This window comes from Misgurnus anguillicaudatus, chromosome 17, assembly GCF_027580225.2.
Source record: "Misgurnus anguillicaudatus chromosome 17, ASM2758022v2, whole genome shotgun sequence".
Classification (NCBI taxonomy): Eukaryota; Metazoa; Chordata; class Actinopteri; order Cypriniformes; family Cobitidae; genus Misgurnus; species Misgurnus anguillicaudatus.
The window spans coordinates 23631090-23775268 of NC_073353.2; the positions used below are offsets into that span (position 1 = coordinate 23631090).

Here is a 144179-nt window from a genome sequence, read left to right on the forward strand (position 1 = left end):
TATTAAGAAAAAAAATAAATGGATGTTTTGCTAGACTACTTTAGATGACAGAAAAAATATTTACTGAATATTCATGTATAATAATAATGAAGAAAAATTAGGAAAATTATGTGTCCATGCTTGATGTTCTCATCCTCCGCAACACTTTTTGAGAACAGTTTAAGCACACATACAGAATTTTAATAAAGTTTGATTTTGAGTGACCAAGCACATGGACCAGTTACTTCAAGATGGCTAACAGGTAAGATCATTTTTTTTACAGTTAATTTGAAATATTGTCTTGTCAGAATGCTTACACGACATTTTGATTATCATTACCGCAACAGATGCTTATTAAATGTTAATTTAATTAATAGAAGCATAATACTTTGATTTTAAATGCATGTGCAGAATCTCCAAATTATGTTCTTTCAGGTTTGTGATGTCATTTTGAAAAAATGTCAGTGTTGATGTTTTCTGACTGTTGCGGTAATGAGATTTTTTAGAACTAATTTTTTAAATTATGTTACAAAAAGTGTTAAATGATAAGTAAAAGTTTTTAAATTAATGTTCCCATTTACTCCAGACTCTGTTTTTCAATGTCTGGTGGGGAAAAAAGTAAATTTAAGCAATTTTTACATTTTCACGCTTGAATCACCCATATAGCCTATATGTAGTGTGCTCAACACTGTTTACTTCTGAAAAACACAATACAGGGAATCAAACATACAGTATATAATATAAAGATGGAGGTGCTTACAGTTAAGGGGTGCATTTTTTCATCAAAGATGTCCAATGTCCTATCAGAATCCCTAAAACAAATTAAACCAATGAATTTATATTTAAAATTGACTCAGTTATATGCATCTAAACTAGTTGGGGAAAACAGAGAAACGTACCTGTTTTTAATGTGATAATATATTGCTAATGTAACACTGTAAACAGGGAAGAGAAAGACGGTCAGCATGACAAGACAAAAAATGCAGCAGCTTCTTCATTGCTTATTATTATTACATGCATTGAATGTCATTACTGTACATTTAGACGAGTTCATTTTTTATTATTAACAGTAACTTGTAACTAGATCCAAATAAGTATGCAACTAAATAATGGACCTGAATGGAACTGACCATTTGATTGTGCTTTTTAGGTTGGGTTGACTAACAGTACTGTCATCAATGAATATCGTTGAGCAGGAGCTGTACTTCTTTGAAAGCAGACCAGGAGAAACCTTTAGAAAGAACCAAAGTTAATATACCAGTTGAACCTTCAAACATATAATCTGCCACGATAATACACTTAATTATATAAACCATGTGCACTTACATGATTTATGTGATTGCTTTTCCTCCTATCCCGAACTACAAACAGAAAAGCAAAGGTTTTGTAATCAAGTATGTTGACATGCTCTATCTGCGTCCACTACACAGTTCATTTAGTGTTTTTTTGTTGCATTTAGTATTTTTTGTTTATGTTACACTGGCTTATAGTGCATATGGCCAGTTGCATAAACATTGCTGGTAAGTTAAGACTGTATGAGAGTATAGTTCCTAGCTATATCGGCCTAGAAAATCGCAACTTTTAATTGGTACACAATGTAACTACAAAAGAGTCAAGTTTTAAATAGGAAAAATATTGAAACTCTTTGGTTATATTTGAGCGCGATGCTAATGGTCTTATCAGATTCAATGGATTGTGCTAAGCTATGCTAAAAGCGGTACTGCCAGACCCAGAGATCAGCTGAATGAATTCCGAAACAAAAAAAAATCGAATGTTTAACTGTAGGGGAGCTGGAAAATTTGCCTTTTTTTCAAAAAACGTGGAGTGTCCCCTTAAGTACTAGTCTTCCCAACTAGCAATTAGTTAGGGCTATTCAGTCTTAGTTTTCAAATTAAAATGAGATTACTTTTTTATGTAACTGACTTAAAGGGGAGGTTTAATGCTATTTCATGCATTCTGACTTATTAACACAGTTTAAGAGTTGTAGTCCTCATGCTAAACATAAGCAAAGTGTCAAAAAAGCAGTTGAGCTTGTAACTTCTTTCTGAGCCAAACTTTTTCCTACAAGTTTCTGAAAGTTTTTTTCAAATGGGGGTATCTGTTACGACTGATTGACCCCATATTCCTTTTATGGGCCTTCACCCCCAGAAAAGCACGCTGGCCCTGCACGTCAAGTGAGAGCGAGAACGCGCATTAGCATTGCTCCGTCGAGTAGAAGTCAACAGTATCACTGCACAGCACGCGACAACTTTGTTTTAGCAAGATAGTTCGACAAAAGAAGTGTGTTTCTGGATGTAAGGAGAAGAAAACCTAGCTTTCCCTGTCTTAAGACAACAGTGGATGCAGTTCGTTTTTCCCGGACAGCAACATAATTGCGAATGAGTTTGTTTGTTCCCTGGCTGTATTTCGGAGAGGACTGCTTTACAAACAAGGCTCAGTTTGACGCCCGATTTTCCACTTTTTTACAACTATTGGAGCGGTCATAACTATAAAAGACCCTGTTTAGGAGTCACAACCACAGGCGTAAGTAAATCAAAATCTCACGTGTTTTGTTTGCAATCACGCATATGTGCATGTAATGTAAACAACACCAACAACAGCACTTTGTACTGCATTTACAACATTTACACCTTTTAAAACGGGCAAATGCAGTTAAAAACTGGATTATGTTGCTTTTTTATTAAAATAGCGGTAAACAAGCAAGGATTAACTACCTGATAGAGACGTCCTGCTGTAATCGTTGCTGCTATTGTTCCTGATCGTCCATTACTGACTAAGTATCCGATTCTGGATCATATTTATAATGTAAATTTTGATTTCCATCTATGTTGGCTGTTAATACAAAAGTAGTATCTGAAGCTGCGCGTACTCGTAACTCTTCAGCTCTGCCCACCGCACGCCTTCAAGTGTTTGACTTTTTACGCCAAAAATCGGAAAGGCTGTTCTTTCTTTGATAAATCTGATAAAACAAAAGACTCTTTGGCCATATGAATGATGAAATAGTACTCTATATATAAGCAAGATTAACATTAGATTGGCAAAAACGTTGTGTGTTATGTCAGCTTTAAAACAATTACTATCAGTTTTGAAAAAACTATTTATGGCTATTTGTAAGACTAGTTTAAACAGTTTATGCAACTGGCCCATGCTGCCACACCGTGTGCAGCAGTATAACAGCCATACAGAAGTCTTATGTTACCAATGCCACTGTAGAAAGGTGCTATTCAGTCATGATTTATTTATTGTGTGGGAGAAAGTGTCCAATAACAATAACAAATAGCATTTGGCTAGTTATGTGATCTTAACTTGTGACCCTCTAGATCAGTGCTTCCCAATCCTGGTCCTCGAGGACCCCCTTCCAAAACGTTTCAGATGTCTCCTTACTTAACACACCTGATTTAACTCATCAGCTTGTTAGGGAGACATGTGTACCATTTTGGAAAGAGGATGATTACTAGTTGAATCAGGTGTTTTAAATAAGGAAACATCTAAAACTCTTTGGAAGGGGGTCCTTGAGGACCAGGATTGGGAAGCACTGCTCTACATGTATTATTAGGGTACTGATATTATATAACTAAAGATACCATTCGAACTAGTCGGAAACAATTTGCAGCTACTTAATTTTTTATATGCAAAACCTTAAAATAACTAAAGTATAATAATAAAATAATAATAAGTAAATCTTTAGTAAAATAATTTCCTCTAATGGTTTAGCATAGATCCAGGTGCATAACTGAAACTTCAATAAAATGATTAAATAACAAATTAACTCAATACACATGAGTATTACAGTAAAATTTGAAATTTCATATTCATTTAAAATAATGGATACAAAAGTCTGTGATATTTTCAGGTTGGAAGTGGAAATACTCACCATCTGTCTGTGACTTGCTAAGGAAGATCGTGCTGGCCCGGGCATGATCTGAGGGGTTGGACTCAAAAGCCAAATCTGAAAGACAATGAATAAAAAAAAATCAACAACAGATGTAGACAATCACAAATATTACACACTTAAACATTTGAGGACTGTTGGAGATGTTTGTACAAAAATTCAAATGAAATTAGGAATGACTGTCTTAATTTTTGTTCTCTGAATGTCATTCTTATTAAAACATGATAGAGCTATGTAGCAGTGGTTGACACAGATGCTGACTACATATCCATCTGTGCTTTCTATGAATTTAACAAATCTGACACCTCCATGCAACAAGTCCCAATCCTTCTATCCCTTTTGCACTCTGTGACATCCACAGAGCTTCCTTTCATAACGTAGTAAAACAACGCCCTCGAGGAAACGAGGTGGTGTGGCACCCAGCTGTGAGAAAGCAGACTGATTGGCAGGGGCATGCTGCAACCCGCTTCGGCCACAGGGGCGAGGGCGGTAGGCACAGAAGGCACAATAAACCCATTGTATGGGCACTGGTGGAACACACAGAGACCTCACACCCTGCACTCCACCCACACTGTCATATGACACGAGCATCAAAATGATACAACGCAGAATGCATTCACCACGATTGTATTAATCAGTCATCATCACGGAAAATGCAAAAAAATACCAACGTCTAGACTAGAGTCTCTCTGTCAGACATTTTTACTTCCCAAGTACAGAACCAAGATCATGGCATGGAAAAGCATCTGGCATAAATGTAATTGAAACAAATCCAAGTATTTGTGCCAGTGCTGTCAAGTTGTACAGTAAACACACTCCAAGGAGATGTTTGGACAGGCGTAGCTATGTCATGGGAGCTAAAAAACTGGCAAAAGGTATAGCACAGGTGCAGGTTACCATCTATAGTCTATGGTTTAAAACATAACCTGCTCATCTATGCCAATACAAACATGCCTAACATATAAATTGCATTTAGAAAAGGGAAGACTTATAGTGGGTATTATTGTACGCCATCTTCCATGGTCATTTTTCCCAGGCTAACTACTGTGATTGTGATTGAAGCAATAAAGAAGTGCCACAATCCAAGAATCAAAATAGATACCTCAATAAATACATAAAAACCTGAGTGATTCTTACGAAATTAGACTTATGAGGTGTCATGAAACATTTTGATAAAAAAAGTAAATGCAAAGTAAGAGTATCAAAATAAGTAGCATACAGTTACAAACATTTCTTCATGACTATCATACAAACCAATTTTGTTGTTTTTTCCACATTTGAGTGGAAATGTTTTATTACCGCAACGTGTCCATGACTGAATTTGGGTTCTTTGACATGGAAATATTTATAATTAAAAAATCTAAAAAATAAAAAGCTTCAGTGCATGTTATCCTATAAACATGTGGGGTTTGGTGATCATTGGTAAATGTAGAGACAATAATAAGGAATATAAATGTGTCCAAGACCAATTTTCTCATCCTCCGCAACAATTTTCAATCATTGTTTAAGCCCTCATACTTGACTGCGACACTCAAGATGGCTACCAGGTAAGCAGTTCTTATTTTTTTCTTCAGATAAAAGTCGCAATTTTGTTTATCATAGTACAACTTTTTAGTTCTCATGACCAAAAAATTAGTTTGTAAATGCATATATTTAATGTAATATCATGTTGCGGTAATGATCATTTTTAATAAATAAGTTCAGACCTTAATCTTATAATTTAAAAAAAATGGCTTTAAGGTTTAAAAAAAAAAATTCTGATGCTGGACAATTTCTAAATCTGGATTTCGTGAAAATCACCCACTTGTGGAAGTATTATTTCAACTTTTTTATTAATTCCAGAAATCTACAAGAAAGATTAATGGCACGGCAAGTTCATTTTGGTTGGGCAAAACTGAAGACAGATTTACTGATTGAACTTTTGTTGTAGCTGAGGTGTGGAATAAAGAGAGAATGCTGACCAACAGGGAGGTGCAGGAATGCATGGTGACAAGACAGCTTAAGTCAACAAGACAGTAACTACAGACAATTATTTGTTTATTAGCTCCGGTATTAAAGCACAAAGCTAATGTAACATTTCCGGCAAACGCTGACTTTAAGTGGAATGGAAATTGAGTGCACTTAGAGTGTTTTACACTTAGTGGACCGCACACATGTGACCCTGTCTGTGAAATCCAAGCTGAAGTCTCATAATCTACTTATGAGATTTGTAGCATCAAAGTTTGATTTCACTTTAATTTCAATCTTTGACATGATTTGAAAGATATATATTTTTTACATTATGTGGGAAATCACACAAAATGACTTTAACTGGGTTTTCACAGAACGGGACACGTAGTTAATTCTGAAGATCTGTAAAACTAAAACTAGGGCTGTCACAATGAATAAATAATCGTTTCATCACGATTGTTTGACCTCATCGTGATGATTTCAAATCACCGCAATGATTGCACATCTCTCTAAAAAACAAAAGGGGGAGCTGCTGCGCCTGTATAAACAAGACTGTATCATATTACTTTTAAATATGTGTTATGTATATTAATATTTACTGCCAGGCAAACCTTGCAAAATATTTAATTTAAATAATCACAACAATGTGTGTTGTTTATTTCATAAACAAGCAAAATAAGTATGAGAATTAAATGTCAAAGAAATAAAACAGTCAATTAATCGTCATAAAAAGAGTCACAATTTATTAGACAATTAACCGTCCGCAAAATTTCATAACCGTGACAGCCCTAACTAAAACAGATAAATATCTAAACATTTAAAGTTAAGACAGTAAACAATAATTAGAAAATAAACAGCTCTATTAAATGAATTGTTAATTTTGGATTAAAGGTGCCATGTTTCTTGGCAGCCATAAACTACAGCCTGCAGTAAGGTTAATGAACTACATTATTGGCCAGAAGAATAATTTATCGTGATGAATACATTGGTGTCTTATAATACTTCTGTTGTAAAGAAGCCTGATGCATTACAGTGATTTTACGACTTTGCTTAAATATGTCTGCTAAATAACTGTGATTCATTCATGAGGTCCCGTGATGAGATCTTTCCAGAGCTGTACTCAGCTGATACTCACAATCACACCCCGCAGTCAAAAATAACTCCTGGGGGTGGAGCAGATGTCCTCACTAAAAAGAAAGCATAACTATAGTGGCATAGCACCAAAAAGAGGTTTAGTTCAATACAAAAAAAGGGTCTATATTTAAAACAAGTAACTTCAAACATCTGCACCCACCCATGAAAGACATGTGCCTCATGTAGATCCCCAAAGATAGAGGGTGATAAGAAGACAGACGTTTCAAAGATCCACATGACTGAAATGCCAGGAATATTTTGATCATCTCTGTCAGTTAACCTTAGTCTCAGTCATTCTCAAATCCTAATCATAAGGGATTAACTGGAGTTAAAGTGGTAAAGCTCACAGTGCCGAGCCAATGAGGAATACACACAGCTCTAAATTAAGCAGTGGGTATCACAGTTATTTGTATGTGTGGGAGACTATCCATGTTTCCCTGAGAGTAAATAAGCACAACCTAAATAAACAGCAGTAAAGCCTGCAAACATCTCCAGAGCAACACCAGAGTGGCATCACCTCCCCAAAATAGACACCTATGCTCAGGAGTTCAGTCAACCTAAACATCAAAATAACATTTGAAGTTTCTGATTGTCCAAAATATTATTTTAACTGTAAAATGTCATTAAATGAAAACCAAAAGCACTAAACGTGTTCGGCTTTCAGGAGAAACCTGACACGCGAGATGAGGAGGTCAAGGAATCGGATCACACCAGCAAGAAACTGTGTCACATACTATATGGTGTTCAAACAAAGTGGGCAGATCCAAAAATAGAAGCCGGTGGATAGACAGTGGATTCTTTTAATTTACTACACTGAAGTTCCCCTTATGATCAAGGTCACTGTGGTAAAGGTTCACAAAAGGGTCATAACCCTTGATGTTTCTGAATCAATAACCTGTCACTTTATTTGAATGTCTGCTCAGTTGTACTCACTTTGCTTTTAAAGTTCAATTCTGAACACTGTTTATACACCCCTCTGCATCTAATATTCAAGAAAACCCAAAGCCCTTGATGAGTTGATCAGCTGTTTGAGTCTAGATAGTTATCCACATCACCAACCAAAACTTACCATCAGGCACTTCTCGGTCACTGATGTGCTGTAGGTATGGACCGGTGTCATCGCTCAGGTCTGTATTGATCTGATAGTCCTCCAGAGACTCCACCTGACGGGGCAGTTTTGGGCTCCCACGGGGGGACACGCAGCAGGACACTGTATTCCCCATGACACCTGCTCAGGTGTGCGTTACTTTATGCTAAACAACCGTGAAACTCACGCCTGGACTTCCGCTGTCATCAGATGTGAATCAATGGGTCAAATGAATGAACTCTTTTTGGAGGGCTACAAAATAAACACAGTAAAGCAGAGTCTGCATGTACTGCAAGTTACTGCTTTAGATTTAAGAGACTTTTAACTATCTCTGCCAGCCCATATAATGCGACTCCATGCATTCAGACCCAGTGCCAAAGAAGATCTAAGGCATTAGCATCTAAAAAAATCAATACAGCCGGATTTAAGACACGGCGCTGACAACATATCAGTCAAGATTTCGATCCGAGAGCATCGAAAACAGATTTATTTTTTAAATAAACCTGGAATGCTAACTGCTAATGGCTAATATTGATTCATTGTGAATGAGAGAGCGGTTAGCCGCGAGCTAGCTGAGGTAAACCATCCTCCCTTTAACTCTGACGTAAATATCCGAATCCGTACTAACTGTTAAATGAATCCGGTTCAGCCGTTCAGATCGTGAAGAGACGAAACAGCCGGTAAAGAATAAACTTTCAAGCATATATCCGTCATTTAACCGGCATGTCTGTGTGTTAGCTAAAAGTCTGTATACAATAATCACTCAAATCCTCAGGCCTCGACGCCCCCAACGGGAGAATATTATACTTTTAACGCAGCAGATAAATAAAATCCTCTCCGTGCACACGCGCTAAAATCAATATCCTGGTTTGTTTGGAGTTTTTAAAAAAATGTCCACTGGGTCTTCTCAGACAGTCTCCCGTTATCCACTCCGCCCCGCCGGCCAGTGCAGCAGCAGAAGCGATCCACTCCCCGCCACCTCCGCCATCTGCTCCCAGTGACGCAGATAAGGACCCACCTACTTTTTACATTCCGTTAGTGGCGATTGGATAAGGCATCAAAACAAAATAGAGAAATGCGCAAGGATTGGTGAATAGGTTTGTCACTCACGCCATCTGTCTCGAGATATAAATCCCTCCTATTTACACACCTCTTCCTATTCATGGAAAGGAACAGAAGGAAAATGTTCGGAATGCAGTTCTGCTTCCTGCATGCAGCACAGCAAATATACTTTACTCATATAAGTATACAAATACATGTCGTTCTAATGCTTAAACAACATTTGCATACTTGTTATCACAGTATGCATACTTTGTTATTTGAAATAACACATTATTTTCCACTTCCACGCATTCGATTTAGAAATAGCAAATGTTTTAATTTCCCCATACTTTATCCTTTAAATAATAGTGGAAATAACTGGAAAATCATGTAACACAATTCTGAAAGGGAATTAATAAAAATAGGCTAATCGTTACAATGAAACGACTTGAGTCAATTTTTTTTAAGTAGATGATTACATTAAATCTTCTGTTCTCCAAACAATTTCAGATAATTTGCATATTCAAGTTGACAGGTTAACGAAGGTAACTAGATATTAGATATTTTATATTAACAAGATGCGTCACTGGTACTGAATGGGGCAGATTCAGTGGGCAGAATGGCCGTTCTAGTCCCGCCTCTCAGTAAAAAGAGCCAATCGCAAACCGTTTAAGAATGGAACCCTGGACCTTGCGCATGCGCAGAATCGATAGGTCTTGTTCCTGGAGGTGAGGCAAATATGGTGGCGCTGGCGCAGTGATTCATTTTACAAAATTGTCGCACATTTAGTAAACAATTGTTTTATATTTACAATATGTAATATAACTGCAATGTTTAGAAAGGACATTTAGACTGCAGCTATACCTCATTTTAATATTAGTATTTTATTAAAGATTTACATTATTGTGTACAAAAGATAAGTGGAGGAACAACATGTATACACAATTATTTTGTAACAGTAACTATAACATAGTGAAAAGCTAAAAATGTGAGCCATGTCACACAGAGTATATACAATTAATCTCGAAACCTTTGAAACACTATAAAACCCCAACATTACTGTACAGTGTCCAAAAGGTAATAGCTATCATACAAAAAGTGCATGATGCGTTTATTCAGAATGAGCCGAATGAGTTTTTAACACCAAACATTGCTTATGATTGATTTATCTTGCATATGCATGTAGTTAACACACATAAGTTCTGTTAAGCCCACACAGCATTGGGTAAACCTCAATACTTAAAGAATTTATAAAAAATGGAAAGAAAATCCAAAAATTCACATTTCTAATTCTATTGGTATGCTAAAATGGTCTGATCTTTAATGAGCCAATTTACATTTAGGAGTTCTTGTGTCAGAAAATAGTTTTTTGAGGGGAAATCAGGAAAACAGTGTGGCGTGTCACAACCCCAGTGGGAGTACAAATCTGGCCTGCTGAGAAGTGAATTTGTTACACTTGAGCTGAGAGTGTAAACAAGTCAGGCAACTGTTTTAATTTTAAAATGTAAAAAATGTCAGGGTGGGCAATGATGTAATCACTAATAGATGACAAAAGGCGTATTTCAGTACAAAACATCTTGAAAATATTTTTAACAATTTTCTTGTTGCAAGATTAAAAAAAAATATTTTTTGAACAATTAGTCATCCAGTACTCAAAGCTCTAATAATATTTTAGATCAACTGATAAAGGCAAAGTGTAACACAAGTTACCAGCTGAAAAAAAATCTGAAAATGATTTAATGCAGACAAACCCAAAACAATAAGTAACAAAGAAAACTGATTTTACATATTTTTTATGAAATAGCTGCCAAAATGCATATGCCATAAAAGACTGATAACATATAACCTTTACATGTGTGATCACGTTATCAAATACAAAGACACTGTCTCCATGTTTGTAGTGATGCAATGGAAAATTAACCATATAATGATATCAAAGTCAATAATATGTTTAAAAAACATGCTTTAGTCTAATAATGCCAGCGATAGAACGCAGTATGATATACAAAGCATAACATAAGTAATCTGCCAAATATGCTTAACATAAACGTCAAGAATCAACTCTCTTGTTAAACATCACACAAAATAAATCCATGTTTGTGTGTAATGTCTAATTTTGTAACCGTGAACTTTTACTCAAGTGACTAAATGTCCAAAAAACTTTTTTTTCAATTGTGCAACTGCTGTTACCTCAATGGGAAGATTAATAAAAATGAATTAGAGAATTTAGCTCACCCAAAAAATGAGAAAAACCTGTAAAAACCTAAATATACATGGGCTATAATCTTATTCTGTGTACAACATTAATATTTTCAGTATTTATGTACATTTATATAATGTACTTTTGAAAGCTAGTTGATATTTAAAAGGTAAAAACATGAACTTAAAACACAAGACCACTATACAGCAAGAAAAAGTAACAGACACATTAAGCCTTAAAATCTCTTGAGGGAATGATGTCAACTCCATTATTAAGCTAAGAGATGATTTCTACTGCACTATAGAGATGTCACTTAAATTGTTATTTTTTATTATTTATATATCTTTTATTAAAAGTTGTCGATCAGTTATACACCAGCACACTGGAAAAACTGTAAAAATTTCCCATGAACACCTCCTCTGAGTGCTGAGTCCAGGAGTAAGGATAGCTAAGAAGGTTCTTCTGCTTTTATGTCCACAGTAAAGTTTTTCCAGCATTTTCTGTATTTAATGACATGATCCAATGATTTTAGAAGAGATTTTTTTGGCTAGGGGACATTTGTTTTGTTCCCTCAAGTTCTTGTGTGTTCATACAGGCAGTCTGTAGCAATGTAAAATAAAAAAAAAACATTTAGAAAACATGCGTCCATGTTTGGCTCACTCGCCTTTCAGTCTCTGTATGCGTAAATCCACCAAAACATGTGGAGAGCGGGTGCTGTGTCACTCTGATTTGTGACAGTACAGGTCTTTGAGAGCTTTGAGTTCCTCGATAAGCGTTTTGTTCTGGTTCTCCAAAACAGCCACACGGTTTTCCAGACACTTGACATATTCCTTCTTCTTCCGACGGCACTCACGCGCAGCCTCTCTGGAAAGAAATGGATATCATTGTTATATTTTTTTGGAAAATATGTCAAAGATTACTGACAGAATTTATGATCAAAGTTTTGAGGACCATGTTATATGTTTGTACCTATTCTTCATGAGGCGGACTTCCCTCTTGCGTGTGACTTCTTCGGTGCCTCCTTGGCTTGGCATGGCGGGCGAGGAAGCCATGACCACACCTGGGGCAATAGTGCTGGTGTTGGCAGTACGGATTTGATAAGCCTGAACATCTCCAGAAGCAGCTGAAGAGGAGATGGGGACAGAAAAGAAGCAATCAATTATTACAGGCAATAACAAAGGACAAATGAGCTGTAGATTTCATGCCAAAATAATGTTTGATTCTTTATAAAAGGAGGCATGCAAGTCCATCTCACCTTGTACAACCACTTGATTGCTGGGTACAAGAATCTGTTGACCATCACTGGTCTGGGCATATTGCAGGATGGTAGTGCCTTGCTGGGCAGCTGCTGCATTTGTCATGGTGAGGGTTTGCAACCCCTGCACTCCATCTGTGCCGTTATTAGCCAGCTGAATGGCTCCACCCTGTGTAATAGCAACTGGGGCAGAAACATGAAGAAAGAGGTTGTTAGCAATTTAGTTAAAAGGTTTGCATCCAAGAACCACATATGTTGGAGCTGTGGTCTAGTGGCTGGATCACAGGCTCCAGACAAACTAAGACACACGGCTCAAGCGGAAGATGCAGTTTCAAATCGTATATGTACTACTTACTGTACTGTCCGCTGCTGGTCTGATATATAGGGGTTGGCACAGTCACTGTAGTGATGGCAGGCGCACTGTCCTCCTCGGATTTCTCCTCTTCGATTCTCGGAACTCCTGGAGCGTCTGATGACAGGTCATTTAGGATTTTCCTATTGATCACAGACAGCTGTAGACTGGAAGATTTCTTTACACGATTCAGCCTTTAAGAAACTCATATAAAACAATACATACCTATAAGAGGGTCGTCTAGAAAGGATCTCTCTTCGTTTTTGAGAGTCGGTTACACTGTCCACAGATTCTTGTGAGTCCTCACTTTCTGCTACTGTAGAAATCTGATTAACAGACATTGAAGTGTTTAAAATATTATGCGAGTATACAAATTACAAAGAACAATATAAAGAGCTCAGATGTAAAACCCGCTAAGGGCGTCTCACGTGATTGCTTGTTAACTAGCTTTTTTTATCAGGCTTGTAATAGATTCTCATTTTTAGAGAAGGCGGCGTTTAGCAGTTTTTTGCATTTGAACTCTTCATATACAAATTTCATATTCCAAAGAGTAACTAAACCAACTTTCTTTAATTAATGATCTGTAAGAATGGGGTTTTATTAGTGCTGTTCATTGATTTGAGGTATAAAGTTTTCAATGCTACAATACATGGGTGTCACGATTTCAATTTTAAATCGAAATCGATCGAAATTAAGTCACAGCTTCGAACTTCGAATTAAAAAATGGGATCGTCGATGCTGCCACGCCCCCATTTCACGTCTGGTCGGCTTACCAAGCGAGGAAAAAAACTCAGAGAGTTTCTGTCCTGCAGAAAGCGATCATATTTTAAACACGAGGGACGTATGGCTACAACTCCTTGAAATGCATATCATAAACAGGATTAACAGTGATCTGACTTTGGACAGAGCGCAGCTCTCTGCACGTGCGCGATAGTGAGGGAGGCGCAAAGATGCAGCGGGTTACATTAAACAAAAGGATAGTTTGCCTCAGCTTGCATGAAACTCATAAAACTGAACAAATACATAAGGATTACTACTTTAGTTTATGTTTAGACTTCGGACAGATGCGAGAGCGCGTGCAAGTGAGACAGAGAGAAGCGCAGCTGCTTATGATGCTGGATTTATTTCAGATGCTATGAGTCCAAGACACACGCATTAAGTCCATGTGCATTAAGTCCATGTTAGAGATACGCGGATGGACTATTATTTCATCCGCAACCGCATAACAAAACTCATCATCCGTCCACCATCCATCCGCAACGTTTCTGACCAGTTTTCAAAACCGCACCCGCCCGCCATCCGCTGACTGGGCGATGCAAGACGCTGCTGATGACAGCCGCGAGACTAGAAAGCTCTAGAATATCAGCAGTGAACTCCGTCTCCGATCGGCGCACAGGGACAAAAATAAATAAATAAATAGCCTAAATTAAACGCACAAATTACATAGCCTGCACTGGTGTCGTCCTGAATTACCACTTTGTAAAATTTATTCCAGGCAACCCTTTTCTGACATTCTATTTCCTTTGTTTTTAATTCTCATTTTTTGAGTTTGCCACGTACCTCCTTCGCCAGCGTTGATAAGAGCTGTGTCAAAATGCATCCTCATTTCTCCGCGCTGTTAATGATAGAACGAATGGATCCTTAACAGCCGAGGATATCCCAAACAATTAAAAGCTTTATTAAATAAAAGTGTGTATTTATTAGAAAACTTTTTCTTGTCACTGTTTTAGTATTATAAGTTACGTTTTGTGTTAATATTATTCTGTTTATGTTGCATATATTTCTAGGTTGATTATTTGATATGCTGTTGAATAGATTAATCTACATCAATGTGTCATATGTTCTAAAATAAATTAATATTTTTCTGATTACATATTTATTTTAATAAGTCAGAAATGTCTCCGCTGTTTTCTGCTGACAGGCGCGGTGGGCGCTACTGGGGGCGTGTGCAGCAGGTGACGCAAATTGTGGGTCCTCAGAAGGCTAGAGACCGTCTCATTTCAGTTCTCTTCTTGAACTTCTGTGGCTGCCACTATGAAAGGCAGAGAGGTCGCATGCTTAGAAGGACACAGCTAATAACAAGCAGTCGACCGAATTTAATAAAAATATTATTTTTCGTCACGTCATCCGCCCGATCCATGTAACTGCCAACCGCGCATAGTCCATGTGTGTGCAAGAAGGAATCCTCTCTCTACAAGCTCTCGCGTTAAGTGAAGCCCACAAACCCCTATGCGAGTTGTGCAATGTGCATGTTAATGTTAAAGTATTATAATAATAATAATAAATAATGGCATATCATTTTTGTCTAAATTATATGCCATATAAAAAAATATGTAAAAATCGAGAATCGGATCGAATCGTGACCTTAGAATCGAAAATGTAATCGAATCGAGGATTTGGAGAATTGTGACACCCCTACTACAATATATGGTGTAAACACGTCTTCTGAGTGCTGCCCTCTTCAGGTTGAACGGTGGTTACTCCAGTTGAATTTTCATCTTGGATGTTGCGGTACTATGTGACGTAAGTGGTACGGCGGTTCAAGCTCACCACACCCTTGGTACGAGCTCAGTTCGTCCCCTCTATCTCCGTTGGGGTATGCCCACTTTTTGCATTTTTCAAATATTGTCAGTGGGTGGAGTCCGGCTCTGACCAGGGGTTTAGTTACTCTTTAAGTAGGAATGACTATATAAATAAATATATCAATTATGCACATTAAGTGTATACATAATTATACATTTAAAGGGGCCAGGGCACCAGACTTTTTTATGATGTCAAATAAATCTTTGGTGTCCCCAGAGCACATATGTGAAGTTTTAACACCATATAAATAATTTATTATAGCATGTTAAAACTGCCACTTTGTAGGTGTAAGCAAAAATGTGCGGTTTTGGGTGTGTCCTTTAAAATGCAAATGAGCTGATGAAATTCAAACACTGTTCACAATGATGGTGTTTTTTGCAATTAAAACTCAATTGTGCTTTTCTCTACACTAAATGGCAGTGCTGTGGTTGGATAGTGCAGATTAAGGGGTGGTATTATTATAATAAGAGCTCCTTATGACATCATAAGGAGAGCCAAATTTCAACAACCTATTTTTTTCATGTGCTGGTAGAGAATGGTTTACCAAAACTAAGTTACTGGGTTGATCTTTTTCACATTTTCTAGGTTGATGGAAGCACTGGGGACCCAATCATAGCACTTAAACATGGAAAAAGTCCGATTTTCATGCAATGCCCCCTTTAAGAGAATGCTGTAAGACTAATGGGTTAGAAAAGATTTACATATTCGCACTTGCTAATCATTTAAAAACATTTAGGGGCGGTTTCCCGGACAAGGATTAGACAAGTCCTAGACTAAAATGAATGTAGGAGCTATCCAAACTAAAAACAGCTTACAATGACATGTCTTAAAAGACATCAGTGCCCTTTGTTTTTTAGTAAGGCATGTTAATTAAATTAAACTAAGGCCTAGTCCTGGCATAAGCTAATCCATGTCCGGGAAACCACCCCATAGAGATATGCAACTGATAATAAGTGTGATAAGTGTTAATGTGTCCTACCTGGACAGTTTGCACCTGTGGTGACTGAATGACTGAAGGCTGAGCAGCCTGAATCACTCCATGTACCTGCACCGTCTGACCATTGGGCAGCTGCACCAGCGTGACAGTGGGCCCTGTGGCGCTAGCGTGTCCAGCAGCCATTGTCACCTACAACCAACACAATACACATTCAAGTCTTTCTGTTCACGTTCTTTATGTCAGTCAATCAGTCTCTTGATTAATGATTTTATTTTAGAGCTTAAAAAAATATAGCAAATTATAAGACCATTAGTCTATTTGGGTCCTACCTGTGCAAGAGTGGCGAGTTGAGCCTGGGTGATCTGTTGGCTCTCAGTGTCAGAAACAGCGGTGTCTCCACCCTGCTGTGCATCGGCTCCCGACTCCATGGTCATTGAGTTAGCTAGCAAGCCAAATGAGGGAAATAACATCATCAACGCGAAGTACATCAAAGAACTGATAGTTTTTCATAAAAAATTGGAATTACTTGATAGTAAAATCTAATTTTCACTACTTAGCTATAAATGGGACACCTAGAGAGAATCTTCACACTGTCCACCAACTCCTAATAGTTCTCGCTCTGGAAAAATCTGTTCAAAAGACACAGAAAATATGGCACTTTAGTAAAATTGATGTCCTTAGTGATATCTCTAGTTTTAATAACAGTCAAGATATATTGTGGAAAAAACTTGGGCCAGTGTAATGCAGCATTTTTTAAATGTTTAAGCACTAAGCCATAACTACTAGGATAAAAAACCACATACCACACTGCTATGCAGGACCTCTTTAAAGAGCTAATGCATGTTCTCTATATATATGGCCCTGCATACAAAACAACTCACCACAGATCTGGGTGATAACCAGGAAGGTGATTGTTTAAGTGATGTCAGATAAGACACAACGTCAGACAGGGTGGGGTTTATTTTTTCCTGGTTAACTGTTACTTATATAAATGGGGGAGGCTTTAGAAAGAAGTACTGTGACTGATACACCGGGTTTATTAAACCAACTGTGATATATATTCACACTAAAAACAATGCATCCACTTGCTCAAACTGGTCACAAGTACAAAACCAAATCGAATTTTTAAATCATAATGCATAAGCCCTTATAATAGGAATTTTTAGACCAGTGTTTCTCCACTAGAGGGCATCAGCAAACTTCTTAAGGAGGCATTAAGATAAAAATAATTAAAACACAAGCATTAAAATAAGATAAACCTCCATCTCCTTTACAGATACGGTTGCTCACACTGTACACGTAGAGAACATCAACTGTGCTAAAAATGTCTGGGGTCAGAATACTATATGAATGCTGACTTTCGACCTTTTAACGCATTATATTGGTAGATGTTTCTTATAATGGATGGCATACATAAGCCAAAGTAAGTGAGACGATGCACTACTTTACAGTGCACAATGGAAATATATTAAAATCCCAGAGTGAATTTAAAGAGATATGTTCTCATTTAAGTAACTTTAACAGTGCACAGCCTAGCCCCCAGATGCTCCTTCAGTCTGCATTTCTGCCTTTGTGTACAATAATGACTAATTTGAGTGTATAAAATTACTTGTGCACTGGTCAGTGATAAAAAATAAGTATGGTAATAAAGACAATCATCGTACAGCATAATTTTTATTGATAGTGCATCAGAATATACTGCAAATGCTTCCCTTACTTCCCTTGGTGGCTGATATTGGAGAACCTCTATGCTTTCTGGGAAGGAAGAATTGAATTTAATTACCTCATATCGATAGTAAATCTATACGACTACACAGTATGACTTCTATGCATACATAAATTGCAACTGTAACCAAGGAGGACTATATGAGAGAATAGAGAACAGTAATTTTAAGTAAGTTAAGCTTTTATGTTCATTTTTTAAACAAAGATCAAATACAATTATAGGTGGATAAATTCAACCACTGCTTTAATCAATACTGTATTTCAAGCTTTGTATTTTTATTACCCTTTTTGGCACTTCTTTTTTTAAAGAGAGTTTTTGTTATGAATTTAGGTGTATATGGCAATAATGCATGTAAAACAATCGTGCTGATATTTTTGAAACTGAAAGAGATCCAGCATGGCAGAAAGCATGAACAGACAGTAATGTGATCTCATGACGTTAGGAGTCTATCTGTGGTTTGATTGGTCATGCATAGTTCTCCCTCTACTTTTCAAATCCCATCTTCTGCCAGACAGATTATTCCAGGAAGCATGAAACTGGACAGCATTCTTATGTTTTTATATCTAAAGCTACAAGCATGCGTTTCAATGACATCACACCGAATTTACAATAAAACACGTACTCTTGCATTAAAAACTTTGACCACATCAGCAATAATGCCAATGCAATTTATAACCTCAAAATAATAATGATCAATACAGAGAGCCTAGTAACGTTACAATACGATGTGTATTATGAATTTCCTTAAAGTCGAAATGTTTGTTAGATTAACTTACACACACAGCGTGCATTTGCTTGAGGTTGTGTAATCACGCTTTCTGGCAATGGAATTTTATGGAGAGAAAAAAACCCCGAAAAAAAATATATAATATACTCGTCCTACATGATTGCAATATCGTAGGGCGTGTCCAATAAACCGCAAAACGCATCAATCATACTGGATCATATCAAGCAATTTCTAGAATCAGTATTACGACCCGTATCCACCCAGCAGCACACATTTTGTCTTGTCAGGATGTAAACCCAAAAATGGAGGGAAAACCCCACAATGTTAATCTGTACAAATCTATTAAAAAATTACACCTATCGCGCATTTATATATCGCTGCATTTAAAATAATCAGCCATGCATCAAGATTTCCACCCTGGGTTTGTGTTTCTCTAACGTTACCGTTTGCCTCCCCTCCCTCTGCATGCAACAACTACAGACAGCCGCCATGATCTCTTTGTTTCCACGGGCCGAACCCAAACCAGACCCATGTGCCGTTCGAGGCGAGCCCTTTCCCTCCGGACACTTGCCTCCTCTCTTACCGATACAGACTCCCTTCGTCACTCTCGAGCCCTCGGAGCTCCACTTTTATTCAGGCCGACACGTAAGAGACCGCGTCAGGCTACACCTCCGTCGCGTCACCGAGAACAACAACACAGAGAACGAGACGAAAATCCGATCATCAACCCCACTGCACTGCGCGAGAGCGACCGAGTGGGCGGCGGAAAAGGCCGAGTAGCAGCGAAAGTAGGCGAAGCCTAGCCGAAATCAAACGAAGAGAATGCGACAAGAATTTCTAACAAGAATTTGCCACGGTACGCACTACGCAGATAAATACTTCGTGAAGTGTGAGATGGTTAAGCATCCGATTAAATTATCGAATTAATAACGGACACATATATTATTTAATTTTTTTTTATTTAGCAAACGCTATCCAAAGCGACTAACATTTTGTTCAAGGAGCCAACACTAAGCATAGTCTCGTTGCAACATACTTTTTTTTTTAGTAATAGTAACGATGGCACGCTGTTTTACAAATGTAATAATTTTACAAACCCACATGTTAGCTGTGCTAATGCAAAGTATTCTGTAACTATACTGAATTGAAAACATAGTAAATAGCCTACTTAAATATAGGGCTACTATGCCTACTATTAAGCCTACTATGATAATGTTTAAAAACCTGTAGTATATTTCATTTCATTTATTTAGAAATAGGAATTGTACAACAGTTTACTATAGTATACCACAGTATTTTTCATGTGAGAACAGATATATAAAATTATATATTAATTAGATACAAATGTTATAACACTTTTAACACTGTGTCTATAATGGTAATTAATTAAACACAAAATATCCATTTAGGTAATGTTCATGATTAATAATTAATTTAAGATAAATGATCAAGACAGAAAAGACAAATCACTCCTATTTTAGTACTGTGTGTAATGATCAGCTTTATCACATGACTGTGTGAGTTAAATAGTCATTGTAGTTAAAGAAGGAGAACAATGACAACAGAGTATATCTTATGATCTCCATTATTACAAAATTCTTGGTCAATTTGGTTATGCGATAAACAAAACACAATGACGACAGGTAATCAGGCAGTGTTATTAAATAACCCCCAGTGGGGAAAAGCTGTTCCCCAGCCTTTCCAGATGTTAATGTATACACTAATCCACCCGAGAATAAGTGTTATCATTTAGAAAGTTTAAGCATTCTTTTAGTACACTGCATTGCGTGGATATTGGACATAATATATCTGTTGATGTTTTGTAGATTTTTACCCAATAGGCCCACAGCTTAGTACCTGTACCAAACAGTGACATTACTAAGCAAAATACTCTCCACAACAACACATTTGTAAATGTTTGTAAGGATAGCGTTCCTTACTGCACAGGAGGTGGCCATTGTTAAGATGTCTCAGCTTACTCTCTAAAAAATGGTGCTAAATAGCACTAAAAGTGATTCACATAATCATAAGGGAACCACTTTAAGTGCTTAATAGCACTTATGTAGAATCATACGTGCTGCTATTGCATGAATATAGCACCATATGATTCTACATAGGTGCTATATAGCAAAATGGTTCCACTACGATTACGAGATTATGGTGCTATTTAGCTTTTTTATTTTTAAAACGACACATTTAGGCTCCAAAAGAGGTCCTCTGTTATTTCTACCCCCAATGAATCTGTTAACTCTTTCCACATTAACATGCATAGAGCAGTGCCTACACCAGACTTCATTAAGTCAACAGTGATCTATTTGCTCTTACCGTTTTACTCTTAAAGATTTACATTTGCATTGCATTTGTACATTTGGTAGGTTGGCCAGTGTTACTCACAGTGCATTTAACTATGCATTTAATCAGTATATGCATTCATTCTTGTAGTTTGCTTCTATCTTAATCAATTTAATGCACATTTTGCAGTTGTAGTAGTAGGTCTTTAAGTTAAAAAACGTCGAGGGAACTTATAAAGTGTAATTTACTATTTGTCTAGGTTTATTACATTACACAGAGAGATGCACACTAACACACACATCATGAATACATTTTAATGTATGTCGCATATCATTTAATTTTGAAAACACATCACTTTCTCCTAATCTCTGACACACAATCGTGGTGTGCAAAGATAATTTTTCCTCAGTTACTACGTACGATGTAGGCCTACATAATGGAGTATGAGTAGTTACGCAAAGGCACCCTTCGCACACCTTACACATGGGGGCAGCAGTGACCCTCTTTTGAGAGAAGACGCAAAACTCCAATCTACAATCTAAATGGTGTTTCGGAGGACCATGTTGATCGTTCGATCACCCTCACGAGGGCAGCATTTATGCAGTTTTACAACATGCACTCAATAACCCCTCTCTCTGAATGGCTATGGGTTTTGGGTGTGTGAGTTTATTCGTGTGGCAGCCCTTTTTATAATCCTCCAGATGCCCGTTTGGTGTGCTTTATCTGTTTAATAGCGCTTTACTGCTACAAGCCATAAAACCTGCTTTTTATTGTGACACGAAGCACATTGTTTGGGGAATTGACCGTCTTGTTAATGAACAACCATGAATTTGTGCTTGGTGGATGTCTTCAGGGAAATAGTGACAAATCTGTGCAATATGTGAAATTATCTTTACGATGGTGCGTGGGCTGACAGTATACCTATGGAGTGATGATAGTGAAAATATACGCCAAAATCAATAAACGAATTTGCTCAGTTATCACAACGCCAGCATGTTAAAATCATCCACACTCTGCAAGCCACTTGGCTCATATTATACAGAGGTAATAGCAGTTGTTATTGAAAACATAAATCCTAAAGAAAGCATCTATTGTAAAGTTATTCTCACTTTCCTGTGATATGCACTTGTGTGTATGTGCACATTGCACAAACGCTGTTTCTATTCTGTTTATTGTTTATAACAGTTTCTGTGTGTATGTACCCAGCTCTGAGGTTGACCTTGAAAAGGTGCTAGATTCAGAGTTGGCCATAGAGACTCTCTCCTCTCTCCCCTCCTCATGCTTCTCACCCCCTCCTCCGTCCTCCACCTTTTCTCTTCTTTGAGCTCCTGTGGCGCATCATCCCTCGTGTAAACGCTCCTTTTCTCGCAGTGTCTGACGACGTTGTATCTCCCTCTCAGCTTATGAGGAGCCATTAGGATAAACAAGACTTCCTGTGCGTATGTTGGGGGGAACTGCTACACTGATGGTGCAGTGAGGGTGCTTAAGGTAAAAAAAGAAGAAAAAAAATGAGGATGAAAAGAATATACTGGGATACATTGAAGCCTTTTAATACTGCAAACCCTGCACATCACCAAATGAAAATTCATCAAACATTGTCAGAGAAAGGGAACAGCTGCTTATTTCATGTATTTTAAGAGTTGTGCTGGTATCTAGCAGAGCTGCGTTTTCTTCACCATGGTTTTACCAATGGTAGGCCTAATCAAAACACCAAAAAACATGGATTATTTTCCAAAGCAGCTACTCGATCTGTAATTCGTAAACTTAATGAACGATTAAGCTCTGATCACTAATGTATGCATCCTTTAAAATATTTTGTTCACTGTACATATACAAATAACAAGAACAAATGCTAATGTGTTTACCTGGTAATGACTTGAAATAGTTAGAATTGCAGATGTGTTATTTATTCACCAATTTTTATTGCTAAATGCAACCCAAACAATAAAGGAAGCAAGACTGAGCTCTGGAATGAAACAACAGCTCATAATATATAAAGAGCTTTATGAATCTGATTTCAGAGATACACACAGAATGTAATGAAAAGATGAAATTGTGATTATTCAATTAAGAAATGCAATTTCAAACACCTTGTTTCCAGCAGTAAACAACAAAGTGCCGTGCATGTTCATTGAGAGTCTTGTCTCTTTTCTCTCTCTGCAGTGTTGATATCCGTAGATCTACAGAGAAAGTAAAGAGCCAGAGTTTTTATTGATGCGTGGGCTTAAAGGCTGCCTCAGTGTAGCTGTCAGTGAAGTTGCACTTGCTTCTTATATTGTGCTGTTCCTTATAATAGGCACTAGAACTGCAATGGTGACAACAGTAAACAGAGACTTTGTATACCCGGAGGAAATCTCATTGGCCTTCTCTGTTGTTTAAAATATACACAAAGTTGGTAGCGCTAAAGCAAAGTTGCCACTCACAATTCCCAAAGAGACTTAAGGTTGAATGCAAATCGGCATCGAGTTAGTCAAAACATGTTATTTATTTAAAAAAATATGTATTGTATAAGAGAAAGGATTAGATAGTCCTTTACAGAGTTGTATAGAGCATTTATTTCCTTCATGCACAGTTTAAAGGGGGTGTGTGAACCCAAACGCGAATTTTTATGAATAAGTCATAAAGAGCTTTGTGGTTTGAGATCTTTGACATCTCAGGACATTGTCTCCTTGTGCAGCCTGACCCCTTGGTCTTAATATCTCGCGTAAAGTGATGTAGGTATGTATGTGTTTGAGTAATAACCGTCGGTGCTCAGGAGCGAGGGAGGACAGAACAGTCGTAAACAACGAAGCAGGAGCACAGAGGTCTGCGTTTCTATTTTTACTGCCGCGCAGGAGGAAGCAGCATGGAAATGCAATCGCTGCATAATGCATGGGCCCCGTGGAGAAGCAGTTGGATGTTACACAACCAGGTGCACTCTCTGGACCCGAGCATCATGGTGTGCTGACCGAAACCCTTAAACACACTTTACATCTGAGGGGAGGTGTAAAGAGGATATTAATGTGTAATATTAATTTACAGGTAATACAGTGCTCATTACATTTAGTTGTGTGAAGTTGGCCAAGTTGTAAAAAGTAAGGAGTACAGCTAGTTTGTAAAAAAACTTAGGTCCTTGCTCACCAATGAAAGATATTGGTTTCCATGATCACTCCCCCAATGGCAAAAAGAATATGGACTATTGTAAAGACTTAGACTTAATATACTTATCGGTCGTTTTATTATTTTTTTTAATTTATGGTAATTAGTTTAGTTGGTTAGACTTAGAGGTTCCATATGTAGGCTACTATATAGTTCCTTATTTCTCTTTTTTGTATTAATTTCTTCCTAAATATGAAATAATATAATAATAATAGCTTATAAAATATATTGTCACTGTTATTATTTTTGTATCTATTGTTTGAAAGTCCCTTAGGAAATGTAATTGTTTAATATAGTAAACGTGTGATAACCATGGTTTATGTCAGATTGATTACAATTTGTATTTCCATAGTTTACAAATATCAACTGTAGTTAATATAATGAGACCATGGTAAATGTGTGGTATGGTTTGACAATAAAAGTATTTAAGTATTTAAACAAAGGTTGATTTTTGGTTAAGGCTTAAAAATGTATATTTTTACATAATAATTTTTGTATGTGTAGCTTTGCTGCCGTTACATATTACGCAATTTGCGTAATATGTAAAGGCAGCAAAACAACACATAACAAAAAAGTTAATTTTTAAGCCTTAATAAATGTTATTTCACAGATGAACCTGAAAATTAACCTTTGTTTAAATACTTAAATATTTTTTTGTCAAACTACATTTGAATTAAATAGTAGATATGAAACATTTAAAAATAAATTTCGCATTATTTTATTTCCGTTTATACCGGAAGTTTACAGGGTCGGTGATGTTTAAAATTATCACGAATTTTATAATTGAAGAGTTTTGTTGCAAAACGTGATAACTCCGTTTTGTTAATTTTCAGAAATCTCGTTTTTTGGTTGTGCATTTCAATTAATATCAATTCAACTGCAGTTGTTTTTTTTTTATTTAAACCTTCATAACTTAAAAAATACAGCTAAGTATCACCATAAAACAAAATAATAACATGATAACATAATAATAAACATGTTTTGACAAAAATTTGAAAAAATTGATTTATCTCGTTTTGTAACGAAACTCTTAAAAACGAGTCCTACGTATTCTTCATGTTTTAGGAAACTTCACCCATGGTGAGTTAAATACTTGCTGTAGTTAAATATATTGTTTTCATTTGTTAAAGATTTTGATATTTATTGTAATATTTTGTCGTGATTGTTGATGTAACATTAGCGCAGGATTTACAGGTTGTGTTTACATAACGGCTAGTTAACCCTGCTAGAAGCGTTATGTAAAGTGTATGTTTGTGTTGAAAACCGTCACTACCTTAAAATGCACTTGAGAGTAGATATTTTAAAAGCAGATAGACTTTATAATTGGATTTGTTTATCTGAACCTCTGGAGAAACGTGTTAGCGTGATTCAAGGTAACTTATCAGTCACATCTGTTAGTAAACACTGTTGTGATTGTTTGCACAAAACCATAGATACAATGTGCAAAGGGCTCCTAACCCATAAGGGAAACATTCAGATAGTTATTCATTTTTTTATGCTTTTAAATTGATCTCAAAGCAGGTTTTTTCATTATGATTTTTTCCCACATCAATCAGCTGCATAAAAGACTGCAATGTACAGGCAATTCATTTCTACATTAAATGGTTACTATTGTTTTTCTCGTCTCACTCCTGTAAATGACACATTGTAGTTATTCTAGTCTACAGCATTAGTTTTCATTACCTAATATGGGGGTTTGTGTATAATTTCTACATTTAAATTAAACACAAGTTTTTCTATTATTGTGTTGTTTTAAAGGAACAGTATGTAAGAAATGTATATCAATTAATCATAAAATGGCCCTGATATGTCACTAGATATTAAGAAATCATTTTCATTTCAAATACTTATATCACTGACAACAGTGGTCTGGCCAGGATATTTGTCATTTAAAAAGTGGAGTTGCAGCCCTCAATGGATGTTTATGTTGTCATTTTGTATTGGCCACCAGTTGTGTGATTGCAATACCAGTTTTAGCCACAAGTTTTGTGATTGCAATATCAGTTCTGGCCACAATCCTACATACTGTTCCCTTAATGTGTCAAACAACTAGGTTGCTTTGGTGAAGGAAACCCACTGTTCACTTGTTTATGAGTCATCTGTGATTGAATTACATTTATGCATTTGCCAGACACTTTTATCATAAGCAACGTGAATTGCATTTAATCTATTAAGTTTTTTTCTCTCTGAATCTTTTGCTATCGCAATGTAGAAGTTATCAATCTACCAATTGAGCAAAATACTTTAAGCTATATTAAGTTAATTTATATGGGAACTTTATAATTACAATGTATTTTGTTTGCTTTGGCAATGGTTAAGGTCATCAGCATATTAAGGGCATCTAGACAACAGGTCACCTGGTTCATGCTAGAGATGAATAATGTATGTAGTACTGCAGAATGCGATTAAAGTCTGCAGTGTGTCCTGAAAGAAATGTTGTTGTATTCATATATGTCTTCAGTCTAATTGCCTCGGTATATTCATGCGAACGGACGTGACTGTGGACCCATGAGCATTTGTCTGTATAAATTCTCCACACTAGCCTGCGACTGCGACCTTGTAACCGATCAGTCATTCGTGTCATGAACTCTTAGACCCAAAGTAATTTGATTTATAAATTTAACCATTTTTAAAGTGGCGCACGCTGAAAATCTCTCTGACTACAGCCTTATTTCTTTTAGTGCACCGCCCAGGCAGAACTAGCCTAGTTAAAACCTGATGTATGTGTTACATAAGAAAGTATGAACACGGTAATAAAAACAACAAGGAATTTAAAAAGAAATCAAATTTGCATTGTCTCTAACAGGTATTTATCACATGGCTCCTATCAAGATTTTAAAACATAATTAAATCTGGTGGCAATTAATGTGCAGGATAAGGCCTGTAGCATGTGGGCTGGTGACCTATGAGAGCGCTGACTATCTTCCGTCTCAACTGGGTTTTAATTACTGCAGCACTGCCTGACGCTTTGCCAATAATTGGAAATATTCAGACATTTCTCTGCTTTGGGCGTAAACTATAAACGAATACATTACAGTCAACAATGAAACAATCCAGAGCCAATGTGACCTACAAAGTGGAGACCAACTGCATTCACAACGTTATTTTTTACATCCTGTGGTGTGTAATATATTTTTACGAAATCCCCTCTGGTCTAAAAGAAACAGGTAGCAGGTGTGAGATTCAACATTTCATTAGGAAAAGACACTTGCACGAAACAGATGCCATGTTTTATTGGCTACCATATCAAGAACAGTTTTAAATCTGCTTCCTAAGGCAGTTAATCACGAGGCTTTATATTAGAGGGTCCTTTACATTTGAATCTCTAAATAGTTAAACATATGGTAAATTACAGCACAGTGTGTCCGGTCTTATTGGCGCACTGGGATTTGGCGTGTTTATGTGATATTCATATTCCAGGCCATGTGTCGTACACGTTCATGAGACAATAGTTGATTGCTCATTCCTAATTAAAGTGAGATAGAAAAAAACATGTAAATCAGACTGTACATCATCTCATGTATTGACACTGATGTGGTTAGATCATTTGTTTCAATGTGCGCCATGTGGCATCGACAGGCTGGTTCGATGCAAAGCAAGCTATTTTGTATAGCAACATTTTCCTAATAATAAATAATTGAGAATAATTGTTAATGAAAAGTATTATTTGTGCAGTTTGTGATAACGTTAACGTGGTGCAGAAATGACACACTTTTAAAACAAGAAAACTGCGTGAATATTTATGCTCTGTGTGTGAGTGTTATGTCTATCTCTCTAATGCAGAGATCACAGTAATGTTGTTTCTTCAATAATAAAACCCTCTTTAGTTCAACTTTAATCTCAGTCATTAATTAATAATTCTTAATGTTGCACAAGAATAGACTAGACTATGAATAGACACATGCTGTTGGATGCAGGCACATCCTGGGCACCACCACCATCACCTGCAATGTGTTCTATGGCTGTAGTGTGTCCATGTGCAATCTATTTCCAAAAGCTGTGCTTGTAGAAACGGTTCGATGCCAAGATAGTGTCCTTAATCTGCTCCCGACAGCCTGCCAGAGATCTGACAGCCCCTACTGATTCTTAAAAGCAGATAGACAGAACGTGTGCGATATGGCGATGCAGTGAATTACCGTGTGATGTTTTGACCAGCACTCCTCTGGACTCGCTCAATTTATGAAGCTTCTTTTAAACTGCCACTGCAACATTTTGTCTGCGTTTGCTGTAAAGTGCTACTGACATGGTTGTAGATCACTTAAAATGGTTTGTGTTCACAGTTGATCTGGATTGGACTGATAGAAATGCCATTTGAAGTGTTCCAGATAAGTCAATTGAAGAAGTAAACCTGATTTAAAGCATATATTCCTGAACCCAAGGCCTTGTGTGTCAACTGAAAGAGATTTTGCTATACCATTAATGCCGTATACATCCGCTGGCTTTCAGACAGATCTATTAGACTGGATTCACAAAAACTGGACTAGTAAACGTTTTAGTTAGATTTAAATTGTACATGGCATTTTAAAAAGTCAAATTATTGTTTTAGTCTGAATGAAATTGAAATTTTGAAAGCTCATGTAAATGCACTTAATATGACATATATCATATGTCAATATGTCTTGTTTCTATGTGGTGTTTGTTAGAAACAACAGCAAGAACAGTTTAATTGCTTATAGTTGCCAAGCAACACTGCACCTTGGCACATTAATATAAAATTCAATAGATGTGCGGTCAAAATTGTATACGACTTTGAACGTGATTGGAAGTATTGCTTTTATGATGTTAGCTTAAGAGGGATAGTTAATCCAAAAATGAAACTTTTGTCATAATTTAATCACCATTTTGTTATTCTGAACCTGTATGAGTTTTTTTCTTCTGTTGAACACAAAAGAAGATATTTTGATAAATTATGGTAACCATATATAACCTGGGCCTCGAGCACCTATCGAAATGGCCGAACACCTACGAAAAAATGCCAGATATGCTCAATTAATTTTTAATTAAAAAGCTTTTGAGATTCAGAAGCCGGTTGGATCTCGTGAGTTGTGATATCAATGCTTTGATGAGTATGCTGAATAAGGGGTGCTATACATTTTGCGTTTAAACCCATGCGAAAAAAACACACCATGCCACTTTCCTTCTTATTTCCAAAGCGCCCAGTAGCGTCTGCCATAGCTAAGCAACCTAAAAGCGCTGCGTGATGCTGTTATGAGCAGTAAACTCGTTAAAATCATGTGACTTGAGGCTGAGCTCTAATTGGCTTGTTTCAGATCTGCTTGGGGCGGAACCCTGTGCGCCCCAAACACTCACACTTTTGTTGTTAGCAAATCAATATTGTTTTTTGTGTTTGACCTCATGTGATTGGACCATTCTCAGAGACTCATAACCACATTGCAGATTGTCATAACTGATATTTACAGTACTGATCAGTGGAAGCAAGCAAAATATCTTGAAAAATAAAATTTTATCCATACAAAATCACCCTTTACAAAGCGTTCAGTTGTAGAATAAATAAAGGATTAAGAAGCTTGGACCCGATCGACCAACGGAGTCAAGTGATTGCAGTCTGTGTGCTTTTCCACCACTTATGCAAATAGAGTTGGCTAACTAGATACAATGTAAGTCATGCCTTTTATTGTTTTCCCTGTTTGCTGTTTTAAAGTCTGAATGCGTGATAGACTGCGCAAAATTTTGTGGCACGTTTGAGCTGGCTCTGCATGGACATAATGAGAGCGAAAGAGCTCAGATAATCCCGGTATATTCCGTGCCTTGGTTGACTTTGTTGCCTATGGAGTTTAAAAAAGCACCCACAAGAAAATCACTGTGTTGAAGTGAACTTCAAGAACCATGCAGAACGAGCTGTTGGACTGTATGTTGTCTGTTATGAGGGAGCATGTGCTTGTGCTGCGCTGTTGAAGCAAAAAGAAACATACTGGGCTGTGATTAGGCAACTTTAGGGCACACTCACATTATCCAAACCAAACCAAACCATGTCCCAGCGCGATTGCCCCCCCTACCTACCCCCCAGATGCACGCACTCACACTGTACTTTTATCGATCCAAGCCCGGGCGCGCTTTTGTCATTAAGATGCGATTGTTTTGAAAAAAAGCAGTACGTAAAGTGCTATCTTAACACTGGAACCCACCGTAATGATAAGTCTGTGCTTTTTATTCGGAGTCGTTTAGTGCGCAATTACAGACAGCCCTCTCATATGCCATTATATTGCTTGTTCGAGTGTACAGCTCGGACATTCACGTAACCCCGCTGCGCGCATCAAAAGGTTTTTACGGAGGCAGATGAAGGTGAGTGGTCGCGCAACTGACGTCTTCACTTTTTAAATCGCACTCAGGCGCGATTGCGCTCACACCACAGCCTTCTGCACCTGAGCCCAAGTGAACGGCGCTCCAGCCCACTTCTAAATGTAATTCCTAATCAAGTCCAGTTGGTGGTGTTGACCAGATGCAGCACTGTCTCTAAACTCTCTCGTGATACTTTGATGTCTTTACTCCAGAGTATTGTAAGAGTGCAAGATCATTCTCCAGAACAAAAGTAAAACTGAAACAAGACATCGTCTGTCTGAGGTAAAGACACAAAATCTAATGAGAATCGAATCTGCATTTATCTGCCTTCATGCGTGTATTACACAAGATGGTTTCAGATACCACAGTGTCATGAGTTAAGTTCAATTCAGATTTTTTTACACGTTTGTTTATATTTGAATCGCAGCAGTATTTTGTGATTTGTTGATATTTGCCTGTTCGGCACAAAGTTTGCGTGTGTTATCTCATCCGCTACCATTGCAAGAAAAAAGCTGTCACTGTCAATGCAAGAAAAAAGCATTCATACTTCTGCTTCATGTGATGTTAAACATGTAAAGTGAAGTGTCTCTTTTTTCATCTGTTCTCTTCTTCACAAATAAATAAAGGCATTTTAACTCGTATGCTCATCTTGTAAGTTCATGATTAGAAATAAACATGTGAACAAAAACAATTATTATCATTAAAACATGAAATGATGGATGATAGTTGACTGTGACAGTATGACAGAATTTTTACAACGCTGTGAGATTGAAAAAGTCTAACATAACTTCTGTGAACGTATGTGATAACCTCTGTGATTAGTTTCTTACTGATAATAAACCCACATTATAATCCAATTTACAGATTCATAGTACATTTATTTCATGCTTTAGTTGACAGTAACATTTTCATCATTTTAGCTAAGCAGTAGGCTAATGATACATCTTTACTTTATAAATGGCTATGAACAGTCCTGCATTACATTAAAAGTTTGATTTTGAGTTTGTTTAGCACTAGCCACCACTGCAGCTGATTGTAACCATTAACTGCATAGTAGGACATTTTTGGGCAACGTGCTTGCGAAATTAGACTTATGAGGTGTCATGATGAAACATTTTGATAAAAAAAGTAAATGCAAGGTAAGAGTATCAAAATAAGAAGCATATACAAACATCTCTTCATGTACTATTTTGCACATGATTTTAAATGACATCATATAAACCAATTTGTTTTTTTTCCACATTTTTAGCAACGTGTCCATGACGGGATTCGGGTTTTTTGACATGGAAATATTTATAATTAAAAAATTAAAAGCTTCAGTGCATGTTATATTATAAACATGTACAGTAAAGAAACATGTGGTATTTGATGATCATAAATGTATATACAGTGGGGCAAAAAAGTATCCAGTCAGCCACCAATTGTTCAAGCCCTCACACCCAAAAAGATGAGAGAGGCCTGCAACCCCCGTCAAAGGTACACGTCAACTATGAGAGACAAAATGAGAGAAGGGTCCAGAGAATCACATTGTCTGATTTTTTTAAGAATTTATTTGTAAATTATGGTGAAAAATAAGTATTTGGTCAATAACAAAAGTTTATGTCAATACTTTGTTATATACCCTTTGTTGGCAATGACAGAGATGAAACGTTTTCTGTAAGTCTCCACAAGGTTTTTACACACTGTTGCTGGTAGTTCGGCCCATTCCCCCATGCACATCTCCTCTAGAGCAGTGATGTTTTAGGGCTGTCGCTGGGCAACTCAGATTTTCAACTCCCTCCAAAGATTTTCTATGGGGTTGAGATCTGGAGACTGGCTAGGCCACTCCAGGACCTTGAAATTATTCTTACGAAACCACTCCTTCTTTGCCCGGGCGGTATGTTTGGGATCACTGCCATACTGAAAGACCCAGCAACGTTTCATCTTCAATGCCCTTGCTGACGAAAGGAGGTTTTTAGTCAAAATCTCACGATACATGGCCCCATTCATTCTTTCCTTAACTCGGATCAGTCGTCCTGGTCCCTTTGCAGAAAAACAGCCCCAAAGCATGAGGTTTCCACCCCCATGCTTCACAGTAGGTATGGTGTTCTTTGGATGCAACTCAGCATTTTTCTCCTCCAAACACAAAAAGTTGAGTTTCTACCAAAAAGTTATGTTTTGGTTTCATCTGACCATATGACATTCTCCCACTCTTCTTCTGGATCATCCAAATGCTCTCTAGCAAACTTCAGACGGGTCTGGACATGTACTGGCTTAAGCAGGTGGACACATCTGGCACTGCAGGAATTGAGTCCCTGGCTGCATAGTGTGTTACTGATGGTAGCCTTTGTTACTTTGGTCCCAGCTCTCTGCAGGTTATTCACTAGGTCCCCCCATGTGGTTCTGGGATTTTTGCTCACCATTCTGGTGATAATTTTTACCCTATGGGATGAGATCTTGCGTGGAGCCCCAGATCGAGGGAGATTTTCAGTGTTCTTGTATGTCTTACATTTTCTAATAATTGCTCTCACAGTTGATTTCTTCACACCAAGCTGCTTACCTTTGGCAGATTCAGTCTTCCACAGCTCTTTGGTCTTGGCCATAGTTGAGTTTGCATTCTGACTGTTTTAGGTTGTGGACAGGTGTCTTTTATACTGCTAACAAGTTCAAACAGGTGCCATTAATACAGGTAACAAGTGGAGGACAGAGGATGCTCTTAAAGAAGAAGTTACAGGTCTGTGAGAGAAAGAAATCTTGCTTTTTTGTTATTGACCAAATACTTATTTTCCACCATAAATTGCAAATAAATTCTTAAAAAATCAGACAATGTGATTTTTTGGATTTTTTTCCTCATTTTGTCTCTCATAGTTGAAGCGCACCCATGACGAAAACCACAGGCCTCTCTCATCTTTCCAAGTGGGAGAACCTGCACAACCGGCGGTCGACCAAATACTTTTCTGCCCCACTGTAAATGTGTCCAAGAAAAATTTTCTCATCCTCCGCAACAATTTTCAATCATTGTTTATGCCCTCAATGAACTAACATTTTCAAAAAATAAAACTGTTGGAAGGGACATAATTGACTGTAACACTCAAGATGGCTACCAGGTAAGCAGTTCTTATTTTTTCTCTCCAGATAAAAGTTGAAATTGTTTGTCATAGTACCTAGACAACTTTTTAGTTCTCATTCCTGAAACATGAGTTTGTAAATGCATATATGATAATTTTTTGGTAATGATAATCTAAAAAATGTAAATAATTTTATAGAAAATATTTTTTTAAATCCTCTAAAAATAATGGTTATAGTAAGTTCAGACCTTAATCTTATATGTGCAAAAAATTGGCTTCAAGGGCTTTTTAAAAAAATCTGATGCTGGACACCTTCTAAGTCTGGATTTTGTGAGACTCACTCTTTTGGGTGAACTATCCCTTTAATGGAAACCGTCAACTGTGTGCTTAAAATCAGATTTTTACAAATCACAGTCATAGGTATTTATTTAAGATTGATTTTTGGAAAGCATTTGAGCCTAAATGGGCAGATTGCAGATCGAATTTCAGTTTATTCTGTCATCTGAAACTTAATATGTATATAATGTCGGCATGAACAGCAGTACAGCTGTGTCCTGATTCACTCATTTTCTCTTACTCTTTCCAAATTTCAATAATTTGTTTAATCCTCCCCTGAGATCAGCACAAGTTGTTGAAATAGAGATTTTACAATCGCTTTGTAAATTCAACAATGAAATCAACAATTTTTCCTTTCAACAATAAAAGATACTCTCAGTTGTAGTAAAAGAAAGATGCTTAAATCATTTGTATGACAATTTATGCAGATAAATCAGATAATGATGACTACAGTGTCCCAGATCTAAAAAACCCAGATCTTATTTCATCATTTGCAAAATGAAAGTACAGACAGTCTGTCATAAAGATCACATTTGAAAGCTGCATTTTTCCTGCAAAGCTTTCCAAGAAATGATTTTAAGTGGATAGATAGTGCTTTGTTGTTGGATGTGCTTGGAATGAACAACTAGTATACTGCTTATTACACAGTATGCACTTTACTAATATTGAAAAAAATTTATGTATATGTACAGCAGCATGTACAGTAGTATGACAACACGAACATTTTACTGTACTATGCTACATTTTTATCACTACACTGCATATTTTTAAGCTCACAACACTGCATATTGATATATTCAGGATAATCCATGTAGCCAGAAAATTTGCATACAGTGTACATACAGCATGCCGCAAATAGTATGAATATTGTGCCATTCGGAATATGTTATTTATTTCTCCTCGTTTTTCTATTTCTCCATGAGCTGTTGTTGAGGCGAATTCGATTTTCCAATGGAAAATGCAGGACAGGAAAAGGGGAGCTAAACAGTCATTATCATGACATGTCTGCGAGACGCCCCCATGTGTGTTCCAGCGACATAGCTTGGAAAATTGGCTCTGTGTTACTACATATGCAATGCAGGGCCCACATGGGGCCACAAAAAAACAGAGTCATCCTCTGGCATGGCTTGCATTGAGCAGTCTCTTAAAAAGAAGAAAAAAAAAGGAATATAATTGCATCCGACAAAACCTACCATTCCACCCTGCTACCTCTCACTCCGCAATCTGTCCGGACTTTGTGACTGCTGATGCTTGAGTAGCAGGTGAAATGTTTTGGTGAGCCCCATGTGGTGGACGGAGACGCGGAGAGAGGAAGAGACGTGTCCTCCTCCCTCAATCAAGTCTGCTTGAGTGCACAGCACAACAACATGTCGTCAGGCAGGAGCCTCCAGGGCCATCTGTGGGGACGGGGAGGAGACTGCCCGCTTCAGACCTGGCTCAAACTAGCAGAAAAACAGTGTCTGGTTCACACATGTTCTCGGTGAATCAAGAGAGAATGAGTCAGATGCAAAGACAGGATGTTTTATGTGTGGTATTAAAAAATAACTGCTTATAAACATCTTTTATAATTTCAATAGCATCGCTTCTCATATTGGGGTCTGTAAAACATTCCAAATGGTCTGCAAGTTTAAATTTAAAGTCTGCCTGTAGCCGATAATGTTATCACTTAAAATTCATCTTTGAGCATTATAATAGCTTTATATAAAAGTTTTTTTCGGTAATTGTAATTTCTACATGCTTTAAAACTGCTTGAATGTAATTCCCTCATTAAGTATACGTGGATCTATGAATATGCAAATTAGTCTCCACCTCCACTCAAACGCACAGCTCGGACCATAGATATGAATATGCGAATTAGTCCCTGGCTCCACCAGTTTATACATATAAATAGATGCTAATTTTGATAGTTTCAGACACATATCTGCCATACACAATGCATATGTGAACTGCGTATTTACAGCACTAATTGTTTTTAGTGCTGATGTTAACAGGTTAGACTATTACACACCGCACATGAGTTCAGCACATGTGTAAGTTCAAATGTAATGATGTGATTGGTTACGTGTGAGTGATGTAACAAACCAAGGTGATTTTAAACCACAGGAATGAGATGTATTTGAGGATAAAATACTAAGCAATGGTGTTGAATGATGAATTTGCAAATGATTTCTCTTAAAGGGAACATATAATAAAAAAATCTGACTTTCCACATTTAAAAGTGCTATAATTGGGTCTCCAGTGCTAGAAAATGTGAAAATGATCAACCCAGTAACTTAGTTTTGGTAAACCATTTTCTGCAAACATGTGAAAAAATAGGTCATTGAAATTTAGCTCACCTTGTGATGTCAGAAGGGGATAATACCGCCTCTTAATCTGCACTATTCAACCACGGCACTGCCATTTAGTGCAGAGATCAGCTTATTTGCATTTAAAAGGACACACCCAAAAATGGCACATTTTTGCTCACACCCACAAATTGGCAATTTTAACATGTTATAATTATATATCTATATATTTTTTGAGCTAGAACTTTAAATACGTACTCTGGGGACACCAAAGATTTATTTGATATCTTAAAAAAATCTTGTAAAATCAATGTCCACTTTAAAGAATATTAAAAACACCACATAAACTTAATTTTCACCACAGTAGGACTTTATTATTTATTTTTTTATTTTTTTATTTAATCTGTGATTATGTATAATTTAATGCATTAGTGCATTTAAGTGTTTGGTAAAATATGGTAAACTAAGGCTTCAGGATAGGATATGAACAGGATATTTGTATACTGCCTAAATATATGAGGCTTTTAGGTGGTTGGTGGTTTCGACTGGATTAGTTAGTTTGCATTTTTTGTTTGACTGTTAAAGTTGTCTATCACTTGAGCAACTACTGTTACTTAACATACACTGTTACTCAACGTTTACTGCTTATATTCTGTTTACCTGCCAATTGCACTGACAGCTTTAACACACAATTGTACTTAACCTTAAAAAATTATATTCTATGTTTACTAGCCCCTCACAACCTGGCAACTTTATTACTCTACTTATTCAATGTTACACTGTTTATGTTCAAGGCTATTTGTACATTTGCAACATGCAATTTTGTACATGAAGTGAAAGTGACGTGAAGTCAAGTATTTCCATTTAGTCAAGTATTTTTGACAATAAAGTTCTTCTAAGAATATATGTGACCCCAATGGTGACACGTATAGCTATGTAGAACCTAGTACAAAGATAAGACCTTGGAGATAACCGTTTCCATGGCTAACTCATAAAGATCTGACAGGCAATGTTTTTGTAGACTTTAAAGAGCTAATAAAAGAAGCCTTGCGCCGGTTTGTTCTTTCACATTGATCGGGTCTCATTTTGATAAAATGCACAAATTCGCTCAAATCAATACTCGGCTTGGAAGGCGACATTTAAACCAGCATGTCTGTGATTTGGCATTCAGCCGCCCTCGAGCTGTAATCTAAAAAGCTGGCGGATAAAGGAAAATTGTGCAGAATGCACGAGCAAAACTGTGCACAAGTTTGATTGTAGGCGTCAAACGAAGACAAAAATATGTTGTGTAGCTCATTAAAGCCGATCCCTGTGATATCTTTGTTTTCAGCAGGGTCTGTGGTATGACGAAGGCTTGATGTCACACGCCAAGTCCCAGCATGCCTGGGTGGGGCGCAGCCCCCCATGCGCCCGACGCTCCTCCTGATTCAGATGTCATTTGTGTATTCTCTTTGGATCAAAGGCAGGTCACGTTAATTAGCGGATTTCACACTCTTCTGCCAGCAAACACCCTCGTCTCCCCCTCCTCAGCTCCACTGTCACTGAGGCATTAGACATGTTAATCGGCCGCACAAGCCTGTGAGCGTAATAGTAGCTTATTAACATGCGTGTCTAGAGGTCATTGCCAGAGGTCATCATTAAGTCACCTCTAATGGCACCTTATGTGATCTCAAGTCAAAACTAGTGCAGGCGTGGCTTAGATGGCTTCACGCTTAGGATTGCAGGGGTCTTGGAGCGTCTCTTTGATCCACACCTGGGCCTCTGTTCCTCCCACTGGGCTGGGAAGAGAGCCACCGTTGCCAGGTAGACTGGCTCGTGATGCTCTTGTGCGGAAGCCCTTTGAGAAGTTTCACTCAATCCAATCTTTTTGGCAGAGTGCACACTGAAGTGTCTCCTTTTGCATGCTGATGTCCCACTGTTTGCTATGGAGTATCATGGAGAATTAGCGCCATGTCGTGTCTCATGCATATACAATCAGTTCAAGGGCGAAGTAAAGGACACAGATTAACCCAGGGCTTCAGACGGGGTTCAGACACGCCCTCATATATCACACGATTTTTTGTTGAACAGTTAGAGTAGAGCAGATGTACCTTGGAAATCAAATGTGTCTCTTTTTGCTCAGAAGGGCCTACATGTTATTCAGTTGTAGTTGATATATAAACATAACTAAACAGTATTTTAATGTGGATCAATACAGTATAATATATATTTTTTGAATGTATTATTTAAATATAATGAAACTGGGACTCTGTCTGTGAAGTCCAGGCTAAAGTCTCATAATCAAGTTATGAGATTACGGGCATCAAAGTTTGATTTCAGTCATTGATTTTACATTAATTTAAATCTTTGACATGGGCTTACTCAGTCAATATTAAAGATATCAGTGTTATAGTTTCACAAATGATGTGTAACCAAACTGATCCGAGGTCCCATTGACTTCCACAGTATTCTTTTATCCTACTATGAATGTCAATGGGGCCTCTGATTGGTTTGCTCAAAATATCTTTCTACGGAGCCCGGCAGATCACCTCTAGGAGAAAAGAAAACAAGACCCGCAAATCACAGTTTTGTAATTTGTTCCCTTAGTTTATAAAACGTACTCACAGATTATTAAACTGGTCCCATTTGTGGGTACGGATAGCAAAAATTGGGGCTACAGTTTTACAAATCGTGCACATGGATTGAGAAACCGTACGCATGAGTTAACAATCCATGCTCTCAGATTTGTAAACCGTATCCACAAATTCATAAACCGTGCGCACGCTTTTGCAATCCGTCCCGGATTTGTAGCCCCTCCTTCTTTTTAGAAATCTGTAGTCCACAAGCACGACAACAGCTCCGTAGTAAAGAACACAATTTGTTTAAAAGGCGGAGTCCACGATGTTTGAAAAACGCTTTGGAAAAGGAGACGGGCCGACTACCAAAACACACTTATAGCCAATCAGCAGTAAGGAGCATGTCTACTAACCGACATTCTTGCCGGGTTGCGTATGTGTGGGGCAAGTCTATCAACAGAAGGTCCAGATTCTATTGGGGTAGGGGCGTGTTTGTTTAGGTGATTTCAAATATCAACATTGGCTTTCAAACATCGTAGACTCTGCCTTTAATTTTCAAGAAAATGATAGAGAGTTAAATGGCGTTATGTCAACTTTTCGATGGGAGTAGGTAAAAACCAATACGATACGAATAATGCACCTATTCCTTCATTTAAGGTGGGGTGCACGATATTTGAGAAACGAGAGAGTCAGGCTGAGTACAAAAACACACTTGTAGCCAATCAACAGTAAGGAGTGTGTCTACTAATTGACATCGCTGCCTGGGTTGCGTATGTGTGGGGCGGGTCTATCAAAAGAAGGTCCAGATTCTATTGGGGTAGGGGCGTGTTTGTTAAGGTGATTTCAAATGTCAACATTGGCTTTTAGAGATCTTGTACCCTGCCTTTAACCAAAAGAGTCTTTAAATAATTATATAAAATTGCATAACTATTTGATATTGCATGCTACGTTTAAATGCACAAATGAAAGTGACATCTGATTATATCCAACAGGAATAGGAAGCTTGGAAAGCATGAATAAAAGCAACAAAGCGATTTCTAAAATGAGGGAGGGGCTACAAATCCAAATTTATAGGTACGGATTGCCAAAACTTAGAGTACGGTTTACGAATCTGAGTGCATGGATTGTTAAAGGCAGGGTATCTCATTTGATCCAGAAACATTTTTAGTTATGCTGGTTAAAAGTCTCCTCACATCCTGATAGCAATCATTGTGTTAAGTTGTTTAAATGTATTTGTAGAAATTTATGTCATCTGTGAAAGGCGTAGGACCAAAAAATGTTCAACCATCATAGATTTCAATCCGAACGGACATTGCCTTTTTTGTCCCTCATCCGTAAGCGTAATTTGAATGCCACCACGCAGCTTGTTTACGCAGACGCCATACGTCATCGGCGCGTTCACGTGCGCTCACCTCCCGTCTATAAACAGAGGGAGAATGGCAAACTTTACTGTTGAATTGACAACCTGCACAGGAACCACAAAACGAAAGACATCTTTTATAACAACAACAGCAAAAACTGCCTGGATCAGCAAAGAGCAAAAACCCAAATTAACATCGGTAACTTTACTGCTTTACCACGAGATGCAAACAGCTGCGGGAGGAAAAGGATCTGAAAGGGTCATTGCACTGTTTATTTTGGTAGGTATGCGATATGTTTGTATTTAGATGGATTCAGATATTCTACTTTGATGAAACATTGTGAAATTTGTGTTCGTTTACGGATTAGCGTAACGATATAGTTACTACGTCTACACAACCGAAAGTGTGCTTCAACTAATTCTGATGTAAACCAGTTGTTAATGTTGGTTATTTTGGTAATGTTATTCACTTAGTACTGCAAAGTTTTCTAACTGGTGAATGAGAGATGAGATGTGACTGTCTGATCTGTGCGTGTTCATGTGTTTTGAAAGAGGCATGACTTTGGATGCCGATTTGAATGGAGAGTGGGATCGTGATTTCATTGCTAGTCGGCTACCGTTAGCATTTTTCAAAATGTGATACCCTACTTTTAACTCATGCGCACGATTTATAAAACTAAGGGGATTCAGTTTAATAATTTGTGAGTATATTTTATAAACTTGCGGATCTTGTTTTCTTTTCGGGGTGACCTGCATTAGAACAAATACATACAGGATTGTAACAAGATGTAAGTGAGTAAATGATGACAGAATGTGTATTTTTGGGTGAACTATCCCTGTAAAGCACCTTCATCAGTAATAACTGTCAGTGTTGTCTTTTTATGGATGTTATAATTCCCAAAATGCTTACAGAAACATTCTTACATACATTATTCATAAACGGGCCCAGATGACCATTTCTATGATTTACTCATAAAAACTCTCTAACTGTGTTTTGTGAATCTAAACTGCTATTAATAGAAGCCTCGAACAGGTGTGTACATTCATACTGACCTTGTTTCATTTTAATCTCGTCTATAATGCACAAATCCCCTCAAATCAATATCCAGTTTGGTAGGCAACTTTCAGATTATCATGTCTGTGATCAGGTCACCCCTAAGCAGGATTCTGTGAATTGTTCAGGCTTTGAGTATGCAATAATGGAACTGAGATGCACCCAAAGCCCTTGAGAACATAGCCCGAATAGAGAAAGATAGACTGAGACAGCCCTGAAACCCCAGAGCCATCTAATCCCAATAGGAACTTGTAATTCTTCCTGGACGTCTATTTCCTTCCTGTCAGCCTGAGGAATAGTTCAGCCCAGTCTCTTCATTAGGGGCATCATTTCCATACCAGGTCTGTCGGGGTGGTGTAAGTCTGCTATATAACTATTCCCAGCTGCAGGTGAATCAGCGTGGCAATTAAGAAAGACAATTAGAGCCCATTCACTTCTGCAGGCCATGGGTATAGAGATAAGCCTTAAGCCTCGACTTAATTGGATCATTGTCTCGGCAAAAAAAAAAAAAAAACTAAAAATGCTAGACAGAAAGGAATTAAAATGTGATTAGTTTACTGGAAATAAAAAACTACGTAAATAAGTTTTCAGCTTCTTGGAAAACCACAGATCTAGAAATTTGTTGCGGCATATGGGGCATTTAGTTTCACCCAAGTGGCCCAAAAATGTGAATTGAATTTAATATCGTATTTCATAACCCCCTCCCTGTCCATTGCATCATTTTGTGTTGTGGAAGATGAAATTAGATAGTCTTACATGCCCTGACAATTAGATAATGAATCATTCCATTATCTAATTGTCAGGGCATGTAAGATTAGACCCAAGATCTGATTCTGTCCAGCTTAAGCCGGCATAGGCTGGTCACTTGGCTGGTTATAGCGAGGTTTTGGTTCGTGTATCGTTAGCCTATTAGACAAGTTTGCTGACTAGCCAGACCTACCAAGTATTCAAGATGATTTAGACCAGCTGAAGACAGGCTTAAACAGAAAGCATAAATTAGTTAAAATACTTTCACACCTAAAAAAACAACTTCGGATGCTTTTAGCCATTTATGGTCCTCTGCCACAACCATTGACAAGCTAAAATATTTCCCAAATGAACTGACAATTATTCTTAATTAGTCTTTTTGTTTTTTTTACAGTGTGACATCCTTTGTTTACAGACTGAAATTCTGTTGAATAGGACTGTGTTTGTGTGTGTGTACTAGTATATGTAGTTTATGAGGATACAAATGTGTATTATGACATGTGTATAACAACATAAACATGGTTTATGAGGACACTTCATGTTTAAGGGTTGGGTTAGGGGATATAATATACAGTTTAAATTTGAACAGTGTAAAAACCATTATGTTTATATATGGGGACATAAACCACATACGTGTGTTTGTTTGTGTGTGTGTGTGTGTGTGTGTGTGTGTGTGTGTGTGTGTGTGTGTGTGTGTGTGTGTGTGTGTGTTTTCATCCTGATCTCACAATTATTTGTAGCTATTTATGAGGTGGCTAATTTTTATAAATGCGTATAATGTGAATCATACAGCAACATAATTATTAAAACAATAATGAAGTGTCAACCTTTTCATGAAAGGTTTTTAACCATACATATGTTTCAGATGTCAGTATTGGGTGGTTTAAATACTCATTCCAAGAATTTTTAAAGCATTTTTTATTTCCTATAGTTCAATAATTTCAAATAAATGTAAATAATTTCTCAAGTGCAATTTTCAGAAAAAAATTACACATCCATAACGTTATTTCTTGATTATAAAGAGTGCAAACAAAAATATATATTATATTTGTTGCCTTTTAATTCACAGAATTCCTAGTTGTTGTCTCCCAAAACATTTGTGTAATTTTTGTCACATCCAAGAACGCGTGCGTGTTTCTCTCATCTAAAATAAGAAACATGAGTATAATTTTATGTCTGGACTCTATCATCAGGAGTTTAGGAAAATTTAAACAGATGGTTCAATATATTGGTAATAAATGCATCCTCTGAGAATTTATACTTTCCGTTTTCACTGCAAATGTCACATCCATAACGCTGGAATTGCTCAAGTCCAATTTCTAAAACTTACTTCACTGGAGCAAAAACAGATGGTACAAAAACTTACAAATGAGATCGTTGAATTCATACAAATTAACCACTTCTAAATACATACCATGAGAAGATGGCCATAAGCTGTTTTTATAAAAGAAAGTTAAGAGGACAAATAGATTTTTAGATCTTTTGAAGAAAACGTGACGAGAGGGTTGTGAGTGGTTGCCAAGCATTGCAATAAGGTTGCTAATGTGTTCTGTTTTTAAAAATGTTGCCGTTTTGTTGGTAGGACGTTTTTAGGTGGTTTCTAATCTGTTCTGGATGGTTATTTAAAGCCTAAAATCTGAATGTTTATTAATTGGGGTTAGAGGTTTGAATATTGGTAGGCTTGCCAAGTGGTCAGGTTGAGTAATGAATGGATTTACACATTCAATCTTGTCCTTTCATTTTTAAATCAGAGCAAAAAGATATAAGATGCTCCGATGTTAAAATCACATTTCATATGACAGCACAGGCTCTGTCCTGAGACTCTGTAGGGTCAGCGCTGTGACGTGTGTTTGACTTAGCTAGCAAGTGAACGAAATTGCAGTTTTTGCCCTCTGCCCCACACCTGTGAACACAACAATACACACAGACCTTGAGGAAAAGGAAACACGTGTGACTATCACCAGACCTCTGTGTGTGTGTGTGTGTGTGTGTGTTTTCTCTTCCTCTAGGTCTGATAAGAGAGAGGAAAAACAGGATGAAAGTCAAGACAGACGGCAGTGGGGCTTTTTTTCCTTTATACACTCTTTCTGCCATGGGGATTAGTTCTGAGGTTAGGTTGGTGACAAAGGAACATTGTTCTCAGGAGACTGTATGTGCAGTGCTGTCTTTTCCTCAAGTCTTGGGTATTATGGGTAATTTTTTTCCGTACCGAATTTTACAGTTCCTTTTTTAGGGAGTTGAGGCTGGCTTGAGTGGGGCAAAAAGTTTCCTTTCAAGTGCTTCAAGGTCTAATACATAAAAATGGGGAGTTTAAGGAATAGTTCAACAAAATAAAAATTCTCTTAATATTTACTCATCCTCATGTCATATATATATCAGTTCAACGCAAATAAACAATTTTATATTAAAATGTCATCATGTTTTCTTCTTATATAAAAGTCAACATTACTACTTTATGTCCCTTGAAGTGAAACAATACATTTGTGAGTGAATTTTGTTTGAGCTTATTTAGAGATTGAAACTTCACGTTTCCATGGCGACATATAGATCAGAGTGGTAAGTTCAAATATGGCGCCACCTTGAATCTCATTGGTAGTCATGTGTGTTTTAATAGAAAATAGCAAAAGACAACTAGTCATTAGACACCCAAGAACCAATAGGGTGATTCTCACAAAATCCAGCATCAGATTTTTTAATAAGCCCTTAAAGCCTTTTTTATTTGCACATATAAGATTAAGGTCTGAACTTAGTTTAGAGAATTTAAAACATATTTCCTAAAGAATTATTTAAATTTTTTAGATTATCATTATAAAAAATGATCATTACCACAACATGATATTACATTAAATATGCATTTACAAACTCATGTTTCAGTAATGAGAACTAAAAAGTTGTCTAGGTACTATGACAAACAAAATTTCAACTTTTATCTGGAGAGGAAAAAAGAAGAACTGCTTACCTGGTAGCCATCTTGAGTGTCACAGTCAATTATGTCCCTTTCAACAATTTTTAAAAAATTGTTAGTTCCTTGAGGGCTTAAACAATGATTGAAAATTGTTGCGGAGGACGAGAAATTTGGTCTTGGACACATTAATGTTCATTAGTATTGTCTATACATTTACTAATGATCACCAAATATCACATGTTTCTTTACTGTAAATGTTATAGTATAACATGCACTGAAGCTTTTTATTTTTTAGATTTTTTAATTATAAATATTTCCATGTCAAAGAACCAAAATCCAGTCATGGACACGTTGGGGTAATAAAAAATTTCCCTTTAAATGTGGAAAAACAACAAAATTTGTTTGTATGATGTCATTTGAAATCATGTACAAAATGGTACATGAAGAGATGTTTGTAACCGTATTCTTTTTTTTTGATACTTTGATACTTTGCATTTACTTTTTTATCAAAATGTTTCATGACACTCATAAGTCTAATTTCGCGAGAATCACCCAATAAGATTCAACGTTATGAAAGTGCTGCCACATTTGATCTTACGATGCTGAAACCTATGTTACCACTGATATGTTATGTATTAGATAAACATGTTTAATTTTTAATCATCTACATTTACATTTGATCTAGCGGTTCACCTAAAACTTCACCAAAAAGTTCACAAATGTGCTTCCATTTTGTGTCCACACTCAACTCCGCACTCGAAAGCTAAGTAATAAATGTGCAGAAAAGCACTGTAATGTAATCCACTGATATACAAGATGAAAATAAAATTACAATCAATTTGGATTTGCTGCGACAGCGAGCACGCTGGCGATCCACAATTTGTTCACAGACACGGGCTGATGGTGATTCCTCCCGACACGGGCCGAATTGATATGCACTGAGAAGGAAACGTGGAAGAACAACAGGCTGCTCTCGGAGATAAGCTTCCTCGGTCCTCTTCAGATGTGCATGTGTTTACCCTGAATAATTTAAGCTGTACACTCCAGCAACTGTCTGATAAAGACTCTGTATGACATTAATGAGTCGGAGCAGTCAGTAGATAGCAGTTGAAGTGCTGGTATTAGCTATTTAAAGTTTGTTGATGTGACTACTCGGCAGAGCAAGAAATGGGCTATAATGGCGCATCTCAGCAGATTTACTGAAGTACCAGATACATATCTGAAACCAAGCAGAGGGAAGAGAGACACGATGAGGTCAATTTGCGGTGGATTCTTTGCGGCCATTATTTAGGCTGAACAACCATTAGTGAAGTAAAGTGTCATTTTGCTGAAAAAATTGAGAGTATTCATTTTTTTTGGCTTGTGTAAATAGAGAAATGCATTGCAATTTAAGTGTTTGCAATCACATGTTGTTTTTGGATAATAACATATTCCCTATAGTACCAGTTTTCCCCAATATTTTTGATGCTTTTCCTTTTCCTTTATTGCAACAAAACGATGTTGAGGAAATTGATTTTTATTCAATTGTTATTTGAATGAATCAGTAATAATTGTAGTCATCTTTTACAAAATGTTTATTTTTATCATTTCAGGTCTCAAGTTGATTTTTTTACAGATTGGACAATGTGTTGTGCTGGTTGTTTGTGTTTTATCAGCAATGACAACTGGAGTTGAAAGTTGTGCTGACTACTTGCCAATAAATGATTTTGTGCTTGTTTGTTGTAGAAATGCTCTGATATTTTGGCCAATAATCGGTATTGGATAGTAAAAGCAATTTTTTTACACTATCGATAGTTTAAAAACAGCTGATATCTACTGTCAATCAAAAGAGAACAGGTAAATGCAATGAATTTGAGCTCTGTGTATAGAACAAAGAAACATCACGGGCCCTATTTTAACGATCTAAGCGCATTGTCTAAAGCGCACCTTACAACGTCTAAATGGGCGTGTCCGAATCCACTTTTGTTAACAACGGGAAAAATGGTTTGTGAGCCGAGCGCTTGGTCGAAAAGGGTTGGTCCTATTTTTTTAATGAGTAATGGGAGTATTTTGGGCGTAACGTGCAATAAACCAATGAGAGTCTCAGCTCTCATCCCCTTTAAAAGCCTGTTGCACTGGCGCTATGTCTAATCCCTATTTAGATGACGGACTTTGTAAACTGAAAAACTACTGTAAGCGGAGGAAGAAGATCCCCAGTTTAAGAATAATGTTAAATAATTGTGTTGTTTTTCACTTGTATTGAAATTGTTATTTTTTATTAAAACCTTTAAAACCCATTTTCTTTTAGTCATGGAAGTAAAAAAGCAGGCTTTTAATTGCTTTAAATTTATGGCTATCCTATATCATCAAAAAATAATTTACAATTATGTAAGAAAAGGTTTGTACTCTAAAAATACTTTATTTCATGAGTTTCTTTTAAGCATAACTTAAAAATGTTTCTCATCTCACCATATTCACAGGTACAGAGTCAGCATACAATAAATCTGTGAGGTAGCATTAAAAAAAACACATAAAAACAGATCATTTATTTACTTACCAGGCTACAGGTGAAGCAACTCTTTGCGCCTTCTAACATCTCATAATTAGTCCTCATTTATGTCCAAGAGACTCAATAATAATCTTTTACATTCAATCCTTCAATCTTTCATATTTAAAAACTTTTTTGTGCTGCTGCGCATTCATGTATGTGATAAGCAAACCCGCGTTGTCGTCTCGTTTATAGGCGCATATTACTAATGCGCTCTTTAAATAACAAAAAACAGTAGTATGCCTCAAAATAGCAACGCGCCAACAATGCGTCTGAACACACCTCGTTTTCAGACCAGAATGCCCATGGGTGCAAAAGGGGGCGCAAATGCATTTGCTATTTAAACAATGTGGCGCTAAACGTGAAAATGATAATTGCGCAGGGTGGAAACTAGCAAAAGACACTTGCGTTGCGCATTGCGCCGGGTGAAAGATAGAGCCCCTCTAGTTTAATGTTCAATATTAACTCATTCCCTGACAACCATTTTTTGAAAAATTGCCCGTCAGAATTTTTGTGATTTTCACAAAATGCCTTCCAGGAAAATTTTCTTCTGAAAATATATAAACATACAAATATACATATCAAATAAAAAAACAGACCCTCTGCTTTCAAACAAACAATAAACAAAAAAAAAACTTTTCATCTTATCTATATTATTTTTCTTGAAATTTTTTTTAGCAAAAGCTAAAATAATAACATTTTTGTGAAGGAATTTTGTTAGATATCAGATTATCAAAACAATTATCAAAACAAAAATTAGTAAATAACATTTTGGCTTCAGTTTTTTTATACAAATGCCATCTAGTGGATAATTGCGGCATTGCAGATTAACATAAAAATTCATCAGGAACACTTTTTGGTGTTTTCTCTTAATTGACGAGATAACCGGTCAATGGCGGGGAAAGAGTTAATGGTCATTATGTGAATGAACAACCTTTAAAAAAATCACATCTTCAGAATTTAGTTAATGCAAGTTAATATAACCACCACTATCGGTATTGGCATCAGTATCCACGTGTATCAGTCTAATCGGCTATCGGTGGAAAAATTTGAAATCGATGCATTTCTAGTTTGTTGTCTTTTTCCACATATCACTGATTAACTTTTGCAATGGTGCACTGCTGCATGAATAGTGGTGCAGGAAACATTGCTACATACATTCACACCAACTCCATTCAGGACGTTTAGTGGTCTGAAGTGATGCTTAATGGAATCTGCAGATGTTTGGTCCAAACTGGAGGGAGGGGGAACTGACTAAGCTGACCCTGTGTAACCCGTGGGCTGGACTCAGCTGCTTTTAAGATGTTCTGTGAGGAAACAAAGAAAGCATGTGCAGGAGAAGGCAGGAAATGTGTGTGCGTGAGTCAGTGAGTGACTTACTGAATGAATTAGGAGAAAGGTTAAAAACAAGGGCGAAAGAGGACTCTAAATCGGCCCATAAGCACCCTTTATCCACTGATAAGTTTGTATTGTCTTGCGTCTTTAAACACCTTCTGTAATTACTTCTCTAATCCTGAGCAAGTTTATCCGGATAAACGGTAAGATTCTGCTTAAACGTTTTGAGTGTTTGACCTCTTTTGCTGACCCCTGACCCTGCTGAATCTTGACCTTTGAGTTTTAAGTAAACAGCAGCATTTGTGGATGCAAACTCGGGTGTCTGCACTGTAAAGATACCGCTGCGAATCCCCTGAGGAAAACTGTCAGACTTAGAGGAGATGAGCCGAATGCTATTTTTGTAAACTTAAAGCCACAGATACGTTGGGATTTCAGCAGATTTTGTTCATAGTAGTTTAGGTGTGACTGTAGGCTGCAAGTTTCAAATTTGATGTAGGTTTATCATTTATGTTAGATACCTAAACAAACCTCATTCTTGTCCAATAAATAAGCAAGTTGAAAAGTGTGTGCTTGTGCACGTGTACACTTGATAATCAGGCGGAGAAGTGTTTATCCTGCTGTGTTTGCATGAGTGCTTGTGAGATCATATGTTTTCCTTCCATGTATTCTTGGAAAGTGGAAGTCATTTCATAGGAATTTCTATATCTTTTGTCTCTGTCACCATCTTTGTCAAATGTTTAGTTCATTCAAATTTTACCAATTCAGTCAAGCTGTCGAGGTGTCAACAAATTGCCATCTGATGCAAAACATAGAACCTATTTTTATAACACTCCCAGTTCCTACCCTATAAACAAGCTTGCGTTGTTTGAAGCAGCATCCGTCTACATGGGGGCGGTATTGTTTTGAAGCACATGTTAGTTAAACTACCACGTTTGCCATCATTTCCTGCTTCCAGCTTGTCAGGAAGGCAAGCATTTCCTGTGCTGGGACACGACCGTGAAACCCTTCAATTTATGCCTCATCCCACTCCACATATCATCTCCGCAACTCCTTTAGGGCAGTTGATATAATTTCCCCTCCTCCACGGATAGGAATAAATGTTCGCTTTTATGGGCAAAAACTGCTTATTGTGCCATAACAGCAGATATTTTATATGCAAGTTAATGAAGAAAAGTTGAAACAAAAGCATAGTTATTGCCATCTTAAAATTATAGGTTAAACAAAATATGATCATGCATCTTAAGCCAGCAAAACAGGCATAAAATTACAGGCTAATTCAATGTTTTTTTTAAAGGGGCTTTTAAGACGTTTTTTTATGAGTTATTTGACATTTTCTCTGGTTTTATCAAGTTTGATGTTTTATACCTTTGGCTGTAAATTGAAAAAATCAAAATTGATGATCCTAATGAAAGCAAACGTATTTTTCTTTTATGAATTTGAAACAAGACTCTCATTGTGCATTCATTCATTTTAGCCCTAATTTCACATTAGCCTTTTCACAATTAAAATAAAGTATCATGTGTTTTCATTGTAATGCCCTATTTGAAGTACCTAAGAGTAGAATCTAAATACCACGGTAAAATATGAATAAATAACCATTTAGGCCTACTTTAGATGTCACAATCACCTTTATTAAAACAGTGTATGTAAAAATAAAATTCAAAGGGGCGGTTTCCGGACAGAGATTAGCTTAAGCCAGGACTAGGCCTTAGTTTAATTAGGAAATATAACTAGTTTTAACAAACATGCCTTACTAAAAGCATACTTGTGTGCACTTTGAGGCAAAACAAAGGGCACTGATGCATTTTAAAATATGTTAAAATAATTTGTATTCAGTTTGGACAGCTCTTATGCTGCGTTTACACCAGCCACGGTAGAGGCGTCAAGCGCGAGTGATTTCAATGTTAAGTCAATGTGAATACATTTTTGAAGGTCTTGCAGCGCGAATGAGGCGTTTAGCGCAACGCGATTCCGCCTCAGTCTCGCGTCTAGTTTCCGCGAATGTCGCAAATTGAGCGTTTCCGCGGCAAACGCACGAGTTGAAAAATTTGAACTTTGGCAAAAAAACGCGGTGCGTTAACCAATCAGGAGTTTGCTTTAGTAGTGACGTGATTACAGAAAGCGAGCGGAGAAGCCCCTCCCATGACGCGAATTTACGCATGAATGTCTCGATGACTAGAATTTCATGCAGGAATGAAGCGAGAACACTCAAACTGTTCAAGCGGCAAGCTAGGCGCGGTACAGGGCCGGCGTCAAGGGGGGGGCATTCGCGGGCCGTGCCCCCCCAAACAGGTTGTTGTGCCCCACTACACAGTTTTTTATTAATTTAATATATTAAGAATAATTAAAATAAATTAAACATTGAATGTTTCATGACTTTTAATGTAATCAAATGAGGAAAATATAGTTGATATATGTTTTTTTTAATTAAAATAGAATTCTCTGATTGGTTGTATTGCGGAGTCTCATGTGTCTTTACGTCTTTAGCATATTAATGTCACTTGATACTAGCAACGTGTTTTTTCGCGACATTTTATGGATCGTGTAAAATATGGATATTAGAGCATTTAGAACGAACCAGCACCGCCTGCTCCATCTGACTTCATGCAAAAACCGATTGGCTCAAACTCGGAGATTAGGTCGAGGCGGAATTTTCAAATCTACAGAACACTGTTTTAAGGAGGTTTAATGTTCGCACATGCCGCCTTTAGCTTTTTTAAAGGTAAGTTATAATTGTTTTAATTGATCTTCTGCACTTTATACGGGAATGAGCTAACAGTCTATACCAGTTGTATGAGTGTGTGCTTGCACTGTATAGTTTTAATGCCTTGTTTTTGCAAGTTATTGTTGCTAATTGCGTGCCCCCCCCGGCTCTGGCGCGGTAGACACGATTTTGACGCCTTAAACAAGGCTGGTGTAAACCCAGCATTACATTTATTTTAGTCTAGGACTAGTCTAATCCCTGTCCAGGAAACCGCCTCAATTTTTTTTGTGTGAAAAATTTAAGATATAAAAGCTTACATTTTTTATGAGAACTGGTTCTCAATTGACTTACCTGGTTAAATAAAGGTTTAAATAATAAAAAAAATTTTTTTTAGGTGTTTCCAATGAAGTAATTAAAAAAGGCCTTTTCACCTTAGATTTTTCACTTAAATATTTTTTTTAAAATAGATCCAACTTTACAGTGCATTGCACAACATGCACACTGGTTGGAAAGCTTACGTCTGACCTCAGTGTAAATTTATGGCAGAGCTTATTTTGCAAACATATCAGACCATACAGATACAGATGGTATTGTCTCCTCCCATATCCCATCGATATACTGCCCAGCCTTTTGCTTAAATGTCAGGATGCAGTCTTATGATAGCATGTTGCACACATCAAAACATTGTTTTTCTGTCCCTAGCCACCCAAGAGTCCTGTAAATTTCTTATCATCTTTTGCTATCACTTCCTTAATTAAGTGACCTTTTGTTAGTTAGCATTAGTTACAGGGGTTTAGCCCTATTAAAGCAATAATCACATCACTGGCATAATTTCCATTTAATCAACACACTAATTTTAGTACCGTTGTCTCGGCTCACAAGGGCACAGGGACGTATTACATTAATAAACTTGGCATGGATGAATGTCTTCTCCGCCACCCAGACGATTCGACCCCTGTGCCAAGTGGAGAGGAGGGGGTGGCGGGCTCGGCAATGGAGGGGGCTGGATATGCACATTAAGCCACTGACACAGATCCCGAGAGACAAAGCTGGAAATTTGCAGCCTGCAGAATTCCTTTTTTTCTTGATTAGCCTAGGTAAGGTTATTCAGCAGTCACTGACACATCCATTTCTCCAAATTAACAAAAGGATTAATTGGATTTACTCTACACTATTGACACCAGATGTGCTGCGTTTCAGGTTGCCGTTGTTGAGATTAAAAATACTGCCGTTTGAGTGTCTTGTCAGCGCGTCAGGAGCATAAGGCTCGTATTAGGAGCGGGATGACGCATAAATCTCACATTTGCTCTTGGTTTGAGGCAATGACAATGTGAATTTCAATTACCAGCATCAGCTATTAGAGCGGAGCTGATGAGGAAATCTCACTGGAAGACATATACAGGGCTGTGAGAATGTGCAGAAGTACCTTTTCTTTCACATAATTACTCTCTAATTAACCATTAGTTATTCGATTAGCCCTTTTAATCCTTGAGTCATGGGTACGAGTTCCTAAATGGTGGCTTAGTCATTGGAAAGCGTGTGACGATTAATTAAAGGATGCGATGCACAAAGTGGCCCAATGAGAGAATTTTGGAAGAGGGGGTCATAGACTTTGACGAGGGCCATTAATTTGTAATAAACTTAAATTATTAAACAGATAGTTACTGCTAAAATGGGATTGGATCAGGCACATTTAAAGCTGTTTTAAGATTGCAGATTGACACACAAAGGTAAATGGAGTTCAGTCAGTGGACCTCAAAAATCATATTGTTATTTCCTTCATTATGAAATTTCACATTGTGTCTAATCATGGTAAATATGTGTAATTTTCACAGTTTAATTGCAACAGAATTGATCAGAACATTTATTAAATAGGGCTTCTTGATGCGGTAACTTGCTAAATAAAGTATTATCTTATCAAGTCGTATGTTGCATTTAGTTTGTAAAATCTATTTTATGATATTAAAATATTCACTAAAAAAAAACTTCTGGACGTCGGTTGCACATAATTAAATTAGGTTATCTTAAAATGAAATTAACATTAATTAAAATTAATTTAATTTGAAGAAAACTTGATTCAATCATGTTGAACTGGTGTAGATAAGATCAAATTTTTTTAAAGAAAAATAATTTTAAGAAAACTTAATCATGTGCAACCGGAGATATTTTTCAGTGTTGGTTAAAATTTTATGTTTAAAGGGCCCCTAATCTACACTGTAAAATTTACCCATAATGCAGGCATGAAAACGGGTCACTGGTGAAAAAGGTGAGAAGGGTGCTTGATGGGCAATGTGGCCTCTGATGGGGCCGGAAGGTGGGAGGACTTCCCCAGAATAAATATTATGGCATCATCAGTTATTGCGGATGACATCACAGTAGCGCAAAAGCGGTTTGAAAGCAGAGAGTCCTTATGACTTCTCGATTCACTCTCGTGGTACTTTTTTTTACTCGTGGTTTTTGCAGTGCGGCATTAACTCAAACAAACCTATTGTCTGGGATACATGTTGGATGACGGCGAAGGGTGGGTCTACAAACAACGCGTGCATACCCTCCCAATAAAAATGTTCTCATTGAATCTACACGATTTACGTGGGCCACCTGAGAATTTTGCCGAAAGTTGAGGGATTTTCATGCCTGATAATGGGTAAATATTGGACTGTTCACACTGCTGGGTAAAATTGACCCAATGCTGGGTTGTTTAACCCAACAGCTGGGTTATTATAATCCATGGTTGCATAACAAAAACACAGCATGGGGTAGTTTTTAACCCAGCATGTGTTCTGTCCAATATTTACCTATTATGGGTTAAAAAATAACCCAGCCATTTTTAGAGTGTAGGTGTTTTCAGCAAGAAAAATTGTCTTTGGTATCCCCACAATGTGTCTGTAAAGTTTCAGATCAAAATACACCACATATCTTAAATTATACAATGTTGAACATGACTATTTGTGGCTGCAATGAAAAGCGCACTGTTTTTGTGTGCGTTTCTTTAAATGCAAAGAAAGCTTCTGTTCCCCTCCCCGTATGCAAAGTAGGGGGTAGAGCGCTCACCCATGTGCTTTGGACTACATCAAAACATGTGTCTCTGGCAGCAGGTTGAACTACGCGCTGATAAGGCGGAGTCTGTGAGCGGTTATGGTTGGGGTGTAATTAATGTGACATCACATTGATATGGGATCCCAAACAGTCTGTTTTGTGTGACTGTTTCACATTACACAAAGAAGAATAAATGGATTTGTATAATAACAGGATGTTTCTGCACACACAATGGTGACTTATTTTCTGCTAGAAACACATTTAAAGATGCAGGGCCCTATTTTAACAATCTGAAACGCAAGTCCGAAGCGCAAAGCGCAAGTGACTTTGTGGGCAGATCTTGGGCGCTGTTGCTATTTTCCCGGCGGGAGAAATAATTCTTGCGCCATGCGCAAATCAATAAGGGGTTGGTCTGAAGTAGGTTCATTATTCATAGGTGTTGTTTGGGTGTAACGTCAAATAAACCAATCCGAACGCTATCCAACATTCCCTTTAAACGCAAGGGCGCAAGTTCCAAGGCGGGTTGCTATTATTATGACGGATTTGACAGGCGCACGCCAGGAGCGGTTCACAGCCGAGGAGACCGACGTTCTTGTAAGAGCAGTCAAAGACAGAGAAGTTGTTTTGTATGGGGATAGGAGAAACCCGCCCAAATCAGCGTAGATTAAACAGACGTGAGAGGAAATAGCCGCAATTGTCTCATCAGCTGCGCCAAGCACTACAATGATGTCAGGAGATGGGGGGATCCCAAGCTTGCCAGCATAAATCGGGCACGCCGGGCACACAGGAGGACATCGCTGCGTCCACCCTCCTTCTAAAAATTACACACTGCATCTTTAAAATTGCATTTTCTAAGTTAAGGGGACTTTAAGTAATGGTTTTAAACATACTTTTTACAAGATTTCTTTGAAAAAAAATCATCACTCTCTTGGTCCCAGCAGTCTAAAACTTGCATAACTTTTAAAATATTAACACCATTCACCACCACATTATTGCGATAGGTACATTTGCGATACTGCTATGTATCTTGCGGCAATATATTAAATATTTTGTAGAGTAAATATTTTGACTGTTTGCAGGTACCAATAAGACTGTCGGACTCTTAGTTCTGGTTAACACATTTAACAATATAGAGAAAATTCAATAACAGCACGCAGATTCTGTCTGGACCAGTTCACGGCCTGATTTATTAATATACACCAAAAACACTGGCCGTGATGAATGTGTGATGTTTTTGAAAATTTCACAATACTTTTAAGTAGTAGTTGTCAATTTTCCAATTCCAAAGATGTGCTGGACACAAAAAAGTCGTTGGAGCTGCTTGGAGCAATTGAAACAATGTGGGGATTTTGAAAAACAAAATCCAATAGTTTAATAATGAGTTTTGACTATCTGAAAACATTCCACCAATATTATAAAAAGGCTGTCTCTCACCATCAACATCTTTCTCACTTTTGCCATAAACTTTACATTCACAGAGACAGAAAACGTCAGTCTGAGGTGTTCAGATTCTACCATTTATTACACTTATTACATTCTTAAATAAAAATGCTCCACTGAACAGTTCTTGCATAGATATCTTACAATACCAATTTAAAAAAGAATTATGAAACAGACCAGTAACAAAAATAAATTTCATCTTCTTCCTTAATAAAGAACATTACCATACTAACATTATATCATACAAATAATAATATTTTAAACACTTTGTACAGCAAAATAACCAAAAAGAAAAACACACAGGAAAGAACCGAATAGAAAAACTGAGAGAAAGAGTGTGAAGATTACTGGAAGTGAGAGGGGCGGAGTGTTAATGATGCGGCGAAGGGGAGACGTGAATATGAGGGTCCCTGCTCTAGCAAGAAACTACATGTTTTAGCCTACATATGGCTAAATCTCATCCTACTTCCATAGATATGAATCAAGATGGCACATACTGTTCGATTTTTTCATATCTGTACCTGCTCTACCATCTGATGGCTGTCTTTGAGAGCCATGTTTGGGTAAGAGAGGGAGAGCACCTGGAAAGCATTGAGTTACTGAGGTCTGTTGTTGGCCGGTTGCTCCCTGGTTAGATACATCTACAGACATTCATAGGTGACTGCTGGTAATACATACTGTGAGCCATCTATGAACTGCAGAATGGAATTGACGTGATCTTCGTAGCATACAAGAGCAGCGAGGTTCTGACTGTGGTTCTGCAGGTGCAGGGTGGGTTAGATGGTTTGGGGTGGAAGGTTGAGAAACGCAATAAAGCTGAAGACCTAGTGGGTCCCTCGTTTGCTGACGTATCAAATTCGGACAAACACAGATACAGATGCACTTCAAGATGCAGTATACCTCAAGATATACGAGTTGTAACACCGAACCCACCGAACATTTAGCGTTCTCACCTCTTTTGGACTATGCGAGTGAAAGCTTTATGGGTATTTGACAGGATAATAGTGTACATCGATACGTACTATGAATTAAAGCAATGACTAAAATAGACATTTCCATTGATGTGTTCTAAGCCAAACAGCTTCTGTATGTAAGATGCTGATAAACTAACAGTTGACGTGTTCTTGTGATAAGTGCATCTTGAAACGCTAGAAAATGTTATGCAGACAATCGACAGTAGTGTCATTAAACCGACTAAGCTATGACGAGTGTTAGTTATGCAGTGAAATGGTATTCCGATAAAAGACGTTACAAAATGAAAAAGTCGTCTTAGTCACCTGACCTTTTTCATAAAATCCCCTTGTGATGTTTCAAGCATTTTCTTTTATATAAAATTGAAAAAGCTGCCAAAAGCCTCTTTGAAGCTAAAAACCAAACAGCTTGGGAAGGGAGCTTCATTGGAAGAGTGCCCAAAATGCTAGTACACTAAATTGTTCCCTTAGAATGTTTGCAAACATTCTTACTGTCATGTGAAACGCTTCTCCACGTCAATATCTTAACAGAGTCTTAATGTTGTATGGATGACTCTAGTACAGTGGTTCTCAAACTGGGGGGCACGAGATGGTGCCAGGGGGCACAGTTTTATGATATTACATTAATATATGTAATTAAACTGGAAAAATAAGGCTATTAATCAACAGCACTACACTGTATAATTTAATGTTTTTGTTTGATTAAACTTTGAGATTCAAGGGATGCACCCTTCCCAATGGGACGGGGGGACACAAGTCGGAAAGTTTGAGAACCACTGCTCTAGTAGATATTAGGTCGTCTTCTGTACAGTCCTAAATTCAGATTGTGTGAATAATTAAGAATCATGTGAACTCTTACTTTTTTACCAGTGTTTTGGCACTGCAATGTTCCTTCTAAAGGCATGCGTGATCATGAAAGTATTCCTTAAGACGTCCTACACTGACTATGCGCAGTAAACTAGAACCACTTTTTGCGACTTCACGGCTATGGTTAAATCTCATCCTCAACTCGGCATTTAAACAAACATGTATTTTACAAGCACACATACTTGAAACCATACCAACGGTCTCAGATGCTCAAAAACAAACCAAAGCTGGTGTAGGGCAGAATTGGGGAAGATATACTGCGAGTAATATTCCTTTCTCTCTTTCACACAGCAGTTTATTTGCAAATGCGTAAATCTTTGGGCAAAGTGTAAGTATGCATCGGATGCCTGTGCGATTAACGGCGCATGTACCGCTGCTGTCTTTCGGAGAGCGAGAGAACGGGGATTCGAATGGCACTTGATATGTGAAGCGATATGTGCGGCGTGCCGTCTGGTAATGAATTTAATTGGACTATTCCATATTCATTTGGTAAAACATCTTGGCAAAAAAGAAAAGGGATCTTCATTTGTAAATTTTGCATTTAGCATGGCTTGTATTTAAAGAGATGATATTTATATGTGTATTCTTAATGTTGATTTGAAAGGAGCTTTTGTGCCTTTATTGTGTCGGGAAATGATATGACGCCATTTTTTTGGTCCCCGCTTTCCTGCTGTTATATCCCATATGGTGAACGAAAGAAGCAGCAGAATATTCATTTTCTCAGGGAGCATAAACTCATTAAAGTCGTGGGATACCAGATCAGTGTGAAATAAATGTTGCTTTTCATCACTTCTATCTGTGAGTAAAATGGAAATTTTTCTGTAGCAGAAATCAGAGTTGGTTTACTAACTATCACTCTTTCTAATTGGTGTGTGAATGCTGTACACTGTCTAATGTCCTACGAATCCAGAACTGGTGCGAGTTATTGACAATGCTATTATGACACTGTAGCAATACATCCGGCTTGCTTTACAGAAGTTCACACATACAGTCGTCACAAATCTCGCGGAAAGTGCCACAAACCACAGCTGATTGTACTTTAGTGGAGATGAACCAAATCATCCCCATTTTATCGAAATTTTGGCATGACTTTGCATTTAACAATTGGCATAAGAAAACCAACAAACAAGATGGGCAAATCTTTCTAAAATCAAACATGTGGTTTAGATTAATGCAGTTGAGATAAAAAACGAAAAGACCACCAGCGCTTCACTCTTATGTGGTTCTGCATTGAGAGTATTGATTGTGAAGCTCCGCTCCCCTGAGGGAAACTCTAGGATGGTTTAGTAGAGTCTGCCATGACTCCATACATGTAACCGCTGAATCGTAATGGCTTTCAATCTCCCCTCCTACTCAGCAGCCATTAAATCAATGCAGAAGAGGAGGGTCGGCGGGGAAACGCCCTGATTGCGATGTCACGGCAGGCTTCGCAACCTTGGGAACGATGATAGATATTTTGTCCCCGTGATACCGAAGCTGATTGTTAACACAGAGCTAGACCTAGGCCCGGTTTAGCGTAATTGACTAGAATGTATCAACAAGCTCTTGTTGTAGAGTCTGACGTCTGGATGGAATGCAATCCTACAAAACAACAATTGCTAAAACCCTGCTGTGAAGATTTTGGTGAAAAACAAATAATGCTGAGAGGCAAGCTGTGCATGTGTGTGTGCAAGTGTGTGTATCTGTCTGAAAGAGGCTGCCATGCAGTGTTTCGTTTTAACGCTGTTCATTAACTTGGTAATTATTGTTCTTCATATTTTTTTCTTCTTCAGTTTTTCTCAGGAAAAGCCAAGAGCAAAGAAACCATTCTGTGTGTGTGTTGTTGCGTACGCGTGTGCGAGTGAGATTTGATTTTGTTTTTATGCATTTATCATTTTCTGCTTTTTTCCCCTCCTAGTCGCTTTTTCTGTTTTATGCTTTTTTTGTTTTGTTTTTGAGATTTTTTTTGACTGTATGAAAAAAGCACAGAGAACATTGAAAAAATCAGTGCAGACAATGGATACGAAACAGGCAAAGTTTGTCTGGGCTGATGCCACCAAGTTCTTTTGGATCCTGATCCCAGCAGATGCTCTGAGAGTCAAAAGTCCTGCCAGCTGTCTCCCGTAACGTCTCCTCGGTTGGGCTCTACTGGCCTTGGTGCACCGGAGGACTACGTTCGTTCTTACACGGGTGCCAGTATCAACACAAAGCCAAAGAACTTTTCCAGTGTCAAGAGCGTTACACAAGGTCCGTGCTGACGCCAGGTTGAGCTGGATTTGCTTTCCCCAGATCAAATAGAAATGAAAAACAGAAGACGCCAGTCCTTTTTTACCAAGCCAACAACCCTGATCCTTTTTTTTGGGGAGTTTATTTTCCCTTCTTATGTTTTTCAAACTTTTTCACTGTCAGTGGCAGATAGCAGCCACTGAGTCGAACCTTGTGCATACTGAGAGGGCTTACAATTCCCTCCCGTCGCCCATATGTGCACATTTATGCTTGTGTTCGCAAAGCACGTTTTTTATTTATTTCAGAAGTTTAAGACATTTTAGCTCAGAAAGAAAACCAACTATCTTTTCATAACACTGTCTTTATAAAACAAAGGCAAGAAAGTGTCGCTGCGCATCGTTTCAGTCGCCTGTGAGGTGACAGGTGTGAAGAGCAGAGAAGAGTTCGCTCCTGAGCGAAGAGGATGAGAAATCGGTACACATCCTTATTTTTGTTTACGCAGAGCCTGCTTCTTGGGGGGGCGGGCGCGGGTGTTACGTGTACGTCCATTGGTCACTCCTCGGAACGTATTGGCAATGTTGTTTTCCGAATTTGGTTGCTTGCTGTATACGACATACTTGCAGGGTGGTTATGTGTCCTTGGTTTAGACAGTCATTACAGAATGTACAATGAGCGTAATTCTTCAGAAGAACTGTTCATCTTTTGTGATGAACGTGCGTATAAATTTTGTACATGATGTGGCATTTCCTGTCCCATGCTTGTGGTGATGTACTGTACAAAAGAGAATGAAGGAACAAAAAACGGTGGTGTTTGGCAGTGTCTGACCTCCAAGCTAGGGCTTGGTAAGGCATGGCTAATCGCTGATGAAAAGTCTGTCTTGAGAGGGTGTAAAATCCAACAACATTTGCCCACGCTGCCCGTATGTTCCACATGGAGATGTTTACGGCCAGACCCCTTGTGCGCACCCAATGTCTGTTGTAAAAAAGTGGTGCACTCCTGTATAGTCTTTTTCATCTTCTCTTTCTCTGTCTCTCCTTTCTCTCTCGACCTTAGATATGTCGCTTCATGTGCAGAGCCAAGTGGTCAGACCTGGAAAAACATCTGTAGGGAGAGAAAGGAACAGTTAAAGAGTGTTTAACTGAAGAATAAAGCATAACAGTTATCAGTAGGGATATTCAACCAATCATTTCGAGATTTTCAGATACAAGTCTGAATTTCTCGGGAAGCGTGGCAGCCAGCACAGTCTTTGCAGATGGAGCAGAGAAAACAACATTTGGCGTTTGTGAAAAAAAAAGATTTTTTAAGCATAGCCAGCTTTTTGCTGTAAAACTTGCGACAGATCGTTTCGGAGCTGCGTCTTGCCAATGCAGTCTGTGCTTGGCCTTTGCTTGTGAAAGAAATCATTTTTGGAAGTGCAACCACGAATCACGGGGAGCCGTTTGAATTAGGAAATGATTTCAGAGCTGGAGGTGAAATGGTATTGTTTAAACTGTGCGGCTACATTAGTTATGTAGCACTTGAGTCATGGCGGCTGGTTTCTCGTAGTGGGCCGTGGGCTTTTTTGTGTCATGATCAATTAAGCTCACGCGTAACTGCTGCTGGTAGGAGTAATACATAACAGCGTTTAGAAAATATGGAGTTGTGATGCCATGTCTGCTTAACATTTATAGGCCTATGAGGATTACTATATTACACTCATAGTTTGAAAGTGAATCTTTACTGCAATATAAAAAACGAGCGAGAGATTGCAGGGTAGGAGTACAGAATTATAATTTCAATTTGCCTCTGGCTGTATCCATTATTAATTAGTCAAGAGCCACAATGTTAACTCTTCGGTTGCTTTTGGATGGGAAGCAGCCGAGATGGAAATTGGGGTGGGAGGAGGTTGTATACACAGGTAGACAGAACACAGTTAAAAAATATATATATTTTACCATCAGCTGGATCATTTCTGATGTTTTGTCGAAACATTAAACAAATTACTATCATTCAGTTAATATGGCTCTTTAAGGAAAATCCCTCGATCTTATAGCCAGAACAGTAATACTTGTATGCGTGTGCAATGAGGCCTTGAGGCCTATTAACACAGAGCATTAAAAACCTCATGAAACCCTGTCTGGGTCATATTTTACAGCAAATTAGGAAAACGTAAAACTTTTAAGATATTTTGGGGACTGAAATGAATTAAGTACAATTTCCTCATGATTTAATTCTGCATTTATGTGCAACGTGGCTAGCGAACAGTTCTTTTGAGTCATAGCTGTTAGAATATTGTGTGCTTTTGCATGGCTGGACTGGTGTATTGTACAATAGCAATAGAAAAATGCATAATATTTATTAAAGCAAAGATCACATTTTTTGCTTTCATTCAGGTATGCAATCTAAAAAAAGTATGTTATGTTTGGTTTGATATTCGTTTGTTGGTGTGAATAGACTCAGGTGTGTGTGTTTGTGGGCAGAGAGACTGGACAGATGGTCCTGTGACTCACTGTAAGTGGCCGCTACACCAGCTGGCACACCCTTAGATCTTCTAACCCACCCCTTCATACCTCTCACTCAACCCCTCTCAACACCCGACAGGGGGCTGGGCTTGATTAGGCAGGATTAATGATGGCCGATACACTGGTGTATGTGACAAAGACAGTATGACTGACTGTATTTACTGTTAAGACTGTGCATGACTGCTGCTCCTTATAAGCCATTGTGATGTTAATGCAAAAACGCATGCAATTGGTGATTACATCAAAGAGCAAGAATCAATACGGCTCATGGATGCTGGAGACCGAAAAGTGGGTTAAAAGGATTTAAAAGTCAAAAAATTCTGATCCTCATTGATTACAAAAAGATATTTATCATAGAAAGTTGGAGTTTCTGTTTCTTTTCTTTCACAAAATGAAATTGAAATGGATTTTTACTGCTGAACTTTATAAAAGTCCACATGATTTATGTTCTCCATTTTGGTCTTTTTAAACTGTATAAAAATGTTGTGTGAAGAGTACACCATTGGTTCTGCATCAGGTTCTGTTAATGTTTGGATGGGCTTTCTCTTTTTGTGTTCCATGTAGGAAAGTCAGGAGTTTATGAGTCAGTGTAACCAGATGTTACATTTTGGCTAACTAATCACCTCTCAACATCTCTGGTAAAGAAAAAAAAAACGTTACTGCTCCAAGTGATCAAGCAGAATCAAGATTTATTTCTATATTCATCTTAATGTAAATCTAATAGTGATCACACTAATTCAGTAAATGCCATTTTGCATTTATTCTATTCTATTGTATTCTATTCAATTCACTTACACTACCGGTAAAACGTTTTGAAACATTTAAATGAAATGTGCCAAACAGATTAATTTCTGTTATTAGAGGGTTCCAACACCTTAGTTAACTTCAAATTCAAGGACCTTTCAATGACTTTCCAGGTCCAATACCCCCAATTCCAAGGACTAAATGTGGAGACACATTTCAAGTGAGAGCAAGGTTACATTGTGTTACCTTTTAAGATACATTGTTACATGCGTCACTGCGGTGACACTTTGGGGGGCCCCTCCAGGGGTAAGTGCACCTGAATGTGTATGTCAAATTCAACCAATAGGGAGGCTTAACGACAAAGATCAGGGTGACGCGAGAGCCTGGAAGTATATTGCTATCTGAAATATTGCCAAAGATGGCGTTACAGGGATGCAGCGGGAGACGCAGCGTCTCGTTCCCTTCTCAGGGAACAACAGTTACATACGTAACCCGAGACGTTTTCATGTGTCAAACATAACTATGCAAAAAAGCATTTTGGTATTAATCAACATTCGCATACAGAAGATATAAGCATTTAAAGCGAACAGTAAAAAGTCTAGAAATGTATATTATCTTACACTACACAGGGAATTATATGTTTTTTTTTCCAGAAAACTTCTTGCATAAAATAGATTCAAGGACTTTCAATGACCTGTATCTATGTATGTATATTTTCAAAAACTTCCCAGGGCCTTGAATGTTCCCCCTTAGATTTACAAATTTTCAAGGATTTTAAGGACCCATGGGAACCCTGTTAAAAGAAAACTAAATTAATACAATTTTTAAAATTGTATTAAAAATATATATTTTTAAATATATGACTTAGACTATATATTGAAGAAAAAGCAGCCAATAAGAGCCCTGATTAAATGTGAACACCTTTAATATTCTTTAAAATTAAGCTCAAGAAGCTTTTAATAAAATAACACGAGTACGGTTTTGCAATTTCTAGGCAAAGAGTGACTGCACTTCAGATGATAAAACATAACAGAGTTTTGATTTATTTTGGATTCACAACATAATTCCCACAGTTACATTTGTGTATTGCTGCAGTTTGAAAGTTTATTATTATTCTGCAATGTGTAAAAAATATAAATAAAAAATGAAGGAGTGTTTCAAAACTTTTGAGAGGTAGTGTATATCCGAAAAGCTTATTTGCTAGTGCGCATCTAATCTAGTCTCATTCCACCATGTTTGGACATTACTTTTGGCTATTACCCCAGTATCAAGCAAATACCTTAAAGACATGTTTTCATCCACACAGCCACTTGTAATAGTACATCCAATGCGTAATACTACACTTTTGTGTTAATATACCTATAATGTTATACAAAACTAAGAATGGATTTGCCTAAAAACCCAAGAGGTTCCATAAGCATTACTATTACTATTAAACCCAAATTAAAAGCCAAGAGTGTTGAATTTATAAAAGCTTCAGAGAGAACGAAGGAGTCTTTGTGCGATATTCTGCAGCAGCGTCGAATTGCCTAGGCTCGAGTCCAAATTCAGAACATGCCCTTGTTTAAAACTGGCATCAGGGAGACCGAACTGCCAATGTATGTTTCTGTATCCAAGTCGTCTCCCCCTCTATTGTCACTCAATAGCCGGCAAACACTGAGTAATGAGTGTAGGGAGACAGATTTCCCCGCGCCTTTCCCCAGAGAGTTCACACGCTTGAGGGAAAACAGCCTTGTTCAGGTGTCTGCGGCAGTCTGCAGAACAGAGGCTGTCCCGACAGCGACTCGTCCGCTGGGAGATTCATTGTGATGCAGCAGCAGAGAAATGTTCAATGGACAACTTTCAAAAGGCTGCGGCGAGGTCGGTTTGATGCCGATGGCGAGACGGGGAGCCGTGTCTAATTGTGCTTCCACCTGGAGCAGGCTCAGTGGGCACGCGGCCTCCGCTGTGTAATTGCTGCCTGCGTGCCAGGTTCGAGTGACAGCTTCGTAATACTGTCACCTGACAGACTATCACTCTTTCTCCCCATGCTAATGCAAATCTGTCTTTCTTGCTGCTGCCTCTGCCTGTTCACCCTTTCTTGCCAGCGTGCATGCATGAATGTGGCCCTAACCACGTCACACGTAAAACATGGGTCTTTAATAACTTGGAAGTATGTAAATTGGGATGAAATCATCAGTGAGCATAGAAGTGTATAGGCGAATGTACCAAAAGATATCAATGTTTTAAAGTGCCACAGCGCCTTAAAAATTTCTATTGCTGCTTCTGGCCCAAATTCGGACACAAATCCCTCTTCTTCAGGAGCACAAGCTCAAAATTCATGCATTGACCTTTGGTATACTTAAAAAATACTATGATTTGCAAATTACTAATTCCTAGTTATATTTAAAGGATTAGTAAATTTTCTTAAAAAACAAACAAACAGATAATTTACAAACCACCATGTCATCCAAATTATTGATGTCTTTCTTTGTTCAGTAGAGAAGAAATTATGTTTTTTGAGGAAAACATTCCAGGATTTTTCTCATTTTAATTGACTTTAATGGACACCAACAAGTAACAGTTTTAATGCAGTTTAAAATTGCAGTTTCTAAGAACTTTAAACAATCCCAAATGAGGCATAAGGGTCTTATCTAGCGAAACGATTGTCATTTTTGACAAGAAAAATAAAAAATATGCACTTTTAAACCACAACTTCTCGTCTATCTACGGTCGTGTGACATGTCAGCGCAACCTCACGTAATTGCGTAATGCCGTGGAAAGGTCACGTGTTACATAAATGAAACGCACATTTGCAGACCATTTTAAACATTAAACTGACACAATACATTAATTAGTATCATTCCACATACAACAATGTCGGAACGGTCCTCTTTGTGATGACGTATTCCGTGGGGTCGCGCTGGCGCATCACAGAACCAGAAATAGACGAGAAGTTGTGGTTTAAAAGTGCATATTTTTTATTGTTCTTGTCAAAAATGACAATTGTTTCGCTAGATAAGACCCTCATGCCTCGTTTGGGATCGTTTAGAGTCCTTTGAAACTGCAATTTTAAACGGCATTAAAACTAATAAGTGTTGGGGTCCATTAAAGTCCATTAAAATGAGAAAAATCCTGTAATGTTTTCCTCAAAAAACATAACTTCTTCTTGACTGAACAAACAAAGACATCAACACCTCGGACGACATGCTGGTGAGCAAATTATCTGGATTTTTTTAAAGAAAATGGACTAATCCTTTAAGATGGACATTATAAAAATGTGGGATTGCTGTAATTTTGCATACCTTCTTATAAAACTCTACTGTACAAATGCAGTCAAAGAAATTCATCAAACATACTGTGTCTGTCCTCAAAGCTGTACGTGCATCCATTTTGTCCTGTGTCTCTCCCCAGCTTTTATATTACTGTTATATAACTCTCTTACCTTGGAATGCAAACCCTTCCCTTAACTCCTCCTTTTCCCTGCACTCAATGTAGGCATGTACGTCTTACCAAATGGAAGGATGGTGGAAAAATGTGAGAATGATATATTCGGTAATGGGTATCACAGGACTAGACTGTGAATGAGTTATTCAGCAGGGAACTGGGCTTGTGCTAACATCCAACGATCCCAATGCAGTACGGGTATGTGCGTGCCATCAGAGAGAATTTGAGAAAGAAAGCAAGTCGGACAGAACAATTGCGAGGGAGATGCAGCGTTTTTGAATGACAGAACTATGGTCTGCGTTTAAGGAATTGACACTTTAGGGCTGCAAACTAGGGCGTTTAGGAATTACAAGGGGCTAAAATCTGCACAAATACAAAGTGGGCTTAGCTTTGAGTTGCATCTCTTACCTGTCGCAGTGGTTGCACTTGAATGGTTTGGCGCCTGTGTGTTTTCGGTAGTGCCTCGTCAGTTCGTCACTTCGTGCGAAACGCCATTCACAGCCCTCCCAGGAACATTTGTAAGGCTTCTCACCTGTATGCACAAATACACATCATTTAATCCCTGCCTCTCCATTCACACACACCTGTACACAGATGGTGCACCTCTGGAGAGCGGCAGCCACTGTGCCACTGCTAGCACTGTCAGCATTTCCATTATAAACAGCATTCATTACTGTTTCTATCAGTCACACATCACTCTTACCCAGCCAACCAATCAGATCTGTCTCTTTCTCTTCCACCTGACCAATCGCATATCTGTAGCCCAAACCTCCTGCAGTCTCAATGACTGGGATTGAAACCTGAGATATGATGGCATCAATGCATGTCAATCCAATATTTTGGTATTATCATATCTTTTAAGATGTCTATAGCTGGTTGATTTTTGAAGGTAGCAGATGTATCCCTTACTGGCACAAACCAAATATCCCTCAATTATGTGGGAAAAAATTTAGAAGTGGTTTATAGCTAAATAATTTATAATTGTCAATTTAGATTTTCTTTTTCCTACATGCTCTAATAAGCATTTAACTGATTAAATAATTGCATATTTATCCTTTAAAAATGTGTTCATTATATAACATAATAAGTAATGTCTAAAAAAACAACATCTCCATAGAAAACACGGCCTGGTAAGTCATCGAGTTAATGGGGAGCAAGGGAAAATGGCAGCTGCCTGTGCTTTCAGACACAGCCAATGATTCAATCAAGGGTCATTTTTCAGCTTCTCTAAAATTGAAGGGGGTTGTCTAAATGTGCTCAGCACTATAACAGAGCTAATTCATAATCCAAAGTCAAGTATCCAAAATTAAATTGTTTCCTCTAAATGTTCTGTACCCTCCCAGTGAGCTTAGATATTCAAATGAAGTTAAACAGATGGGAAAAGAGATACCAATTGTTCCACATGCTGTACTTTTATGCCTGAGATTTAAATATGGCATTGAGAGAGGGAGGAAGGGGGGGCCCTAAGAAAAAGAGTCCCACAGTGGCAATGTTCCTGGGGAACAGAATGGGCCTCGGGCCTGGGTGGGAATGGGGAGGGTGTCAGTGGCACCGTTTCAGATCTGGAGGTGGTAACGATAATTGGGGTCTTAATGACGCTTAATGGGAAACAATGCCATATTCACAACACAGGAGCTGCCAGCTTCTATAGCAAACACGGCGTCTACCAATCTTGCTAACTAGAGTACAGCTCCATTAAAATGGAGTTTGTTCCAATAAAAATAATTACTGAATTGATAAGGAATTGTAGAGGTCTTAATAGGACATGCCTGCTATAAATAGCCATATACGTGTTTTTAGCAGCAGAATATGAGGTGTCTTAGACCAGCAAGGTCAACTGACTTTACTCTAAACACTGTGTCGGTTGAGATTTGCTTGCGAACACCTTGGCTATGCTTGTCTACCAAATTGCATGGAAATTCGTGCTGGTATAAGCTGAACTTTTCAGCAGGGATTTGTCTGGTGCACGAAGATACTGATGTAAAAAGATCAAAGGAAGGGATAGAAAGAATTACAGACTATATGAGACTTATTTCCTTTTGTTTCAGCAAGGTATGATCCAATAAGATGCGGAGAAAGTATAAGGTATTACCCCCTGCAGTGTTTTCATACGAACGCACCTTATGAAACGCCGTTACGCCTGTTCATCGACGGTATTTATGCTATCTATTCTTTCTTTTGAACTAGGGTTCTAGCTCTATGATGCAAGATGCGGTAAAGGATGTCAAGGGTTACACAATTTCGGTTTCACCGCCACATTGCTCAGCGGGTCGTGAAATTCTCAGTGATGCAACGCAAAGTAAAAAATCACACGACAGCAGTGACGGACAGATGACTTGACTAACACCTCCGACTCTTTCCCATTTCCATCCCTGCATCCTTAGTTTAATATATTTTTTCAAATATAATTTAGTTTCCATGCATTTCCTTGTTTGCAGCTTTTCCAAGGATGAACTAGTACAAGCGGCGAGCCAGGGCAGATTTCTTTGACATTTCTCATCTTTCTCTGCCACGCGAGACGCACACAGACAAACAGCAGGTCAAAGTGCCCCGAGGTTTATTTTATTATGTTTGCCTGTCCTTGAGCTCCTCCGATTTATAAAACCAGTAGGAGAAAATATTGCAGTGTCTGCTCTTGTGTCTGTGACTGCTGCAAGTTCACACGAAGAACATTTCTCTGTCATTTTGAGAGTGGCGGGCCGCAGGTGTGAGACGGCGAACGTTTCGCACCACACTCACTATAATTGGCCAAAGACCCCCTTACAAGCTCCCTCCTTATGCCACAGCCCCTACTCCCCCCTTTTTTATTTCTTTCCCTCCACTGCTTTCTGACAGCAGTGAGGCAGGCTTGGACCTGCAACCACGGCAACCATAACACGGGCCAATTATAACTTGGAGAGTCATGGATGCATGATGGAGTCGCCTAGCAACCGGCAGGGAGAGAGAGAGAGAGAGAGAGAGAGTTAAAAAAGATACAGAGAGAGAAAGGACTATCCAGTCAGTCTGCAACCTATGGACACTCCGCAATACCAACCAATTATTGCTTGCTTTAGATATGCATGATGTAGTTGCCTGGCAACCTCAACCATACCCAAAGAGAGGTAGGGAAGGTTATGAGTTAAGGTTGGATTAATTTGGCATATTGGAGCCTCAATTGGCATCTAAGAGCTGCAAATAATCAACCTATTGCAGTCTCTCTTCAGCATTTGATATTGTTTCCTAGCAACGTACCCCCTGCAAAATAGCATCCCCGTGCTCTCGCACCAGTGTCCTAGGTGCGTATGCTGCAGTTAATTACATTTCCTCTGTCACCTCAAGACAGAGTTAGCTATTATTGTCTCCGAAGTTAAGATTTCAAAGCTACGGCCCAATTATCATCCATTAATTTCTTCTTCTCTAATGGCTCGTGCTGCATTTCAAAATGATCTTTTGGATTTTAACCTGCTTTCACCATCCAAATCCCATTTAGGGATGTGCTGCAAACATTGTAGACAAAGCAAAGTAGGACCATCCCATTACCACGGTTTGAGCGTTTTACTCCCATTTGGGAGTGAAAATGAATGCTTGTTTAATATGTGAGTCCTGACACCTATCAGAATACTATAATACAAGTGGTGAAATCGTATTGTCACCATAGTGGAATTCTGCCAGCTGAATAATGCAAGTAATATAGTTATGTAACATACTTAACAATAGGAAGCAAAGCCTTAACTGCACAGAGATCTCCAATAAAACGTGAGGTGGTTGAAATGTATATTGTTAATGCTTTACAATAACTTTCTTTACAAACATTAATTTCGATTAATCGCGTACAACATAAAAGTGAGTTTTTGCATAATATATGAGTGTGTGCTTTGTGTAATTATTATAAATACACACCACACATTCATGTATGTATTTAAGAAACATTCATGTATATATATATATATATATATATATAAATAAACATTTGAAACATCTGAATGATATGTCATATTATATAATATTGTGGATTATTTATTAGATATTCAAATAGTGAGCAATCTATACATTAGTGCCACCCAGAGGCGTCATGCTAATTTAAACTGAGGGGGCACGTGCCCTTTGTTTTTGTTTTTTTTGAGCCAAATGGATTTGCATGCAACCTCAAAATCAAAGAAGCGTCCATTAATCTGTTATTTGTCTTTTTATCCATTTAATATGCATAATATTATCAATTTTGTGCTGCATCCTTGTCACTTTGGGAGATTTTCGCCGTTTTGATAGTGTTTTGATCGTACTTTATTCTGGCGGCAGGCGCTGCAGACAGCGCAGTCGCAGACGTCATCCACGTCTGGGCGCGCTCACAGGTTCTTTGCTGTAGAATTTTGCTATCTGAGGAATTAAAACGTGTAAGAAAAGCTCACAACATTTCCAAACCCCAGTACGGTATGTGCAGTTAACCTCCTCTGTTTAGAAAATGTATGGTTTAAAATGTGACCGTCTCAACGTTATATTAGTAGATTTCTAGATTCATCGTGGTACAACGCCAAAGTTCACCAGAGTTCACGGGTGGGCGGAATCAAACATGCTCCTATATGAGGTAACATCTGAGGCAATGAGTTCCTCTAATAATTTTATCTACAATTTTTTTTAAATCATTATTGAACAATTTTCGTTGTTTATATACTTTATGGATTTATAATTACATTGATTTTATAGGATAATGCTGTTGTGCAAAATGCATTAATGACACAATTAAACAAGTCATTTATTAAAACTTAAATATATAAAACATGCCGTTTCAGATGTAAATATGATACCAATATGTCATTATTCCGATTGAATAGCATTTGATATAAAAGTTAGTCAACACTTTTATTTTGGAGGTTTTTGCATGAAAGAGGTAACATTTCAGAGGTAACATGTTCAGATTATTAGATATGTAAGTGCCATGGAAAAGACTGAAAGCTCCATAATATTTCGTTGATGTCTGTGTATGCACACATTTCTGTGAGCTGTGCCCCCTTAAAATTGGTGGATGACGCCCCTGGTGCCACCTGTCAGAACTTGAATGAACTCGCATATCAAAAATGGCTTATGTTTTTATATAATTCTGCACTAATTATGTTTTTTAGTGCACATATATGTACACCATATTCACACTATATGCATACTTCTGAACATTAAATAAATAATAACATTTTGCCATCAAATCCTACACCATGCGGGCTTCCCTGAAATCGTAATACATTTCTAATCTGTTCTTAGTAATTATGTTGTAGTAATCTAGACATAATAACAAACAAAATGGATTAAATAATCATCTGTCTCATAATAAACATATGAGTCAGCAAGCCAAAATATCTCTTTAGGCTTTTTATTTTCCTGGTAATGTTTATTTTTCCATGCTGTCTACATGCTAGCAGCAGCCCAAAAGTGATTAGCATTACTAGCGCTCACAGAAACCTGCCGAGTCAACAGCTGGTCACAGGGGCCAGATACGCTGCATTGAGGCCATCCTCGCAGTGCTATTACGGGGCAGCACACTCTTAGGTTCAGTAAGAGGGCAGCAACAGCGGCACCAAAGCTTGTGCGGCTGAATTAGCTGGGAAACGAGATTCAGCCCAGTCAGCCTATCAATCATCTTGCAATTACTGACTGTACTGACAGGTTTTGAATGGTGTAGTTGGAAGCATTTTAGTGTGAGATTAAGGTGCAGGAGAGAGAAACCTGGCTTTCTTGCATTGAGGTGTGCTGCAAAAACCGAGTTAGCTTCACAAGATTACTTGCGACCCTTCCATAGTGTCTGAAACCTTTGCAAAGAAGATTTCGGAAACTTTATCTTATTACATGTAACATTGCTGCACAGCGGAGCAGAGTAAGGCTTGGTATACCATAAACCTTTCTTCACAAAAGCTAAATACTACCAGATATGGAAAAATACATGATACGAAGTTGTGAATGCATCCCCCCTGCCTAATCCTCTCTCTCTCTTGGAACACAAAAGGTAGAGGTTTGTATTGCCTAATGATAAATGTAAGCAAAATAGCCTACCTTTTTCAGACTGCATGTTAAAATAATTTTACTTGTTTTGCATAGCAGGTTATTCAGCTAACACTAGCAACGCTTCACTTTTCATCTAACTGAACAACAAAGTTACTTTAACCATTTATCTTTGCATAAAAATATATGTGACATAGTTTAAAGGGGACATATCATTAAAATCTGACTTTTTCCATGTTCAAATAATTGGGTCCCCAATGCTTCTATCAACCTAGAAAATGTGGAAAAGTTCAACCACGTAGCTTAGTTTTGGTAAACCATTGTCTGCAAGCATGTGAAAAAATAGGTCATTGAAATTTGGCTCCCCTTGTGATGTCAGAAGGGGATAATACCGCCCCTTAATCTTCACTATCCAACCACAGCACTGCCATTTGGTTCACAGATGAGCACACCCAAAAATGCCACATTTTTGCTCACACCTACAAAGTGGCAATTTTAACATGATATAATAAATTATGTCCCCTTGAAATTCATATTTACACTTAATAAGTTAACACAACATGCATCATAAAGGTAATTTTGTAGGGATTTTCGACCACACGCCATATGCGATGTATTTATTCTCACCTGTATGTGTCCTCTGGTGTGCCTTTAGGTGGGAACTTTTTGTGTAAACCTTCCTACAGCCGTTAAACTGACACCGATGGACCCGCTTTTTGTTTTCTGGGGTGTCCCCTCCGCCTACCGTACCCAGTCCTCCTTCTCCGTCACTCTGTGCTCCGCGGTTCGGCGGTGAAGGTAGCGAATGTGTCGCGGCTACCTTCGCCGCCCCAAGACCCACTTTCTTGGGCATCAGTTTCAGCGTGAGCGTGCCATCAGCTGTGGCAGTAAGAGTCTGTGTGGGCTTAACAAGGTGCCGTCCCAACTCGGGGGAGGAAGGTGGTGTGAGGGATGTGACGGCGTTGAGCTGGGCAGCATTTACTACGCTACTGGCCTCTTTTACCCCTGCCTCAGTACTCTTGGGGTTGGCATGAAGGTTCTTAGGAAGGGACAAGAGGATAGGTGGGGGACTGGGCTCATCGGATAAGCTGGGTAACAGAGGGTCCATCAGATCCTCGTCACTGTCCCCTTTTAAGAAGGCTGGTGTGAGAAGACAGTCGAGCTCCTCATCGAAGAGATCTGAAAGCCGCTTGGGCTCCGTCTGTAGATACCTCTCCAGTTCAAGACATGTCTGCAGAAGAAAGGAAAACTTATAAATATGAGATCAATTACAGTTGCTTTTGTTATTACGTAGTCTTTTTGGTATGGTGATCAGATGTAGATATTATACCACATTAAAGGATAAGTCTATTTTCTTAAAAAAATCCAGATAATTTACTCACCACCATGTCATCCAAAATGTTGATGTCTTTCTTTGTTCAGTCGAGAAGAAATTATGTTTTTTTGAGGAAAACATTCCAGGATTTTTCTCATTTGAATAGACTTTAATGGACACCAAACACGTAACAGTTTTAATGCAGTTTAAAATTGCAGTTTCAAAGGACTCTAAATGATCCCAAACGAGGCATAAGGGTCTTATCTAGCGAAACGATTGTCATTTTGACAAGAAAAATAAAAAATATGCACTTTTAAACCACAACTTCTCGTCTATCTCCGGTCCTGTGACGAGCCAGCGTGACCTCACGTAATTGCGTAATGCCGTGGAAAGGTCACGTGTTACATATATGAAGCGCACATTTTCGGACCATTTTAAACAATAAACTGACACAAAGACATTAATTAGTATCATTCGACATACAACAACGTCAGAACGGTCCTTTTTCTCCACACTTGTAAACACTGGGGCGGAGTTTCGCATACGTCATCCGTGACCTCTTGATGTAATGACGTATCGCGTGGTGTCGCGCCGGCGCATCACAGAACCGGAGACAGACGAGAAGCCGTGGCTTAAAAGTGCCTTTTTATCTTGTCAAAAATGACAATCGTTTCGCTAAATAAGACCCTTATGTCCTTTGAAACTCCGTTGAAACTGCAATTTTAAGCTGCATTAAAACTAATAAGTGTTGGGGTCCATTAAAATGAGAAAAATCCTGGAATGTTTTCCTCAAAAAACATAATTTCTTCTCGGCTGAACAAAGAAAGACATCAACATTTTGGATGACATGGTGGTGAGTAAATTATCTGGATTTTTTAAGAAAATGGACTAATCCTTTAAAGACTACACTTCACATGAAAATATGTAGAGACATACAGTATATTTAAAACCTGTGCACCATACTCATCAAAGTTAGCCAATAAGTTTACAGCTTACTAGATTAAGGAAGTCTTTTTCAGCTTTGTGCACAATACACATCAGCTAGTTAGCATGGGGGCTGTGGGTGACCTGAGGGCGAGACTTGGGTAACACTAACTGAAATAACACAGTTGGCACATCAACACATTTCAAGTCAACTTGCTCGGGGTTGATTCAGTTGGTCGTACTTTAGAAAGCGTAAACGGCTATACCTGCTACATGGAGACTTTTGCGCAGAAAAATGTGTAAAGCAGCTGGGGGCCAAGATTTTCTGGGAAAGAAAGCGAACATTCATGGAATTTTTATTACTCTTGCTGCGGTTGAGGGAACAGTATTTATCCATGTAGCGTAGCGCAATTTGTACGGTGCTTGAAATGAAATGACCGTGTTATTTAAGATACTTTTCACTCTGGTTTTTCCTCTTATGAATACTTTGGCAGATAGAGGGTGGACGGATGAGAGAGGGAGAGAGCGAGAGACAGTACGATCATGGCTCACTGACTGCCTGCTCAGCAGTTTCTTTTTCACTGGTTTAACAATATTCAGTCACAGTGGCCAGTTTGGATATTAGAGAGTTCCCCATGGTGTGGTGCAGTAAAAGCACTTTGGCAGTCATATGGAAGTAGAGGAAACATTCCAGCTTTTTCTTGTCAGCTGTAAATCTATTAGCTTAACTTATTCTGGCATCTCCTTCACCTCAGACCTAGATAATATACATAAAATGTATATATTATCTATGTCAATACGTCATCTATGTATAATGTATACATTATTCAAAGAAAACCTTTTAGTACACCAGTGCAACAAAATTTCTGCTTTAATTGGCTATTGGCCATTTAAGTAACCTCAGGCCAAATGGCTCCTCTGCACTTTTCCTGACCTCAATCGTGACTCGAAATTGACTCATATAGTCTGATACAGCGAAGGCTTCAACAAAAATCAAAATAAAACGAGCATAAAAAGTCCACTGGGCCAGCTGCTTTCTTCTTGCGAGCTCAAGATTCATTTAGGATTCTGCTCTGTATCTGGAAAGTGCCTGAATTATCCATAGAGACTGATTTTTTTAATTTTAGCATCTTGTAACTCTAGAATTATTTTATTCTGGTGTGTTTTGTAGGCAATAATGGTTGCTCTGATGACATTAATAATAACAGAACAGCACATTGATACATTCTTTTTATTATGCAGCCTAAAGCAAGACAGAGAGAAAAAGAAATAAAAAACGAAGACTAGGTGAAGCGCACTAATCCTGATCCAGAGTTGCTGAATTTTGGACTTGGCTGCCACTGCTGACGGCCCCCTTCGACCCTGCTTGTTTTGTGTGCACTGAGCTCCATTTATTATAAATGCAGTGCCAGGGGGTTCACAGACAGCGCTAAGAGGCAATGTCATACAAAGAGCGGGCAGAGAGAGGCGAGGGGGAGAATCTCAAAACTGTTATTAGCAAATGTGGCTGCAGTCCAAGTAAGACACAAAGGAGAAATTATCGCCAATCTCAGAGTCGGTTCTTCTCCATGTTTCTGCTCCCTGCTTGGATAATAAAGTCGGCACATTATCTAAACTAATGTGTTTATATCTCCACCCGCATCTAACAAAACTGTTTCTTCTCCTGCTCTCTATTTGGGAGGGGGTTAAAATTATGATGATTTTTTGCTCATACAAATGGATTTTAATTAAAGCATTTTGGCTTTCATCACATGGCGTTTGAAGTTCTACCTCTTGATGCAAAACTGATCTCTCTCCTGCACTTCTCTCTCTCTCACTCGATCTACACAGCATGCGCTGATGACTAATTAGCCACTCAAACGACCCAGCAAACAGAGGCTCTTTATTCACTTAATTTGCTGATGGGAAGCCTAAGTGTGCTTGTGTGTCTATATGCTTGTATGTGCGTAAGATGTAGTGACTAAGAACAACAATTTAGTTAGAAGTGGTATTTTATATATATTTTTAGCTATATACTAAAAAGTGTATATTGTAGTATATCCTTAGTTCTATGGTTTGATTCATTTATTAGCGATTTAAACAATGTATGAGTCCCAAAAAAAGCTTTTTTCCACGATCGCGGAACGCAAAATTAACAAAATTATGCACTTTTGAGATCCTGCATAATTTGTCATTTTATCGCAAACTAATGGCAAATTTAAAAAAGGTCTCATGAAAAATAAATAAAATGTTCTAATATTCTGTCATTATACAAAGAAGACAACTTTGTTTACATTTCTGGTTTTTACTAACGCACATAGTCCCTCTCTATAGCACACTGCACCTCGCCATCATAGCAACCCTGCACCCCACAGTTAACAGTCAATCACACATATCACCACTTTATCTCTAGAATCCTTTTTTTTAATAAAGTTTTTAATTGTAAGTTATAATGCATTATTTTCATGAGGATACACATTTAACTCTTTCCCCGCCATTGACGAGTTAATTCGTCAATTAAGAGAAAACACTTCCCTGCCAATGACGAGTATTTCCGTCAATCTGTAATACCGTTATTATCAACAACTTATAAAACCCGGAAGTATTGCCCTAGGGCAAACAGCTGTATGTCCGTGTATGTTTTGAGGATAGCTCTGAATCTGATCTCTATCAAAAGTCCTTTACAAAAATGGAATTATCTTAGCTTTTTGCTAAAAATGTTGTGTTTTTGAAGAAAAATTTCTGGAAGGCATGTAACTTTTGATAAAATTATGAAAAATGTTGGCGCTGACTGGCAACTTTAAAAAAATAGCTGGCGGGGAAAGAGTTAAGTATTTAATTACTTAAGAATTTTTTACAATTAATTTAATATTAGGCAAGCCTAATAAATCCTAATAAAAAATAGATTTTTCTGGAAAATCAGTCATTTTGATGTCAAAAATCAATCCTGAAATCCTGACGGGACTGACGTAAGTCAGGGGATAGTGTACATTCACTTTGCATTGGGGTCATCACCCTTTCGAAATTTATTTTGCGATAACAACCAGATGTACGTTATCCCACTTATTACATGGCCACATAAGTAATAGTTTGACAAAATATGACAGTTAGACATTTCATTTATATTGGCATGATAAAAGAGATGGTGGAGTGACACATTAAACAAATAATTAGTACTTAACAGTATCAGGACGAGTGATGTGTTATCAGTTTTAGCGTTTGTTATCGAGGAGATAGCAGACCTCAGAATGTCGTGACTGACGAATCAGAATTAAGTATTCCAGAGAGCTGTTTAATAAGTGATGATACCTCAAACCAATATGCTAATCTGATGAAACTTTAACATTAAGAACTTTGTCCAAGTAATATCATCTTCAAAAATTATACCTAATATAAGAACCCTGTGTAGTGAAAGGGATTTTTAAGAGTGTACATTACACACAAAATTTAACAGGTTAGTCGCCCCTTTCCATAAACCTGCCCCAAGCTCTGGCGATGTTTCGCTTAATAGAGCACAAGCATTGTCAATGATCTGGTGATAAAATCTGTCCATAATGTGCTATCATTCCCTCCCCTGCAGTCTTCATAACAATATCCTGGGTTGCTGTGACTCCACCATGGCCATTATCTCTTACACGTCCTGCAGACCATAACCATTTCCCTTTAAGATGGGTGCCATGTCCTTCGTTTATTTGTTGAAGGGCTTTTTGGCCTGTTTACGCGGTATGACATTCATTTATCTTTATTATTTCTTTATGTGCATTTTTTAGGGAGGACGACAGCAATGTGCGATGCCTGCTGGACGATTACCTCTGTAATGACACAACAATTACCCAGAACCCTCCGGAGTTCTTCTGCCAAGTGACATGAGCTTGCCATCAACCTCAGGAAGCGTTTCAAAACTCTATGGGCCATAAGGGCCTCCCTTCAGGATCTCTATGTCCATACACTGAGACGAAGAGACAGAGCCGTCTGCAATTTTGCAGTCAGATGCATATTCTATCTGTCCCAATGACATCTAAACCATCATCACAGCAGGGTGGACGTCAGAGTCATCTGAGGCCCTCGCCGTCATGGACAAGATTTCATGGGTCTTGCACGGCTTTTCAGCTGAGGTTCTTGCACCTCGCTGGCTGTGCTGAAGGTGGGGAGCCGTAGTGTAGGGGGTGACTGATGGTGGGGTGGCTGACAGGGGTCCTAGGAGGGGGAAGCAAGCGTGGAAGAAAACAGCTGTCATGCACACACGCACATGGCTGCAGCCTGAATCTCTTCACTTCATATACTGTCATCGTCCCATCCCCCTGCACCCCCGCCCTGGGACTCCTGACATTTAGACAATACAGTTACAGCACGGGCTTGCACACTGTTTGTGATTTACTGCAGACCTCGGCGTATGGGTCCGTTTTTGCGAGGGCTTGGGTAGTGCGTGCATTTGTTGGGGTTGTTCAATTGATAAGTGGCAATAAAACCAATGAACTAACAATCTCTTACAAGCGGACTTCCTAACAAAAGCATGAAAAAGAGTCCCAATAAAGCAGTTAATAGCCAATAGAAAGGCACTTATGTGAAAAGTAAACATCAGTGTGGCACAATGCTGAGTGGCTACCGCACCTTCCTTTGATCCCGTTGTCGATGCTCCCCATCAAAGCGAGCTCAGTCAATAAACGGTTGCTTCCACTGCAGCCTCTGTCTCACAAAAGAGATGTCAGCAACTTGTTAAGGGTCTACGGAGGCATGCTCGCATCTAAAAAACATTGCCCAAGCCTTCCCAAAACCCATCACTCTCACTAAACTGCAACATTTGGACCATGTGGCTGGCACCTGGGAAAATCTATTTGCTTGCAGCTCACCAAGAAGTACAATCAAGGAGAGGAAACACTGGGATAACCCTACACAAATAAAAGAAATCTAACTGCTACCACTTCTAGCGTATATACCACAACCTTCAGCAAGCTTGGCCCCCGGCCCCCTCCTTATGAAATTTTAATCAGTGGTCTGTGATGGAGTGACTTTTTGTAGACTCTCCTGCTGTGTAATAGCCCTCATCTTTCCCTGTTTCTGCACCTGTGTCATCCCTCCCAACCCCCTCCTGCACACCCACCTCTCCCTTTTAGGCAAATCGGTGGGCTTCTCTGGGACACGGACCCATAAACACACATTTCTTCAAGCACAGTGGGGCAATTAATGCCCAGGCGCCACTCGTTGGTTCCCTCTGCCCCACTTCGGCCTGATAAATACAGATGATAAAATGAATGAAAGGCACGGACATATGCGGAAGATAAATGCTAACAGCTATTAGCAGGGCCAAGACAGATATGCTCTTTTAATTTGGGTGGATAATTTAATCCCATTTCCCTTGGCCCTCAGCCGATGGTGCAGTGGATGCTGCGAGTGGTTTAGAAATGGCTCATTCCTGGTCGTTTGTCAAATCGGAGGCCCCGTCCTCTCAGGCACGCTACATTTGTTTGTCTGAGAAAATGAAACCTTGTTTTTATACAGTAGCGACACCCTCTGAGATGTAAACGATGCTACTAGCAATCTGTTATGCTTAAAAGACACAAGGGAGACGATTTACTCTTAGCAGGCAAAGAATCCACTCAAATGTCTTTGAATGTTTGAGGGTATATTTATGCATTTAATATCAGACGCTTTCAGCTCATCTTTGTGTTTGAGCAGCGGAGAGCGATCCTGAAAATTGTGTCATTTTAGTAAAAACTATGATGCTCAGCCATCATTTGTCATTCTTCGGTGACACGTTAATGACCACCTGCCATCGATTTCTTCCCTGTCGCTTTTGCTGCATAGTTAAGGAGGAAGCCAAGATGGTTAATGTGGATTGGAGCTGAATGTGTCATCAGGACAGCACTGGCAACATGTAAAAAATTATCCATTTAAAGATCTCTAATATCCTGCCTCTGCCAAAACAGGCACCATGCAACTCCCCCACCCCGAGAAAACAATTCAGTGTTTGCTGCACGTTCCGTATGGCGAAATTAAAAAGTGCATCCTGGGTGCTGTGGTATAAATTACGAATAAATAAAAAAAGAGCAAATTACTCACTGAGGACGGTGTCCTATTAGTGAGTTGGCAAAACTGGACACTCGGTGACGAATGGGCTCCTCCAAATAAGCCCGAGGCTCTGGCAACCTTGCTGGATGAACATTCTCAGGGCCAAATTAACAGAGTAGCTCTTTAGCAGAAGTACCTCTGCCCCAGATTTCTCTGGAGAGAATTGTTTTTTTCTTTGTCCTGCATTTACATATAAGTTTCATTATTGTTGTGGTTGCCTGGGAACGAGATGATATTTAAATCCCTAGTGTACATCTGCATATGTAACTCGCGTGGCTTGTGAGGGAGCGTGGCTCTGCACAAACAAAAGCCTGTTTCGGATAGGCTTAAACTGCAGAAGCAGCCTTCACAGGATCAAGTTGTTCACAAACACCTCTGCATTACACCCGAAATGACAACTTGATTACGAACAAGTCTCTTTTTATATCAAAGCAATGTTTAAAACGACATCTCGCATTGAAAACTATTTCTTCCGGTGAACTGCTTTTAATGCTACAGATATGCTGAGAACAGCTTAAATTCAGCGTGTACATTCTTTGATGGAAAGACTAAATCAAAGCATTAGCCTCTGGGGCACAGCAGTTTTAGTGTGGCAGGACCAACAATATAGATTCGTCTAGTGGCTTGTGTGCCTGCCAAACCTGTGAATGAGTGGGTGTCTATTATGTAATGACTGCCATGCCTAATATAAAAACTTTGGCTGCATTTTAAACCATAATGTCTTAAATATCTGTGTACTAAAGTTGACCTTGGCCAAATATGTACTTAAAGTAATTGAATCATTGGACCAATCCCAATGGCAAATGAAGGGTCTTGCTTTATTTGGCAATATTTTAGACAAAACAAATCTGACAGGGGCAATTACGTCAAAGTAATATTTTAGGAAGTCAAACATGCTTTTACTAATTCTGTCCTCTGGAACTATGGGCCTGATGACAAAGTAGTAGTAATATAGTAATGAGGATATGATTTTCTAACTCATTACAGTTCTGTGACCTGAACCAAAACATATGGTATCTGTGCTACAGATGTTATGTTTCCACTCTTGGATTATTATATATTAATGACAATAATGTCTACAGTCATTTCCTAATGTGGTTTCTGATTGTAACTCTTGTTGACTGATCTTTTTCCAGCTTTGTTGCATCTGTTCAGAAAGCATTTCACGTGACTCCACTGATGTCTAAGAGCCTGTTGTTTACACCTGATATTAAGATGCGTTTTGGTTCATTGGATCACAAGTGGACGACACTAAATACAGGTGTAAACAGGATGTGAAACGTTTTGAGGTCATCCACTTTTGACCACATTCATTTTGATCAAATTGCTTTTGACCAGACTGCCTACTCTCCGCCTATTTATCTAATGTTATGTACCAAGCACAATGTTTTTTCATCAGTCCTGATTTCTAGAACGAACCCACAGTGTTCAGCGTGGCCTTTAGGCTTTGTATTGATAAACTAAAGCATCTGCTCTCCGACTTTTTCATCTTTGTTTCATTTTGCTAGCGTGTGAAAGTTGCGCGAGCTTATCTAATCAATTGCTTTGAAATATCAGACAAACCCTTTACCTACCTATACATGTACAAAATTCTGTGCGGCATGTTTACTAACAACACAAGCAACGGACTTACCTAAGCTAATATTAGTGCACGTCCATTTAAACTCGTAATTTCTCCCACTTTTAATAACTTAATTAAACGAAATTAAACGAAAGCAGAGGGACTCGCCACCAACCTTCTCTTCAAAGTATTCAAGACAGAAGTGGTAAAAGTGGACAAAAGTGTAAACATGAAAGTATCTGTCTTATCCACATGCGATTCGATCGCAAAAAACATCTTAATACCTGTCATAAACAGTGATGTCTCTCGTCTACTAGACTACGCCAATATAATGACGCTTTTCCATTGCATAGTACCCCACGGGTCTGGTCGTATCAGCTCCATTAAGTTTAGAATCACTTCGGAGTGGGAGGGATTATAGGCGTGTTGTTATATTTGTGCTGCCTACTGCTGTGACATCATACAAGGGAGAGTGTCAATGGAATGCTATACATCCCGATACATTCATTTATTTCTCAGTCTGCACCGTCACACAATCACAATTGACCACCACAAATAGATAGAATAGACAGTTTTTGTACAAATAAATAGAATAGACAGTTTTTGTACAAACACCTGTGGGGTAAGTTGACGTGCTCTGCTGAGCCTCAAAAATGCCGTCGCAAATGTGCCGCCACAAACCGCAAGCGTGGAAAACACTGGTATTCCTGATTCTCAGCCTGTGGACGTTTTTCACCGCAAAAAGGGAGTTACATCAAAGCACAGATGACAAAAGGTTTGCTTGAGACAGCGCACGCATGAAGGTAAAGCTAATCTTGCGTTTAGCATGAACTCGTCACGATTCTCTCCAATCAGTGATCTACAGTGTTTTCACGTCACGTTTTAGTATCAGCTCAGCTTGCTCTGACTGTATCCAGTGGAAAAGCCTGGACTATGCAATGGAAAAGCGTCATAATATAGTAAGTATGACTCCACCAATCACAATGGTCGAAAGGAGCTTTTCACCAAAGCCTAAGCATAGATTTGAGTTTCAGATTAGTGTCGACTCCATGTACTCATTACAGCGGGTCAATATTTACACTCTCACACAAAGCTAATTACATGTTGACCGTGTAATGCGATTTGCAAATTTGTTTTGAAATCGTCATCCTTTCTCAGCCTTCCTTCCTAGTCTTGCTTCTTGCTTTTCCAGCTGCACCTTGTGAGAGAGTCCGGTCCTGTGCTGTTCCCGTGTTTCTCTTTGGCTGGTAAACACAGAGCAGCTCCTATGGGAAATGGCAGGAAACAGACAGACAGGAACTCGGCCAGAGATGAGCACAACAGGCTTGGCAGCTGTTTCCATGGCAGCCACATTGTTGGGTTGTGAATTGTGAAGAGACAGCAGGACACGAGCTTGGGCTCGTTTTGTATCAGAAAGACACATTTTCTCGGTTTTGTTATCAAATGAAGGACAGAGGAATAAGAACGGAGCCTGGGGAAGCGTTTCGCTTTAACAGTAACCGGCTAGATATTTCGTTACATTTCTTTCCACTGAATCAAGAGGTTTCAGTCATCACAGTCAGTCGATGAAAGTAATCGAACCGCGTTTGGGGAGAAAAATAAAAGGTAATGAAAGTATTTGGCAGATTCGTCACCCAGCGGGGGAGTGCGGGGATAGAAAAGCAATTCATTAGCCAAAGGTGTGAAAGTTGTGCACGAGTTTATGCATGTTGACAGCTCTTGGCGGAACATTAGAACCCTGTTCAGGTTCATGACATAACGGAGACAGCTTTATTGTGACAAGAACATATGCGAGGTCAGCTAATGCATGCTTCTTCAGGAAAAAGATATACGCAACCATGGCCCATTCACTACATCAAAACAATTTGGAATATTACTGAGCTGTTTTTTATACAGACGCGTGGCCCATTTCCCTATAATACAGTGAGCAAGAGTGCATGTAATGCGGAACAAAGAGCAGTGCTAATCATGCAAGATAACAGCCAAACATTATCTGTACACTACCCTTAGAGGCAGGATTACTTTAAAGATGGATGTCACTGCTGCTAAAGAACAAGCAATGAAATCTTATTAAAAGCATTATGGCAATCTTGGCACCAAATGCCAATCAGTAAGCCAACAGCATTGATTTGTGTTTCATAATGCTAATATATAAAGAGGAGCATATAGTTTTATTTCACATCTAAGTGTTCCCGGTGCAAACCCTTTGTTCATCATTCATAGAGTAGTGAATAAGTAAATAATTGCATATAATACCACATTTTAATTAAGGAATAGGACACGGGCATTAGTAAAATGGTTACTTTTCTGGGAGGTTGTTTTTCCACAAATTATTCTCTAAAATATATTTAGGGAAGTTGTCAAATGATTAAAATAACTGTGATAAATTTTTTGTTCACATGTTAACACATTTATTATCTTTTTAGGAAAGTAATACACATAACTACACTTAAAATACATGAAATACAATATACATAATTTATTTTTTGCACAAATTAACTGTGCTTTTATGATTATTAGAAGTGCTGTAAGCAATTATTTTTATGGGGCTTTCTTATGCATAAAATGTAACCAGTAAAATAGGTGATGTGGGACATCATTCCTGATTTTGTGACAGCCCTTGTCTCGCTAAACAACAATGAAAGAGTCAGGGGAGCGTATGCTTTTAAAAAATCAAAAACGCTACCCATCAATCATTTTGTGCATTTGGATACGCTGACATCAAGCTGGCTGACATCTTTGGAGGGCAAGGTTTTAGAGAGAGGGTGTGTTGGTGATGTTAGCCGAATTAAACGGCTCAACGTCAAATTGAATAAATGCATTTATTGGCATTTGAATACTACAGTATTTAATTCAATAATTTAACACAATACATTCTTGAACTCCTTTGAGGCCGGGCCCTTTCCACACAGGGCTGGTGCAGCATCAATGTCACATCTCATCAAAGCTAATAAGAAAGTAAATGGTGACTTAGTTCAAGGGAGACCTTCAATAATTTAGGATTGACAGTGAAAGACAGTGTCTGCAGACTTCTCCATCTGCATCCAGACGCACAAGGAGACTTTAAGTCTGACATGGTGCAGCTGCAGCTAATGAATACCTCCATTTAAAGATGGAGGAGGCAGTCTGGGTGCCGAACAGCTTTTGGGTGTACTTGTATGGGACCGCTGATAGCTATTTCTGTTTTTAAACACTGTTTTAGCTCTAAAAGTATTTTACGACTTCAGAAAGAGTAGTCACAAAAGGGACATAGAAGCTGCGAAGGAACAAAAAAGCCACTATTGGCTCTCTCAATAACTTCATTAGCAAATGATTGTAGAGGACATAATGTGACCTTGATCGTCTACCCAGATGAACACAGTCACTATTATCTCCAGCTAAAATCTAGTCAGAAACACCTGATATTGTCAATAGGGTGTAGGGGGCACAGATGAACTTGTTTTTGGAATGAGAATGGGTGCTGTTGCTATACAAGTCATGCTTAGCACGATTTGGCTGAATAAACAAGCTTGTAATGTTTACAGTGACTTAATGTCAACCCTAATTTTACCCAGACTGCTTGTTGTTTTTTGCTTACTTTGGAGCAGTTTATTTTTTAAAGTGCAAACAGATAGTCAGTGTCATATACTGTATGAATATGTAAATCAAAACATGCATTTTGCAGATGCTTTGTCCAAAGGGACATACAGGGCTTTTAGTCTGTACATCAGTATGTGCGTTCTTTGGGATCGAACCCTTGACATTTGTGTTGTGCTATATGTGTATAATGCAATACGCTACCATTTAAGCTATAGGAAGATATGAGTAGCATTTAAGTTTTGATAACTTTCTGATATATAGGTTTATGACCCAACAGATTATCTAATAATGTTTTTTTTCAAACAAATCCTAATTATTCCATTCCAATATACCAAAGAGAATCATGCTCAGTAAAACGATACAGCATAAGACAAGCGCGATAATGGATAGAATGGGTAAAAAGAAGAAGTGAATGTGTGCTCACCATAGATGTGCCAAACAGGAGGGATAATCCCACTGACAAAAGCAGCAAGACTGCAGGCTCGTAAGAGGCAAGCTGAGCCCCAGAAAACCGCTCTTCGTCTTCCTTTAACTGGATTTGCGGAGTAGCGCTGCTGTTTATCTGTGTACGGGGTCGGCTAATGGCCACTGGCTGGCTGCACTGGGGTAATCTAATCAGGATACAGCGATTTTCATTAAACCGCTCGGGCGGGATTATTCCCCGTCACAAGCCGATTGAAAGGGGACATTTTTAAATGGGGTTAACAGCTTGTTATAAGATTGGTGAGTCTAAGTAAGGGATAGTAGTGATGGGGGGGTTCTATTATGGTAGATGCCCAGCTAATCTTCATTACTCAGTGCTAAGAGAATGCCACATGGGTGGGGGTATTAAACACGTGGAGACAAAAGAGAACAAGGAGGAAGAACAGGAGGAAACAAAAGGGAGCTGGCCATCTTAGAGTATGTTGGAAGTGGGGGCTGAGCTATGGGGCGTTTTGTTTCATAAGATGCATGGCCCTTTGGGGATTTTATACAGGGCTGCAGTTACATACCATACTGTAACATGACTAATAGGCCAAGATCTCAAAGGGAGTCAATTTCAGCTGCAAGCCCATTATCGGCAGATTTAAACAGAGGTCTTTATTTTACCAAGATGCAATGGTGGATAGTTAGGAAGTTTACATTGCTGTGCCTAGCTCAAACACAGCAATGTACTGTAATTTTTACAAATGATTCAGCCCATTAAATGACATGTCACTCAAATTAAGTCCCACTGAGCTCATAATAATAATTAAAACTGTATGGGAGTTGTTTTACATTTCCATTATGTCACCACATGGCTTCATACACCAAGGAGCTCAGGTTCGCCATGTGAATGTTTACTCTGTCGTATGAAGCCCCAGTCAGCAAACCAGCAGGTGCTCTCATTACTTCTATCTCACTGGTATCAGTCAAGCTTCCTCACTTCTTTTTTGGTGTATGGGATGAAACATGTGAACTGCACATCTAAGTGAAGGACAGGAGGGGAATGGTCTTATTCACTGGCCACATGGTCTTTTCAGATAAATGAGAAGATGGCAGCATTAACAGTGTCGTTTAAAAACAATTATGACTCATTCAATGTTGTGCTCCATTGCAGTGACCTAAAAATCCTTGTTAAACCCTGCATAGACGTCAGTGTGTTTCCTCATGCTATATATAACTCAGAATGACTCTTTGTAATAAACCACAGGATGTGAGTTACATGGAAAGCCTAACAGCATTCACAAGGATACATCCTTGAGAGGAAACTCAGCATCCTGTCCCAAGTAGCATGAAGCCAGCCGAAAGGAAACGAAATGGGAAACTGCATAGATGGGATGCAGAGGTCCATGCCTTGCTGTAGACACTGTGACTTGAAGCATAAAGAAGTTATGTAACCCCGCCAGGCCCCCGTGCTTTGGTCAAAAAATCGGTCTGGGCCAATCTTTTTGTGCATGCTTATCGACAGGATTGCAGCGTGGACCAGTATGGGCATGTTAGCCTGAGGGGCATGGATACGGTAACCTGTCCAATCTCCAATTTAGCCTCTGGATCAGGCCGCAGTGATGGACAAAAGCAGTTATGATAACAGGAATTCGAAACCCCCTCCCAATCTGGCAGCTGCCCTACCAGTCTTTGTGCTGCAGGGATTTTTTACGCACGAAAGGCTCCAAAACAAAATGAAGAATGTAGATTAGCAAAGCCGCTTAAAAAAATTAAACAACTTGCTTGAGCCTGTTCGCAAGGCTCACCTCCAAGAGATAGCAGAAGGCTGGCCGTTTCTGGTTTGTGTGATAACTTACTGCAAGGATTTCCTACCCAATTTCTCAGTGCCGGGATAGGCATCCCAGTTAATTGCCATCGCTCACTTAAGTCAACGTAAATGGCTTTTTCATCCGTGCATCTGTCCTCTTTATAATTATCCTGCAGTGTGGTAATTACACAGACTACGCACAACGGGTATTTTATGGGACAACAAACTCCTTTGCTCTTTACTTGTCTCTATTCCCCCACTTTCATGTGAGAGAGGGGCAAACACAAATTTCATCTTTGAAAGCCTGTCTAAGGGCCATTTACAAAAATCACTGTACTGCTATTTGCTGAATGCTTCGCAGGAATATAAGCTGGAGTGATGAGAATGTTGTCTGTCACGAGTGGAGAGTTAGGGCTTTGGCGACGCCAATAAAAATGGCATAAGCAATCTCACACAGAGCCAACTGCTTGCAGTGTAGTTATCCCTTCTATCTGGATAGTTAGAACTACAAGAAGGTTAACAGTTTTAATTCAGTAAAAACATCTGAACAGGGTAATTTGAAATAGCTTTGAAAACGCAGACTAAAAGCATACATCTATCATAGACACCTTTGCTTCAAATGTCCGCTTTACAGATACATCCTATGATCAGATACTGCGTCAGCATGTGCTCAGAATGTTTAATCACTAACTGCCGTTGTGTTCTGAGCTTCAATCCTTGCAGCCTGTATCGTGTTCTCCATGTGGCTATCGCCCAGCTCATCTCTCTAACAACAGACACAAAGCCCTGCCACTCTGCAAGTGAGCCATAAATGGACTGATGTGGGTAAAGTGGGAGGGAGCATTTGATCATGAACTGATGTATAAAAGCTTTTTGTGAAGCATGGAATCACAGGCTACTAACTTGGGATGATGATGAATCTTAAGGTTGGTGAAACTATGGTTGAAATCCCTCTTCGTGGATTGACTTAGTCTTGTATGTTTTTTTTTAAATTTTATAGCAATTAAGATTTGCATTAATATCCTGTCAAGAGTGCACTGTTGATCATATTAAACTGTAATCCCTGCAAGGAGTTTTTTATTGTTTTATCAGTGTTGTACACTAAAATCGCCATCCATTATCTCCTTCAGAGTCTATCGTTCATGCATGCAGACACGCAAACAAAGACACCTACGCAAATCCAGCCCACACAATCCCAGCGAAAAAATGACCTCATCCTCCACGAACTCCCTCCTCCCTGCACTCTGGAGCAGCTGGGCCAAGAGTGAGGTCACCTGAGACGATGAAGTCCCACCCCCTTTGACTCACTCCCACATTGCTTTTTACTGTGATGGCACTTTGAACCCAATTACCAGCCTTTGACAAGGCTGCTACAGTGACATAAAAGGCAACCTAACAGGGACTTGATGAATGCCTTTGCAGTCTATTAATTCCTGACTACAATGGAAGCTGCGGACAGGGAGACCTTTGCCAAGTGTGCGTGGTGAATGTGGGCATCCAGAGTTGCACTTGACTGCATCTAACTCTAATGCGAGTTTTCCCTCTCTGGGACTGACGTGCTTGCCCAAGAGTTGAGCTTTATAAAGCCACCGTGCTCACAGACGGGGTGGGATGGCTGAACTGTGGGGTGCTCCTGCTGCCGTCGCACCTGCTTGCGCAGCAGGGGGTAGGCCTCTGCCCGGGGGCTCTGCTTACCCACCTTTCCAAAATTCCTCAGGCTTCCTCTGATTATCACAAAGTCGCAAATGCAATGACAGAATAAATATTAGGAAAACATAGCAATACTGTGATGGATCGTAGGCATTACCTCATCATTTTACTGGAATCTACAGTGCAGTCGGATGCATTTAGCACTTTGCATTTGACAAAGTGGGTGATCTCATCCTAAATACTGTAAAGTAGAGATGAGTCACATGCACTCAAAATGTAGAATTGAGCTGTTGGCCTGTCTGAGGATCGCCTGAGGGGGAGGGTGGTGAAACAGCGAGAGTGTCAGCATGATGCGTACGCTGGCGCAGAGAAGGGTTGTCTGGGGGGTGCAGGGAGTCGGCAAGTCTCTGCTGCGTTTGCTCAGTGCAACGGCCCATGCTTAAAAGCAAACACTCACACCACCTGCTTCAATGAACCCAAGATGGTAAGAGAGGTACCCACTGGGCATCTCTTAATGTGTAGGGGCGTTGTGTAGGCACACTCGTCGCAAATCTTGAACAGCCTTTTTGCGATCTGGTATACCTATGCACATACATTTGAGCACACACACACACAATGGCACTTGAACACAGACAAGCCCCATTCCAATAGTGCCTGGCTAGTCCCCCAGGTATTCCCGGCAACATCACAGATTAAAATAGCACCCGACCCACATAGCTGTACACTGGCTCAGCCTCCCCTTCAGCGAAGGCAGACTTACGTTCCCTAAGTCTTTGCTATCTTGACTGCAAACACTTCACAAATGCTGTCATTTTTGCACCCTGATTCCACAGCATTCGCACCAGATGGTAAAAACGCTGTCATACCAGCCAGGTGCTTTGAGAAGATGGTGCTAAGAGAAATCAGTGACACCCCAAAAACAAGAATAATATGAATATCTCAGCTGTCTGTATGATCATTTTTGTATAAATTATGTCAAGATGATAAAGACAGGCACAAATGGTGGAAAGTGGGTCTCTGTACTAAACAAAGAGAGAAAGCTTAATGTTTCAATGATCAGGACAAATATTCCAAGGTCGCTGGTCCTCAGCGCATGACCCATTTAACAGAGCCATAACAAACTGGAAAGACTAAGAGCAGCACGCTTGTTCTGTCTCCATCCCAAAAGCACTCAGCAGGACTCGCGGTGAACAACCTTCAGGACGAAAGCACATTTATAATTTTGTGTGGACATGCTGGGGAGGTTATTATGTGTGTCGGGCAGCTTCACATGCTTATCAACACAAACAGATTTGTATTCATTTATTTAAGATGAAAAGAGCAATTGAACACTAAAACATTTTCTATAATCACCGTATGCTGGTATGTATTTTTTGCCGGCTCTCTAAAGCAAGTCAATGATTGTGTTTGGTGGAAAAGGGTTTAATGCCAGCAATAGTGAACAGGTGGGTCTCACAGCAGAGCAGCTCATAGTAGCCTTAAGCAGAGATGGCAGTGCCTGCAGATCCTTAGCCAATGCTATATCGGGTATACAGTATGGCACCTGGCACAATTTAGAGAGGGTCTGGACTGCCTAAAATAAAAGGCTTAGAATAAAGCTTAAAGAAACAATATGGCGCCTACACCAGATTAGTAGCCATCACCAGGGGATGTAACCAGAGTAACTGTAATAGTAAGGCTGTTCTGTTGATGAATGTAGAGGATGTTGGCAGCTGTCCATGTGGTGGTAGTAACGCTTTGGACAAGGGGAAGCAAAAGGGGGGCCTGCAGGGGGAACAGTGGAGAACCCCATTAGTAAACAAGGGCTTGGTTTCCTCCAGTGAACTGGCAACGAGTGAGGAGGAAGTGGTGAGCGCTGGAAGCCATGAAGGCACATTTAGAAACTTGCTTTCGAGGAGCAAAACCCGCAAACTTACTCTGACAGTGTTTTTCTAGCCTCCAGTGTGTGCTTGATGGGGTGGTCCTGCTTTCTGACCTGTGCTCAAAATCAGCTCTCTAGTGTGTTAGCATCAAGCCTCTTTGCTCACTGGAGCAAAGAGCCGCGCTTGTACGCTGTTCCACACCGTCAGGTTGGACACACACCGGTCCTGTGCCTGGGTGCCAGAGGGGCATCTGCCCTTTTTATTTTCTCCCCATGTAATTACTGGACAGAACTGTGAGCTAGGTGGAGGGCAGTGAGATGTACAGACATCCTACATGAGCGCCATGTAAAACAAATGTTTTGCCGATAACATCAAAGCAAAGTGATAATACAACTCAATAATTTGCATAGAACATAATGTGTTTAATCTGACTCTGAATATATAAATAGACACAAAGAATCTTGTTTTGGTTTTCATGTAATTTGTCATGCAAATTTTCCGGTAATGGAAAGGGCAATGGCAGGTAGAGCGAAAATTGTCACATTATTACACTTGACCTGCGTGCAATGCCGTATTTGAAGTAAGGATGTGGCTTACTGGCTTCACACTTTAACCATAGAATTTAGTTCAGTGGGGAACAAGATGAAAGAGAAAGGATGAATAAAATAAGCTGGTGGAAAAGCATGGTCAAACTGGTCTGGCACATCAGCAGTATGGAGTGAGGCCAAGTCATGTGGCCACCAGAGAGAGACAGACAGATGATATGCAAATTTGCACACACACACACAGTTTCACAGGTCACAACTATCCAAAACAACCCAGGTACAGTACAAAATCAAAAGGCAAGGTTGACATGGTGATTAGGCCGATACGTTCTGTATCTTAAAATCTATTGCTGTGTTTTGCTGCTTTGTGACAAATTTAAAGCTGTTTTTGTCATTTTGTAAATACTTAATAATTCACCAGGCTTACTATGACTTGTTTCAAGGTCACAAAACATACCCTAAGGGAACATTATACGTGCCGGAAAAGTACATGTTGTAAGTCACAGTATGGCAATGGTTCTTGCGACACGTCCTTATTCATTGTAGGTCACCACACCACCAAAACAAACAATGAGCTCACCACTCCTGTTTGGCAGCTTGACAACAGGTGTTTGGTGATCCAGACCCGAGTATCCTGCTACCCTGAAACCTAATCTTAAATCGTACTCTACACTACACAAAAGACTCCAGATTCCTCTAGAGAACACGTCAAGCTTGTCAGCATGGTTTCTACTACGTCTACATGAGTCCAGTCAACACACTGACATACTGATAATATATATAGCTTAAAAATGCAACTGGATAAAAGCTTTTGCCAAATGCATAAAATGTAAACTGTAAGTGCAAATTGAAAATGATGTTGATGCAAATATATTTTATTACAGTAAAAATGAGATGCAGGTTACAAAATAACCTGACAGCAGTCTTGGATTTGCCGTATGCGCACTTCTATTCTGTCAATGTTCCAGCAGGGAATTTCCAGAAGGCCAAGCAGATGCAAGTAAAGTGTGGCACCATCAACACCCCCCACTCTGCATCTCAGGAGCACTTGAATAAACATGTGAGACATCCTTCACCTCTTAACACGACTCTCTCCTCTGCCTTCTCTCCTACCTCTCTGCATTTCTTTATTTGTACCTAGACAGTGTGTAGGCCTACCAATAACTGGCTGGGAATACACAAAATACCATTATTTATTATTTAGCCCACCTGGTTTATGTAACTCATCCTTTTGCTAATACCTAGTGCAGCATTCTCAAATGGTGTTGAGGTACCATTTGCAATAAGGAAGTATTGATTTGCAGTCTGCTGTTTTTCAGGGTGGTGTGAAAGATATCATCAAGCTGTTAGTCTGAGTTTGTATGCATGTGTGTACTTGCACTTAGAGAAAAATGGCCGGTTGCACTCGGCCTGTTAATCAAATCCTTGAGTGGCTAAACTGCCTCTCCATAGAGACCAAAGAGGGACCCTAGGCCTCATGCATAAAGATGCATTCCAAACACTCATTTTTCTCTGTCTTTTACTCTATCTGTCCATATAGATGCTGCTTGTCGTCTCTATGGACTGAGAGACTCTTGAAAAAGCAGGCAGACAAATGACCCTCACCGTCACCACCATCCACCGGCTCCTTAATCATGGCCCCAGAAAAGCTCTTGATCCCTAAATAAGACCACCTCCACTAGCAATCACTCGCAGGGGTGGGGATAATTAGCACATTGCTCTCTGTCTGCAAGCTGGAGAAGTGGATGAGGGCAAGAAGTCTGTTCAGTTTAAAACTGTCGTCTTACGGGATCAAAGAACTTCTTTGCAAAAAAAGCAGGTTCTGCGTAAATATTTTAAAAGGTTCTTGAATAACCTTGTTCTGGGAATGTACTGCAAATGTGACCAAGCATTTCCTTGTGCCCACGGCTACATATTGTCCTACTGTAGGTGGGACAATAGCAGGCAAACAATAAACACTCTTGGTACCGGTGAACACGGTCCGTACTTACTGGAAACAGACTGGGAGTTTATGTTGTCAGTGTATATATTACAAACGCCCCAGCAAATCAGTGTTTCTCTTTCCATCCCTATACAGTATTCATGTATGATGTCATCATTAATGCACTGCTTTTGGCTGTCAAAGGAAATATAATTTGTCTAGTCAGGAGATTGACGGAAGCTACAGCGCTTTCCAGGAAATGTAGTTACATGGGTTTAATGCTCTCAAGAGTCGGTTTCCTTCGCATAGACATTCTTTACTTTTGCACCCTTGTTATCAAACCCGTTCGCCTCTTTTACTTGCCTGGGTGCGTTTGTTGTACACTTGTTTGTATTTTCATGTTTATGAAGAATGCCGCTGGTTTCGTCCCTTGTGACGTTTTCAATCGAGTCTGTATCATGATACAACAGATTAAAATCAAAAATATGGACAACTGAAATTTTTTATTACAATGCTGCATATGAAAATGCATTTTTAGAGCATATTTTCGAACAATTTTAGTTTTTTTCCCTCGAGATGCCAATTACCATCACAGTTTCTTGTTTCATCACACCTACGTTTGACTATTCAAAAACCTACCAACTGCCAGTTTGATGGGGTCTTTGATCCACCTCTAGCACACAGAATATATTACAGAGCAATTGTCAAATTTCATAGTGAAAGATATTTGGTAAACGCAGCACATCGTGCAGCTTGGACTGTGCGTTAATCCCTAATGAACTTAAAACAGAAAACATATAGTATAATAGTAACATATAACATAGAATAATAGTAAGGTATTGCAGAATTTTGTATAATTTTCACAACTAGTTGTTTATCATATACGTTAAAGAAATAATTCACTCAAAAATGAAAATTCTCTTATTTACACACTCTCATGTTGTTACAAACAAACATGTATACATTTCTTTGTTCTGATAAACACAAAGGAAGATATTGTGAGAAATGTTTCTAAACAAATCATTCATGAGCCCCATTCACTTCCATAGTATTCTTTTTTCCTACTATGGGAGTGAATGGGACTTATGATTGATTTAGTTACAAACATTCCTCAAATGTTCATTAGAACAAAGAAATGTATAAATATTATAAGAGTGAGTAAATAATGAAATAATTTTCATTTTTGGGTGAACTATCCCTTTAAGGTTCTGTTAAGACCTTATGTCTTTTAGGAGAAATACAATTCTGTATTGTTCCACAAATTACAAAGTACAGTGTTACTGGTAAATTGGCTTTACTGGTAAAATGACCAGAATGACTTTACTAGTAAGTACACTAATGCATAAACCATTCACACATCAGTACAAAAATGTTTTCTGTAAACAGTCACCTCTTTGCTGGTGTTGTGTTTAAAAACATGCCATTGTATGCATGTGACATTTTCATTTTTGTGGCAAATGTTTACCTTCAGACAGTTGCCTGTGACCCAACAACACCAAATTAGACCATTTCAAACCACATTACTAAACTGCACTCTAAAAATGGCTGGGTTATTTTTAAACTATAATGGGTAAATATTGGACACAACACATGTTGGCGCAGTAACCCCATCATCACACCAGAGGTCGAAGTGCTGCAAACTAAGTGCTCTTCCCCATACAATATAGTTCTCATTTTTTATCCACTTAAAAAATCCCCACGTTATATTTAGTGCCACCATACTTACTCATGTAACAGTTTTAAATATAGAAAACATGGAAGTGTTTGGTGGCTTCTGTTTGGATCTTAAGGAATGAATGGGGCTAGGCTAAATGCTAACACATTCACGATGCGCTGTGCAAAGATGAATTGCATGCATTGAAAAGAGATAGGTATGTATTCACGTGTCTAAGTTGAGATAAGAACATAGTAAAATATTGAAAAACGGTGGTGTTTTCCTTTAACCGTAATTTAACAGTAAGGCTTCATGGGTGAAATGGCTTCAGAAAATTTTGACCAAATCTGTTGAACGTACACAAATGCATTATTCAGACTACATAGTCTCTGAATCTAAGCATAGCCGAGTAAAGCCAGTTTGTCACAAGACAGATCGCAGTCAGTTTATAATTCAATTTTCAGAAATTGAATAGTTACTGTGTTTTGCACAGCAGTATACATCAGTATTACATTGTTTTAATGCCTGTGCAGCTGGTACAGTATAACCCTTATTCAAACATATCAGGAGAATGCGACTGAAAGGTTCCCACTTCAAAGACAGACCTGGTTCAGCCTGTACATGAAAGACCCTCCTGCACCTCACTACCGCCTAATTACTATCACCTGTCTACAGACTGACTGATCCGCTCTGTCTGGGTCTCGGTACAAAAAACAACCTTGCTCTTGCTCCAGTTACTCATCGCTGCACACCCCATCTTAATCCAAAAAGGTAGGTGGGGAGATAAACAGACTTTTCTTTTGCAATATCAGACAATGACGTGACAGTGATTCAAAGTGTACAGTAAATCCAGACAGCGCTTAGTTTTTGACCTCACCATTCACTGGCAGGGGCAAGCGTACAGGAAATGCCCAATACAATGGGCTGGTTTATGTCACACTGATACCAACACAGTCGTGACTCATGCAAGGAACAACAGTAAGTTGCCCAGGGTGATTGTAAAAGAGTTTCAGGAGAGATGATGGACTCTGTTTAGCCAGTGCTGTTGTGTTGTAATTCATTGATCATATGTGATTTTATGTCTTGCAAACATATGTGATTTTATGTCTTAAAAGATTTATCAGTGCCGTTTCCAATTCTCCTGATTTATATGAGACACCAAGGTAATGTTATGTAACTGACTATTACAGATGATATAGAGGTAGTGTCAAAATTGCTAGAATGATTTGTGATAGTCTTGGAGGCAGTTAAAATGGATTGAGCAGTATAAACAGATTCCCATATGCTGTTTTTTCAAACAAACGTGCGTTTATGAATATACAGCATGCATTATAGCTGTATATTTTCCATGATATTATTGAAATGTTTTTTTTACAGACAAATGTACAAATAAGTTGCAAACATTTCGTTTTTTATTTATTTCATCAGGGCCGGCTAAAATAAATCTTAATTTTCATGCCTGCACCGGTGTCTCTAATCTTCGCCATTATATGGGCCAATCAATGATCCAGTGGAAACCAAACAGCTGACTTGATCAATTAAGCTGTAAAAATTTCAAATTAGCTTTATCCCCCTAATAGGATTACAATGAGTGACAAGCACTTTCCATTCTGGTTCAACAGGATATACCACCATCATAGTGACTAATGGAGTCTAATGCCTGGTTCAGCAGAGGTCATCGAGGTCAAAGCTGAAGGAGGGGAAGAAAGGTGACACTGCAGTCAAGCTTTCGCAAATGCGTGACATATCTGGGTAAGATAACTTTGTGACAGCTTATTTATCTTTGGGTTGGAGTCCTTACATTTTATTGCATACCTTAGCGTCAACATGTGCTGAAAGGCCTGTTGTCACTTTAAAGAGAGACTGGTGTAACAGGTTTAAAATACAGGTCATGTTTCCCTCAATATAAGGTCAGCAAGTAAGGACATCATTAAAAAAAGTACTGGCGCTGTATTGGTACTAAAGGTTTTCTGGAGACCAGAAAAGACTTGAGGGTTGTGTCAGAAGATATACTGTGAGAAAGCAGCTGTGCTACTCTAGAGTATTACATAATGGACATTTCAGTGTTTGCTGCCTAGATAAAGCCCGAATGCTTTCAGCTGGAACGCACTTAGTGAGGAAACCGAAGGAATATAATTAAAGAATAGGATGAAACTAAAAGGAGAATAAATGCTGGTATTCAAGTTTCATAGTAAATCAGAAGACAAGAGGTTAGTGAGGATTGGTTAGGTGTGGGTCCTAACCTTTGAAACACTGATTGAGGATGTAAATCCATTTTTTATGTTATAACTTGCATACGCTTTCTCAAACCCACCCACCGACCCACTATCCACGCCTTTGTTTCCAAAAGTTACTGGGTCGTGAAATGCGAAAACTCACAGCATAGAATATGCAAGCACTGCGATTCATTATCTTGTCAAACTGGGCTTCTCTGGGACAGACCAAGCTCAACATTTGAGAGCCGTACTGCTTTCGTGTCGTACTGCTGCCTGCAGCTTCTCTCTAAGGCTTTCGTGACCCTGCTCATATGAGTTGACTGTGGTGTGTTTCTTTGGGTCAGCTGTCTGCCCTCCAGCTGCCAGTGTATACGTTTGCCATATCACATTCTCAATCCCTAATGATATGCCATAAAAGCTATTGATAGAACGTAACAAAAAACAGCAGCCTCTCAGTCTCTGTTTTACAGTATTTTCAGGGCAGCCAGGTCTCATGGGTTTCGACTGCAAAACTTAGTAGTCCTACACGAGGCTCAGAATATAGGTCCATAACAATCAGATCTTGTTTGTGAATTTGCTACAGCAAAGTCAAATATATTTGAATTATGGGTGGCTAGGAAAACTTTTAGAACAAACACATTGGAGAAGATCATGGTAAGGACAGGTATGCCAGGATTTGGTAGACAAAGAGAGAGTGACCCATTTTCTCCGTGGCCCACAAAAAGCTTGCCGTTCACAAGACTAAACAGCAAAAAGCCCACGTGGTGCACTGGCTGATGGAAGACAGATGGATAGATGCAGACAAACAGACTCAGCCCCCACCCCTATCTCTAAGGTGATGCTTACTAATTGGCCAGTCTTCCTTGACTGCCTCTAATGGCGTTGTTTACTACCTCCGTCTCATTCCCCAGGCCATTCCACCTGCTTTCCAGCCTCCAGTGAGAGTCGTACTGGGTGGCACTGCTTAGGGAGGGGGGTGAAAGCCAACAGGAGCTCTCTTGTTGCACAAACAGCCGCTCTTTGAATTAACCCCACTTGCGGGTCACTGCTGAAATAATCCTCAATTCTGTGCCCTAAGATAGGTTGGCGAGCTGTGATTACAGCTATGTCTTTTCCTCTGTGTTCTTTTCTTGACAGTGAAAGATAGCGTCTTTGTTCAAGTCGAGAGAGACGGTGCCAGCGGCCCGCGTCCCTTGCGGGGAATGGATGCGGTGCATGTCAGGCCCAGGAAAGACTTCATCAAAGATTTGCGGACAACCTCTCGTCATCCCCAAGCACATCAGCTCCTTCACCCTCCCTTCTGTGGACCTTGTGCCCCATCCCTGGTCTCAGCCTGAGCTCTGAAACTCAATTCACCCATATCGCATCCATTAAGGTCTGATTCATGCTCCACTCGCAAGGGGCCAAGCACAGCTATCCATCTTGTCTCTCGCTTAAAGGGTGCTGTTTACCTTCCACTGGCAGATCTAGGGCTTTGCTTAAAAACCATGCTAACCTGTAAAAGCATCAAATTTTAACTGTGATGTCACTCTCAGGAGAAAAGCTTTTATAGTTACTTGTCTATTGAACAAGGTCTTTTTCTTCGCGCCGACTTTTGTGACTTTTATTGTTTCTCCTTTCAGGCTGGTTGTCTGCTGATGCTGGCTGAGACTGTCTCTGTTGTCTGCATCAGTGGCACAGCAACACATCTGCAGGTTGTATTGCCTGCTCACAATATGAGCTCGTTTTTTTCCAGGCATTGCAAGGCTAGTAAAACAAACTTACTCTGTCTTTGTTTCTTTTCATAGGGCAGCCAGCAATCAAAAGTAAAATATAAATCATAGCGAAGCACAATTTGTCTTTTTCACTCTATTTTGCCCTCTGTCCCAAGCACATGGATAAATGTAAATCAGCAGGCAAAATTCCAATCCTGTGTGTGCTTGAACAACCAATTCACCACATTTCAGGGAATGACTGTCAGTGCACCCCCACACACGCCATTATTTGATACAACCATGATCCTTTAAGTTAATTTAGCAGATGAACCAGACCTGTTTGTCTTCCCGCAGTATTCTGTTCAAAAGAATGAGCAACTGCCAAATCGCATTTTCCTTTTTACTCATGCCAGTGTGTCCGTATTTGCATTTGTGACCAGATAATCTCTGTGTTGGTTTAGAAGTGCTCGTGGGGGTAGATCTGTTTCAAGTTCACACATCAGCGATAAATAACCACTCGCTGCATTTCCCTGCAGTTGAGCACATGGAATTGCAATGAGTTCGAGACAGCCGGTGCATGCGTGCAGGGGCATGCATCGCCACATTGATTTCTAGAAGTCCTTCTTACCCTCAAATCATAAATCGTGGTATTACATTGCACCTGTTTAATTTACAGCTTGTCCAAATCTCTGCTACTAAAAAACAATATCACCCAAAAACACGATGAATGCACTTGATTTGCACAATGTATTAAACTCTTCACCTAAAAACGTGACCCTGACATAGTGACTTGCCTGTGCATCTATTTGCAAATTTTACACATCTTGCTATAGTCCGTAAAAGATCAAGACAACATTTTTAACAACATTTACCCCTTTAAGATTGTCAAACAGCACCACATCAAATTTTCTTAGGATTATTTGTGATCTGGATGCATCTTCTTCACAAGCACTCACGCGCGCACCCTCGTGGCAGAGGTAATACATAATACATGATGATCGGGAACAGCTCTAACATCGTCGGACCAAAAAACACAGAGTAAACCGACAGATGCGAATGCATTATTTAATAACTAGTCACATATTGTAGGCAAGAGCTTTTTTTCTCTGGGCAAAATTGCGTGCGCCTTAACAAATCGCCATTGAGTAAATTACAAGTAGAAGCTTCATAAATCATCTCGATGTGTGGAAATAAATGCGTCTGACTCCCTCAATGAAATATGTTTGTGTACAAAAGACTCCTTGCAGCACATAATATACTGGTTTGTTAACTAATAACCACTTTCTCCTGATAAATAAAACAAGAAGATCTTATATAGTTATAATTAGCATAGTGTGCACTTCCATGACTGCGAGTGTGATAGCAACAGTAAGCGGAATCATTTAGAGACGTAAACAGCGTGTTAAAGCATCGCTTATCTACACACTGTCACTTAAGTGAAGTTGTGAATCTTTCCATAAGATACATGTGCGCGCATACACGCGCCTTGTTTATGAGTACTAACTTACTAGCACGCGCAAACTCTGTATCTCTCACCTGCTGCCAGTTCTCCTCCAGCGACGGCATCGCAGAGAAGTAGCCCGTGTCATGCACCAGCTGAAGTTCCTGAAAAATACTGTAATTCGCCAACACGTCCATGTTGATGCTCGCAAGCAAAAAAAGCAAGTTGCTTTGATCCTCAACTACGATCGTTTCTTTTTAGCCCACTGTCAAAAGCAGATCAAAATCAGTCAAATCCTCCGCGAAGTGTACTTTAAAGCTGGCGATCTTGGCTCGCGATGAGCAAAAAATAAAAAAATATCTTGTCACTTAATTGCAATCCCCGCGAACTCTCAGATCCTCAGCCTGGGAGTGGGATGCAAACTCGGTGACGGGAACTGTCCACCTATTTCCGCATTGCCCGATTGCTCTGTCTGATTTGCGCTATAAATTCCAGGTAGGCTTCTCTTGAATGCCGTGGATCACCAAGGCAAGTTACTGGGCTAGCGAGCGAGAGAAAGCCAAGGGAACCAAGGGGGAGTGGTTTGTTGTCAATCAATTCCGTGCGTGACCATGTAAGGTAAATAGGGTTGATGATCTCACTGGCTTCCAAGTAAGGCGGGGCTTAAATGGCCAAAGAGGTGGAGTCTAATTTGAATTTTGCAGCACAATTGGTTCGCTATAGCTGTCAATCAGGCCGTAGATGGCAGTGAAAGGTGAGCTATTTTTAGAGAGCTATATAGCAGCGCAGCGAGCTGGCGTCTCTCATAAAGACGGAGACGACGCAACGAGCACAAGTAGATATAATGTTGCCGTTTGTAACGTGGGGCAGTTCAACGTCTTTAAAGGATTTATGTCGTAAGTAGTAGAGTAATAGTTACACCACAACTGTCAATAAAGTTGTTTTAGAGTATTAGACTGACATTGTAATAAAAAAATGAGGAACTGGAGAATGTTGGGAAGCGCTACAAACATCCCAGATGTCACACACAAACACTGTGATTTAAGATTCCATAGACGATATAAGTTAAGGGTACTTTAACGTCTTTTGTTTGAAAATTAGAATTTTATAATTTAAAAAAACAAACAATTTTAGACCTTTTTGGCGTTGCCACAAAACCCATCTATAATGGTAGCTATTTCAGCTATTGATTGTATTGATTTACAGTACTAGTCTTGTGTAAAGGCTAATTGACTTATGTTTCTCAATTCTGTAGGCAAGTCAAAAACTGTTGAAAAAGCATTTTGCTATTAAAATCCATAAACTCATTACGAAACTTTTTTAACTAATACAATTTTTAATTTGAAAGTATATTTTCTACATATAACTACTACAAACATACAAAAATTCTGTCAGCAGTCATATGTTAAATATTATAAGCACGCCAGCTTTAATAAAAACCAAAAGACCATGAAGTGTATTTCTCATTTTGTTGTGTAAAGGTTACTTTACTTAGTCTAATTTACACGCTTTTAAAAATGAGGACTCTGGTCTAGATTATGAGAAGCAGATTCATTTCTAAAACAATAACAATTGCTGACAGGAACAGACTTGTGATTTAGGATTCTGTTTGTGGCAATACAAGTGTGTGAGATGAGCTTCACAGGCAAACATATTTACTGTCAGGTCCTGCTCTGCAAGGCTCTATGACTATGCAGGGTGTAGACAAATGTCCCACAGAAAATCTTTGATTTCTTACTTTAAACTTCCAGAACACATTTCGTAAAATAAAGATATCTAGGGACGGTTTCCCCCAGACAGTCCCAGACTAAAATGCATGTTTTAGCTGTTTTAATTTAAGAACACCGTATCCTGTTTAATTTTACCACATTTCATTGACATGTTTTGTCTTGAGATGCACACCTGTAGGGACGGTTTCCCGGACAGGGATTAGACTAGTCCTAGACTAAAATAAATGTAAGCGCGGCATGTCCAAACTAAAAACAACTTGTACTGACAAATTTTAAAATACATCAGTGCCCTTTGTTATGCATCAAAACGCACACAAGTGATTTTTTTTTACTAAGGCATGTTTGTTAAAACTAGTTATATTTCCTAACTAAACTAAGGCCTAGTCTTGGTTTAAAGGGACATTCCACTTTTTTAAATATGGTAATTTTTCAGCTTCCCTAGAGTTAAACTTTTGATTTTTACCGTTTTGGAATCCATTCAGCTGATCTCCCCGCTACTACTTTTAGCATAGCTTAGCACAATCCATTGAATCTGATTAGACCATTAGCATCCCGCTAAAAATAACCAAAGAGTTTCGATATTTTTCCTATATAAATCTTGACTCTTTTATAGTTACGTCGTTTACTAAGACCGACATTTAAAAATTACATTTAAAAGTGATTATTGACTATACTCTCATTCGTAATAATCAAGGACTTTGCTGCTGTAACATGGCTGCAGCAGGCGTAGTGATTAGGGATGCACCGAATTGGGTTCGAATACCGAATCCTAACTCTAGGGAAGCTGGAAAATTAGTATGTTTTTTAAAAAAGTGAAATGTCCCTTTTCATTACGTTTGTTTTTGTTTAATATTAATATGTAGGACATGGCAAATCAATGAATATAATATGTGGAAATACTTTAACAAATTACATGTTTGATTAACAAAACAAAAATGGTACATCAATCAATGATTAATTAATTAATATATTTATTTATTTATTGTGCAGGGTGGTTTAGTCTTTGATCTTTTAGTAACTGCAGGTTAACTTTTCAAAGTTTAATACTATTATTAAAAGACGTACATTTCAAAATTATAATAATTATATAACCTTATAATGTAAGCTTGGAATGATTTGCACCAACAGTGACCTTGTTGTATAAATGAAATCTATATTAAATGACACTAAAGACACACACAAAAAATGTATGTAAATGTAAACACTATTTCAGTTGCAATTAGTGACAGGTGACAGGAGAGACGTGTAAGCCTGACTTTGTAATGTGAAAGAGTGTTTTAGTTGCAGTGAGTAATTGAGTTTGTATGTGCGTTGTGCTTTCTCTCTCTTCCTTTAGTTTCCCAGGGGACATTGGTCTTTGTCTCAGTGGAGTACCGGGGCAGATGGTTGCTAGATTGGCTGTTTCAGGACATTTTCCCTATTGATTTTTACAGGTCTCCCTGCCAGAGAGAATTAGTCGGAGCGGGGGTGGAGAGGACGGAGCGTTTGAAGATGTTCCGCAAGACACTGGCTAACCAAAATGTTTACCAGAAGATACAAGCTGTTTGTGGCTAAACGCTGAAATGCATGCAATTTCCTGTTTTGGAGACCCACACGGTCTAAGAAGGTCAGATGCCGTGGGACATGACCGATTCCTGCCTCATGCTCATTGGCCGGAGTGCTTTGCAGAGGGACCGTGCGTGCTGGATAAAAGAAGCAGGTGTGTGCTTGCATGGTGGGTTAAGGGCAGGTGTGAGTCTGCCAGGCTCTGTGGCACAGCTGGGATGTGTAAGCCCTGATGACTGGTTCATAACTCCCTCCCCCGGCTAACCCTCCGTACCACTGAGTCTGGAACAGCTGCTTTCCACAGAGCCAAGGCATGACCAGCTCGATCCCAGCACCTTACAAACTGGGCCATGGACACTGAATGAATCACACACTAAAAACTGCATGTAAGGCAGACACTTAAAGTTAATTTACTCTCATCTTATTCCAAACTCATATCACTTTCTTTCAATTGTGGAACTCAGCAAGAGACATTAGGGAGATTGTTCATTATTCACTGAAAATCTGTCCCTTAAATCTTAAATAATTATTCAAACATGCACACATCTGCTGCAAAGTTCATCAAGCTCATAAAGTCATGTTGTGACAGTATGGCCTACTGAAACACCATTGCTATTCTTTCTGAATATAACAAATGTGAAGTTGCATATGTTTTTATTACATTTAAAATTTGCAAGCATTGCATGTTTTAAAGAATAATGGCTGACATTTTGGAATTATGGAGACTTTAATAGAATATAGCACACTATCATGAACTCACTTCATGCCTTCAAATTTCTTTGCATCAACATTTGAATGACTTAATGATGACACAGTTTTCAATTTTGGATGAACTATCCTTTTAAACAGGGTTTCCAGACCCTGTCATCACACGTGTCACTGGTTTTTGAGTGCCATGTAGATAATCCCGCTTTGCATGGCCCCTAATTAGCCGTGTTCCCTGTTATTGTTTTTCCCTCTTGCCGCCGAGGTGACATCATGCGAATCTGGTGCTGCTTGGATAGTCATGGAAACTGATCTGTTTGCATAAACACATGGGGCCGACTCTACTCCCCTGCGGTCCCTTGTGTCACCAGGCTTCTCACAGATCCTCGCAGCTACAGGGTTGTACCGTCACTGCACCCTGCCGCGCCACACACACAGGGGAGAGCCTGGCGCCACTACTGTCTGTTCACCCGGTCCAACTCCCAGAGCAACCCCTAACAGGTGACCCTGGGGCGGTCCTCACCAGTCACCCTTCGTCTGACATCCCCCCCACCTCCAGCTGACATCACAGCTTTCCAGCATCTCATCTGCGACCTGTGATCACGCTCGACTCGCTGACATCCTCTTAAGTGTTCCTGCACAGCGGGCGATTACGGCTGCGAGCTCACAACCCGAGAAAGCGGAGTCGCACGCAGTGAGCGGAACATAAATGTTGCCGAGATGAAAAAGGAACTCATTTTTAGTTATGATGAATTCTGCTTACTCAGTCTGAAAACACAAGCTTGCTATGATAAGGCGACACCAAAAGTTGTATTTCATGCAATGTGCGGTGTTTTACGAGCGCATTAATTCGTCATTGCTGATTGCCGGCGAGACGCTGGACTTTTTTGGGTTGTAGATCATACCCCAGTTGGCAGCGCAGCGGTCGTGTACGTGGCATAGCCCGGTAAGGGGAATCAGAGAAGTAAGAGGTTGCAGCATGAGATCATAGCAGTCACACTGAGGTAGGAATGAAATTATATCACGTGTGGGAATTGTCCCAATTAGGTTGGACTGGAGCTCTGCCACAGAGATGAAAACGTCCATTCGCTTTAGACTTCCCTCTTCTGTAGACATGTAGAGAGAGATTTCCCTTCACTCTCTTGCTTTCAAAACATCTGTGTATCTTTCTACCTCTTGTTCTCTCATTCTGCGTTGTTCTATCTTGTCTCATTTAACCTCAACTCTCTATTTCTGTCTATGCTTGTGCACTAAGATGTCCCTGACCTTTAACACCTTTGCTCTTGCTTGAGAGAACACCTTTTATGTGGCTTTGGAAATAGGGAGGTATAGGAGGAGATGGAAAATAAAGAAGATAGAGCCGTTCCCCACTAGTGCGTTCACAATCATTATCAGCCTTTTTGGATGCTGCTCCGCTACGGTCTGCTTTGAAAAGAAGTTTTTTAAAGATTTGAAACCCCTGGAGAAGGGAATGATTAATTTAGCACAAGGAATAATAGTTTAGATGATAAAGGGAATACATTTATCGCAACTCTTTCATCTAGCCCTTATAACTGTGTGCGGGAGAACCCATGAACCTTGAGTTAGGGAAAAATTCGTAGAGCCTTGCTTTCCTCTTTTCCGGTTTTCTTCACCTTGTCATACCTTGTTCCTTTTACCTCCTTTGCGAGGTAAATATTGCTCTTTTGTTATTCAAGAATTACCACTTTCTTTGGTTTTGAGAGGAACCCACAAATGTAAGAAGGCTGCAGTGTCTCCAAATTAAATAAAAAAAGCATTCTTTGGGTTAAGCATGTATGAAGTGAGGTTTCACTGCAGCTCTATTGATGTGGCACACTAGGTTGTAATCTCATTAGTATGCACTATGAGCCTGACCCGGCCGTGCATGCCATGCTTACGGCATTATGGGGGAGAGGAGAGTGTGCCGCACAGCCCAGTATCACATCCATTCAGTTGACACATTGAGAACTCCCTCACACTGTCTCCTCTAAAACAATCCCTCCTTTTTTCTTTTCTATCAGGCTTTAATCACATTATCACACTGTTAGACTCATCTAGTTCTGTTTCATAGCTTTTTTGTTCCATATTTGTTCGTCACACTCCTTTATCTTTTTTTTGCATCTGATCTCACTTTTATCTTCCTCTTTTATCCCCAGTTTCACTTTAATTCCTCCACCTTTATCACTGAAGCTACCGTCTGTGCCTATGAAAGTGTCTTCCTTCTCTCCGTCTCACACCTCGTCTCTTTCTCTCTGCTTCTATCTCGCACCTTTTATCCTGATCTGTCTCTCAGACTCAATGTTACTGCATGAACATCAAGATAAGTCAGACAGACGCACACAGTAACACGCTCAAGAATGAATCTTCCTCCATATATATATATATGTTAGCTTTGCCATTTGAAGGTAGCTGATTTCTCCATCTCATCATCCCGGCTCCTTATCTCTGCTCTGCTGATTGTAAATATTTAAAGAAGACTCTAGGAGCAGTACAGACCGCCCCCCTCCTGCTCAACATATACATTCAGGCTGCCCACACTATACATAGGCAATATAACAAAAACCACGGTGTGAATAATGCAGTGTCTTTGCATTGTTCACATTGAAAAAAGAAGGAATAGCACATTTTCTGCTTCTGCACATGCAACCCAAATTGTTTGACAGTCCAGGAAAAAATATTCAGATATCTTCAAAGAATAGTTCACCCAAAATAAAATAATAATCTTACATTATTTGCTTACCCATATTTTATTCCAATTATGTGTGACTTACTTATGGATGTAGTTAACTCTTTCTTGTATGAAAAACAAGCCAGCCATGTTACCATAACATGTTCTACCAAATTTTCGTTCTGTGTTTAACTGAACTAAAATGTAAATTATAATTTTCACTTTTAAGTGAACTAAAACTTTAATAAACAAAAATAAACCTTTTTTTAATTAAAGTTTTTTGCATTTATCATATGTGAATATATAATAAAATAATAAACAATGACAGTATTTATATTTTACATCAGATAATACAAAAAGTGCTTGAGCAGCCTACTGTTGCTATGGTTACTTCCTCAGGCGAATACGATTTCTGTTTACTGAAAAATCCTGTTTAAAAGAGTACTAGGAAATGTATTTATTCCTTTTCTAAGTGTAGATGTTTAAATGTGCACATTTTTTATTATATAGCTTTAATTACACCTTGTAATTTGCACTCAGGGATAACCCCAATCTTACCATAGTCATCATGTGTTAAATAGGAAGGCCGAATGAGGTGGGATTTCAAGTGATCAAAGCGGTCATAACTACACCCCCCTTCGCCAACCATTCCAACTTGTGCTGTTACCAGTGAGGACCGCACCGAGCTTTGAGATATGAGACCTGACATCAGTCTCAAATGCACACACATACACATTTTTTTTTAAAGCAATATAGCCCCCATCCACTCTACAACCACCAATATTACACCCCAGCCCCCCTGCGCTGATTTTATTAATAATGGAGAAGAGGCAATATATCCCCCTGCCGTGAAAGGTATATAAGGTTAAGCATATTCTCTTGCTAATTCTACATTCAGATTTTAATAAAGAAAAGATGCAAAAGCCAGTGTCAAAGTGGCACCGCCATGCAAATAGCATGAAGCAAATGCACTTTAGGTGAATAGTGATAATAATGATGACTTATTCTTGTGGTATTTGAATAGAATTCAAATGGGTGCCTAATATCCCACGAATGTGCACGCATTGAGATGTCTCTTGCTCTGAACGTATACCTCTTTTTGTTAGTGAACTTTCTGTTTTTGAACATTACTCATCCTATTCAGGTGGTATCGGCATGTGGCTCGAAAGTAGATTGTGCTGATGTAGCTCTGTTCTCAAAACCAATTGAGCAAAGGCAGCTAACTAAAAAGAAAATGCATAAGTGACTGATTTGAACTGCTGTACAGTAGGTAGCAAGTCTGTGCATCACAGATTCCTTGAAACATTGTGTACATTTTAGCGGCATAGTGGTGAGACTGCGCATTGCAACCAACAGCTTACCCCTCATTTCAAAACGCATATGGTAGCCACCACAGGAAAAACACGTTGTCATCTGAGACAACGTAAGGATGAAATGCGTGCTGTATAACAGTTTTTCCATTTAGGGCTACTAGAGAAACATGATGGCAACTTCCATTTAAGGGGACCCGGAGTGCATGTAGATAAAAACGGCACATTCTAATGTAATAAAAACAGTACAGTTTATTATGTAAGGTCTTTATCTACCTTATTTTCGAGCATGGAAGTAAGAGATGTAACATATTTCCCTTTATTGTGCGAGACATCCGTTTCTAGCCGGGTGGTAGAAAACAGTGTCATAAAACATGATTTAAACAATTATAGTAAATATTTGCCATGTATGACCCAGTGGGAGGATGAAATGAAGAAGGCCTGATATATCATATGAAGATTCTTCGGGGGATTTCCGCGCCGTGTTAACCAATCAGGACTTTGCTGTAGTAGTGACGTGATTACAGATAGAGAGCGGAGTCTCAGCAGAGTCGCAGAAGCCCCTCCCATGACACAAATTTCCACGTGAATGTCTGGAATGACTAGAATTTCACACGCAGCTTTCACGCGCAAATGAAGCGAGTAAACTGAAATGTTCAAGCGTTCAACTACACACGAATAGCGCGTTTTTGGCAAGCGCGGGTGATTTACATGTTAAGTCAATGTAAAGAGGCAATTAGGCATCCTGCAGCGCGGAACGCGCGATGCGGATGGCACATTCCGAGCGAATTGAGCGTTGCCGCCGGAAACGCGCGAGTTGAAAAATCTGAACTTCGGCGGATAGTCTTGCCTTGTTAACCAATCAAGACCTTGCTGTAGTAGTGACGTGATTACAGATAGCTCGCAGGGTCTCAGCGGAGTCGCAGAAGCCCCTCCCATGACGTGAATTTCACACGGGGCTTTCATGTGTGAATGGAGCGAGTAAAATCAAATGTTCAAGCACTCAACTACACGCGAATAGCGCTTTTTGTCGCCTCTACCGCGGCTGGTGTGAATGCACCAGAAGCTTAAAGATGGCGGCGCCCACATTTATGTCAAAAATAAGGTGGATACATCCCTAATGATATAGTTATGTATATAATATTGCACTTCTGTCAAGAGATCCTGTTAAAAGTTACATAATGCTCCTTTAAGTTAAACAATCTCAACTTGTTTTTATAAGTTATGCCAGCTTATTAGTCAAAAGTCAAAATAGTAGGTTGAATTTAGTTGCAAAACTAAGTTGGTTTTATGTACAGTGTTACACTATAAAAATGTTGGGTTAAATATGGACAAGCCCAACTCTTGGGTTATAGATAACCCTATGCTGGGTTTTGTTACCCAGCCATGCATTTGGGTTGAAATATCCTAGCAAATGTTTATTTAAAACCCATCTGTTGAGTTTGTCCATATTTAACCCCACCATGGGTTATAACAACCCAATATAGCCTTTAAAACAATGTTTCAAATGGGTACACTCTAAAAATGTTGGGTCAAAAAGGGACGAACCAAACCCGTTGTGTTGTAATTTAACCAATGCCTTGTTGTTTCAACTCAAAATGCTGGATTGTTTTAATCCATTGTTGGGTCGAATACAAACATTTTCTGGGTTAATTTAACCCAACGGCTGGGTTTGTCCCTTTCTGACCCAGTGCTGGGTTAAAAATATCCCATCATTTTTTAGAGTGTACCCATTTGAAAAAAATGTTATACACTACAAAACTTACTATCAAAAAGTAGCTGCTTTCAGCAGGTTTTTTAAAAGTGTAGATTGACTGTAGTTAACTAGCCTATATTAAATGACAAGTAGCATGTAGGTAGACAAGATGATTGCATTTGATCATATTTGTATGCATGCATTTTCTGTCTGTTTCCGTTTGCTTTCACTGTTTTCCTGTGTCTGTTTATAAACAGATGTTGTGTGTGTGTGTATGTCAGTGTGTGGGAGCATGTCATCTGGGTGCAGTGATACACACACGCACCATGCGTTGGCGCCCTGTGCATGCAGTCAGTTGGCGTTTGAGCTAAAGCCAGGACAAAGCTGTGCGCTGGTGGACTGTCACTCCAGCTTTAATCTGTTCCCTGATAAAAGCCCTCCCTACTGCCCTGGCCGGTCAGGGCCCACTTCGCCTCTCTCCTCTTCCCAACCTTGACTCCTGACTCTGAGCCAGTGGCGCTGATGCCGAGCCGCCGCACCACAGCATGGCCTGGCACTTCGGAAAAAGGGTAAGAGATTGTTCTGTGAGATGAGACTGAATGCTGATGGTCCCATTGAGACACATACTTTATGAAGTCATAAAAGCTAAAGCTATGGGCAGACTGTTCATCTATTAGAATGACCTTCCTTTTGACGATCAGTCCTTGTCAGCAGTGATTTTTACTGCGCAGGTAATAGCTGTTTATACATACACGGCATATATGGTCAATATAACCACGCGGTTCCTTATATCAATATAATTAGAATTATGCGGCCATGTAGCGTAATCCTTCTGCTGGGTTGGGTATTACAGCGTGATTGACATTTGAAAATAAATCTTCTTGTTGGGTGTACTCACAGGAATTAATTACATGCCAATTGTGTCTAACGCATTAATTTGGCGAGATTATACGAAGCATTAACCACGCCTTTATTAGTCATGGTTATTCTGTCTATTTTCAGCCTTGAAATCTAATTTCAGTTAAGACATTTTTGTTTCTTTTGGCTTTTCGTAGTAATTTTTCAGGATTAGCCCGCAGCATTAAATCACCCTGCATCCCCAAACTCCCATTAGATGTTGGAGGAATCCCATCACGCCTTGCTTCTTTTCAGTCACTCAGCAAGAAGCTCACCACACGACAGGCTTGTGCACCATTACGTTTGGAGTGCCGCGCATGTTTGTCATAAAATAAATCGCAAATAAATGAATTCATAATTGGACATGAGGCTCACGCTGGGAAACAAGCGTTGCACCAGTGATTAAATTTGGTTTTGTGGGCTTGTCGCTTTGTGGTGTCGATGCTGTATTATGCAGTTTTTTTTTTAAAGGAGGAATGCTGAATTGTTGCAGTAGGAAGTCCCAGGTGTCTAGGGAAGACATAGCATGTAGCTTTACTTGTCTCTCATTAGCACGTAAACCGTGTGGTTTCCACTTTTTGCCAGGTTTTATATTTAACTTCAGTTGGGTTTTTTGTATGTGTTTTTGTGTGTAACAGCAGGGGTGATATCTGGTATGTCCGGAGCTGCTTCCTCACAGGGTTTCTGGCATGATCATGGACTTGATCAAGATTTTTAAATCTTATTGCAAGGGACATGACACAGTGGTGAACCTTTTCCCTTCTGAATAAAACTTTCTTTACCTGTACATTTACAGTAGCTTATTAAAGGGTGTGATGCCATAAACACATGGACCATTGGCACTTTGTGTGGCTCAGTTGGTAGAGTTTTTTGCATCATCAGCGCAGCGATTGTGGGTTCAAGTCCCAGGGAAAATGCAAACCCTTCAATGTACTGTAAGTCACTTGGTATAAAAGCGGCTGCCAAATGCATGAACGCAGCAACAAAGAGAGACAATTCTATTCATTTTAACCCTTATAATTCCTGAAAAGGCTAAAAAACGCCTAAAAAGGACATTAATTGTAGCTGCTGTGTTGATTGTATCTTAAAATGGTTTTACACCATTTGATTCACAAGAATCTCAGCTTTCCAATGATATGTGATGTTTAGCTTTTTGTTTTTGAGTTGTATTTGATGAAGTTTTCTGTCAAATAATGCAGTGTCCCTCCCACAATACACTGGAATTTTTAAGGGTTCATGGATAGCTGCCGATTTCCAGCGACACGAGCAAACAATGGTAGCTGTGTTTGCATTAAAGATTTGCGCAAAACTTTAGCGTTATTCTCTAAATGTAGACAAAAAACTATTGCAAAATGATGGCGTTTACATGAACCAATGTTATGCTATTAAAACGTAATTTTGTGTGTTTGGCTTCATATGGTGCCACGCAGACCAAAATATGGATGACATGCAAATATAGCGAGAGTGACTTGAGAGCATACAGAGCAGTCGAATCTTGAATTGCTGTATTTTTGATGTTATGCACGTGTCAGTTCTTGTACTCCAACCAAACATACCACACCATATTTAAAAAGTGATCATGTGACGTTAATGCACCTCAGGTGACCTGTAAATGCAAAAAAACCCAGCTTCTATTGCTGTTTTGCAATTTATTCCTTTTACGAATTGCCTGAAAAACCACATCCCCTGAGCATAAAAACTTTTTTGCGATATATGGGTGTTTACAGTATCCGAAATTGTCGCATTTTCATTATGTGCATTTTAATTCGCTATTCAATTTGCACAATTTATAAGAGGTATAGGGAAATGCAGCTAGTGAACAATGGCGACCGAATGGAGCGTGTCCAACTTGGGGAACAAAGTTGAAAAACCTTAAACTTCATGCAAATGATGAGCGACTTTTGGTCGAGCTGAGACTTTTTTGCGATATTTTGCGCTTACTTCAGAGACATGTGCACATTGACAAAACCGTGAGAAAGCTAGTTAAGGTGTTTACATGCCACACAAAATCGGGGTAATGAGCAAAAACTACCTGTGCCTATCAGTTTTTGCCATTTATGAGCTTTCCCCGATAAAAGAAAACCGCTTTACACGTTTACATGACCCCACGTATTATCAGTTTATTAAGCATAATCAGTGTAAGACTGTGCATGTAAACACACACAAAATGTTGTTACAATGCTAAAAACAAAGTTGCGATTACATGCTAATTAATGCTATGCTAATGTCTAGGCTTAAAGATGCAGCGTGTACATTTTAGCGGCATCTAGTGGTGAGGTGGCAAATTGCAACCAACGGCTCAGTCCACTGCTCACCGCTCGCTTTTGAAACACATTGAGAAGCTACGGTAGCCGCCACTGGACAAACATGTCATCGTCAGAGACAGCTTAGTAAAAAAAGTTAAGGGCTTTTGTAGAAACATGGTGGCACAAAATGGCGACTTCCATGTAAGGGGACCCTCAGTGTAAGTAGATGAAAAGGTCTCATTCTAAGGTAATAAACACATAACGGTTCATTATGAAAGGTCTTTATACACCCTTGATAGTATTGTTTTGTATATGATTTTGCATATCTGTCAAGAGATCCTTCTTTATTACCTTAGAACGAGACCTTTTTATCTACATACACAGAGGGTCCCCTTACATGGAAGCCGCCATTTTTCTACAGAAGCTCTTAACGGACAATTTTTTTTACTATGGTGTCTCCGACAATGACATGTTTGTCCGGTGGTGGCTACCATAGCTTCCCTATGTGTTTCAAAAGCGAGGGGTGAGCAGTGGACTAAGCTGTTGGTTGCAATTTGCAACTTCACCACTAGATGCGCTAAAATTTACACACTGCACCTTTAAGTTCTCATTTTGTTACAGTTACGTTTTGCAGATCCACTGAAAAAAACATAAACTTACCACTCAGAAATGTCCATTAACAGTCTTCAAACAATTGATTATTCTTCAAATTCATTATCTTCATCTGATACAGGCTCAAACATAAAATAATTTTGCACTTAACAAAGCCACATCCCCTTTATATAGATATTTTAGAGAACAATTTAACATATTATTTCAATGCATTCTTTGACACCTTTAAACAGATGGGTGACACACAGCCACAAAGTCGCTGGTAGTGTGCACACAGCTTCAAACTTCCTAAAAAAATGTGTTAAAGTTGAAATTACTTGTGACCAGTATTTTCCGACTTGCATTGAAAAGAAATTAAATCCTAAGCCCCAGGCCTGTCAGACAAAATGCATGCACCTTTCTCAAATGTGCCACTATGTTTTCATGTTTGTTTAATTGCAGTTTTTAGTCGTCGTTGGGGCAATGGTCCATTTTGATTGCTCTCGTTCTTCAGAATCTCAAATGCGTTTCCAATATGATTGGAGGGGGAAAGTCTATGAGCAAATAGCAGGCAGTCGGGGTGCGTGCGGGTCGATAACTTCTATATTTACTGATGGAGAAAAGGCTACAAATCATTCATAGGAGGAGTTCATCAGAGCATTATAGATACACTCACTGATTCTCAGCTGGAGGGAATTGGGGGCCAGTCATTTTCACTTCTCCCCAGGGCTTAGAGCGAAGGTCACAGGCTACAGTCTATACCGGATAGCAGAAGACTGCCTGATGTTGGGGCGAAGTCGAAGAGAAAAATCGGAAGGAGAGAAAGAGAGAGACGGTTAGAAAGTGCGTTCTCAGCGGGGTCAGTTTTAGTGCTGTGCTGGTGATTCTTGTGCCAAGATAAAGAATAAACAGCAGAAAATAGGAAATAACGTAGAAAAAATGGCAATGGAGTACGCATGGTGGGCCAAGAAGGGCATTCATTTACTAAGAATTAAACAGGGATGAAGGGAAGGACAGACTGACAAAGTCAGTACAAGACAAGATTGTAGGTTTGTCCAGTTCTCCTCTAACCTCAGCTTGTCGACAGAATGTTAATTCAATGCTGATGTGACCTGTCCTGTGAGATTGATCATCTTAGTGCTGCTATGAAAGAAGGGGAAAACACCTGTGCTTTAATGGCTGAGGTGTGACATTAAAGAAGTACTCAGAAGAAAAAGTTTGTCATTTGTGGAGCCGAGCCAGTTTGTTTTTAAAGCATAAACGAAATGAAGTGTCTTGCTATTTCCAGATATGCTGACCTTATTCCCAAGAGGAACAATTTTATTGTTCAGATGTTGCTCTTTCATAGCTCAAGAGAATTAATGCCAATTGAATATTTGCTTATTTTAAGTATCAACATTGTCTTGGTTCATCATGAAATGTATTAAAATTGTTAAATGGAGTAATGAAAATCAGAGTTTATAAGATCCAGATTAGATACAAATGCAACCAAGGTCTTATAAATAAATATAACGTTGAAAACGATCTTTACACTGCACATCTGCATCTAAAGTGATACATAAGCAATACACTCACCTAAGAAATTATTAGGAACACCATACTAATACTGTGTTTGACCCCCTTTCGCCTTCAGAACTGCCTTAATTCTACGTGACATTGATTCAACAAGGTGCTGAAAGCATTCTTTAGAAATGTTGGGCCATATTGATAGGATAGCATCTTGCAGCTGATGGAGATTTGTGGGATGCACATCCAGGACATGAAGCTCCCATTCCACCACATCCCAAAGATGCTCTATTGGGTTGAGATCTGGTGACTGTGGGGGCCATTTTAGTACAGTGAACTCATTGTCATGTTCAAGAAACCAATTTGAAATGATTCAAGTTTTTTGACATGGTGCATTATCCTGCTGGAAGTAGCCATAAGAGGATGGGTACATGGTGGTCATAAAGGGATTGACATAGTCAGAAACAATGCTCAAGTAGGTTATGGCATTTAAACAATGCCCAATTGGCACTAAGGGGCCTAATGGACCAAGAAAACATCTCCCACACCATTACACCACCACCACCAGCCTGCACAGTGGTAACAAGGCATGATGGATCCATGTTCTCACTCTGTTTACACCAAATTCTGACTCTACCATCTGAATGACCCAACAGAAATCGAGACTCATCAGACCAGGCAACGTCTTCAACTGTCCAATTTTGGTGAGCTCATGCAAATTGTAGCCTCTTTTTCCTATTTGTAGTGGAGATGAGTGGTACCCGGTGGGATTTTCTGCTGTTGTAGCCCATCCGCCTCAAGGTTGTGCGTGTTGTGGCTTCACAAATGCTTTGCTGCATACCTCGGTTGTAATAAGTGGTTATTTCAGTCAAAGTTGCTCTTCTATCAATCAGTCAGCCCATTTTCCTCTGACCTCTAGCATCAACAAGGCATTTTCACCCACAGGACTGCCACATACTGCACGTTTTTCCCTTTTCACACCATTCTTTGTAAACCCTAGCAATGGTTGTGCGTGAAAATCCTAGTAACTGAGCAGATTGTGAAATACTCAGACCAGCCCGTCTGGTGCCAACAACTATGCCACGCTCAAAATTGCTTAAATCACCTTTCTTTCCCATTCTGACATTCAGTTTGGAGTTCAGGAGATTGTCTTGACCAGGACCACACCCCTAAATGCATTGAAGCAACTGCCATGTGATTGGTTGATTAGATAGTTGCATTAATGAGAAATTGAACAGGTGTTCCTAATAATTATTTAGGTGAGTGTATATTGTATTCATAAAACATCTACAGCATTCTTGTTTTTTTACCTTTAATTAGTTATAAAACATTTACATTTATTGTTTTTTTCTTGTTTGTTGATGAGACATAGATTGAAAAAAAACTAAGAAGCCGGGCGTCTAAATTAAAAAAATGAATGAGGTGGAGGCTAGTGAATGATGCTCCAGGTCACTAAAGACCCAAAGTTGGCATTTAAAGGTTTAAGGGACAGTTCACCCAAACATGAAAATTTTGTCATTATTTACCCTCAAGTTGTTACAAACCTGTATAAATTTCTTTGTTCTGCTCAACACAAAATAAGATATTGTGACTCAGTAACCAAAGCACCACTGACTTTCACAGTATTTTTACCTACTATGGAAGTTAATGGTGTTTCTGTTTATTGATTCTTTGTGTTCAGCAAAACAAAAATAACAACCCTGGAGTCAATCATGACAGAATTTTCATTTCTGGGTGAAATATCCCTTTAATCCTAGTTTAATTCAAGACTCGCACTGAAAAAAACTAAAGTGAACTTAATAGCATCTTATTTTCTGAAGGTGTGCCGTTCTCCCCAACGGCAAAATTTTCGCTGCAATAAATATTCTCTGTAATCAATGAAGGCTCTATAATAATGAGTATTCCTGAAAGGCAGATTGCTTATTTAATTTTGCAGTCATACAACATATTGACTTTTAATGTATAGACAGTGCAACATATTTTGGATGTTTGTTGCATAGGGAATTTAAAGATTAATCCTTTTGGAATTTCAATTATGGAACCACACAACCAATGTTGGTAGCATAGCTCAGAAAATTTGAAAATTAGTTGAGATATTTCTGAAATACTATAAGAGGATAAAATGCAGTATAATTCATTAAGGCTACTTTTCTCCTTTACACTCAAGCTTTTTATGAGAAATGATTAAGATATTGAAAGATCACATTTATGATTTCTCCATCTCACTGAGAATCCCCACTCTAATACAGGCACCCCTGGGATCTGTACTGAGGTTACCAGGGGTCATCGGCTTAGGGATCGGTCTTTCAACAAGGGAGCCATGGCAACAACCCGCTGCATGTTAGCTGCGAGGTATCGACCTCAATAACTGGTGCGCCTTTAAAAACCGCCAAAGCTCCAGTCCAAAAGCAGCCCAGATCAAAGGAGCAGTCCATCAATATCATCTTGACTGTTAGCCCACAGGTAACTCTTCACCATCACACTCAATCTCACCTGCTGATCAGAGACAAAACCATTGTCAGATCACATTTAAATCAACTTGAATATGTCATTCTACCCTTATTTTTATCCTTGAGCAGTGAGATACTAGAAAAATATATCGAAATATTGAGTGAAGATCTATGAAAAACATAGAGAATATTATTTTCAGCTAATAAAAAAGTTCACCTTACATTTTTGACCAAATGTGACTGGAACTTAAGAAGTTAAAAAGTAAGAAAGTTAAAAAGTAAGAAAGAAAATAAATGATGAAGGTTACATGTAAAGTTATATTTCAGTTCAATGGTCAGTTCAAACAAGACAGTCATGAGTAGATTTAAAGTTGTTGTTGTTTAATCACCGTGACCTGCAACTCACCGGCCACATCGGTGGTACATGAGCCGGTAGAGAGATCTCAGTCGGACCGCTTCTGCAGGTATCGACTAAATGCTGCTGCCCACATCGATAACCACTGCAGTCCAGCCGAGTGTCTCCAGAGCAGCACAAACCAAGCAGATAAAGAGTTGCTGGCTTAACAATGACAATAACAATGAAAAGAAAAGTGGACCTGCATTGTTTGAAGGTGATAAATGTATATACCGGTAAATGTATGATGTTTACATGATTACACGAATGGCAGACTTCATTTGGGTGAGTGGGGTGTTGGGGGCATGCTTTTAAAGGGGTGCGTATCAAAGATCTTATCAATTGACAAACTGTAAAATATAAGTTATAAGTTGAGAGAGCTCTCTGCTATGAACAATACAATCATTCTAGATTCCAGCTGATCAAAACATTTTAGATGCCAGCAGAGTGCAAAGCTACATGTGATACCAATCAAATCTTTCTGTAGGCCTGTGCCCTCTCCTTTGAGTCAGTATCAAGTATTGGAATGACGTTATCATTAAAAGAGAAAAAGAGAAAACAGTTTTTATTAGGAAAATGTAAATGGAATTGAAATTGCAGGACTTTAAAGTAGGAATGCACCGAATCCAGATTTTTTGGGTTCGGCCGAATACCGAATCCGCTGTTTAAGATTCGTCCGAATCCAAAACCGAATACCGAATCCTACTCGCATCCTTATTCCATTAACACAGTAAAACACATTAATGAAGTAAACAATGTCCACAGCAGTGTATTTTTCATTTTATTTAATTTTAACTGTAAAAAAGGATAGGCAACATGCCAGTTGGAAAAACAATTTTGACAATTACCATTAAGCCTATGCATAATTTTTCCAATAAGCAAGCAGCTAGCGGGTTTTTTCCACACTGAAAACAGGCGCTCTGGTTTTTTCCGCGCTCAGCGATGAGCGCCGAGAGTTCAAAAATATTCAACTTTGAGTGAAAAGCTTCGCTCGTCAATGTCAGTTTTCACACGGCTGTCCAATCACAGTGGAGGAGGGGCGGGGCATTACCACAGCAACCAACCGGCTCACAGCTAAAGTATAACAGCTACCAAAGCGCTCGGCTGAAAAACAGCTGGCATTTGGCATCCTCCAGGCGTTTTCAGCCACGTTTAAAAGTTTTAGTGTGTCCAGCCCCTAAGGCTCACCGAAAGAAAAAGCACATCTCCACGTCAGCACCCGATGTGTGTAATCAACCGCCGCGTGACGTCGACCAGCGTAGCGCAAGCCTAGGATTCGGTTCGGTGGGGAAAAAATCTAGGATTTGGCCGAACCCGAACCCCGTCAAAAAGCCCAGTATTCGGCTGAATCCGAATCCTGGATTCGGTGCATCCCTACTTTAAAGTCAAGTTCCAAAATTAAAAGCATTTCCAAATCTCATCATGTGGCAACAAACATCTTTCAAAATAGTCTGTCAGCATTGCTTTCTCCTCTCTTCCTCACACGTATCTTTAACCTGAAACATTGAGATCGGATCTTCTAAAGCAAATTATCCTTTGACTTGGAGTTGTTATAATCATAAACAGTCGGTGCAAAAGTGTAAATTAAACGAAAAATTACTATTTTCGTGGCGAGATCATAATCATCATTGTAATTGTCATGTGTGGAATTTTTCCCAACCTAGTTCAGTGAAAGTCCTGCCCTGCAGCCAATCTCATTGGTTAAGTTTAGAGTGAGGGGTAGGGTTAAAGCATGAAGTAGCTCTAATGTTCTCTTGTTAAGTTTGGGAGCATTTGTGCTACAAGGCACTTCACAGGAATTAACTGAAAACACGTTATGCTCGCTTCGCGTCAGTGCATATGCACCAACGGGTACTTGCACATGGCACATAGCAGAGCAAGACTGTCAGCCTATGTGCTGGGGCTTAGCTCCGAACAGCCGTGGCCCAAATGAAACCCTGGCCGTGCCAAATTGTTCTTGTTCTGTAAGGTACACGAAAGCGTTTAAACACGGCTGAAAGGCCAGGCGGACACAGACTGTGGGCATTGCCAGCATTCTTTCAGCTAATGCGGCTTTCACATAGGACAAGGTGTGTGCTGTGCTCGCCGCTGAGTTCAGCGCAGCCAAGTGATTTGCGCTCTGCTGGCCAGACCAAAGTAGGCGAGGTTTTCAATAAATTACTACAGTGTTTATATTTAGGTTAAATAGTGGATGAGGAATACAGAGACTGATGTTGCCCATCTTCATTTCACGTAACTTTAAGCTGCCTACCTACAACATACAAAAAGCTTCCTGACTTAAAACACACCTGACATGCCAACTTGAACTGCTACGTGTGTTCATGACATGGCTTTCCTTCCGATGTCTCTGTAGGAGCATAAACCGGGAATTCCGAAACACACACTCTTTTCGTCCATTTTGCTTTTGCCGCTTGTTTGGATGCCCTGTTTCTATTGGCCACGCTGGTAATCGTCACAGAACGCATTAAACTATTTAGAATTTTGACCGCGCTTTGCTCGATGCAACAACAAATCGCCCTCGCACGGCCCAAGCCATTGAAATGAGTGGGTTTTATAGCGCAGCGCACACCACATCCTATTTAAAAGCTGCATTAAGGATTGAGTTGCTATGATACTTTTGCTTATCAGTCGTTGAACGATGTGCTGGTTGGTTGTTATGATATTTGTCCCCCCCTCCTCCACTGTTATTGGATGACTGAATGAGAAGTGACATTGGCAAGCTGAGCATTATACCCAAAGTTGAAACATTTTAAAGTCGCCATGAAACTAAAATGAAAAACTTTTAATTTGTTTTGGAATATTGTGGTATTTTTTTTACAAATGACTTATCTGTGAGCTTCATTCTTTTATAATAATTCATGTGCCCTCATAATCTTTAATTAAAAACGCAAATCTCATCCCCTCCTCAAAATGATCTCTCTTTACTTCCGGTCATATGGTATGGCAGGTGTGGGGGGGTCCGGGATAAGAATCGCTGTGATTAGCAATTAGCAACACGACCCAACTTCAAACGATCCAATCAAATCTCGATGGACAAATTCAAATCCAACACTGCCTTATTTCATTTCAGAAGCTGGTTTCACTCAGATATACATCACCATGGGAAAATAAGGCTATCGCTACTTCCATTTCATGGTGACTTTAAATTCAGCCATTATGGATATGGTTTAATTTTCCAATGTAGTGCTGATACTAGTGCCCTTTACAATGCTATGTAAATGCGTCAGTCAAGTTTAGAGAGGGTGTGCGATGTAAATAGTGAGTGCATTATGATCATTTATTTTTTTGTTTTTAGGATAACTTTTTACCTGATATGTGTTTAGAAATTCGGACCGAGAACGGTTTGTAATCTTGCCGTCCCAAACTAGGCTCAAGTGGAAACATAACTGTAATTGTTCTTTACCATTCTTATAACGATTCAGCCCATTGGTTGAAAAGCACTTTTTGTCAGACTGAATGGTTCCATAAGGAACATTTAACATCCACAGAGTTGTGGCACAAAAGGTTTTTGAAATGGATAAAGTTTCCATAGACTATTAAAACAGAAATAGTTCTTTGGTTGAATGCTTCTTTGGGGAAGCAAAAATAGTTCCTCTAAGAACCCATTCAACACCGTTTAGGTAAATAGAACAGTGTCAGGTTGTTTGCAGTTTCACTTTGCAGCCATTTCAAATTCTCGTCCTTCATTAATGATCACTTTCACATGACATTAAACCAAGTCCAACCAATCAAGAGATCTAGAATGTCTCATACTGTAACATTACTTATGTTTGTATCAGAGATAGCATCTTGTTATTATCCTTTCAGGTCAATTCCATTTCCCTAAGAATCTGTAATGCCTGAAAGTTTATAATTAACATGTTCCAGCGTGTTGTTTTGCTCCTTCATCGTGTTCTAATTTGCCTAATGCTATGATCTCCCATTTGTGTTTTGTGGGTAAGCTAATTGAATCGCTTTTGATGTGTTTATATTTTTAGGGAGGGAGACCTGCAGTTAGCTCCATTGTGCAAACTGGTGCTAATTGCTAAATGAGAGCCAGTTAGCGTCATCTGCTAATTCAGAGCAACACAGTGCAAATAGGCCAATGGAATTTCGTAGCGAGAACACGAGAGATGCGATCGAGAGTTGATAAAAAGTCTTGTTTCTCCTGAGAGACGAAACATTGCTTTTAGCTGGCTATGTGTCTGTCCAATAAAAAGAAAAAAAAATACTGAAAATTGCAAACCCATCCCTGCTTCTCTCTATTCAGTGCGAGATCATCTGACATTCATGGGGGTGACATTGTCGGACCCTCCTGTTCCTTTTGTACAATAGAAATCATTCAGTGGTAGACCTTGGAGCCCGGGGCCCGGCGAGTCAGGATAAAAGCAAAAGCCAGTCTTATTTCTTTAATTCTTCATTTCATCATTTTGTTCCTTGCAGCCGTGTTCAGGAAAAAAGGCTTTCCAGTACTCTCCCATGAGACGCTCATCTCACTTTTTTTTTGCACTAATGTGGCGCCGTCAATTGAAGTGGTTTCCGCAGCAGTCCCAGACTTGGCAACTCATGTGGTACTTTTGCCTGTTTTCTCAGTCTTTGTTTTCTCCCGTGCATGGATGCATTCATACATAAATGCAGAGATCCTGCCCAAAATAAAATCCTACTTCCCACGTGCCCCCCTGGTTTTTGCGCTGTTCTTTTTAAGTATGTCGACAGGCAGGGGAACGGGGCTCATTTCATTAGCATTGACATTAGCAGATGCCACCGCAAGCCTCAGAACTACAAAGGCTCCAGGGTTCAAAGCCACCCTGCCTGGATAAACAGATCTCCTGGAAGGAGAGGGAGAGCTAGAAGAAAGAGAGAAGATCATCATAGTTTTTGCGTGGAAGGGTTGCCGTGCGTTCTGATCATTTAGTGGCTCTGGGTTCACCCCTTCACACTTTCCCCCAGCAGAGAGTTCATTCATTTAGATAAAGACCCCTGCTGATTTTTGTACATCTGGGTCTTGGTTTTCTATTAGGAGTCCCAATCTGGTTTCATGTTGCTTAAATTGTGCAAAATCCGCAGAGATGCAATAAAAGCATAGGGTCATATTTGCCAAAAGCTGTGTGCGAGAGTGTTGACTGTAATTTATGGTTTGATATGGATGCCAGTGCAGAGATGAGGCAGGCTTTCATTGCGTTTTATGTTGCATGTCAATACAAGTTCATTTGGCAAGCCAGTGCCCTCTATTTTTAGCTAGTAGTAAACTGTAAGAGAATAATTCAGTTGGGTTAGTTTGATATGCGTTTAATTGCGTTCTACCCATTTAGGTTTCTGCTGCTAATTTAATGATAAGAAAATGTTTCCAATGTGTGAAATCGCTGTCCATATTATTGAATTCATAACTGAAGTTCATCCAAAATTGATTTATTTTTGGAGTATTGAGAGTTTGTGTTAGTATGTATGTGTGAGGGCATGAGCCGTGGCTCTAATATTATATTATTGTAGAATTAATAAAGTGGTCTCCCTGATTTCCATACACAGCGTTTGCAGTGATTTATAGTTTGATGAGAGATGATTAGGTGACAGGATTATAATGAATAACTGTGCGCAAGAGGGGCACAATGGCAGACACGATGCTCCTCTACCTACAGTTTATGGGATCAGTGAGATTGCAATCTAATATGTGATTAGCCCCTCTGTTATTTACTCTCCAATTTGGAGTGGATTTCTCTGTTTTGATAATATAATGTGAATTATTTATAGGCCTAATCTCTGCATTTCCTCTCCCCCCACATCATTTTGCATTGTGCTCCCAAAGATATTTCATCAAAGAGTGCAAAACAGAATTTGTCAATAGAACAGAGAGAAATTAATTAAGAAAAAAATGGGATCTACAAATCAAAGGCTAATAAGGATTTTGGGTAGTAATAAATTAGCTTTAGACCAATACTTCACAGCTAACATTGAGGCCATGAAACAGAGCTGTCCTCAGAGCCACTTCAATGCCCCATCTGACCCGATCTTAAATTGAAAGCGTCTTTATGTAGCCATGGAAATTTGTGGTAATTAGACTATTTGGTGGAGGTTAATCACGACTGACATGAGCAGATGAAAAGGCGAATCATAAGTGCAATTGGTGACCTGTGCTTTGGTACTCATTTTAGTGGGTATTTTTTGCTCACAATTCTTTTAGAGTGTTCAGCACTTAACACTTTGGTTGTTTTACCGGATGCTGATGTATGCAAAAGTTTTGATTATTTATTGATAAATGTATTGATGTTAATATATCACTCAAAAGTACAAAAGTTCTTAGTGGGGACCACCCCAACCAATGTGTTAGAGCATTTTAACAACGCAGCATTTTTTTCCATAACAAAAACTTCACAGTAAACCTTGGCTTTTAACCTACAGCTTTAGTACCTTACCTTAACTTTGTGCTTGAATGTTGGCTTCAGAGATTCTGGATCTCTCCTGCCGTCTCCAAAAGCCATCTGAGACCTAATGATCTGCGGCCGTGTACACAGTTTATCTTCAGTCCAGCAGTGTAATGAGTGGGAAGAGCTTCACTGAGTTGGCCTGCTGGGCTAAAGGATTCTATTAGCAGGAAAATGGTGTACTGTAGCCATCACTACTTCTTTGTTCACAGCTCGGCAAACAGATGTTTTTTATGTATTCATCAAGCTGTCCTGTCACGTGAGATTAATGCTGCAAGATATAAGTTAATGCAACGGGGCATGGCCATGTTGTTACCTACTTGTAGATTCCATGACTGCAATGTCAGGTTGCAAACACATTACTGCTTCAAAATTAACCATATGAAGAGTTTGGTTCCAAAATGCAATAAATCCATTTTGACTAATTTCTGTAAAAACGTGTTTTCTATACCAAAAAAGTGACCAGATGAAAACCACTATTTTCTGTTACAAACTTTCACATAGCATCTTTAGGTTATAATAACATTAAAAATTCAAATCCATAATTTGATTTTCAAATATTTATTATAAAAACTGATTATTTTTTCCACAAAATGCAATAAATCCATGACAAGTTTTTTTTCAAAATGCTATAAATCTATTGTATCAATATATAAATGTGCATTCATCTTTGCCATGTTATATTCAACTAGTGGTATATACTGATTAAACATTAATGGCATTAATCAAAACACTTACTTTGTCATATTAAGAGCACTGTCATTGCTGCTGTTACTTGGGACATTGTCACTGAACTTTTTTGACAGCAATCAGCTGTAAAATGTTTTGGTCCTGCTTGATTTTCGTTGGCTTCGCGAAAATAATGGAAAGTTTTTCATAAGATCCCCTGGGGTCAATGTGTGAGCATGACAGAAGCTTGATGCTGTCAACAAGCAACAGCCGACATTTTTCCGACGAGCTGGATGGCGCCTTGCATGGCTGACACCGCCGTCAGTGTATGAATGGGTGAATGTGAGGCAACATGTACAGCGCTTTGGATGGCCATAGGTCTGTTAAAAGCGCTATATAAATGCAGTCCATTTACCATTTCCGTCTCTCGAGTGCCTCTCACGTAAATTATTAGATGTTGATGGCTTACATTGCTTTCCTGTCACAGAAAACCACCACAAGTTTAGCAGTGCCATTAAAGTATTATGTTGTTTTAGTTTGTTTGTTGATCACGAAGTACAAAGTAGATGAGGAAAACTAGGATTCTGTGTGTATTCAACGCGCCGCCGTTGTTGTTTACAATGTGTGGAATGGTGCGCTGTGATTTGTTGAGCGGATTTATTGCATTTTGCAGAAAAGGAGGACTGGGGTTTATTGTGTTTTGGGAAAAAATGAGAAAGGATGACAGAATAACACAGCGGATATTGTATTTTGCATAAAATTAAGAATTTACTTTTAAATACTGACCTGATACAATTCTGATTTTGGCGGTAACTCATTATTTTTAAAAATGGGGTTTATCCCGTTTTGGAACCAAACTCTTCATATATTCTGAGTTATATATGTAATTGTATTATATTTCACTGGTGTCTAAGGGCCTTTTTACACCTGGTCACCTCATGTGTCCTCCCTGATCGGACAGCCATCTGATGTGTTAAAACGGTTCCATTTACATTTGGCCATATAAATTGGCAAAATGGATATGAATCCAATCTTCTACTCCCACACAAAATGCAAATAAACGATTCATTACTCCGCCTTAAAAAAGTTAAGATAAAAATGTATGTAACAAAAGGCACCTCTTACTGTATGTTGTATTGTATGTTGGGCAAGGGACGCGTGTCTCCTTGCTCGCTGGAGCAGCAGGAGAGTGACGGCGCTATGATTTAAGGCACAGGTCCATGACGGGAAAAAGCGTTCACAAAATTCTTTTATTTCTTTGTTTAATATCATTCGAGTTTGTCATTGGACTCTTTTATTGGTTCTAGAAAGCTTTTTTACCTGCTGTCATCGCTCCATATAGCAATAAGCATGTCGTCTTTGTTTGTTTGCCTCTTTTCCAGCTATCTTCCGGGTGACGTGAATACGTTTGGGAGGACTTATGCGCTGACATATGTGGTTTCTTCAACCAGATGTATTTATACTTGTCCAGTTTCATCTGAAATGCATCTTAGTCCAACTCCTGAAGTCTCGAAAACGTTTTGGACGGCATTCACACCTGGTCTTTTTACGATCTAATAGCTATCCGATCAGAGAAAACGCATGAAGTGACCAAGTGTAAAAAGACCCTAATATACATATTGTATATGACATTGGTGTAGTCTCTAAATGTTGTGGGACTATGCATGTTCTTGTAGTGCCATGAGCCAATGCCAATGTCAAGACATAATTTTCCTGCAGTGTCAGTAGTGACATGGCATTTATGCCCTGGTATACAGTAGGTTTAAGCGATAAGTTTACATATCGTAGATAAAAAAATCACAAGCTTTTCATTAGCTATTGAAGACACTAAATTATAGATACTCGAAAAAGCCTTAAATAGAGTAGTAAGATAAACAAGACAAAATCAATCAAGTCAGTAAAGTAGATGGTAGCAAAATAGCTAGTGAATCTAAGTTATTCATAATGTGTTTTCCCCTGTTTTATGTCCATGTGCATATATTGATGAGTTGAATGCAATCTGATGCTATGTCCTTGCTGTCAACACTTGCATTGAGGTTTGGTGGTGGTTCCCCTAGTGTAGTTCTAATGGAAAATGCTAAAATGGGATAATTAAGCAACCAAATAATGCTGCACTTAGACAACCGCTGGGAGAATAGAGGACGCCTTGGTTGTGTGTGTGTTTTTGAGGAAGAAGCAGTGACTAGGAGAGCGAAAGAGGGATTAGCAGAGCTGATTTAAAGGGATTAGCAAATCCCAAAGAATCCAAGGAGCCAGCAGAGCCCCCTACCACATGCTCCTCGACCCATAATCCTCCTCAAGTGTTCCACAGAATTGGTGTTCCCTGTAATCTGCCCGATTCAACCCAATACACTCGACCACCTCTGTGAACGGTGAAAGATGGAAGACAATAACTGTAAAAGTCATTGCTGCCGCTCAGTCAAAGCCGGATTAGAGCGGAAGCATGTGTTCCACACTAGCTCCCTCCACTGATGGACTTCATGGAGGTATCAGCTCCTTGCACCCAGAGCCACTGTCATGTTCACAATTGTGTCTGAATGTCCTGGACCCGTGATGTGTGTCTCTGATTGCATTCATACGTTTATGTCTCATGCCCATGCTAAAAGGGAGGGTGAGGATTCACGGTAATGTCCCCCATCCATCATGTGGATATTAAATGGCAATCGCTGCTGATAAGAGGAGACTCAATGTGACTGCAGCCACTTAGAAAACAAAGGGAACGTGTGGTCTTCAAAAATAATGGGCTTGGGTTGCATATTCACCAAGACAAATGTAATGTACAAAAGATACATTAGCGCCTTAAATGGCATTGGGAGGAGGCTTTTCTTGCTATTTGAGCAAAATGGGAAATTGAATTACATGAGCATTTGGCACAGGCAATGGTAACGTCACTTGAGGTACTGCCAAGTCCCCCCCCCACCACCTTGCTTTAGGCTAAAAAATATGATTGGATGGCTTGAAGACCAATAGCGTGTCAGGTATCCCTTTAATGTGATGGACTGGATGACTCGTGGTGACAGTGGTAATTATTTTTGCTGCTGTTCAAGTGGGAGTTGGGTGGTGGGGTAGCAGTAATTAACGTTGAGCTGATGGATCCAGTGACTTCCTGCTCCAGGCGTACTTTAGGGATGGCAAAAGATTAAGAATAAGCATCATCTCCAGAGGGTGAAACCTCCATACGCTCAGCTCTTCTATTAGTATTGTATCTTGCATTTTGTAGATAGAAAAGCAATAGCTCACACCGAGATAAGAGGTGACTGTGAAATAATCTGAATTGAATTTTGGGCTTTGTTCACGTTCAGATCAGCACCAGGAATCCCTTCAGGAAAATGTTATTTTAATTATTTTAATGGAATAGTTCACCTGAAATAAAATACTAAAATAAATGTATTAACCCTTGTGTCATTGTAAAACCCATACGTGATGGTGTCTCTAAAATCCAGGCTAAAATCTCATAATCTAACTGTGAGATTAGAAAGATAAAAGTTTGATTTTACTTTAATTTTACTCTTTGGGATGGTCTTAAATGGACACTCCATTTTTTTTAAATATGCTAATTTTCCAGCTTCCCTAGAGTTAAACATTTGATTTTTACCGTTTTGGAATCCAATCAGCCGGTCTCTTGGTCTGGCGGTACCACTTTTAGCATAGCTTAGCATAATTCATTAACTCTGGTTAGACCATTAGCATTGCGCTTAAAAATAAAAGAGTTTCGATATTTTTCCTATTTAAAACTTGACTCTTCTGTAGTTACATCATGTACTAAGACCAACGTAAAATTAAAATTTGTGATTTTCTAGGCCGATATGGCTAGGAACTATACTCTCATTCCTTAATCAATAATCAAAGACTTTGCTGCTGTAACATGGCTGCAGCAGGCGCAATGATATTATGCAGCGCCCGAAAACAGCCCGAAAACTTTCAATAACAGGCGCCTATTTTCAGGCGCTGCGTAATATCATTGCGCCTGCTGCAGCCATGGTACGGCAACAAAGTCCTTGATTATTACGCCGGAATGAAAGTATAGTTCCTAGCCATATCTACCTAGAAAATCACAACTTTAAAATTTCCCTTGGTCTTAGTACACGACATTGGCATGGTTTTTCTCAGAGGATGCAAAAGAAAGTCTGGCAGAATGATGACGCTGCCCTTTTCCATACATTAAAAGCAAATGGATGGATGTTGTCGAATGCTAATAGGTACCCGTAAGTACTGCACCATGCCATAAGACCTCTAAAGCCATAGTTTAACTTTGATTCAAGAACCGATAGACATTTTTTATTTAAAATAATTGTTATTCACTATGAAACATTCTCCTCCTCTTGCAGTTCTCAAACCTTTATTACATAAAAATATTCATTTGTGACTTCATTTTGGATAAAACTGTGCTATGCTTGGATTAATTCATTGGTTCTTGCGTGTCACGTGATCGATCCTAGTTTGAATCTGTGAAAGTGTGCGTGACAGTATTATGCTTTACATGAATGCGTAATTCATAATTCTTTTTACTAGAAAATTAAACGGTTATCATTTAAAGACTCCATGCTCCATCTTTCCCTGAACAAACAAGTCTGCTGCCCTCAAACTGAATGAGGAGATGTTTAATTGATTTGGAGGTTAACGATCCAGTCTTAGTACTCTGCTGTTCGCTTTTAAATGTCACATCTCTCAAATCCTGCCCTTTGTGTCAGCAGCAGCACGATAAGACATCTGCATGTACGGACACAGGTTAAGTTGTAACTATCTTCAAAGGTCTGTCATAGAGCACAGAGTACAGGACCAGTCACTGTTCAGCCTAATCACACTGGCCGTTCAAAGACCCGAATTAAAGTGATGCCAAGACTTTAAACATTCTCTCTGCAGCAATTGGGAATTCTTTGGTGCGTGTTATGTGTCCTTAAAATGTCAGATTGTTATCTATCTGTAGATGCCCAACTTCCGCTGCAGAAAGGAAGGTTTCGGGGCACGGCGAAAACAATGTTCCTGTGGTTAAACACTTTTTTGCTTAAAGGCAGTTTGGAAAAAAATGCATTTAATGACCTGTGAAGAGGGTAGAAAAAACACTCTCAAGTGATCGGATTCTCAGCAGGATGGTCAAAAGCTTTGCCACAGTCACTTACTTTTGCCATCAAACCCATTTAAAAAACGTCTGTGTTTTATCAGCGCATGCTGAGGCTTTAGAAAATCATCGCAGGAAAACGAATCAACAGCTTGTTGTTTTATTTTATCACCGTCTGATACACACAGGCCAGTCGTGAGGAGATCAGCCATTTTTGTCCGCATCATAACACCGTTAGCTAATGAGCTCTTATTTAAAGCTTACATGCACGCTTAGGAAATTAAAGCAAAGATGTCCAACAGCTGTGTGACCACAAAATTCTGGGATATAAAAGAGCTGAGATTCATTTTGACATGATCGTGTTGTAGGATGTGTGGCCTACAGTCTTGATCAAAGCTCAATCTGTTTTCTTCAACACTGGGGTGTATATCACATTGAACTAATTGCAGCATTGTCATAGCCTGTATAAAACTGCCATGTAGATCCCTAATTGCAATAATCCACCCATGTGTTGTGGTGTTATGAAGATGCAGAGTCTGGTCCGAGTGATCTACAGTAGAAGAGGCCTGTAATGCTGCTATATTTTACAATATGCATTACTTTCTTCGACACAACAATTATGGAGATGAGATTTTCATCAGTGCGTTTCCAACTGGCCGACTGTTTTCATATTAGCAGCGTATTGATCTCAGATTGCTGGAGCATGTTATTTGGCTAGATACATAATGGCCATCATAGCTCCATTTCTGGTGTGATGGTGTCATTTGCCTTCTGTGATCACAAGGTGAGTTCACTAATGCAAAAAGCATTTACAACATGATGTGTTATGTTAGGGAATGTCACTAAGTAACACTTTGCAATATTGTGCTAATAGCAAACAAAATTTTATTGTGGTTTTTCAGAGCGTTCCTTTTTTGTGGATTGTGGAAAGGATAGTTTGCATGCTACAACTAATGTGCAGCTTTTCCTGTAGATCAAGTGGTAAAGCACAGTGTTAGCAATACGGACTACCGGCACATCCGGGAACTTGACTGTAAAACACCCTGCTTCCCATAGAGCGCGAATGATACATTAACACATTTAATTTGGTCAATATAAAAGCATGTTCCTTTCATTCTCCCAGCGTCAAATTTGTGTAACTAGAAAATCACTAAGGTTAGTTGTATGGCTGGACGGAAAAGTGCACTCAGTACTCTAAATATAAAGACATAATATATAAATACGAAGTAACTTTCAAATACGAAGTAAAATCATTCACTTGCTTCCCTGTTGACTCGATGAGGTACGAGTAAATGTAAGACACCTCTGGCCAATAGGGAGCGTTGTTACACAAATTTGATGCTGGGAGAGTGAGGGGGACATGTTTTTGTGTTGACCAAATTAAATGTGTTGATGTATCTTTCGCGCCCTATGGTGGACATATAATTACTCAACATGTTTAATCTGAGTGATTTCATAAGTTGTTTACGCCTGCCGGCTGTGTACGAGCATTGCTTTGTTTCGCTATTTTGAATGGAAGTCAATGGAAGGTCTAGTCTGTTGTCCCCCCCAAAAAAAATACATCATCTGAGATGCGTTATGTGTTCCTGTAGCTCACTTTGGTCATGGATTCTATCCAAGGGGCAACCTTCCAATCTCTCAGATAAAGCCAAGATGGAAGTGACATAAACTGCAATTCATTAACGGGCCGCTAGAAGCTGGCTCCAAAAAGAAGTTTCTCCTACCCAGTTTCATGTAGATGCGTATAAATAGCACGAAGTGTGAAAACTTGTGCAATACATACGCCAAAGTCCTTCTTGTTCACTTAATAGGACACATCTTTTTCTGTTGTTTTATGTATTGTTTTTTTATTTTTTTCTGTTTTTTTAAACCATTTTCACATGGGTTTGGGGTTAGATATAGGGATTTGCTTCAGGATGTTTTTAATATATAGGTTTTCCATGTTTTTGTCTATTTTTAAGCCATGGTCGCTTGGAGTTGAGGTTAGAATCCCAAACCCAAGCAACAATGGTAAAAAAATTTAGAAACCAATACATAAAACGACACAAAGATGTGTTGTATTAAGTAAACGGAAGGACTGGTGTATCATATGCATGCAAAGTTGAAATCTGGCGTATGTATTGCACGAGTTTTCACGCTTCGTGCTATTTATACGCATCTCCATGAGACTGGGCTCGTCAATCCCCATAGACACCCATGTTAAAATGTCCAACTTTACAGCAGAAAATAATATGTTTACAGCCTGGTGCAAAAAGTGATTTTGGTCTGTATAGCTAATTTTGCCCTTCATGACAACTGTGAAGGGGTGGATTTTTTTTGTAACTCATTTGTTTAAATTATATTAAGCCTTAAAATTATGCATAATTAAGGGGGTGGCCGCTTAAGTGATAGGGGGATTGCCACTGCTGTCTGCTCAGCTTCACCCACGTTTTGCCTATTTGGCCATTTTTTGGTTATCCGGGAGTGGCAAGCGGTGACGCATTTGCCAAGATGGCAACGACTTGCTCTGCCCACTTTTGGCTTTAAAAATACTCTTTAGAATCCTACGGTTGACATCACTGAAACTATGTCCATGTTTTTACAGTCTATGGTTCTATCCAATAAATAAACATACTGAGAAAGTATATAGCTTGAATGCACTAGATGTCGCTTTATATAAAAGCATCTTTAATATATTTATGCATTTATATTTATGCATTTGGCAGACGCTTTTATCCAAGGGACTTACAGTGCATTACCTTTTTATTAGTACGTATGTTCCCCTTGGTTCGAACCCATGCAAACACAATGCTCTACCACTGAGCTATACAGAAAGACAATGCATAAAATTTAGTTAAGATACAAAAAAACCCTAAATTAATCAGTCATGCTCTCCAGAGAAAGTAAATGAGTACAAATAAATTAAGACAGCAAGAGATCTTTGCTGTTGCTTGTGCTCAAAAGTGAGTGGCCAAAAAAAAGTCAAGTTCTATTGAAGACTCTGTGTAGACTAATTATTTTGGGCTTTACATCTGCTTGTGTCTCGCTTGCTTCTTCGTTCTTTCCAGTGTAGTGAACCTTGGAGGCCTCTGCCTGTTCTGGAGAATCCACCCACTCACACACACACACACACACACACACACATACATAGACAGTAATGAGAGGCATTCTGTGCGGAAAAAAATAATGCGGCAAACTACCCACAGCCGCTGCAACTTTCCTTACTGTTCGTCTGCAGAACGCATCCAAACTGCATTCCGCCTCCACACCTCATGTCTCTTCACACTGCCTGTCTTTCCATGATCCCTCACTCCCCTCAAAACTTTCACCCCCCCCCCCCCCTTCCCACCCTGCATCAGCACGCCGCTGATGTATCCCGGGAGCTTTGGCGAGCTGGAAGTTGCGAAAACCTCCCAATTGGCCTTGCAGAGGAAAGAAACAAACAAAAGGATAGCTGAGAGTTGTTTGAAGCCTGTTGAGAGCAAGAGAGAGAGATGGAAGATGGCAGATATGGAGGGAGCTGCAGAGAAGGGACTCAGCTGCTCCCTGGAGGGCTGGCAGAGGGTTTTCGGCCTAGGGAGGTAGGGAGATCTGGTTTGCAGAGAGCGGCGGAGAGAGAAAACGAGCAGAAGAGAAGCATAGCTCTGCCCTCGGTGACTGGCAGTGCAAATTGACAGAACTCTGTCATAAGCACGTTCTACATCCGAAGCCGGAATGAATTTGTGTCGTCCTCTCTCACGCACTTGTTAGTCGTCCTCCAGAGGGAACGGCTCCATCACATGCCAAGAAATAGAAAGAAGAACTGGAACTCAACAATGTTTAAAACCGTGTCTGTGCTAAGCAGAAGAATGCTGATTTGCTCTCCAAGCTGTTGGACATATTACTTGCTGGGGCATAAGGTTGGGCGGTATGATGGAATATATTATACAATGGTAAAAATGTGTCAGGTGGTTTAGTTGATGTTATACCATTTGTATCGTGGCTTGTCTGTGGATTATTTTTAAAAAATCCAACACCACAAAACCATAGCTTGTTCTGGAAGATGTCACAAATGGCAATTTAGGTATCCATAACACACGCTGTTTCTGCGCATCTGATGTTAATTTGGAGTACCTATAGAGTAGTATTACATCCTTCATATCTCCGAAGAGTCTTTTGTTTTATCAGATTTATAAAAGACAGATTAGCTTTACCGATTCTTTCCGATAACGTACGAAAAAATTCAGAAGGAGGAGTTACGAACTGTGGGAGGAGCGAGTCACAAGTTTATACAACACTGAATACTCACTAAATGAGACAAGACTCTTATGTCTCGGTTGGGATCATTTAATGCTTTTTAAAACTGCATTGAAAGGTGGAGTGCACAATTTTTGAAAGCCAATGTTGACTTTGAAATCATCTAAACAAACACACCCCTACCCCAATAGAATCTGGACCTTCTAGACCTGCCGCACACATACGCAACCCCGGCAAGGATGTCAGTTAGTAGAGACGCCTCTTACTGCTGGTTGGCTACAAGTGTGTTTTGGTAGTCGGCCCGACTCCCTTTCCAAAGCATTTTTCAAATATTGTGCACTCCGCCTTTAACTGTTGAAGTCCACTATATAGAGAAACATCTTGGAATGTTTTCCTCAAAAAAACTAATTTCTTTTCAACTGATCAAAGAAAGACATAAACATCTTGGATGACATGGGTGTAAATAAAATTAGCAGGATTTTTTTATGAAAGTGAAGAATTCCTTTAATGACTGGAACTATTTAATTTTGATACAGTTTGTTAGTACATTATGTAAGGAATAATTGACGACGGGCCATTGAATTATAAGAAAATAATTCACACCCAGGGTGCAATGCATTATTTTCAAATAATTCGAAGGACCGGAGTCAGTTATTCCTCTTATACCACGGTTACCACAAACATTGCTCTGGTGCCTATTTTTAAGACATTTGACAAGTTAGGTGTGCGGTTATCAGAAATGAATGCACACCCACAGAACATTTCTCAGACAATCAGAATACAGCATTCAACAGACCCATTGTATAATTTTTTTTCTCACACCTTTAATTTTTAATATTAACATATTACTGTAGTTTTCATTTTCTATAAGCATACACTGTGCCCCACAAGCTCTAAATAAATATGACCATGTGTGTGAGGTCCAGGCTAAAGTTTCAAAATCTAATTATGAGATTTGGAGCATCAATGTTTGATTTCAATCATTCATTTCACATTACTTTCAATCTTTGACATGGCCTTACTCAGTCAATATACAAAAGACATCAAGGTTTTGTTTTCACATAATGCTTTATGTAGTATGATTTCATGTAGAAAACACAAATCCTTTTCAAGTACTTAAATCAAGATTATAAAAAATGTATATGACTGTTTAATTATAATTTGATTTGTGACAAAAAGTACCTTTATCGATGAGGGTTACGACCAAAGTGTTATATCAAGGTCTGAGTAATTTTACCCACACTGGAGCATTCCTCATATGAATTCGGGTTAAGCCTTGACCACAGGGTTTCATATTTTCTAAAGAACCTCCAGAGCTCGGTCATCGTTTCTCTGTGTATTACATGGCCTTTTTAGCCTCTCCTTTCCCCTGGGCTGTGTCACCTTCTTCTACTGCTGTGCCCTTAACTCGCGCTGTGGCAGAGGTTGACTGCTGTGAGCAGCTTATCTATCGATCTGCCGGAAATCCAGGCGCGTTCGAGAAAAAAAAATGTTACAAATTGCATTAAGATGATGAACATTTTCCTCCGTAACGCTAATGCTATTATGCAGACAGCTCCATCAAATTCAATCAGCGGATACGCAAGTCGAGAGCAAGACTGCTTTTGAAACGGAAACGGTGGCAAGTAGATTGAATCACTGTGTACACAGGATCCATAATAAATAAGTTGATAATGTATGACGTTAGGATAATCATTAACAATGTTGTTTCAGCCATCAAAACTCTTGATTGTGAGTCATGCGTCTTGGAGGCAGTCTGTCACTTTGTACTGTCTATCATCAATCATGATTGATTCCACTCTGAAGGTGACAGCAGAAATGTTTCCATCGCATAGTTTACTGACAACCCTCTATTCACAACCATCAAGACAAAGTATAGTTGTGTCTTTACATCTTCCTCATCCGGCATTTCTTCTTATCTCCTGTTTGTGATGAACATCCAGACAGGAAACTATGTGTTTTTTCACATTCTCTCGCTTCCTGTGAGCCTTGTTTGACTGAATGACTGAAACTTCAAGGAAGATGAGATCCCTCACTGGACCAGAGAATGAGAAATGTTATCTCTGTGGGCCCCATCCACCACCCGAAGTGTTTACCTGCCAGGTGACAAAGTGATAAGGTGAAAAACAGCCCCTATCGCTCTTGCATCAGACATTGTTACGACTTCTTGTATTACAGTACAGGAGCATTAACCATTAGCAATCGTGTCCATTAGTAATTTACAGTGAGCCACATGAGATTTTAAAATGAATGTGGTTTTGCTTTGATATTTATTGGCTTTACTGCTGTGTTTTCCCCTGTCGCTCTTAAAAAAAATCGCTACAAAGTTTACAAACGATCAAAGTCAAATTATGAGACAAATATTTTTGAGACAAGCAATGTGATAAACAAAATGTTAATGTGTACAGTAATGAAGACAAATGAAGCATTTAGTTTTAATGTAGAAAGTATTCCATTGAAATCAATAAAGCGACGTGTGATTGTAAAGAGTGTTTTATTAATGGATTTATAATAAACAGAATTTTGTGATTAGCACAGCTCCGTTTGATGTCTTCAAACACACAAAGACGAACAATAATGCTTTGTTTGCAACATAATCACCATGTGTATAAGAAATCCTCTGTTTTATTTATGCTCATCCAATTGTTGTTGTTTTTCACTATGCTGAACAGAGCCGCTACCAGTCATGTTATTGTCAGCTCGTGTCTTCTGGATGTCTTTGTTGTGAGATGTGGAGGTTCTGGAATCCTGTTGTGGCCCCAAGCAGATACATGCTGTATTGGCTGCGACCAACCGGGGGCTTAAAAATCTGGATGGATGAAAAACGGCCAGAGGCAAGTGAAAAATACTGGTGGGGGGCGGTGGGGACATGATCGCATGCACTTTTAATTGTGTACAGTTTTTGCGTTTGTTTTTAGTATCTGTGTGTGCTCGGAAAAGAAAAGCTGAGGGATTACCTGTGGGATGGCGGCTGGGCTAGACACGAGACTGCTGTCGATACTTGGGGACAGTCTGGGAAATAGCGCTTAAGGGGACAAATTTCACCAAAATAACAGGGCTTTTCTGGTGACAAGCCCCACAGGGGACACCAGAGTTAAAAGTAAGGGGTGGGGGTGATAGAAAGATACAAAAACGAGTAAAGAAACAAAAGCATCATAAGCATTTTCGTATGCTGTATCTTGTTACCTGGTCATTATCTTTACATATACACTAAAAAGATAAAAAAAAAACGAAATGTTACAGTACATTAAAGGGGACATTTCACAAGACTTTTTTAAAATGTAAAATAAATCTTTAGTGTCCCCAGAGTACGTATGTGAAGTTTTAACTCAAAATACCAAATAGACCACAGTGATGCGCAGGTGGTCTAACTAACCCGCCCGCAACTCGGACCGCAAAAAAATTAAAAATAATTATTGTACCCAACCCGCTCCCTGGCCCGCATTTTTTAAAAGTCGTAATTGTTTAAAATAGTTAATTGGCATCTTTATTTCAAACGACCGAACGACCACGACACGAATATCATTAAAAATATTTTTTGATGACTCGTAACCGCGGGTGACCTCAGACACCCCGCTTATTTCGGATCAACCCGCGCATCACTGATAGATATTTATTATAACATGTTAAAGCCGCTCTATGCAATTCGGCGTTTTTGTCAAACAGCGACCCCTAGAGTCGCTGGAGAATACTTGCAACTGTCATAATTTACTAGTACTCCAAAGATAATGACCAGGTAATGTTTCACAATTTCATACAAATATTAGGCTACTGCATAGTCTACTAAACTACAGATGATGGTAATAGGATAATAAGAAGGTTATTCCAAGTGTAGAGTGCATATAATAATAAAATACTGCGTTTGCTAGCTTATAATGTTTTAACATGATTGCAGCTAAATCACAATTAAACATTACAAAATGCCATGACAAAGTTAATTGTGTACGTTGCATTATTTCATAACATTGTTCGTTATAATGTCACTATACATGATTATTGCTAGTTATCATAATAGTTTGCAAATTGTACATGTTTACACTATTTACAACCTCTAGGCTTATTTATGTCCTGATAATTATGTGAGATATTGACAACTGTTGTCATGATAATCGCATGACATACTACAAGCAAGCGCAACAACATACAACATAGACCGCAAACAAGTTTACAAATGAGAGATTTATTTACTAGTCCATCAACAAGATCAGCATCCCATCCAGTGCTGTCTTTTAGCTCATGCCAACGAGTAAAAACCTGACCGAGTGGGACTCTTGTCCTGTTCCTAACGCGGTCAGATTCTCTTTTCCTTTTCCTACTCACTTCCGAACGCGCTTTCTTAACTTTTAAATCGTTTAGCCTCACGTCTCAAATTCGCGCGTGTAGTTATTGTTATGGGCTTGATAGACTTCATGCAGCGCTGCAAGAACCGACCGCGACCACGGTACTTTGACGTCATCCGGCGGTCGGTTCTTGCAGCGCCACATGAAGTCGAACAAGCCTAACGTGTGTGACGTCGTTGCCGTAAAGCAAGTCGTGATTCTCGCGAGATTTGTCAGGGGCGGTTCTCTCAAGCTTGCATTGCTGGTTTTGGTAGCAGTGTCCTCCCCGAGCTTCAACAGGAGGATGATTCGCCTTACTATGACTTTGTTTACCACCAAAATAACTTTGAAGCTGTTATATTAAGGTAAAATAACTGCATAGTGTGTCTTTAAAATTGCCACTTTGTAGGTGTCACTTTAAATGCAAATGAGCTGATCTCTGCACTAAATGGAAGCGCAGTGGTTGGAGAGTGCAGATTAAGGGGCGGTATTTTCCCCTTCTGACATCACAAGGGGAGCCAAATATAAATGTCCCATTTTTTCACATGCTTGCAGAAAATGGTTTACCAAAACTAAGTTAGTGGGTTGATCTTTTTCACATTTTTTAGGTTGATAGAAGCACCGAGGACCCAATTATAGCACTTAAACATGGAAAAAGTCAAATTTTAATGATATGTCTTCTTTATAGTTTACACATTTCGGAATTTGAAAATACATTTTACAAAAGTGCTCAATCCACAGCATCTGAGGCTGACAGCACTAATATATGATATATGCATTAGTCGATGTTAAAGGTGCTGTAAGTCCAGGGGTTTTTAAACTGTGGGTCGGGATTGCACAGTAGGATCGGGTGGGTTGCGCAAAGTCACTTGATTGTTGTAGAGAATGACACAAAAACATTTTTGTCATATTTATGGCAATTCATGGCAATGGTTTTGATTTCAGGTATTTTGGGATTGCAATTAAGCTGACATTTAATTCACTCTAAAAACAAACGGTGCTATATAGCACCAAAAGTGGTTCTTTGCTCGTAATCATAGAAGAACCGTTTTTAGTGCCATATAGCACCGGTGAAGCACCAGTGAAGCACCTGTGTAGAACCATATAGTGCTATGTAGAACCATATTTGGTGCTATAGTGGTTCTATATGGCCCCTATATGGTTCTACACAGGTGCTTCACTGGTGCTTCACTGGTGCTATATGGCACTAAAAACGGTTCTTCTATGATTACGATCCAAAGCAACAGTTTTGGTTCTATATAGCACCGTTTGTTTTTTTAGAGTGTATGACTACTCTCTTCTGAAACAAAACTAATTTCTTTTTGTTATTTTAAATGTTTTTTTCTGCATATTTTTATAACAAATATTTTGGCGGGTCCTGAGATCAATTAAACCTGTCTAAGTGAGTTGCAGAATTAAAAAGTTTGGGAACAACTTATGTAATGATGTTTGCCGTCCAAGGTTTTCACCAGACCATTCCGCCATTAATCTACACTCTTATGGGGCACACACACCAAACGAGTTCAATGATTTGCGCGAGTAGATTACATACAAAGTCAATGCAAAGATGCGATCAGACGCGTCCTCGCCTTGGGAGATGCGAATGACTCGTTATGGACGGCGCGTTTGCCGCGAAAACTCGCGCTATTTGCCTCAAACGCGTCTTCGCCCAAGTTGAAAATATTCAACTCGAGCGAACAATTCGCAAGACACCAAGTTAAATCCCGCAAGTAATCTAGAGCGAGTAACGCAATGACCCGTGTTTGGTGTGTACGTAGCATTAGAACGGATGTGTTTAAAACAACACATTAGTCTAAATGCGTTGTCCCAGAATCCACTCATCTCTATGTTATTATTAAAACAACACATTTTAACACAAAATCAACTCAAAATGACACACAATGTATTAAAAGCTTAAAAGCAAAAACGTGTAAAAAATTAACATATCCTTTCTAATGCACTCACGCCCTCTTTTCCCAAAAATATATCCATATTCGAAAATGCAGCAGAAAAAACTCATTGGGATTGGCTGCACAAACCGGGCCACATTTTGATTTGTGGGTTTGTTGAGATACATTTCAGTGATCTGCCATGACTTTTTATGACATTCCAAAAAGAGAAAAAAACATAGATATTTTTAAAAGAATTCAGGTTTGGATCAGCGAAAATAAATTCAAACACGTTGGAGAGAAAATAAGTAAAAAGCTGTGAATCTAGTTACCAAATAATAATGAAAGTTTTTTCAGTGCATGCACAGGTGTCTGCTAAAACCAGCTATTGTTAGCACAGGTGCCATCCCAAAAAAAAGGAAGCCACATAACACATGATTAAACAATGGCAGACACTGGGATGCCAGTGGGACTATAGTCTGCTATAGCCTGGACTGTTCTCCCGCTAAGCTGTGGGACGAGTATACTCCCGCCCCTCTTCCTCACCTCCTCCACTTACTTTACTCATTCAGCAGACGGAAGAAGAAAGAGGAGGAGGGATGAACTCTTTGTGAATAATTTATTCCACTTTTGTGCATGACTGCTAGTGTGTAGCCAGGCAGAAAGAGGACAACCCAGTCCAGGCACTACCAGCTTCTACCAACCCTTCCACACAGAATCTGGATTGGCACAAAGTAGATGTTTGAGAAAATATGCAGTTTCTCTTTTCTTCTTTGTACAATTGAATGGGTTGGGTTAAAAATTTAGAGCTGTTAGGTGTTTACAGTATTTCAGCCCTTGATGCTGCACAGTTCCCTCCTGTCACTCTGCAAAGAAATCAAGGTCAACTTTGACTTCCCACTGGTTGATAAAAGGTCTCTACCTGCCCACCCCTCAGCAGGAAGCCAGACGCAGATAGTAATCAGGCCACGTCCTTATGTGCTTCTACCTTGCTCAAGACTTGAAACGGTGCTGTCAGACATCTGTATATTCAAATCATGTTCATTTTCGGAGCGGAGGAAAAAGGTTCATGATTTGATAAGAGAATCCATTAACGAGGCTAATTTTAAAGATATGCAGGGATTTGATGAAGAATGAGATACGGCATATTATCTGCTGCTGCCGAGAGGGAGCTTTGCCAGTGTTTCATAGGAGAATGAATAAACTTTTATTCACTAAAGCGCTCTGCCTCTCTGTATTCTACATAGGATTTTATGGTGTCTGTGATATAAATGGAAAAAAACGGCCATGCAAGGGCAGGCCGGTCCCTGCGCTGGAGAGAGAAACATGGTCTGGAGTTGATATGGCAGTCACGACTGTAGACGTCTGTCTCTGGTCTCCACTCTGAGGTCCAATGACAGTGTCTGTTTGGCAGTTTTTGTGGAATGATAAATCAGACCGGATAGCCGTTAATGCGATTCAGAGGTTTGCCGGGAAAGGAAGAGGTGACTGTGGGATGTTTTAGGATTTGATATCAGATGCACATTGTGTTGTCATTAGGTCAGTGGGTCCTTTTTTGGTTTTGATTAGTAGCAAGCTGCCCAAATTTGAGAGGTACCTGCTAAATGAGTAGTAGCTTGCTATACCATTTTGTAAGGCTTGTGGCATCAGGCGTAAACTTAACTTTAATTAAGCAATATCGCTCGAGTAGGAGTGTGATATAGCTCTATATCATCACGGCTGTGATTAGGCCAGAGGCAATCACAGCCGTGATGATATAGAGCTATATCACACGACTCCGAGAGCGATTTTGCTTTTATACAACAGTTCGACGGCACACGTTTGAAAAACGAAAACTAGAAAACAACAAAGGAGTAATTTTAAAAGCCTCTTTGTTTGAGAACTACTTCTTCCGCCACGGATTTGAGGGCGGCCAGAATGACAGGTAACACTTTCGGCTGCTTTGAATCTCATATTAACTCAATGGACGGATTTGCCGTTTTTAAATATTACAATTTCTTTAGTTTTAAGATTAGTTCAGTCGAGAATATATATGTAATATATTTAAATCTACAGTCGATTAGTAAAGATAGCGCCTGTTTGAACGTTTGCTTAGTGAGATTCGGTACGTATAAGAACCAAAGCATGAGCGGACGTCAGTGTTCACTCGCCCCGCTGACCACCGCCCTCTCTGGGCTACATCTCGGACAGGGATTCCCTGGCTCTCATGTTGGCCTTGTTTGTTTATGATGATCGTCAAAATGAGATCAAATCAGCAGTATTTGGTGTCATGATGAAACTATTACTTGTTTTCTTATTCATATTTAGTGTCTTTTGTGTTGTTATTGTTTTGGCGCGAGGTAAAAGTTAACTATACTTCTATAATGTTACTATTGGTTTACCATTTCATCTTAACGTGATACGAGCACTCGGTTATTATTAGACTTCGTTCTTGTCAGTACTATATAAAACAGTTTTTTATAAGTGTCAGAGAGATGTTTTTGCATGCTGCTTATAAATATACCAGTGGCGATATCTCATAACATGTTTTAATAGTTTTGGTAGCTGTTCGTCACTATTATGTACCCTTGTGGTATTCCGTCTACCATTGTTGGTAGTTATTCATTATTTCTATTTACCCTTGTGGTATTCCGTCTACCATTGTTGGTAGCTGTCCGTCATTGTT

The 144179-nt window shown here is 39.1% G+C and overlaps 3 protein-coding genes across 5 annotated transcripts in view; all 3 read right to left on the reverse strand.

The window, feature by feature from the left end:
- Positions 1-9052, reverse strand: part of ccnyl1 (cyclin Y-like 1) — a 15509-nt gene extending 6457 nt beyond the window's left edge. The window contains exons 1-6 of the mRNA XM_073855188.1: positions 8025-9052; positions 3854-3928; positions 1306-1340; positions 1110-1210; positions 879-914; positions 740-791 (exon numbers count right to left, since the gene is read on the reverse strand). Coding sequence (XP_073711289.1) covers positions 740-791; positions 879-914; positions 1110-1210; positions 1306-1340; positions 3854-3928; positions 8025-8178 — 453 coding nt within the window. The 5' untranslated portion in view covers positions 8179-9052. The remainder of the gene's footprint in view (positions 1-739; positions 792-878; positions 915-1109; positions 1211-1305; positions 1341-3853; positions 3929-8024) is intronic.
- An 884-nt stretch (positions 9053-9936) lies between these two features.
- On the reverse strand, positions 9937-19605 carry creb1b (cAMP responsive element binding protein 1b). Of its 3 annotated transcripts, none has more exons than XM_073855190.1 (9): positions 19447-19605; positions 16964-17039; positions 16740-16848; positions 16453-16599; positions 13116-13216; positions 12894-13033; positions 12539-12721; positions 12253-12406; positions 9937-12147 (listed from the first exon to the last, which is right to left on the reverse strand). In XM_073855190.1, the coding sequence occupies exons 3-9, from the start codon at positions 16842-16844 to the stop codon at positions 12003-12005; spliced, it is 975 nt and encodes a 324-aa protein (XP_073711291.1). In that variant the 5' UTR covers positions 16845-16848; positions 16964-17039; positions 19447-19605; the 3' UTR covers positions 9937-12002. The 3 variants fall into 3 exon arrangements, with proteins under 3 accessions (XP_073711291.1, XP_073711290.1, XP_073711292.1); XM_073855189.1 differs by having other exon boundaries at positions 19435-19604; XM_073855191.1 differs by having other exon boundaries at positions 19307-19447.
- A 36369-nt stretch (positions 19606-55974) lies between these two features.
- On the reverse strand, positions 55975-101812 carry klf7b (Kruppel like factor 7b). The gene is made up of 4 exons (XM_055216327.2): positions 101323-101812; positions 73230-73833; positions 67047-67170; positions 55975-61068 (listed from the first exon to the last, which is right to left on the reverse strand). Exons 1-4 carry the CDS (start codon positions 101422-101424, stop codon positions 61017-61019), a joined length of 882 nt encoding a protein of 293 aa, XP_055072302.2. The 5' UTR covers positions 101425-101812; the 3' UTR covers positions 55975-61016.
- Positions 101813-144179: the final 42367 nt, after the last annotated feature.

Excerpts from the sequence above, each read along its gene's own strand:
- creb1b (XM_073855190.1), bottom strand. The coding sequence starts at position 16,844 with ATGACCATGGAGTCGGGAGCCGATGCACAGCAGGGTGGAGACACCGCT. Across the intron at positions 12,722-12,893 it reads GACCAGCAGCGGACAGTACA|TTGCTATTACACAGGGTGGA; the intron begins GTAAGTAGTACA and ends TTTCTGCCCCAG. Across the intron at positions 12,407-12,538 it reads CAATCAAGTGGTTGTACAAG|CTGCTTCTGGAGATGTTCAG; the intron begins GTGAGATGGACT and ends TCTCCTCTTCAG.
- klf7b (XM_055216327.2), bottom strand. The coding sequence starts at position 101,424 with ATGGACGTGTTGGCGAATTACAGTATTTTTCAGGAACTTCAGCTGGTG. Across the intron at positions 73,834-101,322 it reads TGGAGGAGAACTGGCAGCAG|ACATGTCTTGAACTGGAGAG; the intron begins GTGAGAGATACA and ends TTTCTTCTGCAG. Across the intron at positions 61,069-67,046 it reads AAGTGCAACCACTGCGACAG|ATGTTTTTCCAGGTCTGACC; the intron begins GTAAGAGATGCA and ends CTCTCCCTACAG.